This window comes from Diadema antillarum, unplaced genomic scaffold (genome assembly GCF_040938485.1).
Source record: "Diadema antillarum isolate AM-2024a unplaced genomic scaffold, OU_Dant_1.0 scf00000136, whole genome shotgun sequence".
In the NCBI taxonomy this organism is placed as follows: Eukaryota; Metazoa; Echinodermata; class Echinoidea; order Diadematoida; family Diadematidae; genus Diadema; species Diadema antillarum.
Window position 1 is genome coordinate 1,515,780 of NW_027271025.1, and position 122,712 is coordinate 1,638,491.

The following is a 122,712-nucleotide window of genomic DNA, read 5'->3' on the forward strand; positions in this document are numbered from 1 at the left end:
AGGAAAAAGTGATTATTTTGTGAAATGATCCTTGTAACATGGTCTTTGCGTGTGCAAAATATGGAAAAGATAGGACATGTATTCACCAAGATACAGGATGAAACATTTGTGACCTTTGACCCTAATTTACATACCCAAGATGGTGTCCGATCAAGTAGTTGTTATTTTATGAAATAAAGTACGTAACAAGAACTAAACATGTGCAAAATATGGGGGTGATAGTGGCTGTTTTTCTTGAGTTATTGCAAAGAAAGTTGCAGAAAGAAAGAAATATCTCAATACATCAAAGATAAGCTTTATTTTCAACCAAGTATTTTGACGTGATGCCGGCATCGTACGAAAAAACGGATCGCACAGTAACGATAGCCAAAAATCTCAGCTACAACATATTCAAATCTGGGAGAAATTCACCGAAGCATGAGTGAGCTAGTGCTCGATAAAGATAGTCATGTCAATTTTCATTTCTAGAAAAATTGCACTCCCACAGAGATAACACGTAAACTGGTCAAATTTGACAAGGTTACTTTCAATCCATTTTTACGAGGTGATGCCATCATCCTATCAAAATGTTATTGTTGTATGACTGAAAAAACATTAAATAAGCTACAACATACTGAAATTTTGGTGAAAATCAGTAAAGGATAAGTGAGATACGCTCGAGTAAACTTGAAATTTGATGACGTCATTTTGAAAATTTACTTTTTTTACTTTATCAAGAAATTTGATATCTTTTAATCATTTTTTCAGTATCGCCAATCCATGAAATGACATGTACAACTCATCAGCTTTCAAAGTATGTAAAGAAAATGGGGGGTCACCGTCCATCCTGACGAGTAAAATCGGATTTAAAAATGGCGGTTTTTCGCATAGTTGCACTGTATATCGCCATTGACGCGCGCACGGAATTTCAACTTTGACGGGCCCATATGACGTCATATTGAGTCGGATTGACTTGAAACTTGGTAGAAATATGCCTTGACATTTCTGACATCAGATCAAACTGAAAAAACGGGAAATTTCTATTGCATATGAGCTGTGCGTGCGTATATGCGCGCGCGCGTACGCGTCCGTCCGATTTTTTCAATTTTTCAAAAAATGCGCGAAATGGTCTGAAGCGTGTGCAAAAAAATTTTGAAGTGGATTGGAGCATACAAATATTTCAACGCGCGCGTACGCGCACGTTTTAACGATATAGATGAATTTTGAGAACATGTGTAGAATCAGCTTGACTTGAACTATATGTGACGTAAATTTCATTGAAAAATTCCATTCCATTAATGAGATATGAATGAAAATGTGTTTTCATATAATGACGTCATAGTGACGTCACGGTCAACTGATCACAATGATTTTACTAGATCTGTCGTCTTTGGGACACGATACATGTATGGTATAAGTTTGACAATGATAGGCAATGCACTTTCTGAGCTAACCTCTGCACAACTTTTGAGGAGATAGAAATAAAGAAAGAATCCGTACAGAAACAATAGGTGATCCGAGAGGATACTCGGATCACCTAATAACATGACTCTATAAAAGTGATAATTACACAAAATTACATCAAGTTAGAAACTGAAAATTTCACCGCAAATCGGGGTATACGACGGTCCGGATGACCGCTGACGAATTGACAAGTGGAGGCTTCAAGTTTACCATATCATCATGACAATTTGACCAATGCCATTGGCAAAGTCATTTCACTATTAAAAAAAAATATATATATCTCACGGTTTAAACTCTAGTAGATTTACAACACTGTTGAATACCATCAACATGTCAAAACTTTAAATGGTTTTGCCTTTTCTGTAACCTTTTTGTGTTTTTCGTGGTAATGCGACAATTTCAGCCGTATGAAACGAAGATGAAAAAGGAAATTCTTGTGTCCTAACAGAAACAGAGTATAATATGTGCTGAGCTATAGCTTATCATGAGTCATACTCTTTCAAGGTTGCTAGAGCATACACGTGGCTATTTAACGCCATAGCTCATCGCTATGGTGTTGAAATGTCTTATAAAGTTGATTTGACTTGATTCTATTTTTGCATTTTACACAAGGTGAATCCAACGTTACGGTATATATATATGTATATATATATACATATAAATACATATGTAATACTAGAGATTGTAATTTGTCATTACTGACAAATTAAGGTGATCCGATTTTTTTTAATCAATGATTCGAATCATGATCGCAATAGGCAAGACCATACAGGTTTCATCTGTGTTTAGAGACATTGGCCGTGTCATGTTTGGATTCTCATTTAGAAAAGGGAGTCATGTCTGCCATCTTTGGTACTAATTCTGTATACACTAGATAACGAAGATACAGCAACAAATACATATGACCTTTGACCCACCTTTACACTCCCAAGATGGCATCTGAGGAAAAAGTGGTCATTTTGTGAAATGATTCTCACAATATGGTCTTTGCGTGTGCAAAATATGGGAAAGATAGGACATGTATTCCCCAAGACACAAGATGAAACATTTATGACCTTTGACCCTATTTTACATACCCAAGATGGTGTCCGATCAAGTAGTTGTAATACTATGAAATAAGGTACGTGACATGAACTAAACAGGTGCAAAACATGGAGGTGGTAGGGGCTGTTTTTCTTGAGTTATTGCAAAGAAAGTTGCACAAAGAAAGAAATATCTCAATACATCGAAGATAAGCTTTAATTTCAACCAAGTTTTTAACATGATTCCGACATTGTATGTAAAAACGAAGGCACACTCTCGATAGCGTAACGTCTCAGCTACAACATAATAAAATCTGGGAGAAATTCACTGATGGGTAAGTGAGCTAGTGCTCGATAAAGACAATCATGTTAATTGTCACATTTAAAAAAATTCCCTCCCATAGAGATAACACGTCATAACGAAGATAAAGAAAGAAGTACATATGACCTTTGACCCCAATTTGCACAGACAAAATGGAATCTGAGCAAAAAGTGGTTATTTTGTGAAATGATTCTTGTAACATGGTCTTTGCGTGTGCAAAATATGGGAGAGATAGGACATGTATTCACCAAGATACAGGATGAAACATTTATGACCTTTGACCCTAATTTACATACCCTAGATGGTGTCCGATCAAGTAATTGTTATCTTATGAAATAATTTACGTGACATGAACAAAACATGTGCAAAATATGGGATTAATAGCCATTGTTGTTGTTCATCTATTGCACAGAAAGTAGTAGAAAGAAAGAAAAATAAAGAAAAAATTATGTTAATCTTATAGAAATTTGAAGGAGAAGCATGAAAAAATCAGAAAAAGGTAAAGTTAGGAAAGGAGATTAAGACTAATTAAAGAAAAAGAAGAAAAAAGTGTTTTAAAAAATTTAAAAAGATATTGGCAGGGGTGAGCCTCGAACCAGGGACCTTAGGATTACTAGTCGGATACGCTATGCAATGACCTATTTCATGCTCCATAGGCCCTGTGTATTAAGCAAAATGACGTTGCATCGAAGCCACGTGCCATTTTTCAACCAAGTTTTTCGACGTGATGCCGACGTCGTACGAAAAAATGGAGGGCACACTTACGATAGCCCAAAGTCTCAGCTACAACATACTAAAATCTTGGAAAAATTCACTGAAGCATAAGTGAGCTAGTGCTCGAAAAAAATAGTCATGTCAATTTTCACTGCCAGAAAAACTGCTCTCCCATAGAGATAACACGTAAACTGGTCAAATTTTACAAGGATACTTTCAACACATTTTTACGAGGTGATGACGTTATCCAATCAAAATGTTGTTTTTACATTAATGAAAGAACATTTCATAAGCTACAACATACTGAAATCTGGGTGCAAATTGGCGAAATTTAAGTGAGATACGCTCGAGTGAATTTGAAATTTGATGACGTCATTTTGAAAATTTACTTTTTTTACTTTATTAAGAAATTTGATATCTTTTAATCATTTTGTCAGCATAGCCAGCCCATGAAATGACATGTACAACTCATCAGCTTTCAAAATATGTAAAGAAAATGGGGGGTCACCGTTCATCCTGACGAGTAAAATCAGATTTAAAATCATCGGTTTTTTGGCATAGTTGCACTGTATATCGCCATTGACGCGCGCGCGGAATTTCAACTTTGACGGGCCCGCATGACGTCATATTGAGTTGGATTGATTTGAAACTTTGTCGAAATATTCCTTGACATTTTAGGCAGCCGATAAGTGTGAAAAAACGGGAAATTTCTATTGCATATTAGCTGTGCGTGCGTATATGCGCGCACGCGTACGCGTCCGTCCGATTTTTTCAATTTTTTAAAAAATGCTCCAAATGGTCTGAAACGTGTCCAAAAAAATTTTGAGCTAGATTGGAGCATACAAATATTTTAACGCGCGCGTACGCGCACGTTTGAAGAGTACAGATGAATTTTGAGAACATGAGTAGAATCAACTTGATTCGAACTATATGTGAGGTAAATTTCATAGAAAAATTCCATTCCATTAATGAGATATGAATGAGAATGTGTTTTCATATAATGACGTCATAGTGACGTCACTTTCGACTGATCACTATGATTTTATTAGATCTGTCGTCTTTGGGACATGATACATGTATGGTATAATTTTGACATTGATAGGATGAGGACTTTCTGAGCTAACCTCTACACAACATTTGAGGAGAAAGAACTTTTTTGTGACAACGGGAAGTTTAACACTAGAGATTGTAATTTGTCATCACTGACAAATTAAGGTGATCCGATTTTTTTTTTTTATCAATGATTCGAGTCCTGATAAGTCTCAGCTACAACATATTAAAATTTGGGAGAAATTCACCGAAGGTTAAGTGAGCTAGGGCTCGATAAAGACAATCACGTCAATTTTCACATCTAGAAAAATTCTCTCCCATAGAGATAACACGTCATAGCGAAGATACAGAAAGATGTACATATGACCTTTGCCCCCACTTTGCACAGACAAGATGACATCTGAGCAAAAAGTGGTTATTTTGTGAAATGATCCTTGTAACATGGTTTTTGCGTGTGCAAAATATGGGAAAGATAGGACATGTATTCACCAAGATACAGGATGAAACATTTATGACCTTTGACCCTAATTTACATACCCAAGATGGTGTCTGCTCAAGTAGTTGTTATTTTATGAAATAATTAACGTGACATGAACTAAACGTGCGCTAAAGATGGGGGTGATAGGGCCTGTTTTTCTTGAGTTATTGCAGAGAAAGTTGCAGAAAGAAAGAAATATCTCAATACATCGAAAATAAGCTTGAATTTCAACCAAACGTTTTGACGTGATCCCGACATCGTATGAAGAAATGAAGGGCACATTTACGATAGCGTAAAGTCTCAGCTACAACATATGAAAATCTGGGAGAAATTCACCGAAGGGTAAGTGAGCTAGTGCTCGAGAAAGATAGTCGTGTCAAACTTCATTTCCAGAAAAACTGCACTCCCATAGAGATAACACGTAAACTGGTCAAATTTGACAAGATTACATTCAATCCATTTTTACGAGGTGATGCTGTCATCCAATTAAATTTTTGTAAATTTATGTTTGAAAGAACATTAAATAAGCTACAACATACTGAAATTTGGGTGAAAATTGACAAAGTTTAAATGAGATACGCTTGAATAAACTTGAAATTTGATGACGTCATTTTGAAAATTTACTTTTTTTACTTTATTAAGAAATTTGATATCTTTTAATCATTTTGCCAGCATTGCCACCCCATTAAATGACATGTACAACTCATCAGCTTTCAAAATATGTAAAGAAAATGGGGGGTCATTGTCCATCCTGACGAGTAAAATAGGATTTAAAATTGGCGGTTTTTTTGCATTGTTGCACTGTATATCGCCATTGACGCGCGCGCGGAATTTCAACTTTGACGGGCCCGTGTGACGTCATATTGAGTCGGATTGACTTGAAACTTGGTAGAAATATTCCTTGACATTTCAGGCATCCGATAAGTGTGAAAAAATGGGAAATTTCTATTACATATGAGCTGTGCGTGCGTATATGTGCGCGCGCGTACGCGCCCGTCCAATTTTTTCAATTTTTCAAAAAATGCTCCAATTGGTCTGAAACGTGTGCAAAAAATATTTGAGCTCGATTTGAGCATACAAATATTTCAACGCGCGCGTACGCGCACGTGCGAAGAGAAAATATGAATTTTGATTATATGAGTAGAATGCGCTTGACCTGAAATATATGTGACGTAAATTTCATTGAAAATTTTCATTCCATTAAAGAGATATGATTGAGAATGTGTTTTCATATAATGACGTCATAGTGACGTCACGGTCGACTAATCACTTTGATTTTATTAGAAGGATCGTCTTTGGGACATGATACATGTATGGTATAATTTTGACATTGATAGGAAGAGGACTTTCCGAGATTACCTCTACACAACTTTTGCGGAGAAAGAAGAAGAAAAAGAAGAAGAACAAAGAATCAGTACAGATACAGAAGGTGATCCGAGAGGATACTCGGATCACCTAACTAGAGATTGTAATTTGTCATTACTGACAAATTAAGGTGATCCGATTTTTTTTTTCATCAATGATTCGAGTCCTGATCGCAATAGGCATGACCATACAGGTTTCGTCTGTTGTTAAAAACGTTGGCCGTGTGATGTTTGAATTCTCGTTTAGAAAAGGGAGTCATATCTGCCATCTTTGGTACCAAATTCCGTATACACTAGATAACGAAGATACAACAACAAATACATATGACCTTTGACCCACCTTTACACTCCCAAGATGGCATCTGAGGAAAAAGTGGTTATTTTGTGAAATGATTCTTGCGACATCGTCTATACGTGTGCAAAATATGGGAAAGATAGGACAGGTATTCGCCAAGATACAAGATGAAACATTTATGACCTTTGACCCTAATTTACATACCCAAGATGTTGTCCGATCAAGTAGTTGTTATTTTATGAAATAATGTACGTGAGATGAACTAAACATGTGCAGAATATGGGGGTGATAGGGCGTGTTTTTCTTGAGTTATTGCAAAGAAAGTTGCAGAAAGAAAGAAATATCTCAATACATAGAAGATAACCTTTAATTTCAACCAAGTTTTTTATCGTGATCCCGACATGGTATGAAAAAACAAAATGAAATTTAACGATAGCGCAAAGTCTCAGCTACAACATATTAAAATCTGGGAGAAATTCACCGAAGGGTAAGTGAGCTAGTGCTCGATAAAGACAATCATGTCAATTTTCACATTTAAAAAAAAATTCCCTCCCGTAGAGATAACACGTCATAACGAAGATACAAAAAGAAGTACATATGACCTTTGACCTCAATTTGCACAGACAAGATGGCATCTGAGTAAAAAGTGGTTATTTTGTGAAATGATCCTTGTAACATGGTCTTTGCGTTTGCAAAATATGGGAAAGATAGGACATGTATTCACTAAGATACAGGATGAAACACTTATGACCTTTGACCCTAATTTACATACCCAAGATGGTGTCCGATCAAGTAGTTGTTAATTTATGAAATAATGTACGTGACATGAACTAAACATGTGCAAAATATAGAAGTGATAGGGCGTGTTTTTCTTGAGTTATTGCAAAGAAAGTTGCAGAAAGAAAGAAATATCTCAATACATCGAAGATAAGCCTGAATTTCAACCAAAATTTTTGACGTGATTCCGACATCGTATGAAAAAACGAAGGGCACGTTCACGGTAGCGTAAAGTCTCAGCTACAACATATCAAAATCTGGGAGAAATTTATCGAAGGGTAAGTGAGCTAGTGCTCGATAAAGATAGTCATGTCAATTTTCATTTCCAGAAAAACTGCACTCCCATAAAGATAACACGTAAACTGGTCAAATTTGACAAGGTTACTTTCAATCCATTTTTACGAGGTGATACCGTTATCCAATCAAAATTTTGTAATTTTATGTTTGAAAGAACATTAAATAAGCTACAACATACTGAAATCTGGGTGAAAATTGACAAAGGACTAGTGAGATACGCTCGAATGAACTTGAAATTTGATGACGTCATTTTGAAAATTTACTTTTTTTACTTTATTAAGAAATTTGCTATCTTTTAATAATTTTGTCAGCATTGCCACCCCATGAAATGACATGTACAACTCATCAGGTTTTAAAATATGTAAAGAAAATGGGGGGTCACCGTCCATCCTGACGAGTAAAATCGAATTTAGAATTAGCAGTTTTATGGCATAGTTGCACTGTATATCGCCATTGACGCGCGCGCGGAATTTCAACTTTGACGGGCCTGTATGACGTCATATTGAGTCGCATTGATTTGAAACTTGGTATAAATATTCCTTAACATTTCAGACATCCGCTCAAAGTGAAAAAACTGGAAATTTCAATCGCACATGAGCTGTGCGTGCGTATATGCGCGCGCGCGTAAGCGTCCGTCCGATTTTTTCAATTTTTCAAAAAATGCTCCAAATGGTCTGAAACGTGTGCAAAAAAAGTTTGAGCTCGATTGGAGCATACAAATATTTCAACGCGCGCGTACGCGCACGTTTTAAGAGAAAATATGAATTTTGAGAACATGAGTAGAATGCGCATAATTTGAAATATATGTGACGTAAATTTCATTGAAAAATTTCATTCCATTAATGAGATATGATTGAGAATGTGTTTTCATATAATGACGTCATAGTGACGTCACGGTCGACTGATCACAATGATACATTAGATTTGTCGTCTTTGGGACATGATGCATACATGGTATAATTTTGAAATTGATAGGCAGCGGACTTTCTGAGCTAACCTCTGCACAACTTTTGCGGAGAAATAAAGAAACAAAGAAGAAGAAAGAATCCGTACAGATACAGAAGGTGATCCGAAGGATACTCGGATCACCTAATAACAATTTAAATTGTGCAGTAAGAATTGCGATAATTTTGCACACTGAAATCAACTGTATGATGCTTTTTTATATTGTGCTAATACCCAAACGCATATCAGTGACCACCTGACATTTCAGTCACACTTCAATAAGCACGTGAGGCTGGAAAACCTTTTTTTTAACCTACATAATGAAAAATTGGCAGTTTGGCCATAATCCCCATGGTAAGTTCATGTGAAGGGGAGGAATTTATGCTTTTGAAAGCTAACAATGGCTTTTGCATGCAATGTGGTTTATTTTACGGTTGAATGACCACATTATGAAACAATGATTCATCTTATTAAAACCATCCAGCAGGTGTTGCATTGATCTTCTGCATTTAAAATCAACTGAAAAACATTTCATTATTGCGTTTAGGACCGATATAAATGTCTCAGTGATCCTTGGCATTCCTTCAAAATTTTTCACGTCAAAGGGTACATGGTGCCGGAAACCCTCCTTCTAATCCATGGCTACCTTTGATTAAATGTTGAAGTATTCGTGGGGAAATTGGTCTGCCTTTAGTTTGATGAAATCCCCTTGTTGGAGCAGAGATGAGAAATTATGCAAATTAAATCTTCGGGCCTTTGTTCTCGCTACTGAATACTAATTTTGGCATTAAGTTCTTGATCTTTGTAAAGTCATGAAGTCATGCATTAACTAACAGGGAAAATAAATGCAATTAATCATTGACATGGTACCAAATTTCACTTTTGTTCAACATCAATATCCTCCCGTGCTGCACATATGCATGGAGAGTCTGGAGACAGATATTGATTGTGGTGAGAAACAAGTAGTGGCCTTTGTTGTTCATGTGGTGTTGATTATTGTGATGGTGATGATAGTTGCTTAAAATGTTGGTTGACTATTATGCGATCGTTATGGCAATATAACACAGATTGGGGAGCATCTGCACTCACTTTTTAGGCTCTATCCACTAACACCGCTGAACACGTCTTCAAAACCAAACAAATGTAAATCTTATGGGAATTTCAGCCACGAAAATGGTTTAGACCTGCATACTTTGCTCATCTTATGTGCTCACTGAAGCATGTCACAATGTCATTTTTTATCGAAATGTTATTTTTTCATTGAAATCAGAGTAATTTCCCAACATATCAACTAAAACATAAAAAACAATGAATATTTTTTATTATATAGGGTAAAAAAGAGTTTTCCAGCCCCACATACTCATTGAAGCGTGACTAAAATGTCAGGTGATCACTGTCATGCACAGTAGTATTTAACACAATACAAAAAGCATTAAAACAATTGATTTCAGTGCGCAAATTTATCGCAATTCTTACTGCACAATTTAAATTTTTATTTTTCTTTGTTTTTAATGTGCTCATTCAACCGTGAAATTACGTGAATTGTGTGTAAAAACTGTTCAACACATGAAATCACTCTCAATTGATAGAAATTACCACGAGAAACATGTCAAATCGGCCATTTTGGTAATTTTCACCTCGTGTTCACTCAATCGTGAAATTTTGTGCACAAGTCACATGGTACGATAAGAAGCACATAAATTATACGTTGCATGCCTTTTTATCCTGGCAAAATTGAAATTTGTTCCGATATCACCAAATCAAAGTTGCAAAATTGGGCTTGTGAACTTAAAAAAATGACCATTTTGACTTTAAGTCATGCTCACTCAAGCGTGACCAAGTGATATCCACTGAATTTCACATGAAAGGTAGCCGAGAAATATAACTACATGATCCTGTATTCAGATTTCCTCAGAGGTTCCCGATTCATAGATTACACAGGTTTGTTTTAGGGGGAACTTACTTTTTGTTTAGTGTTTAGAATAAAAATTGTGGAATCAGTTACCTATTCAGTAAAGGCAACTGTCATGTACGGAAACATTCAATCCAAACTTACAACGTATCCGTTCCTCTCACACTGAGGACTATAATTGCTGTCTAGGTAGGTATTTCAATGAAGCTTTTAGGATTAAAAACGGATCGAAGTTGGTAAATTTGGTAAATCAGTGCTGAAGTTGCATATCCGTAAATGAAACCATTACATAACGTTGAACCAAAAAAAAAAAAAAAAAAAAGAAGAAGAAATTCGGGCATCTAATTTCGAAAAGAAAGTAGCTGATAGCTCAAATTCAACTGATTTTACGCACATTTGGCAAGAGGGAATGATTTCGTCACCATGAAAGGTGTGTTTAGGAGCTATTTGATTTTACATACATTTACAGCAAATGGTGTGAAATTCAAAAATTCTTAAAGGACAAGTTCACCTTCATAAACATAAGGATTGAGAGAATGCAACAATATTAGTAGAACACATCAGTGAAAGTTTGAGGAAAATTGGACAATCGATGCAAAAGTTATGAGTTTTTAAAATTTGTTTGTTTGAACCGCTGGATGAGGAGACTACTACAGCTTGTGAGTCATTTGCGTACAACAGTATAAAGAAAATGTATAAGAAAATTCAACATATTTTCACTTTTTTCGCATAATAAAAGAGCACTTGACTTGCCTCTTTCTAAAGGCAGGGGGAATAATATTACCCATAACATTTGTCGGTAACGAGTCAGGGGAATGTGTACCTTTTTCAAAAGATGGAATTTTGTGAAATTCTCTTTATATTTTCCTTATATTGTTGTACGCATGTGACATCGTACACTGCAGTAGTCTTCTCATCCAGCGGTTACTGCACAAAAACTTCAAAAATTCATAACTTTTGAACGGATTGTCTGATTTTCCTCAAACTTTCAATGATGTGTTCTACTCAGATTGCTACTTTCTCTCAAACCATATGTTTATTAAGGTGAACTTGTCCTTTAAATGGCTTTGGTGAAACTTTATGGATAACAAAGACTGAAATTAGCAATTCGAAAATCAGAGCTTTAAGATCCACATTCCATGATAAAGTTCGTTTTGTCACTTTGCCTGGAATATCTACGCATGAAGTGTGACTTACGCAAATCTTCTTTCAGAAAAGACCAAGTAACAGATTCCTTAGATTCCATAGTGAGAAACGAGTCAAATGACGTTTAACGACTGAGGACACCAGAATTCTGAACATTTATAACAAGAGACCCGGGGGTCACGCGCTCACCTGAGTATCGCAAGTTCATCTTCCATGCATTCTTGCATACTCTTACCTGAGAACATTGGAATTTTATGGTGGGGGCAGCTTTGAGAGTGGGGCATGGTGTCCATTTACACATTCCATCACACTTGTGGAAATACCCACCAAGTACACTGTACTTTCTAGAATGTTGGATTATGCAGCTTGGGGGAAAAAAAGACTTAAAGCCCTATCACTTTTGATTAGAACTAGAGAAAAATATTTACGACTATTCATTAATTTAGGAGGTTTGGACCTGGGGCCAAAGGAAAACATGGTGCCCATTCAAACACTTTGAAATCTTATCCCCATGGGATTGCTACTTGCCAAGTTTGGTGAAAATCCATGATGTTGTTTTCAGCAATAAGATGACAATTTAGACCCGCATTTGAAACCCCATCCCATCCCGCTTCCTTGGGTCCCAAGGGGGGAGGCACCCCTGATTTTTCCATGAAAAAAACTTGAAACAACAGTCATCAATATACTGACTCATTGTATCAACTTAGGTCAATCACTTCTGGTTCCAGAGAAAATCTGTAAAGATTCCTTTCAGGAGGAAGGGGGGGGGGGGGGGGTGGGACCCCCAGGTGGGGCATGGTGCCCATTTGATGGAATTGAGATTCTATACCCCTAGGGATGCTACCTACCAAGTTTGGTGAAAATTTGTGATAGGGTTTTCAAGAAAAAGATGAAAATTTACAATTTCAGTCCAAATTTAGGCCCCCTGGGGCCCCAAGGTGGGGCATGGTGCCCATTTGATGGGAATATTTTTTTCCCCTTAGGAATGCTATCTGCCAACTTTGGTGAAAATTCATAGTGGCATTTTCAAGAAAAAGATGGAAATGTACAATTTGGGCCCCACTAGGACCCCTCCCCACCCCCCTCCCCTGGGTCCCAAGGGGGGCACCCCTGATTCCGCCATGAACAAACCTGAAAGTACAGTCATCAACGTACTAATTCATAGTATTAACCTAGCTCTACCACTTCTGGTTCTAGAGAAGATTTTTAAAGATTCCTTACTTTGGGGGGCTTTGGGCCCCTCTGGGGGCCCCCAGGTGGGGTATGGTGCCCACCTGATCAAATTGAGATCCTATCTCCCTAGGGATGCTACCTGCCAAGTTTGGTGAAAATCGGTCAAGGGGTTCTCAAGCAGAAGATGAAAATGTAAAAAATTTACGCACGACGGACGACGGATGACGCACGACAGACGCTGGACGAAGAGCGATCGCACTAGCTCACTTGAGCCTTCAGCTCAGGTGAACTAACAAGGGGAACTACACATGTAGATGTTAGAGAATCTTAGATGAGACTAATATCTTCATTTCCAGATATTTCAGTTGAGATCCAATTTGTCATCCTTTTTCTACAACATAGTCGACATTAGATATTTGACATAAATAAAACATAACAGACTTTGCAAGCTGGAATTTGGTAAATTCGTCAACATCGACATTTTGTTTGTAAAGATTTAGCAAAATGTCTGACTTCGTAACCCTAGCAAAACATTCAAAGATAGGCTATAATAGCAGTCATTGGATAGGACATGCCTTCATTGGAAACAGGTTAAAAGTAGTGATTTATCGACTTTGTGATAGAAAAGTAAAGCTCGAATTTGGCACAGCCTGAATATACCTTCTACTACATCGCTGATTCTGACTTCTTTGCAGTGAAAGCACATAAAATCAGGTCTCGGTACAACATCGTCAGATACTTGTGCAAGGATCTTTTTTTTTTTTGTCAATTCTGATGATTTTGACAAATTTATATTTAGTAAAGCTCCCTCAGAGTCAATTAATTCTGGCAGAAATTATATAACATCACTTTCTCAACTCTGTTTTGATGGAAGCATCGTAAATCCGATCTCCACTAATATATCTGAAACTCTGCCATAAAAGTGCCAAGATCCGCTGCATCAAAGGCTGTACGTCTAGTGCCACAGAATTTGGGTAACAGTTAAACAAATCTGATACATTTGTCTTTTTTTTTACATGAAAGTGTACAAAGCATAAATCAACTGAAAAACCTTAAGTCACTCAGCCAGATACACTAAATTGATTGATTCCAGAAGTGTGCGATATGAATCTACAAATTTCAGGACTTTGTTGGATTTTATCCTTCAACAAATTAATTCAATGTAGAAAAACGCTACTTATATCTACACACTTTTCGAAGGGTGATGAAATAATTCTTTTTGAACTTGATGGAAATGTTACTCATCTTGACAATTTCAAAGAATTTCAGCCTAAAAACTCCATAAAACTTTTAATTAGTGTCATAATTTGCAATAAACCTTCTCAAATCATGTATTGTGACTTTGTTTCAGGTAAAATACTGGAAATGCTGCCACACAGTTGATACGAGTCTCGTCTCCGATCAGGTAACCACTAGGCCTACTAGTACTTTTTTGAATGAATTTGCAGAATTTAGGGGACATGTATCACTAAGCCCTCTCAAACTTTATTTTACACATGCAGCTCAACAAATATGACATATTTGTCATTTTGACTTTTTTTATGGAAGGTGCCCACGTCATATCAACAGATTTTTCAGCTGTTGTTTCAACAAATAAAAAACAAAAACATTTTCGATACATGCAAAATTCCCTGAAGTACTTGAATGTGCCCAATTTCAACTTCATTTATCCTTAAAACCAGAACCTCCATAAATCGCTAATTCTTACTTCTTTGAACCTGAGTTCAAGTCTCACTAACACCTCTTCAAACACTTGTCCAAGGTGATAAAATTATTTAAGATCAAAATGTCACAAATCTTGACAAATTCAGCGAATTTAAGCTTAGAAACTTAGCAAGGCTTCAACAGTGTCAGAAATTGTACATGTACAAGAACTCATGACATGAAACATTCAGAATCTGTATTTAGGGGCATTGCTTCAATCAATACAAATGAATACCAGATGGGATGGATAGTTGATAAGGGGGTTTCATTGCAAGAGTTATGATTTGGCAACAAAAATGTCTTCATTGCACCTGTTTCTCTTTCATGACCACCATGTGTTCACTTCCAACTCCATACTCTCCAGGTCATGTAAGTGATTGGCGGTACTGATGGCATTATCAAAATGCTGGTGTTCACTAAACATAAATGTCAGATAGTCATTGTTCTTACTATTTTGAAGTTTAGATAACATTTTGCATATGTGTTTTAAACGGTTTCACTAAAATTCAGCGTTATGAGGACAAGATTGTGACTCAGGTGATTTTAGTGTATTTGTGTTTTGTTGAGGCTGGATTTTCAACATGACATGTGCCCACTCGGTATACTACAGGCACACCACAAGCACACACAGACAGTTCAGCACACACATCCTGCAATTTTGCTTTTATTTTCATCTGATTATTATTATTTTTTAAACATAGTCTTTCACCAGAAAAATAAAATTGTGCATGAAAAAAGAGATGGTCCATTTTCATTCCATTTATTTACACATTCTAATTAATGTAAACCTGTGACAAACATGCAAACAATTGGGATTACTGATAAACAAATTGAACTTCATTGATGTAAATAAACACCAATCACTGATTGTTTTTTACTATAGCCACGATAAAAAAGTCATGGGCATACATACTCGGGTGGGATGTCAAAAACTCGATGTGAGAATCATTAATTCGAATCGGTGTTACACACAATATTCTTTTTTTAACATAAATAAAAAGTTGAGGCCAATTCGACATACATGGAAAGCAAGGTTAATTTTGGTGAAATCCTTTTCTTCAGTCCGTATCATTTGAGGTAAGCAGGTGTGATTGGATATTCCTACTTACAAGGCACCATGCTTGATTGCACATCCCCTTGGCTGTTTGCAAACATTTAAACACAATGTCTGCATATCAGCTGACAGTGTATGTTCACAGTAATTCCTCATTTTGGTCCCTAGGCAGATTAGCTAACAACCGTATAAACTGAATACAGTACTCTCCGCATTATCGGGTAGGCTCGGGCAGAGCGTTTCTTACCTGATTAAGCGGAGTACCCGATTAACAGAAGAACACGTTTCATTCACAATTGAATGTGTATGCACTGCATCAAACACCTACACTATATACTTAGCACGCATGCTTGAACGGCACATTATACATACCTTACACTTTCTCAGTCACGAGCAATAATTTACACTCTTTTTATGGACAAATGTGTCTTCAGAAAACTTTGTCGTTTTACTACAGACTTCTCGCTAACATGCAGGCGTTTTCCGAAATGTACACGTTTCTTTGCGTGCACTTGTCACGTAGAATGTCGGGTTACATTTCTAGAAGTGACTGGGGAAAAGCAAAATTATGGAGCTAGTGCATGGCCTGATTTTCGTTGCAAACTTCTCGTGTTGTGAATGTTGTTGGGGAGCAAGGGAGGAGCGCAAGCGTGTTCAACTCCTGTCTGTCTATTGTGAGTGCCAGCTACATGTGTAATGTTCGTTTACGTCTGGCAAGTCGGTATGTGTACTGATGGTACATGTGTTCTCATGTTTAATCACTCCCCAAATGATCGGTCTTCTTGCAAATTAAGTAAAGAATGCGATTAGCCGTGGAAAATTTGACATTCATGGTTTTTAAAGTGTTTATCTGCGATAAAATGTGGGTAGAAATTAGATGAGAAGAAAATTATTTACCCACTTATGTGGAGAGGCAACCCGATTATCAGGTAATTCTAATGTGCATTGGAACTAATTTTGATATTAACTACCCAATTAAACGGAGTACCCGTTTAAGCGATACCCGATTACGCGGAGAGTACTGTAGCCCATTATTTACCGCTTATGCATATTGTTAGTTGGACTAAGCTGCACTGCGCAACATCAAAATGGCCCTCTTCAAAGCCCTCAAGTATCACAAGCACTCATATTTCTAAAAGTGAAAAAGTCTAAAAGTGAAAAGTTTTAGAACTACTGTACACCCTCTTTCAGCAGTATGAAGTTATTTCAAAACTTAAATATTTTACAATGTGAAAGAGCATATAACACCAGCAGTGAAACAAGATGCAGCTACAACATGAACCTCACATATAATTCCCTGATCTGATTCCCTTATGCACACGTCTGTGTGATGTATGATAAACCTAGAAGCATAAACTTTGAGTTCGTATCATTTCACTAAGTACATCATTCCCTAACTGTTCTTAGGTCCACATTCATATAGAAATAGCATTTCTACTTGATTGTGCCTTTCACGTTGGCCCTTTGTTGGTTTTGGAAGTGGCCTTTTAAGCATTTGCCCCAGCCCTTGTAATCATGTTTAATCATGCAACATGCATTTCAGCAATCAATGGTACAGCATATATACATGAAGGCCTTGACAACATATTGGATGATGAGCCAACTGAGAGTCAGTTCTATCCTAGGTTATCCTAGGTTATACTCAAATATCCACAGTACATGGGGTCTTCAAGATTGAGATGTTACATTCTTACAATTATGTACAAGCCAGGAACGGCGCAGTGTTTTCAAAAGTGTGGGGGCCCACTTCCGGGTTTCATGAGCTAACAAAGTGATGACACCTTATGTATTCCTTTGTATGGTGCACAAAAAGTGTGGGGGCCCGAGCCCCCACGGCCTCCCCCCGGCTGCGCCGGCCCTGCAAGCCATGTATTATGGGTCAATGTTTGACTTGAGTCTTGTGTTAAAGTCAACCACTGTAATGAAGCCTAGGTCACCTATATAAAAGCTGGCACTGGGAGAGTAGCATCTTTTTACTTGTAGAAGACTCGAGGGGCAAGTTAGGTACTAACGCTAGTCAATCTGAAGAAATAATTGTATACATACCTCCTAAAAACTAGTTTTTATATTCAAAATTTGTACAGGCAGGGCAATACAAGGGTCAAGGAAACTAGAGATCAATAATGAATTCATTTCTACATATAACAAGATGCAGATACCATTCTGCTGAAGTCAATGAGTTTAGTTTTTGCATCTTACCATAGAGATGCTAGCAAATCTTAATTCTGCACAAATCTGCACAAAGAATGTGAATGACAAAAAGGCTTACAGATATTGCAAAAGTTTTCAAGATCATTGCACATATAAGGTAGAAGTGTAGAGGCAACTTGGCACAAAAGGCAAAAATTAGATATTGCATGTTTCATATTTACATACAACTTTGACTATGAAGTCAATGAAGTATACATATCTGTTGACCTTTCTTTGAAGTCAAGGACATTCTAGGGTCCATCTTTTGCTGTGTTGTTGGACTCTTTTTGAGTGCCATTTGAGGCATTTTTGTCACCAGTTCCACTGCTGTCTGTAGGCTTCACGTCACACAGCTCGAGGTTGTCAGTGGTGGCATTGTCTGCACTGCCATAAGCTGGGTTGACATGGGATGGGCTTTCCTGAATGGCATCTACTAAAGCTTGGCCATCCTCAATGCCATCATTGCGTTCTGAAATTCAAAAGCACAAAGAAAATCACATTCAATGTTTGGCATCTTGCAACTTACTTCACTCAGAAGAGGGAATTTCTTTAAGTTTTGTAATAAAAGCTTTTCCACTAGCACACAAACCTCAATCTACCTATCAGGACATAATTTGAGGGGGATGAGGTAGAAAGAAGAAAAGGCCTTAACCTTCCTTGCAAATTCTAGTACACTGTATGTGCATAAATGTCCTTTTCCTGTAATCACAGCCATGCCAAAGGCCATATTCTTTTGAAACATCTATGTTCTACATAAATCCTATAACCAGAAGTTACCCTATCACCAGAAATTTATCTGAAAAATTAGGATTTGGGGAAATCCTATGAAGAGATTGTTAAATATCAAGGTTTACATATCAAGTTTTATATACATAACACAAAAACAAAGAAAACTAAACTTTGATTCATTACCAGACAGTACATTGGATATTAAAGGTTTGTTGAATGGGGCATGCGCATGGTCAGTAAAGGCAAAGGAGGGTTGGAAAAGAAAAATTGCGTAATTAACTTGATTGTTAAAAATTGAAATGGTGTTTTATTACGCCCCATGAATGGCATCCAGTCAAGTGAACCACACATGCAAAACTGTGGCACTATTACAGAAACACAAACACAAACACAAACACAAAACACTCAATCTGACCACAGACACAAACGACAAATACGCAAACTTTAATCACATATTCGAAAGACAAACAAAATGAAGGCAAAAACAAAATATTGATAACAGTCTTCACATTAAACTTCAATAGTGGGTGTAAACACCAAAGGCATTATAAACAGCCTGACATCTCCTCCTCATACTGTTCATCAATGTCCTCACTCGCTGTTAAGGGATGGCATCCCACTCCTCAACCTGGAGTTCGCGATGATTGGCTAGTGTGGACTGGGCTAATAACATGCCATTTCCTACAGCTCAGCTGTGTTCATCCTACAAATGTCCTATGATGTTAAGATCAGGGCTGTTTGCAGGCCATTCCATCAGGTCAATTCTGTCCTCAAGGATCTCCTTGATGATCCTTGCACTCTGGGGATGCTGTCATCCTGTAGCATAGCATTTGGCCCCATGTTAGGAAGATACAGGAGTGCTATGGGCTGATGAACCTCATCTCTATACTGTTGGGCATTGAGGTTTCCATCAATCATGGCAGAGTTGGTCTTTCAGAGAATGACATACCTCCTGACTCTATCACATTCCCACCACTAAATGGCATTCCAGCAGTGACACAAGAATTGGTTCGCCTCACAGACACCCAAAGGGATGGAATGCATATACAGAAGAAAACCTGTCGAACACTAAGACAGAGTACATCTGATGCCCAAGCCACTGTGTCTTCCACTGGAGAACACATCTTAGAGCTTTAGGAGGCAAGGCTTGATGCTCACTGGTCGATGTCCAGATGAGTCCATACATGGCACAACTTGAAATACTAAGCATTTCAAGGTCCAGACACCAATCTCATTACTCCAGGGTGCTTAGACAAAGAGAACTTAAATGAGTATCTATTGATGAATGCTGAACGAGACCACTGTGGCATTTCCTGAGCAACTATGAATTGCCTGACGTTGAACATGACCCATCAGTTGACACAGAACTGCCTTCTGCTCTGGTGAACTTATGTGGACCACAGCTCCTCATCCGAAAACGTACCTGTGGGATGGAACAAATGAAGAGAACCTCTCCCAACCCCGACAGGATGCCTCAGTCACAACATAAGGATGAGGCAGATGGGAGGGACTCCCTTGAAGACAGAATCTGTGAGTAGCCCACATCTCACTGAGATCTCTGACCTGCTGAATTTACTCAGAGTATTTCTGGTTTTAAACAACATTTTTTTTTTTAAAATCTAATAGAGGGTTCTGGGGCCCTTCTATCAATATGTAATCCTATATAAATTGTTGCCCTAGTGATAATGCACTGGCTTTGGTGACAAATTTGATAGTGTGTTTTAAGACAAGGAAGAAAATGTGTTGTCCCCTGAAGGACCCATCCCTTGAAGTGCTATAAACAGACTTAAATTTGCAGTCACCAATCTAATTACTTAAAGCACTAACTTAGCTTATCACTTCTGGTTCTTAAAATGAAAATTTGTGAAGATTTCATAATTTGGGGGCTCTGTCTCTTCCTCCTCACCCCCATGGGACAATGTGCCCCTGGGAGGACCCCAAGTGAAGAATTTTGCCTAATTTGCACAAATATATTCTCTAGGCGATAACACCTGTTAAGTTTGGTGAAACTCTGATCATGCTTATTCAAGAAGATAAAGATGAGAAAAATAGAGCCCTAACTTGAACCCCCATCCCTGCATCTGTAACGAACAAACTAGAAACCAGAGTCACCAATCTACTTACTCACAGCACTAACTTTAATAGCCCATCTCTTCTGGTTCTAGATTGATTCATAAAGATTTCTTAGATTTTTGTTACTCATAGCACTACTTAAGTCCATCACTCATGGTTTGACAGATGATTTGTAAAGATTCCTTAATTTGGGGGTTTCTGTCTCCCCCTCCATCACCGCTGGTATTGTGCTCCAAGGGACCCCCAGGTGGGGAATGATGCCCATTTGTACAAATATAATCACCCAAGCAATAATACCTGCCAAGTTTGGTAAAAATCATACCATGCATTGTCAAGAAGATGAAAATGCACCATTTAGGCCCAAATTTTGGACTCCCAGGGCTCCAAGGGGCCTATTTTATAGCATGCAATGGGTACTGTGCAATTATTCAAATTCATGAAATTCTTCCGTCGAGATGTTTTCATTGCAACTGATTGACAAATTGCCCTACTGCACGCTGGAAGGATTAGAACCAACACTTGCAGTCGGGTGGAAGCTTGGTGGTCTAGTGGAGATGACGCCTGTCCGGAGATCAGGAAGTTGTATGTTCGATTCCTGCTTGAGTATGTACGCACATGATTTTTTTATCATGGCTACTACTAAATACACTTATCAATTCAGTGCTTATTTACATCGATGTAGGGTAATTTGTCGGTACCCGCTGCATGTTATAAGGATTGGAACCAACACTTGCTGTTGGGAGGAAGCTCGGTGGTCTAGTGGAGATGACACCTGTCTGGAGATCAGGAGGTCGTAGGTTCGAATCCTGCTCGAGTATGTACGCCTATGATTTTGTACCATGGCTACTATTAAAAAACACTGATCAATTCAGTGCTTATTTACGTCGATGTAGGGTAATAAGTCCTCCTGGAATCTTCTGAAGGTGGCAGTCCTCCATGATGTGATGCAGGGTTTGGTCAAGGTGGCCACAGTCACATGCCAGACTATCCAAGAATTCCCATTTATGTAGGCAGTGACCTGTCCTTGCATGGGGGGTTTGGATGCATTCAGGGTAAGCCACTGCTTCCAAGGGAGGTTGAAACCCTATGGCTTTGTTGTTCAGTCAGTTACAGTGTTTGCAGGTATTAAACTTGAATGGTATTGAAGATGGCATGACATTTGGGTAATGACTGCACATATGCTAGTACTATATCTTGTACAATGTATCACACATTGAATGTAATTATTGCTTACATGCTCATGTATTGTGTTTGTGTTATTTAAATGTTTTTCTTAGTCCAAATTCTGCCAATTTTTCCTCTCCTTTGCTTCTGCCTGCTCCGATTCCTTTGTGTTCCAAATATCAATGTACTTTTGAGTGTTACATGATAACATCATTTTGCTGCAAGTGAGAGATGAGTTTTGGTTCGAGTGTTGTATGAATGTTTCATTATACATCAGTCCCTTCTTGTGTCCCTCTTTTTGGGTACAATTTCTTATTTTAATTGGAATTGTGATGTACTCACTTCTAATGCTGGACGGGTCTGGCTTGCGTCTGCAGACGATGACAACAACAATTATGAGGATGAGCAGGAAGAGTCCTCCAGCCACCCCAGCTCCAATGTAGATCAATTTGAGATTCTCTTCAGACAGCCCCAAGAACAGGTTACCAGTGTCTGCAGGATTTAAACAAATTTTGAGCTGTTTTACTGGAATAAGCCCTAAAAGTAAATTCTCTACTAAGGCAAATCACACTAGCATATTGGTAAAAAGAATATTGTTAAATTGTACTCGAACTCATACAGATGATTTTGGCGATTGAAATGATGTCAAATATGAGAGACAAATCAGAGAATGTATTAAGATAAAACAAGTGGGTTTTGACAAGTTACATTTGGACACATATGCCACGAAGAAATACAAAAATGTATAGTGTTTCACATGAAATAACTGACCAGTATGAAAAAGAAACTAGAAATGTGGCTATGGCGACTGGTACGCCTCCGCCATAATGCTCGGTTCTCGTAATAGGTCTATAGTACATTGTCTCGACAATGTGTGATGACAGTTTCACATAAAAGGCAACATATCAAAATGATAGGTTTGTCACAAATGTGTTTAATGTTCACTTTCTTTGAACTAGGTTTAATTGGATGAATGGCTATACAGTCTAAGAGTGCAGGTATTTGGGGATTTGAGGATTTTTACTTGACTTTTGACCATTTTATAAGTTTATGCATTGAGCAATTTTCAAGTTATGGAAAAAGTACAATTTCAGTGTTAAATAGTAAAATATTAACATTTTAAGCAAGCCTTTGACCCTTGACCTTTGACCCTATGACCCTGAAATTCCCAAGAGGATCACTGTCAGGTAGAACATGCATAAATATGTACCTTGAGTCACTTTTGAGATATGGAGGAAGAAGCGAAATTCAGCACTTTCACTTGACCTTTTAACCTCTGAACTTTTGGAAAGAAACTTCCCAGGAATTCCCAGAGAATCTCTATTGGGAAAAAACGTATACATGTATATGTATAAAGTTTCAAGAAAAATCCTGCAGGCACTGCATAAATATGAGGGAAATAGTGAAAATTTGAGGAGTTGACATTGATCTTTGACCCCTGACCTCTGACCCAATTCTCTAGATAATCACTGCCAGTCAGGACATGCATATGTACTAAGTTCCATGAAGATAGCTTGAACTATTTGCAAAATATGGAGGAAAAAAGTGGAATTTTAACATTTTCTCTTGACCTTTGACCTAATGACCTGAAACTCTTTCTGGATAATCTTTATTTGGTAGTACATGTACATGTATACACTAAGTTTCAAGAAAGTACCTTCTGGCATTGCATAGATATGGGGGATACGGCAAAATTTTGAGCATTTAACCTTGACCTTATGACCTTTGACTTTGAGCATGTGCACCCAAAAGTTGATAGGCACAACTTTGCTCACTCATACATACACATGCCAAGTTTCATTAGGACACCTAAAACAGTTTTTTAGTTATGCTGTCCACAAAATTGATTACGGACGGATGGATGGATGGACAGACAACCTGAAAACATAATGCCTCTGACGACACTTAGTGGCAGAGGCATACAAATGGTGACAAGTGTGATGACAGAAGATGTTACACAAAGTGAAAGATAAGTAGCCCTGTACAGGGCAAAGCAAAGTTTAATAGGAAGATTAAATGAGAACTTACCTGTTTGAAATTTAATCTTGATTTTATAAGTAAGTCGTAGAGAAGAGACTACATGTCTCATCGGGTGTAATATGAGATCCCGCTGGTCACGTGTGTGGCAATTTTTTAAAGCTGTACGAGACTACAGGATATATTGATAGGAAGATGAAGATGTTGAGAACTTTACCTGCATAAGGCTACGTAAGTCGCAGGGTGGGAAGAGGAGGGATGTAGTCTCTTCTCTACGACTTACTTATAAAATCAAGATTAAATTTCAAACAGGTAAGTTCTCATTTAATCTTCCTATTTTATTACGTAAGTCTCCGATCGAGACTACATGTCTCATCGGGTGTAATATGAGATTTCAAAGCCCTGTAGTCACGTACAGAACAATACATCTGTAAGCCATCAACGGCATCACTACAGACAGACATACCTGTGCACTCTGTGCAGACTGCCATTCCATATGCAGACTGAAGTTGCCAAGTCACATTTTCAGTAAAGCCTGGGCAAATTGGTTAGTATCTTGTAAGGGCTTGCAATAAACTTGCGGAATGTCTTCTCAGCCACCCATCCAGCCCTTGAGAGGATTTCTGACACAGGCACCTCACTCCTTTGTGCTGCTGACGTAGAGGCCGCCCTTGTGGAGTGAGCACTGAAGGTCTGTGTATCGACACCAGCGTCATGAAGGACAGTCTTAATCCAACGTGCAATTGTTTGCTTTGATGCACGACGGTGAGGCTTCTTATAAGCTACTAACAAATGTCTCTCCATCCCTCTTAGATTCTGTGTCCGCTGCACATACTCTTTCATATAATTCACTATGCACAATCTCCTATCTGGAGGGTACGCATTTAGTGTGACACTGAATCCCGTATTTCCAGGCTTGTTTTGTTTCAGTGTGTTCTCAAAAGAAATCTCAACAGATGATTTTTTCCACCTCATCCTGTCCAGGTGGATAACATGAAGAGACTGCACCCTTTGTGCAGAAACAAGTGCTATCAGCATAGTCAATTTCTGAGTAAGTTGCTTCAGATTAAGTGCCTTGGATGGAGACAGCTTTCTGAGGTAGTCCAAGACGACTTTAACATCCCAGATAGAAGAGTAGCGAGGAGCAGGCGGCTTTAAATGAAAAACTCCTTTCATAAACCTATTTACAAGTGGGTGCGACCCAAGAGGCTGTCGTCCACCATCAACTATGAGAAACGTGGAAAGGGCACTCCTGGCTGTATTCAGGCTACTGTATCCAACTTTTTCTTTGTCTAACATATTTGTAAGAAATGCAAGGACATCACAAACTTGGACATTCAAATAATTAATGTGTCTCTCTGCACAAAATCTTTTCCATTTTCTGATGTACACCTGGTACTGTGCTTTAGTGGATCCTTTCCACGACGCAGCTATGATGTCTATTGTCCTTTGTGCGAGGCCCTGCTCTGCGTAAAGTCCCTTCCAAGCCTGCAACATAATAGAGACAAGTGATTATTCAAAGGATGTGGGGTGCCTGAAACTGGTTGACATAATAATGTCTTACTCTTTCGAATTAACATGGGTTCCTCAACCAGCATACTCTTAAGGATAGGGTACCAAACCTGTGTTGGCCAATTGGGCACCACTAAAATCCCACATGCCTCATCCTTCTGAATTTTCTGCAAGCACATTGGCACTAGATTGAATGGGGGAAAGGCATAAAACTCCCACTGACTCCAATCAACTGTGAAGGCATCTACTGCCCAGGCCTCTGGTTCAGGCCTCCAAGAAATATATCGGTCTACCTGTTTATTTAGGCGGGAGGCAAACATGTCAATTTCAGGCACACCAAATCTCCTGATTATTTGTTGAAATATGCTCTTATTCAACATCCATTCTGTGCTGTCCGAGAATTTTCGAGACATGCGATCTGCTTCAATATTCAATCGCCCAGGTAGGTGAGCAGCTGTAAGCCAGATGTCCTTACTAATACACCATTCCCAAATATCAATGGCCATTTGATTACATTCAGGAGATTTTGTGCCACCCATATTGTTCAGATATGCGACAGCCGTTATGTTATCTGCTCTAACAAGTACATGATTGCTCCTTTTCTCTGAGCAAAAGGCTTTTAGCCCATGACTAACTGCTACCATTTCTAGCAGGTTAATTTTATTCTGATTTGCCTCTTTCAACTCATCACTATTCCATCTGCCACCTGTTGAAGTGCACAGATTTGTTGCCCCCCAGCCTTTACCACTGGCATCTGTGTGGATTTCCACATCTGGTTTTGCCCTCTGCATTGGGCTAAACTGTGACTCAAGGTTCCATATCCACCACTGAATTTCATGGATGCTTTCTCTTGACAAGGTCATATGCCTATCGAAATGTCCCTTGTTCCTTGCAAGGGCAAGAATCTTGTCTTTCTCTAAGGCTCTATAATAGAGAGGGCCATATTGTACTGCTGGGAATGATGCCACTAGTTGTCCAATAACCTTTGCAACTGTTCTGATAACAGGTTTCTCAGTAGCCAACAGTTCTTTACAAGACTGCTTTATGTTCTCCTGTTTTTCTTTTGGAAGCCTAACACTCATATCCAGAGTGTTCAGATTGAAACCCAGAAAGGTAATCTCATGAGTAGGCTCTAAAACTGATTTTTCAGGGTGAACAATAAACCCCAAATTTGATAGCAACTTAGTAGTTGCGCTCACTGCTGCCTGCATTTCCTCGGCAGTTTTTGCAATGATAAGTGTATCATCTAGATATGCAATTACAATGTGGCCCTGCTCCCTGAGCGTTGCCAAAACAGGCTTTAGCAGTTTTGTAAAGAGCCTTGGTGCTGAACTAAGCCCATTGGGAAGTGCTTGAAATTGCCATAACCTTCCCTGCCATGTAAATCTCAGGAATTTTCGAGAATCTGGGTGGATAGGAACCGTGAAGTATGCGTCTCGGAGATCGACTGAAGCTAAATAATCTCCCGGAGAAATAAGCGGTAGAGCTGTCTTGATATTATCCATCTTAAAATGCTGATACAAAATACTCTTGTTTAATTCTGTCAAATCCAAGATGACCCTGAGGCCGCCATTCTTCTTTGGCCTTGTGAAAATATTTGATATGAATTCCCCTTCTACATGTTCACATGCTTCTATGACATTTTTCTCAACCAGCTTGTTGATTTCTTCCTGAATCGAGGCCATTTCCTCAGAATTTCTTTTGAATTCATGAAGGGGTTTTTCCCTACAAGGGGGATATTTAGCTGGGTCAAATTCAAGCTTGTAGCCCTGTACAGCTTGCAAAATATATGTATCAGATGTAAGCTCTCCCCAGTTGTGCATATGTAGCTTCAGTCGACCTCCGACTGCAATATCATTGACATTAGATGTTATTGTCTCCCTTACCTCATCACTGTTTGGGAGTTGCTCTATTTCATCCTGCCCTGCCCTTGGCCGAGCTTCCGGTACTGTGGGGCTTGGCGTCCCTCTCGAGACGCTGTCGGGGTAAACGTATGGGGAGCTTGTGGGGTCCTCTTCCTCCACTGGTTTCGTTGGCCTAAAAAAGGCCTAGATGTGCTCCCTGACGAATCCGCGTAGGATGTCCGCGACACCCAACCAGCTTCCTTGTATCTGCGTTGAGACCCTTGGCTTGGGTAGGGGTGATAGGCCGGCTTGGGTCTTTTAAACCCGCCTCTCATCACTCCGGCCGCCGCTTTGTGCTGGTCTTGCAAGTCCTTTACTTGCTTGCCCAAGTCATCCCCAAAGAGATACTTGGTTACAGGGTTTGTTGGTTTGCAGAGATGAGTAAATTTCGCGTTCAGATCCGGCTTGATCAATTCTTTACGAAGAGCATTCATCTCAAAGTTTGCGTTGCACAACAAAGCTAGAACGTCTTGCTGTTCGGGAGATATGTTGCTTGGATCGAGCAGGCTGACATAAGCCGAGATACCTCTTGTTAGGGATTTTTGGACCCTCTGAAGTTTCACATCCTTCGTACGAACAGGGGCAGAGAGGTTGTCCCAGATCGTCTGATTCACTTTCGGGGTGTCGATCCCTCGACAGTTCGACGGCACTGGGTATTTGCTACTTGTCTCATCGAGCACTTTCTCTTCCAGATGATGGCTCATCAAGTAGTTGACAGAGCTTGCTAGCTCCTCATCAAGAGGCTGTCCAATATCTGATGCCACCGCAAATTTAGCAGCAAAAGCTGGTACTGTCTGTGCTTCTGCCCTATCCACGCACGACTCCAGCTCTGAGCTATGCCCTGCACTCAAGGCATGCACCATGTCATCATCCTCAACATCCATTTCTTCTGTATGTGCCAAGTCATAATCTGCACTAACGCTAGAAGTTGAAGCAGAGGCTGAATCACTTCCACTGCGATCAAGATGTCGGTCTGGCTGTGCATGTCCCATGCCTGCCACCCCTTCCCTTTTACTGGGAAGAGCCTCCATGAACTGACAGAGCAAGCCTTCGAGTCTATCAAGACGACTGTTTACGGTCCCAAAGTTATCATTTGTCAACTTTGACGAGTTGGATTTCGTAGCAATCCGAGGCCGAGTCGCCGCTACCGCCGCGCGGTCGCCAGCCTCCATCACCGCCGGTACTCCCCGTCCACGGCCCGTGTTGGCAGCCGTACCTTTCGGTGCCGCTGCGCGGTCAGCTTGGCTAGCACTCACCGCCTGTTGTGACTCCATTGCTGCTCTGTTTTCGCCCGAAGATTCTGCCGCTGCGCGGTCAGTTTTCTTCTCTTTGTTTTCTTTTTCCGCGGCCACGCCAGCGGATCTTCTATCCTTCTGTTCTTTCATTATTCTGATAAGTCCGAAAGGAAGAATTTCCGCGAAATTCTTGAATATTCGAGGGTTGTGAAAAATCCTTTTCACACACACACAACGCGCCAACGAATTGCCACACACGTGACCAGCGGGATCTCATATTACACCCGATGAGACATGTAGTCTCGATCGGAGACTTACGTAATAAAATAGAGTGGTCATCTTTCACCTCATGCAAAATCTTATTCCATTTCATGAATGAAGATTGGTATTTGATTTTTACACCTTGGACTAACATCTGTGGTCCACACTGCTTCCTGAATACAGTACAATGGCCTTTTTTTTTTCAGGAAAAGCAAATGGTAAAGTATGAGGAAGTGGTTAGTTGAAATTTTCAATAGTAAATGCTTGAGTAGGCACTTGTCACAGATTGAGTATGCAATGCAGAAGTATGCTTATTGTGATATCAAAGGAGACTGATGGTGCAAAACTGTGAGTTCTACTAAGAGCCTATCATTTGAGTAAAGAAATCTGGTTGATGATGTGAGTGGGTGAACAATCCAAACCAGCTTGACAAATATGGCATTCTCAAGAATGCTTTGAGATATTGTATTGGTGTGTCACAAAATTCATTATACAAGAAATCTCTTTTCTTCATATGAAAAAAAAAAACAAAAAAAAAAACAAAACTCTTTCTGGATAATCTTTATTTGGTAGTACATGTACATGTATACACTAAGTTTCAAGAAAGTACCTTCTGGCATTGCATAGATATGGGGGATACGGCAAAATTTTGAGCATTTAACCTTGACCTTATGACCTTTGACTTTGAGCATGTGCACCCAAAAGTTGATAGGCACAACTTTGCTCACTCATACATACACATGCCAAGTTTCATTAGGACACCTAAAACAGTTTTTTAGTTATGCTGTCCACAAAATTGATTACGGACGGATGGATGGATGGACAGACAACCTGAAAACATAATGCCTCTGACGACACTTAGTGGCAGAGGCATACAAATGGTGACAAGTGTGATGACAGAAGATGTTACACAAAGTGAAAGATAAGTAGCCCTGTACAGGGCAAAGCAAAGTTTAATAGAGTGGTCATCTTTCACCTCATGCAAAATCTTATTCCATTTCATGAATGAAGATTGGTATTTGATTTTTACACCTTGGACTAACATCTGTGGTCCACACTGCTTCCTGAATACAGTACAATGGCCTTTTTTTTTCAGGAAAAGCAAATGGTAAAGTATGAGGAAGTGGTTAGTTGAAATTTTCAATAGTAAATGCTTGAGTAGGCACTTGTCACAGATTGAGTATGCAATGCAGAAGTATGCTTATTGTGATATCAAAGGAGACTGATGGTGCAAAACTGTGAGTTCTACTAAGAGCCTATCATTTGAGTAAAGAAATCTGGTTGATGATGTGAGTGGGTGAACAATCCAAACCAGCTTGACAAATATGGCATTCTCAAGAATGCTTTGAGATATTGTATTGGTGTGTCACAAAATTCATTATACAAGAAATCTCTTTTCTTCATATGAAAAAAAAAAAACAAAAAAAAAAAACAAAACTCTTTCTGGATAATCTTTATTTGGTAGTACATGTACATGTATACACTAAGTTTCAAGAAAGTACCTTCTGGCATTGCATAGATATGGGGGATACGGCAAAATTTTGAGCATTTAACCTTGACCTTATGACCTTTGACTTTGAGCATGTGCACCCAAAAGTTGATAGGCACAACTTTGCTCACTCATACATACACATGCCAAGTTTCATTAGGACACCTAAAACAGTTTTTTAGTTATGCTGTCCACAAAATTGATTACGGACGGATGGATGGATGGACAGACAACCTGAAAACATAATGCCTCTGACGACACTTAGTGGCAGAGGCATACAAATGGTGACAAGTGTGATGACAGAAGATGTTACACAAAGTGAAAGATAAGTAGCCCTGTACAGGGCAAAGCAAAGTTTAATAGAGTGGTCATCTTTCAACTCATGCAAAATCTTATTCCATTTCATGAATGAAGATTGGTATTTGATTTTTACACCTTGGACTAACATCTGTGGTCCACACTGCTTCCTGAATACAGTACAATGGCCTTTTTTTTCAGGAAAAGCAAATGGTAAAGTATGAGGAAGTGGTTAGTTGAAATTTTCAATAGTAAATGCTTGAGTAGGCACTTGTCACAGATTGAGTATGCAATGCAGAAGTATGCTTATTGTGATATCAAAGGAGTCTGATGGTGCAAAACTGTGAGTTCTATTAAGAGCCTATCATTTGAGTAAAGAAATCTGGTTGATGATGTGAGTGGGTGAACAATCCAAACCAGCTTGACAAATATGGCATTCTCAAGAATGCTTTGAGATATTGTATTGGTGTGTCACAAAATTCATTATACAAGAAATCTCTTTTCTTCATATGAAAAAACAACAACAACATGGCATTATAAGCCTTGAGACAACTTCAAACAAATAAAGGTAATAGCATTTTCATTTATGGCCCACATGAGTGGACAAGCATATACTCTGTCTTACTTTTTTTCTAAAGAAGTAAACTATGACTGGAACAAGGCAAGTGCCAAAATGTGTCTCGCCCATTTGCACAGAAAAAAATTCATATTTTCTAAGTCCCGGAAGTTCATTGACCACGCCTATAACCTTTAACCTTGTGGTGAACTTCAACTCCCCAAGAGGGCTTGTGCCGAAAGGGTGGCTTGGGTGGTGGTGCGTCGCGTTAATGGGAACACCACCCTTCGTCCAAAGCCACCCCGGTTTTGCTGAAAGGGTGCGTTGGGAGCGTTGGGACGCGTCCCGTTGACTGGAACCCCACCTTTCGTCCAAAGCCCCCCCTGGGTTTTGCCGAAAGGGTGCGTTGGTACTTTTTCTCATGTAATATTAAAAGACGAGTTTTGAATTCATATTTAACCTTCAAACAACCATTTCAAAGAGGCTATCGTCCGGATCGGTTTACACTCTATTACAACTTGGTCTAAAGCCAGTTGGTCTAATAGACTGTTTAATATCAGTTGGTCTAATATATCCCAGTTGGTCTAGTCATCATTTCGCCCAATTACTGTTTGGTCTAATTGCTATTTGTTGTTTAATATCAGTTGGTTAAATATGAATTCAAAACTCGTCTTTTAACCCTATAAAGCCCGAGGGGGGGCACATTGTGCCCCCTACCAGATTTTCATTTGCCACTCCTTCGCCCTTAATCCAGTTTTAACCAAATTTGGTGACTTTTCCAAAAATCTTATTTCGAACATTTTGATATATAATTTAGCTATATTTGATATTGCTGGATTGCCATGGCAACAATAAAACTGACAACCATGTCAGTCAGATTTTGCATATTTTTTGTTTCAATTCCAATTAACCATAATGTATACAATGGGCATTTCTTGGCTGAAATTTGCTGAAGGAGCAAAATGTGAAGTAATTATGGCCCTGAAATGTTTTTCCTATTATTTCCTTTGTTTTTCTGTGACAATGCCATAAAACAGTAGATATAATAGAGATACTTGAAAATAACAGTATTTTCCAAAGATTGCCATTCTATTTTGTGTCATTTTGATTCCTCCACACAAGTTATACCTCTAATATCATTTGTTTATCACATTATCAATCTGCAAATTTAAAATTCCGATATTATTGGAATACGAAATATGATAACTATGCATGTACCTATCCCTAACAATACATCACATGTCTCATAATGTATTTCTTTATTTTGTTATGAATAGCGCCCCCATGTAGCGACCTTGAGAAATGTCAACCATAAAAAATGATGAGCTTTGACTTGCAGATCATTTGCGGCAAATATCAAAAATATTGGTCTATGATAAGACATACTGGGGATAAAGAAATTATACAGACAAATCATGTTTTTAGCATATTTCCTATGTATTTCTTTATATTTTGGTAAATAGCGCCCTCTATGTGTCACCATGAAAAAAATCAAGTATGCGGTCATGTAGACTATGAGTTGCTCTACCCATGTGCCAAATGTGACGATGAAACATCAAACAATAACATCAAAATAGCTTGGGCTTTATAGGGTTACATGAGAAAAAGAGAAAAAGTACCAATGCACCCTTTCGGCAAAACTGGGGGGGGGGGGGCTTTGGACGAAGGGTGGGGTTCCAGTCAATGCGACGCGATCCAACGCTCCCAACGCACCCTTTCGGCAAAACTGGGGGGGCTTTGGACGAAGGGTGGTGTTCCCATTAACGCGACGCGCCACCACCCAACCCACCCTTTCAGCACAAGCCCCCCAAGAGACATCTACTATCCAAGTTTGGTCACAAACAGACATATAGATCAAAACTTATGAGCCACAATAGAAACTCGCCGTAAAAACTTAACATTAGGCCCTAAAATTTTGTTGACCCCTGTCTGTGACCTTTGACCTTATGGTGACCTTCAACTCTCCAAGGGACATCTACCATCCAAGTTTGGTCAAAAACGGACATAGGGATCAAAAGTTATGAGCCATAATCCAAACGTGCCGTAAAAACTTAACATTGGGCCCTAAAAGTTTGTTGACTCGTCTGTGACCTTTGACCTTGTGGTGACCTTCAACTCCCCAAGGGACATCTGCCATCCAAGTTTGGTCACAAATGGATATATACATCAAAAGTTATGAGCCATAATCGAAACGCACCGTAAGTAAAGTTCATTGACCCCTGCCTGTGACCTTTGACCTTGAGATGACCTTCATTTTTAATAAAATGTGTAACTTTGCATAACCACTCTTCCCTCCAAGTTTGATTGAAATTGAAGTCCTCAGTAGAGAGTTATTGAAGTTTTTGTAGCGTTACCGACGGAAGGACGGACGGACAGTGGACACACAGACGCCGCAGGCGATCCCTTAGTCTCTCCTTACCTTTCACTATAAGAAATAGTGGGACTATTTCTTAGTCTTACTTGGAGAAAGTATACATTCATTTCATCAAAGTAGGCCTGTACGCAAGAATAGAATTTAAAAGGACAACACATTGTGAGTGTAACAGGCAAGAGGCTGAGAATGTCCCACCATAGAATGTGACATTAGGGCCATTCTCCCAAAAAATGTGCAAAACTGTGATTTTCGTGTCGCCAGCATGTTTATACAGTTTAAATCGATATTTTGTCCCTCAGAAATCATTTTTTTTCTTAAATTCATCTGAGAGGTCAGACCTGTAAAATATGTATCAATAAAGCTATTGGGACATCCGGGATAATATTAGAAATACAATCCGAAGTTTGATGTAACCCTAAAAACACCATGTCGCCAGGACAGGAAGTGTTCATATAACAAGTTGTTACTTGTTAACATATCATTCAGATCATATCTTTTGTACCTCATTACATTGCCCCTTGAGTGCCTGAATGAAAAATAATATTACATAACAATATGATGTTTTGATATTCTTCTAAGAGATGATTTATATCATGTCGCCAAATCGCAGTCAGATACGTTACCTTTTTTTCAGACTCTTGAGAGAAGATCAAAGAAATGCCGCATGGCAGTGTAATTTTATGTGTTAAACAAAGTCAACCTAACGCATACATGGAACCATGATTTATTCATTGAATCTCTTGTTACAAAGAAAATATACTGATCTGAAGCCGCGGAAGCCTCATGTTACGATAAGCTGATTTCAGATACGTTACTTAAACTTTGCTTCATTTAGAAAAAAGTATGCTGTAAATAAAAACGAAGCTCAGATACTTTTGAATACTTAAGGTAATGATTAATCACACAACAGAAATTGTTTGAGAAAATGAATATCTTAGTAGATAATAGTATGAGAGCGGTAACGGCACGTCAGATACGTTACCATCAAACATGTCAGATACGTTACCTATAAAATGTATCATGCAGCAAGGTTATCCGTGCTGCGCTTTTGCGCGTGGATTTAACCGGTTTACAACGTGCTCTCTTATTATGACTTGCTAAGAGGATAGTTCTAAGAGGAATTAGAAGTTTATTTGATGAAAATCGGTTTTGAAATGGCCGATATATCCAATATAAAGTAAAAGAATGAGTTTCTAACAAAATGTGGTGGCTCATCTCCTTTTATTTGGACATCTTTCTTGTACTTTATTTTGGACATCTCCGTCATTTCAAAACCATTTTCATGAAGTAAATACTTAATTCTTCTTAGAGTTATATGCTGTAAAGTATTTTGTGTCAGCGGATTTCGATTATCTTGCAAAAGGTTAAAACCTATACTCATCTAAACCAGAAATGTACTATCACTTATTGTGGCATTTACAAAAAGTGCCGTCAGACATGTTACAAATTCATTTTCTTTCTGCTTTGTTGTGTTTGTGTGTCTGTGTCTGTGTGCGTGTTTTGTTCCACAATAACATCGAAAGACTTTAGAGGCTGGGTTTTGGTACCCACCTTTTTTTTTTTTCAACTTCACAGCAAACGCAACTACATGAACAGTCTACCTTTCATTATTAACTTTCATTATAATGTTGCATCTTATTTACGTAAAATGGGGTTAGTATTATGGTTAAAGTCAAGATCACTCCCTTCGTTGCAGGTTTATGTTCTGAAAATGATGATAGGATTTGACGTCTAACAATGTCTAAGGTTTTGCATCAGGTTTTTGAATCATATGTTTGAGTGATCAGGGTTTGATGTAAATCGGTAGTTTATTATGTCAATAAACATAAATACTTTGTCAAGTACGTTACCATCGCTTATTGGTTCTTCAGACCTAATTTATTACAGACAGGAACAAAAGAAATTGAATTTATATTCATCACTTGCTTATATCTTTTCCAATTTCATTCTTACCGTCTTCCGTGCATCATATTAAAAAATTTCGGAACTATATCAGAAAAGAAGCATTGTGGAATTGTGCCTGCTTGACTCTCGTATTTCACGTACATCTCAAAGTTTTATTGAAGAATGATCTAATCTTCTATCTATGACGAGAACATTTTTTACGTTTAGAAGTGCGGTGTTTTAACAAAAATAATCATATTGTGATGTTCTTACAAGTTAAAATGAATATATTAGCATGATTGGTGTTGGGTTTAAAATTGTATCCTAACGGAACGTCTGATGCGTCAGATACGTTACCACACATTGTTCTTCTTTCAATCCAAAATGTATTTAATCTGGCAGAGATATTACCTGGCATTTGCTATTTACAGTCAGTCCGCAGCGCGAGCGAAAACGCAAGTATTTATTCAAGTCGTATGCACGGCTGAGCGGTGCTTGCATACGTAATGAGCAGATACATGGTCATGAATAAATCCGTGTAGAACGAGTATTTCTCGTCAGTTTTCGACACTTTTAGTTTCGACTGAAAGAGAAAACATAAGCAAATATGCTCATGATCAAAATAAACAGAAAAGAAGAATATAGAATATCAAAATCCCTCTCAAAGTTCGGTATTGTATTCAAAAATATTCCTTCACGTTTGACGCCAAAAAACTAACCTGAAATCTTTCATGCCCCTCTAAAATATGGTGAAGACTATGTCCGCTAAAGTATATAGTATCACAATAAGGGCACGTTTTCCCATCTTCATTTCAATACGGGTCAGGAACTAGCAAAATTCAGAGACATGTCTAGCGTCGAGTTTAAAAAGATTATCCTCGCATTCGCACCGGAATTCCGGGTCTGTGATTGGTCGAAATCTGTCGCAAGACGCGGCGTGTCGCATTGCGTAGTATCCATTGGCTGCTGACTCAATGCTGTGAGTTTTAAATGTTAGGTTCCAGATTGTGATCGAATTTTCACTCTCTATACAAAACTTGAACTTTACACAGGAACCAATGATGTGTATGTGAGTGTGCACTTACAATGACCCTGAACAATGGACCTGGCTGCCACCTGTCCCGAGCTCTGCTGCAAGGCACATGAATGCTTAATCAACAAGGAAAAGTAGAAATTACGCGGTGCGTAACATATGTCCCCGCCGGAAGTAGCATTTTGTAACAAAATGTGCAATAAAGGTAAAAAATCAAGGTCAAAGGGCAAAAGAGTCAAAGGTCAAAATTCTGTGTAGAAGTTTTGAAGCCCTCACCTAGTGCCATCACATAAAGCAAATGGAATCGAAATTGGGTTAGAAATGGCGAAGGAGTAGCATTTTGTAGCCAATGTACAATATAGGTCAAAAATCAAGGTCAAAGGTCAAAGAAGACAAAGGTCAAAATTCTGTGTAGGAGTTTTGAAGCCCTCACCTAGTGCTATCACATAAAGCAAACGGAATCGAAATCGGGTTAGAAATGGCGAAGGAGTAGCATTCTGTAGCAAAATGCACAATATAGGTATCAAGGTCAAAGGTCAAAGAAGTCAAAGGTCAAAATTCTGTGTAGAAGTTTTGAAGCCCTCAACTAGTGCCATCATATAAAGCAAACGGAATCGAAATCGGGTTAAAAATGGCGAAGGAGTAGCATTTCGTAGCAAAATGTACAATATAGGTCAAAAATCAAGGTCAAAGGTCAAAGAAGTCAAAGGTCAAAATTCTGTGTAGAAGTTTTGAAGCCCTCACCTAGTGCCATCACATAAAGCAAACGGAATCGAAATCGGGTTAGAAATGGCGAAGGAGTAGCATTTTGTAGCAAAATGTACAATATAGGTCAAAAAATCAAGGTCAAAGGTCAAAGAAGTCAAAGGTCAAAATTCTGTGTAGAAGTTTTGAAGCCCTCACCTAGTGCCATCACATAAAGCAAACGGAATCGAAATCGGGTTAGAAATGGCGAAGGAGTAGCATTTTGCAGCAAAATGTACAATATAGGTCAAAGGTCAAGGTCAAAGGTCACGACTGAAATTCTGTGTAGAAGTTTCAAAGCTCCCATGTAGTGCTATCATATAAAGCAAACAGAATCAAAATTGGCTCATAAATGACAGAGAAGTAGCAAATTGAAGATTTTGATCACACACGGACGCACACACGGACACACGGACGGACGGACGGACACACGGACGGACGGACACACGGACACACACACGTACGGAGCCCGTTTCATAGTCCCCTGCTCGAACTCGTTCGGCGGGGACAAATTATTCATGTGGATTTCCCCGAGCACTGCTAGTCTGAATTCTTGACACAGGGTGAAATGCATGCACATGAAAGAAGTAAGCACATGTTTCCATGTGCTTGCACACACCACATTTCAGAATGAACAAAGACTAGCTGCGATAGTGGAATTCCTCATGAAACATTCCAATCCTGGCCATTGTCCACGACCATTGTCTGGGTATCAACAACACATTCCACGCGTGTTCATTCACTACCCCACTTCCAGTAAGAAAACATAATTTGCCTTGTTTTCAACAGGAAAATTCACAACCTTAAAAATGGTGCCCCTCTTCGTTTTTTAATTGATCATACTCGCTCAAGTTTCACGAGTGTGAAATCGAAGAAATTACGGAGATCTATTTTCAATACCAGTCAGGAACTAGCAAAACATCAAACTATGATCTAAAAGCTTCTTGAACATTGGCAAAATAATCGTTTACTTTGATGCTAAAATGGACTACTATATTGACATCAAAAATTGGGAAATTAGGTATCAAATTAATGAGCATAATCAGCTCTATAACTTAACTAACCATCCTGGGTCAAACAATGCACTGCGAAAGCTATGAAAGCTGTTGTTGCGACCTCTGCAAAAAATCTCGTCAGTCTCAAGGGCACAAACTGCGTAGACGTGATTCTGAATAAAATTGTCGTTCGTGCCTCATTATCGCACACGCTGCGGACTGACTGTTTATGAGAAGTATAATACTTGTTCATAAAGTTGCATACATAATCAATGAGATTATTGTTATAATTCAAATGCAGGTAAAAAGTTAGATTAGGGCAACATATTTCAAGCCGAAATATGTACATGTTCTTGATTTTTATTTAGCCTTCATTTTATAGATTACGATCATTCTTATTACAGATTAGATCAAAGCTGACTCCAAAATGTTTCCACGATGCTTGTAAATGTTTAAGCTTGTAGTTTTACATTATCATTGCCATTTTAAAGCAAGAAATAGGCAGACAATCAACAGTTTTGTAAGATGCTACCTCTGGTAACGTATCTGATATTTGGTTTTAATATGCAAAAACGGACTCTACATTTGGAAATGTTTCTAGGAAAAGCATGGGCTCTCAAAAATCACCCATTGATTGCTTTGTATTCCTAAGGGATTGAAGTTTCTGAAATGATGAAAAATATGTGAAATCTGTGATGCTGAATTTTTGTCATTTCTACAACGGTAATTGCACACTTTATTGGAGAATGGCCCATTAGATGGATCATCATGGGGATATGAGAAATCTTTGAGACCATCAACAACCTTGTTGTATGAATTACTGATTATGCACTGGTTCCATGAATGCAAACCTGTGAATTATAAGTCTTTCAAAGCTAGATTCCGAGGCCTATGTAAGTTAATAACATCCCCTAAAAATTTGAGGATTTGTTTAAAAACAAGGCAAGTGCCAAAATGTGTCTAACCCATTCGTGTAGAAGAAATTAATGTTTTTTTAACTCCCGGAAGTTCATTGACCCCGCCGATGACCTTTGTCCTTGTGGTGACCTTCAACTCCCTAAGGGACATTTACCAGCCAAAATTGGTCACAAATGGATGTTTATATATGGATAAAAGTTATGAGCCATAATCGAAACGCGCCATAAAAAAATTAACATTGGGCTCTAAAAGTTCGTTGACCCCTGTCTGTGACCTTTGACATTATGGTGACCTTCAACTCCCCAAGGGACATCTACCATCCAAGTTTGGTCACACTTTCAGTTCAATTTCAGTTTGATTTTATTTCTGCATTTTTTCATGAAAATCATACATGAAAACAATATCACGTGTATCTGACAACAAAAGAGAGAAAAAACAATACATACATAGTAACATAATCATGAGTATTTGTACATAATGCTATCAGATCAAAGAAATTGATGATACACTTATTTACAGGTAAAGAGGGAAAAAATGTAGGAGCCTGCCATCTTGAGAAAGTGGTTAATAGTGATGGCAGAATCAGAGATAATATAAACATATACACATACAAAAATGGGCAATGTTTATGAATGCTATTTGAAAATTGCTCAAACAATAACAATAAGGACAAAATAAGTGAAAATCAATTTCTTTTAAATGCTGCTGTTGCTGCATAGGATATCAATGGTGATTAACTACAATGACCACATTTTCCCAAAAAGTTGTTGTAATCAACATTAAATTGTTTTGTGCAAAAGCCATTTACCCTATCATTCTGTTATGTTTTTCTAAATCATATGTGACCCGCTACAACAAAATGATCCTAAAGTCGGGCGAGGTCGATTATTTGAAGATTGCATGACAATATTCCCTAATCTTTCTGCTTTAAATTGATATATAACTCATGTTATGAAAATAATCGGCTGCGGAGATATCGATGTTTAAAAGAGAGCATGTCGAGACGTCTGGGAAATCACCGTTTCGAAAAAAGCGCCCTGAAAGTTTTCCTTGCGACGCGGTCGCGATCAAGGGACACGCAAGTTAGTTTTCACCTACGGACAATAGAAGGTAAACCCTAGCAACCCCCAAAATGCTCATTCAATCACAGCGTCGGCGGTCTCCTCACCGACCAATCAGTGACCAGGATGCCAGGAGAAGCGGCTGGGCATAGCGCACCCCGCCTGCACGCTCCAGTCGACTTGGCAGCGTGCGAGCTTCACGCTTCGGTTAGCGGCAAGCAGCAAACTGACCAATGAGATCACTCCAGTCGTTGTTAGGGGCGGAGCCTATCTGTGGCGCTCAATCCAAATTTTCGAACCAGTTTCTACTTCATTGAAACGCCAAAAAACATGGCCCAGAAAAACGCTATTTTTGGGTCTTTCCTTTCATCGTTTTGCTTCAAAATTTCGACAGATGATAGAAGACATGTCAGACTCCAATAATATGTCAAAATCAGAAAATCGTAAGTTTTGACCAATTGTGATGCTCTGACTTCAAACTCGATTTTCACGGCTTCGACCGTGCGCGACTTTAGGACCTTTTTGTTGTAGCGGGTCACATATTGTACAAAGCTTAATCAACCATTTGCAATCTTTGAAATACAGTGCTCAACCGTTAATCGGGAACCGCTTAAGGGGAACCCGCTTAAGTGCAACAAAACCTGATGTAACAAAACTTCCATGTGTTATTTCCACCGCTTAATCAGAACCATGAACTGCTTTATCGGGACAAATCTGGCTGAAACACTTCTATTGTTTGTCATTAATGTCTAAAAAAGAAAAAAAAGTAAATCCTTAGAATTAATTGTAGGGATTTCATTTCCTTGCCAGAAGGATTATTTTCTAACCAGTTCCGAATAGATTGTGCCTACTGCAATCTAAACATTTGCAGTTTATAGGCACTGAGATGCAGTGCAGAGGCAGTCATCTTATCAAGCGTTGTCAGCTTCTACTCACGCACTCACACTGTACCACCCCTTCAGTGCGATATGGAGAGTCACCTTCCCTGCGTGCGACTCATACTCTAGAGCTCCCTGTTCATGCATAGTATGCATGCAGTGTGTGTGTTTGTGTGTGGCCAGAATACAGTGGACTCTTGTTATAACAAAGTCCTCGGGACCAGCAATTTTCTTTCATTGTATCGAAATTTTGTTATAATCGAATAAATAAACAATAATTCGTTATAACGGGAGTGCACTGTATGAGAAAAATGTGTTTGTACAATCAGTGCAATCAGTGTTGTCGAAATGTGCATGTTGTTAACATGTTATAACAGCATGTAGAAGTTAGCGTAGCTGCCTTTTTCTATGAATTTATAGGGTAGGCACTGTGACTTTAAGGGTTACATTTTGTGGATCAAATGAATGAAGGTTTGTTCCAATGATGCATACCTTTGCCCAAATTATGAGACTGATGTGTATTTTCTTATCGCCGTTTTGTGTCTACGTGTCATAGCATGTGTATACTTGTTGCTGTGGTTACCCATGGGTTTGAGAACTGTACATGGTTTAGTGTGCTGGCCACACTGGGCTTCATGTTGTGTGGTTTGCACAGGCCAATATCAGTCACTGCTTAAGCGGGAGCAGTGCTTAAACGGGAAAAAAAACTTGTCTCCAGACCCCTCCCAATTAAGCAGTGAGTACTGTATTTCATATTTCATGAGCTTCCATGACAATGGAATCAACAGCTAGTGATTTTAGAATATCTGATTATGATTGCATGACTCACCTCCTGATGCTGAAGTAGCAAAGACTTGCCTCAGGATGGTGCCTTTGCCTAGTTTGTTGGTGGCCCACATGCGTATCTCATATGTTGAATTGGGCTGCAGACCTTTGATTTTATAAGTTTTCTACATGGAGAATTAAAAAAAAATTACAGTTAATTCAAGTAAAAAGGGATCACTATGTGATTTTATGAGTTTTCTACATGGAAGTTTAATGAGAAATTAATGTAGCCACAGCAGAATTGTACCATACATATCATGATGGAATGGCTAATTAATCCAATGAGACTTCCATCAGTACAGGCATGCTGTTCACTAAAGCATATCACACAATGTGCCTGGTTGATACCATTTGCCAACTATTGCTAGTCACCTGGGGCGAACCACGAGGGGTCTCCATCATTCACCTGTTTTCTTGTGTGGGTAGGTGGGGGAATTGTGAACAGTCTATGATATATTGCTTAAAGATAATTCAGTTTCAGTTCAATTCATTTTCATATTTCCACTTTTCTCAAAGAAATAACAAAATAATCTACAGTAATACAACAAGAATACAAAATGCATACAACCATGTCTTTTTATTGAAGTAAAAAAAAAAAGGGAGAACATACCAAAGACAAAAGTTAATGGTCATTATCAGGATATACAAAATTGTAAAGGTGTCACAAGGAAATTACAGACATGCAGTTCTGTATGATAAGGCCTACATAAAAGCCAGCTAATGATAACAATAATAATAATGTAACACTGTAATTGGAAAAAACAAAGAAACTAGAATAACCATTCAGATAAGACACATATATATATATAAAACAATACATTTTCCCAAATATGGGCAAAGTCAACTCCTAAGCCCTTCTCCTTCCAAGGCTATGACCTCATAGCCCTCTAGGCATGACTTTGTCCACTCATACAAACCTATACCAAGCTTGATTAAGATAGCTCAAAAGTTCTTAAGTTACGCTGTCCACAAAATTGCTTGCCAATGAACAGGATGGATGGACAGACAGGACGGACAGACGGAAAGACAACCCACAAACATAATGCCTCTGGTGACACTTCATGGTTGAGGCATATAAAGATGCAAAGCATGTTCCAGTGTATTGTTATACTTTTTGCTGATAAAAAGTGTAACACATACACATTGATTGTTGCCAGCACATTGAAAGAGGAGCAAACTTTTTGCTCTGTGAATGCCAAGTTCTGATTATATTTGTATTATATCGATTTATTCAAGGAAGTAAGAAAAAAACTTGCTTTCAGCTAAAAAGACTCTTTTCCAGCAAGTCCTTGCAAGTTACTTATTAGGTTCACAAAGTAAATACAAAAGTAATAGAAATGTATATTGGTACGACAAAGTATTTGAAAAGCAGCAACATCATTTATCCCTCTGGAATATTCTGATGTTTATCTCCACGATCCCCCTATGTATAGGGCCTACACCTGAGGAATACTGTAAAAGTGGATATTTTTGTGTGAGTAATTTTTTCGCGCTCAGCCGGTAAGATGAGTTTTGCATATTTTTTTACTCCACGGAATCAAGACATTGACTACTAGAACATATGAGAGAGAAAGGTTTGAGGTGACACTATGTGTATGTAGTCCTTAACCAGATCGTTGCCTGGTAGAAGAAGAGCCTAGAAAGAGGAGAATTGAAGAGGGAAGGGATATGGGGGTTGTAAGGAGGGCAAAATGTGAAGAGCAGGGACAGTAATGGGCTGGAAGTTGAAGTTGCACTAGTGGAGATAGTAGAGAAGGGAACAGAGAGAGTGGTAAGGACGAGTAGAGTGAGAATTAAAGTAAGGTGTTTGGACATTGTTAGGAGGAGAAAGATGAAATGGAAGGGAAGAGGAAGAGGGAGGAATTGAAGTTTGGAAAATCTTGGAGAGAGAAGTTAAGATTCATGAAACCAAATAGAATATCAAAGTCAACAAACAATGTGGACTAAGGAAAGAGGAATCAATGGAGAAAGGATGAATAATCCCGCGGAGGAAAGGTAAATCGATGGGAGCTAGATGAGACTATGTTGAGAGAAGGGGGGGGGGGGGAGAAAATTACCAAGAGAAGAAGAAGAAGAAAAAGAAAACAAGGGGAATGAAAGTAAAGAAAGTAAAGGGGAGGGGGCTTGGGTGAATCCTAAAAATAAATGCTGCAGAGGAGAGAAAATTGTGGAGAGGAAAATTAATGGCAGTTAAATCCTGAAGAGGCTCCTGTGGGAGAAAGGCAAAATGAGAGATTAAATAAAGTTAAAGTGTAGTCCTGAGGGGAGAAGCCAAGAGAAATAAACCTGTGAAGAAAACTGTAAATTAATACGGTGGTCCTGAAAATGACCGTTGAGTTGTATGGAAGCAAGAAATAAAAGAAGAAGAAAAGATAAGTAGAGTAGAAACGGATAATAGTGTAGGAGAGAGAGGAAAGATAATTGAAATGGCCGGAGATTGGAGTCCGGATTAGCTGGGGTGGAAGCCAGTGGTGTGGATGACTTGCGTAAGTGAGGGCGTCTTCTGGAACCAGTGTGAGTGGCAAGCAGAAATATTTGCATGCTTTTACTTTTGCACTAGTTTCCTGGTTGCAAGAACTGCATGAAAATGTCAACACTGCAAAAATTTCCACTTTTACAGCATATGTGTGTACTGTGCATGTTTGTGTGTGGCAGACCATCCCCAAGGCAGAGCGCTGTCTTCTTTTTTTCTCTCCTCTACAGGTGGTAACCAAGAATGGCATCAAATGGTGTCTGCAGAGTTCTTTCACAAACTTTCATGTAAAAAACAAAAAACAAAACAAAACAAAAAAACTAAAAATAAACAGAGGTCTTGTTTAAATTGCAGAATGCTCCTTATTCATATCAGCAAGCATAAAAGTGAATATTTGTAATTGTGGCACAGATCCTGTCAATGCTTTAGAAGAGGTTTTACTTTTTTACAATCCCATTTTCTCAACAGTCTCCTCTGCACCTGAAAAACAAAAGCATTTAAAAATACATGAAGGGTTCAAATTGCTTTGGACATCGTATGAAGCTTACCATATTTGGCTCCAGTTTGCCCATGGACCACTTTCCAGTCTTGGGTGAAATCATTCTGTACTCATACTTGATGCTGGTTACTGGGTAACCACCATCTCCAATGACATTCCACTCTAACCTCACATTAGTTCCCTTGGGTTCTAGTTCCAGATTCAAAAGTGCTGGTACAGCTGAGAGTATGAAAAAACAAATTAATGTAATGCATAGACAAAGGTTATTAGAGTTACTTATATCAGCAATTCATAAAACATTTTAATGCTTACTTTCATTGTGGATGATATGCGGTTAAAGAAAACTGTGTACCTACTATACCATATCCATAAAGGCATCCCATGTAAAGTTCAGTTTATCTGTTCTACTGGATATAGATATGATGATTAAACTCTTTAGTATGCTGACCACTGGATCAGCAACCTTTTTTATGACCGCCATGGGGACCACACATACACATTTTGGACAACCTCAAATTCTCCTCCAATGACATGATTCTTGCCAAATCTGATAACACATTTTGAAGAAAATGATGACAAGCTTAATTCAGAAAAGGTCCACCCCTTGAACTGTCATGAAATCTGCATTGCCTTGTAGGCATCTGCATAGATTACCACAAGTGTCCTACTTGATTTGGAAATTTGATCTATACTTGGATGCAGTGAACTGGGATCTCAATTTGGTGCCAAATTGGGCCACCACTGTAGGCTGTCCTGAACAATTCACATCCTCTCCATCAAGGGGCATGTGAATGTAATATGACATGATTGTAGTTTTGCTAGGTCTGATTTTTTTTTCACACAGTCTTGAGCCTTTGGAGCCCATCTCCAGTTCCCTGTGGGAGCCATTTGAGAAATGTGAACAAATCAGTACCACTCAGGGGCAGGGTATATTTTTCAAAGTGTGGGGCTGACTTTATGGGAGCACAGACTTAAATTTGTTTTTAATGATGATGGGGGGGGGGGGGCATTTTCCTGCAGGTGTGTGGGGCATGGTGTCCATCTGTAAGAAAACATATTCTGTCACTTTTTAGTTTCAAGAGAAGGTAAATTGCAAACATTCCAAACATATAATTTGGGGGCTTTGTATCATCTCCTTTTGTGTGCATTGTGCCCCTGAGGCCCCAAAGCGGAGAAAAGTGCCCTTTTGTACAAATATGTATTCTGTCATTTCAGTGATAACATGTGCCAGAGTTGGTGAAAATTTGACCGTACCTCTTCGAGAAGATATGAAAATCTTCCAAGAATACCTTGATGTAATATAACATAGTTGTTCAATTGCATCTACAGATTTTTAAAATCAACTAACAATTGTTTCTTTGTTTTTTCAATCTGCCCCTGGATCCCAAAGGAGACTACTAAAACCATTTGATTCATGTCGAGTTTTGTGCAAATGTGACTATTTGTCTTAAAAGGAGGAAATGAAAATCTTAATCCTAATTTGTAATCACAACAACCCAAATTTGTTTACCCTGTTAATTGTAGAGAGCCAAAATGTGACTCTTTAATTGGTACGTTTTACTGCCTCTTGTTCTACTATCAGATGGTCTACTTCCCAGTTTGTCTCATACCACTATGGCTAAATTCATTTGGTCTACTATTAATTTTGTCTAATCCTTACTTGGTCTAATGCCCAGTTTGGCTAATTATCACTTCATCTAATGACCAGATGGTCTAACTGTCATTTTGTCTACTTGGATCTTTCCCACTTCATCTACTGTAAACGTGGAAATTTTCGCGGTACATTAATTTTCGCGGATTTCGCGCTACGCTCGGCTAGCGCGAATTCAAAAACGCGCGAATATATCTTCACAATTTTCTACGCACATTTTGAACGGGATGAATTGTGTGCGCTTCATCGATGATACTGCTACGTAGTACAATGTACAGGCATGTTTACGCTACTAGTACTGTGCGAAGAGACGATACCCTACATTGCTGTGTACTGTAGCATGCATGTGTGCACCGCACGCATCGATGCTACAGTCCCCCGTGACTACGGTACTAGAGTCACAGCTGTACTACGTATTTGAGTGCTTGTACTCGCAGTCGAGCCGCTCGCTGCGTCGCTTGTCGTAGCACCTATGTAGCAGAGGCTTTGGATGAAAGCAGTTAATGTGTACTACAGTAAAGTAACCTGCTGCGGAGCGCGAATTTAAGAACCCGCGAATACGTTTTCGAGCCGCTCAGCGCGAAAAATTAATCGCGCGAAAATATTGACGTTTACAGTAATATAATTTGGTCTCTTGTCAGTTCCTCTTAAATCATTTTGTCTATTTAACATTTGGCCTATGGACACTTTGGCTAATTAATGCTTGGTCCACTGCCTGATCGGTCAATATTTCACTAGGTCTGATAGGCAAGTAGTCAACTCCCATTTTGTCTAATTTTGATGTGTCAAATTTCAAGTTAGTACACAAGACGATTCATCTAATTAGCATTTCATCTAAACACTGTTTCAGCTAATCACCTTTCAGTCTAACTTTCACTTGCTCTAATTTTCAACAGGGCTACTCTTGTTTCCTAGACAAGATACATGCAATACTTACCGACTTGGCTGCCATTGAAGGGGCTTTCTTGTGTGATATATTCACCAAATAGATTGTGATTTCATCTGTCTATTCCTGCATGTGCCATTGTGTAAATTGTGTATTCACCGCCTGAGATTTGGCTAATAGACTAATGTGCCAGCCTATAGATATAATGCCTCATCACGGAGGTGGAAAGAAAATCTCTCAACCTCCTCGGTGGATGTATATCTCTTTAATACATGTATTATAAAGTTGTACAATGATCATGCACAGGAAAATATACTATGAAAATACATATAACTTACGAACAACTAGCTGCTAGCTCACCATCAAAGCACTGATCTAGACTCTAGAAAATTAGTCATCCTGTGATTTGCACTCCACATGTATCTCAAGAAGACCCATATTGGACAAATGCAACTGCCCAAATTCTGAAATCCACTGGGTATACATTGTTGTTAGCCAATGTGAACACTGGACAAAATGTACATTAGACTAAGTGGTCATTAGACCAAGCAGTTAGTAGACTTACTTGATAAGAAGCCCAACTGGTTATTAGACTAATTGAAAAAATGTCGAAGTGGATATTAGACTTAGTGGTAGGAGCCCAAGTGCGAATTCAAACAATTCGAATATTAGACGAGCAAGCGATACGACAATGTGGTAATAGACCAAATTATGGATATTACAGCTCATCTAGTAAGTAGACAAACTGGCAATAAGTCTAAGTGGAATTGGACTAAATGGTTACTAGCTGAACTACACTTTTGTATATAGATGGTTACTTTACTAGAAGGCATATTTTTTTGCTCAATCATATAATTAGTTGTTTCTTCATTTCTTCTCAGGCACTGTCATTGTATTGATGGTATAATTGCACTGTATTGTATTGCACTATTTTTTGTACCCTTTCTATTTTCTATTTTCTTGAACATTATCTGGAGAGAGCAGCAAGCTCTCTGAGTAGTTTGTGACTAGATATAGCACTATATCATACAAATATTGACTGCTTCAGAGGGGGATGGTAAAACTATTTGTATCGAGGTGATTTCTCAACAGTACTATGCATGGCACTGTTGAGAAATCACTGAGGGCAAATAGTTTTACCATGACCCTATAGAAAGCAGTCAATATTTGTTTTATATCCATCTCGAGCATTTTACTAGAGTGATGGCAAGGTCCCTGTCGCGACACGGATTGTCGCCTCCTGCTCGGGGCGACAATCCGTGACAGGCGCTGGCGGCACGGATTGTCGCCCCCGTCACGGATTGTCGCCTGGCGACAATCCGTGACGCTTGTGCAGTTCCCAGTTTTTGACCTCGAAGGCGACAATCCGTGTTGGCAAAAAATTTGTTGCGACACGGATTGTCGCCCCGGGCTCGGGGTGGTTCCTCCGGTGTTAAGCTTTGGTGTGATGGGTATGTGTGTGTGTGTGTGTGTGTGTGTGTGTGTATGTGTGTGTGTTTGGAGTATAACAATACAATATGTAGGAACTGTGCTTGTGTGGTGGTTGTATAGTGGTAGTGGTTTGTTTGTGTGTATACGTGTGCCTGTATGCTTGCGTGTGTATGAGGAATATAGTGGCGCTACTGTGGCAATACAAACGCCTTCAGAGTGTATGAGCACGTGTTTAAAGAATTCACACCAGCGTTGATCTAAAAATAGTATGGGTGTGTCAACCAATATCAGCGGTGAGGCGGGCTAGGCGAGAGAGAGACCGAGAGAAAATACATACGAGGGAGGTACCTCCCCAAATGTTATTTGTCTTTGTTCATTTTTCACTGCAGTCATTTTCTTCCATCAGTCTTATAAACTATAATGTCCATACCACTATTCTTTGTCCCAGAATAGGTTTGGCATGCTTCATGCATGAGCGAATAATTTTCACACGCCGTAAAAATTTGTCAATCCGTTAGTTGATTTTAGCACAAACGAACTGCCATTGCACACCGCTTTATACATACGTAATACAAACAAACACCAACAAACACTTAAACAAATCCTCATAATGCAAATAAACCAACTCAACACTTTTTTCCTTGATATTTATTGATTTCATTCAAATCATTCATAAATCGACCCATTCTGGGTGCAACATGAAAAAAAAAAAAGTTACAAATGGAAATTCGAAACACAAACAAATCCATTTGTCAATTTATACCACAAATAATCTCACTTCAACATAGATAACTTGATTATAGACCAACCCTACTAATAATTTCTTCACGAGAAAGTTTTTACATGTATGGCCCTACCAAACCTATATTACTTGAATATGTTGGTTTGGATCATGTAACACCTTCTTACTTACAAGGGCATATACATAAAAAAAACACAAATACATTACACAAATCTGGAATGAAATCAGTCATAAAAAAAAACCCCGACCACCCCCTCCTGAGCGTTCGGACGAATGAGCCTTCAGAATAACAAACTTTTGCAATAACGAAATGTAACCCCCTTCCCACATACCGACGCACACCCGAACCGATACCACATTCCTTCCTGATGAAACGATTTCCCAATGTTGATAAATAAGACATAATGGACCGTATGCAGAAAAGCAGCATCCGCCCGCACGCAAGCTCCACTCCGAATTCATATACAAATCTGCCAAACAAACTCATCAAATTCAAAGCTGCTGATAAAATCATTATCAACGTTTATGCCAGCAACAGCTTACTAGGTATCCCTCCCCACGCGCAGCTAAAAAACACATACGCAAAAAAACTAACATAATAAACACATTCTTCCATCACACACACACACACACACACACACACACACACACACACACACGCACAAACGGACACTAAATTATCATGTGCACGCGCACATACACACTTCCTTGAAACCTCACCATGACTTTTTACATGGCATGTTTGCATGGATGTAGCCATGTAAGTTATGTGTTAGTATTTCAATGATTATGTCCAGAACGATATTACGAAGCAAAATGTGCTTCGAGGGCGGGCGACAATCCGTGCCGCCAGCCCTCGTCACGGATTGTCGCCAGGCGACAATCCGTGACGGGGGCGACAATCCGTGTAGGGGCGACAATCCGTGTCGCAACAATCCGTGTCGCAACAGTCCCCTTTTGGAAACATGTAGGCTTAAACGTTAGTTCTATAGGCCGTGGCAGTGCAGCAGTGCATTCAGCATGTAGCGAACGACACTGCTGTGTAATGTAGGCCCTAATAGGCCACCGTACGATACACGTATACGGTATTCACCATAGTTGATTCCTCAGACTCGAGGTACAGGCCTACAGCTTAGAACTGCAAGAGGAGGTCTAGGACTAGAAGTATAGGTCTACAGTGGCTACGTTATCCAGATCATCTTTAGAATTGGTCTTAGCTTCCTAAAATAATTCCTAAACCGTACCTGATATGTTGTGTTTCTGCTGCAATTTATGAAATTCCTCTGTTACTTGAAGCAGTCACTTTGTCAACTGAGCTGAATTGCATTGATCACACACACACGCCATCACACCAAAGATTACTGTGATGCCATCGGCACATACTGCACCGCGCTAGCTAGCTACTGTCTGCAGTATCATTACTAGGCACACTGCATACATTTTAATGTGAGAAATTTAGATATCGATCACAGAATCTCGATTGCGTGCAAATCGTGGATTCCCAAATGTACTATATCACGCTAGATAGTAAGTCTTTGCACCGCATTCAGCTGCGTGTAGAGTTCCAGTAAAACTACCCCTTTTTGTGTTCGGTACAATTATATTTCAAGAAACTTTACACATGGGATATAAAAGAAATTACTCATTATTATTATTATTATTATTATCATTATTACGAACTAATTGTCGATGAAACAGTTTTAGACAATGTGGGTTGAGACTAAACAGGTATCAGACAACATGGGAGTAGACCAAGTGATAGCTCACTCTCAGTACATCGGGTTACTAAATACCACATTGATTGTGTTCAGTCTACATGCATTTCCTCCAGTCCCACTCCAAGTGGACTTTAAATACATATCCATTGCTCAAGATATGACCTGATTTAATACTTGTAAATATGGAGAAGATTTTAGAATGTGACTCAAATTCTGGTCCTTGGGGACCTCGTCCCTAGCTCCAAATGCAGCCATTAGCACCATCTGACTAACCTCATATCCCCTAAGAATGATTATTTTTATGTACAGCTTTGTTAATATCTAACAAAGACAAAAATTAATGGACAACAGAAATCACAATATCTTGAGTGGGCCTTGGGTCCAATAAAGTATCAAATGATAGAAAGTGGTACTCACAGTTTACCCGAATTCTCACTTCTTGACGTGCCTCTGTGATGTTATTGCTGGCAAGACACAAGTAGTGACCACTGTCTCTAACAAGAAGTCGCTTGAATTTGATGGTTCCACCAGAAATCTGTGGGAGGGGGGTGATGAAAAAACTCACAAAATAAGACTGGATACAGAGCAATGGAAATTCAAAATGCTATAGAAGTGAGTGACACCATGTTGTGTTGGTAAAATATTGAGTAAATGTGAAAACTAGATATATCGCTACGGCGACTGATATGCCTCTGCCATAATGCATGGTTCTCCTAATAGGTCTATAGTACAATGTCTTGACAATGTGTGATGACAGTTTCACACAATTGGCAAAATATTAAAATGACAGGTTTGCCACAAATGTGCTGAATGTTCACTTTCCTACAACTTGGTTCAATTGGATGAATGATTAAAATGTCAGAGCGCAGGTATTTGGGGAACTGATGATTTTTACTTGACTTTTGACTCTTTTACAAGTTTATGCATTGAGTAATTTTCAAGGTATTGAGAAAAAGTATAATTTCAGTATCAAATGGGAAAATAGCATTATCTAAACCTGGCCTTTGACCTTTGACCTCACAGTTCCAAAGAGAATCACTGTTAGGTTGAACATGCATAAATATGTAAGTTTCATGATGATACCTTGAGTTACTTTTGAGATATGGAGGAAAAAGTGCAATTCAACCCTTTCACTTGACCTTTGACCTTTTGACCTTTTGGCAAGAAATTTCCCACAGAATATATATCGGGTAATACATGCATACATCAAGTTTAAAAAAAAAAAACCCTTCAGGCATTGCATAAATATAAGGAAAGTAGTGATATTTTGAGGAGTTGACCTTGACCTTTGACCCCCTGACCTTTGAACCATGACCCCCAACTTCCCTAGATAATCACTGCCCATTGGAACAAGCATATATACTAAGTTCCATGAAGATACCTTGAACCCTTTGCGAGATATGGAGAAAAACATGAATTTTCAACCTTTTTTCCACAAAATAACCTGTGATCTTTGACCTTTGACCCCGTGACCCTTAAATCCAAACAAAGTATTATCCCCCCAGGATATACCCTCATACCAAATTGATGTAAAACCACCACACGGTTCTTGAGATATCGAAAAAAACAAAATGGGACGGACGTACGGACGGACGGATGACCCGAAAACATAATGCCTCCGGCCACTTCGTTGGCGGAGGCATAAAAAAAGGAACACTTTTTTAAAGACAGGCCGACCAGACACAAACACACACACTCATTAAAGATGTCAATTTTACAAAACGGTGAAACTGCACAGTCCATCTCCTATTCCTCGTCTTGTAGGCTGATAATGTTCTGATGATAGGATACATTCACACTGCATATTTCATGTTTACAGCAAAAGCGATCACTGCAGCAAAACATTGCATATTGATTTAGTAGAGCTTTATATTCATAAGGCATATGGTTTAGTAAGTTTGTGTTTTTAATTTCATAATGAACGGGATTTATCACTTGTCTCTTTTTAACCCTAAACACAAGGATTGGCGTTTAAATCATCAGATTTCTGTGACTCATATTTTGCCTGTTCAAAGGCCTGCATTTTGCCAAAATGTGAACTGGCTTACCACAGTAGAAGCAATTTGGTACATGCTTCCTTCTTGCCAGTCCATCAGAACCTGAGGCTGCGGCTTCTGTGCCACCATTAATTCCACAATTTGTTCCTGCTGCTATTGCATGCACTGGCTCAATGTTGCTTGCTGATGAAGCCAACTGATCTTTCACATCTTGTTCAGCATGTAAAACAGCAGCCTCAGTTTCTAATGGCCTATCTTCTACTGACATTTCACTTACAAAAGTCTGTCTGGCCTTTGGTCGCTTGCTATTATACTGATCAAACAAGTCTAATGCATGGCAAGAAACTCTTGCCAGGATAAGCAAGTTGTAGCATAGAGCAAGGCTGCTTGCTCCGGCAACAATCCTCATCAATGAAAGATGAATATCGCAGGAGAGATGAATATCGCAGCTCTTTAAATGTTTTGCTTCTGACCATTTGCAGGAGTTACACTTATAATGCACCATAAACACATATCAGGGTCATTGAAAATTGGTTGAAGGATTCCCCCTTGTGCTGCACACATAACTCTTTTACAGCAACTGCAATGTCTCTTTAGAGCCAAGATACTAAGTGTTTCAACAATTTCAATAAGGACTTGAAATCTGAGGAATAGGCAGAGTGACCTTTGACCTCTTGACGAGCATCTCCATCAAAGTGATTCAAAATGACCTGCGCTTTTTGACTGACAGGGATGTCACATTGGACACAATAAATACCAACTCTGTCTAGCCATTGTGCTTGAGGAAGTTCCCCAGCAGTGGTAGGTCTCCAAGAAAACCTGAACATTTTAGTGCTTACAAATGGGTCAGTCTACCTCCTGGTAACACATTGGTTAGACTCGTGATAAGTTTCTCTACCAATTCATCAACCTCATTTTCTTTGGGCTTAGCCATCTCCAATTTGCTGCCAGCCTTACTCTGTAACTGAAATTCACTACACCAACAAGTCAAGCACTAAAGTTTCAACACACAGCTAGGGTGAGGTAAAGGTTCAACTTCATGACCAGATATGTGAGTACCATGTAACCACACCCCTACAAACTTTTACACATGTGTAGCATGCACCCATCACTTGGACAACCACATGCCACACACAGCTTTGCATTGGAGACTTGTGGTACTGTAAAGATGGATCTTTGCCCTATGTATTAATGCAGCAGTACCTTAGCAAACTTTTTACACCAATGTACTTCATTTACTGCAATGTGTATGCAGGGAGGTATGATCAGCAGGTTCACAGATGTAATTCCAAGGAAGTTCTGGAGCAATTCATTGTGCTTTCAGATGTTTCAGACATTGTAAATGCAGCATTTTCACTGCCCTGCAAATAATTTTGTGGCCCTTATATTGCAGAACAGTCATTTAAATAGGTGAAATCAATCTCAAATATTTTGATGAACTGCAGTGTCATCACTGCAATTGACTAATGAAGGAACTACAGCTTACCATCCTGTGAGAGTCATTGAGTAAGTGCAGGCCCCTGTATATCCACTCAACTACAGGGGGAGGGCTCCCTCTTGCCTTACATTCAAGCGACAATGCCTTGCCTTCATCTCCCTCATACGTGGCTTTGAGTCGCGGGTAAATCACAACAGGCTCTGGAAGAATATAAAACATATTTAGCATCACATTACCAAAACAAAAACAAGGCATGAAAGCAAAGTATCTGGAGGTGGATGAAAACCCTTGGAAAAAAATAATAAAAGGCATGATGATGTAGAGAAGAAATGATAACTTCACTATCAGATATCACCTTCATGGCATCTCCAAAAAATGCTATCCGGTCACACTTACTACAATGGTAGACAACTACTGTTGGGTATCCTCTCTGTGACATCTGAATGTCATGGACTCTCCAGAGAGCAAAAAGACTCTTTTACTTTTGCAACATTTTTGAATAACAACATTAATGTTGAAGTCAAATAAGGTGGGAAAATTGTTTTGGTTACATTAAAGGGATAGCACAGTATTGGTGGAGATGAGAATTGGGCTTTTAACTTTTTGCGAGATACATAGTGTACCAAGAAAACACTTATGATACAGTACAGAGCATACCATTTTAAGAGGAATTCAAAGTTTATTTGATAAAAATCGGGTTTGGAATGACTGAAACATCCAAAAACAAAGTGAAACAAAGCGATCGTAATAAAGTGTGGTCCCACACTTTATTAGAATTGCTCTTTTTTGGATATCTCAGCCATTTCAAAACCAATTTTTATCAAATAAATGTTGAATTCCTCATAGAATTACGTGCTCTTTCATATTTCATGAGAGGTTTCTCATTATCTCATCGAAAAATGTTAGAAACCTGAAATTAGGTCTCAACCAAAACTGTACGATCCCTTTAATAAGTATTCTGTTTTAATACTCAAATCAAAATTTTTGATATTCAAATTGAGCTAGGATTTTTGATGCATGCTAATTGAGACAAGAAGTCTTGTCACCTCAGGGGCAATGTATGACATATCTAAAGAGGCAGATTCAAAATACAGATTTTACCAGCTGGATGAAATAAAGTGGAGAATGCCATTTTTTATGGTTGCTCATCATTACTCCATTAACTCAGCATCATCAGTACACTGTACTTTCTCATGCACTGGAGCAATGTTCAAAGTCTACATTCATAATAGTATACTAAGAACATCCTGATGTATATACCTTGGGCTCCCGTTCTTGCAACAAGACAAAATTGCAAATTGCAATGCCCCATAATGTTCACAATGAAATTTTCCTTACTCTGAGAATATTAGCATGAAAACTTCAAGACTTTCTTGCAGATATTAAAATCATAATTGATGAGATTCTCAGCCTGCCTCGTATCACAAATGCCGTACAAACACACATAGTTGCTAACTGACATTGCCCTTATCTTTGAGACATAAATCCTAGGTTCTGCACAGTTTCTGTGCTTTAAACATACTCAAAACAAACAATGAAATCATACTATATTGATTCTTGCATTAATTCACATTTTCATATTTCATTCAAATGACAGTGAAGTGGAGCAGTCAATGAACAATGACTTACATAATGACAGGGGAACATAAAGACTGTCAAACTGGACTGGAAACAATTAAATGTAACGGAAGTCCTTTTTCTAGAGACATGAACCTCACCAGCAAGTAAAACTGTGGTTTCAGCTTCAATGACTTCTGGGTTTTCTTTGCCTAGCTCTGTGGCACGACAGGTGTAGGTCCCAACATCCTCAGTGGAGACCCTCAGGAGATACAGTGTGTTGTTCATCAACATTACCTTACAGGAAGGGTTGCTGCATGACAAGCAGAGAGAGAGAGAGAGAGAGGGAGAGAGTGCGATAAAACTACATGTCTTGGTTCATTCTTCACAGTGTTTGGCTCTATTGCCCAATTTTTACTGTCTCATATCAAGTGCTGGATCCTTTACATTTCCCCATTGTGATTCTGCTTCTATTCTATGTAGAGCAAATGATAAACAATCAACTGCTGAGAATTAGTGACTTCTGCACTCTGTGTCAATGTTTAGAATAGTAAGAAAATAATCAACGTTGGTGAAGGTGATGGGACAAACTATCACTTCCGAGGCGATCTGGATGTAGCTATCTTTCCGAAGCGCAGCTGAGGAAAGATAGCGTACACATTCAGATCGCCAAGGAAGTGATAGTTTGTCTCATTGCCTGAAACTAAAAGTTGATTATTTGCTTTATAATCCACATCAAGGGTCCTAGAAATTCCCATTTTATCCCACATCTGAAACCGTTTTAGCTGTCTTTAGGTATCATTAGGGCTTAGGCTACGTGTGCGCGTAGATGACAAAACAATGAATTTGCTACGCGCACCGCTCGGCACTGAAGTGAAAGTGTGTTGCACTGTGTGCTATCAAGTGACCTAGTTAAATGATAGTCCACAGTGCAACGCACTTTTATTTCGCGCGTACTCATCTCGCGTTAAGACTGTATGGACTGCCAGAGATAAGCAAAACAAACAGCTGTCTTTATAGATGACAAAACAATGAATTTGCTGCGCGCACCGCGCGACACTGAAGGGAAAGTGCGTTGCACTGTGTACTATCAAGTGACCTAGTTCTTCTCAGGTGATGTGATGGGCAAAACTACGCTCTATCACGTGATCAGCTCTTGACCAATCCTATAGCAAGATTCTTAGTATGTGGAATATAATTTCTCATAGTCCAACACCAAGATTAATTCTAAGCTCATACTGAACATGGACTGGTAAACTCACATGAGGACATAATTTACACAGCTTGATGTCATGGAAATGACTATTGTAATCTTGACAGTCACTGCTCTATCAAATATTGATGACTTTTGTAACATTATGAAAACAATATTTGTTCATAATGTTTGAATTGTTATGATGGCTGAATTGTAAACTTACACCACAAAGCCAAACTCATGGTGATATTAAGGTAGAGTTCATTGAGCCTGAGACTGTAAATGCACTACAATGAGTCCTATGTCTTCAGTTAATAATGGTAAAAAGTGAAATGGCAGCATAACAGACCATGTGCTGGTTCAACCACAAAAAAGTAGACTTTATTGTGATCGTGCTAATCAATACTCACCATAGTTCATAAAACATGATTGTTAGTTTGATACAAAGTTTTGTGACGATCTGTAAAGGAAGTTCTCTTCACATACTTATGCATACACGTACAAGGCAGAGGCGACAACATACTTATATTCATGGTGAACAAAGTAATGTAAAATGAGGAATGTTAGCGTGCATCTTAATATCGCGAATTTTGTGAGCGCCAAGATTCACGAAATGAAAATGCACATGAAAGTTTTTGTCTACACTGTGTGCATTGAATGCCAGCGGCAGTTCGCGAAAATTTCATGCCACAAAAAAGGCCGTTGGCTCCAATTCGCGAAAAATTCATGCCGCAAATATATAACATGTTTTACAGTAATATTCAATGCAATAAAGTAGGGAATAATAATACAATAATATTGCAAAGAGTAGTCAAACATTAACATCTGCAGTGTGTCATACCTATCAGCCTGATCTGGTGTGCACTGAGTTTCAACTGGCATTCCATTCTTAAGCCATTCAATGCGAACACCACGGTCAGCTCCACCCACATGGCATGGTAACTGGGTAGAGTTGCCCTCCTTCACAGCTACTAGTCGTCCAGCTCTCTCCACAAAGTAGATTCCTAGATGTCAGTTGAATTATGCACAATTATCATCTTCATTACGTTTCAGTGATTCTTGGCATTATCTTAGATGCTGCCAATAGTAATGAACATCAAAACATTTTAAATGAATGTTGTGCAAGTGATGGCTTCTACTTTTTGTGAGAATAAACAGATACAGAAACAATGGAATTGTTAGCTTTCTCATGAACACATATGCTACAATGACAACAATGAGTATAATGTATAATATAATGCTCTGTCATATGTTGTGGTGCTGTAAAGTGATTTATAGTATCATCCCACTCACTTCACACAAGTCTGTAAGTGCATATGCTCATCAAGGTATTATATAACCTGCACACTCATATCAAAGAAATAAGAAGTGCCCCTGTCATCTGACTGCTCAATTATCATGTAATCTTTTTATCTGGCAGCACAATGCTATCAAAATAATATACCTGATACACACCAAGAATCAAAAGCCAGTTACACTGGCAAAACCTCTTTAAAGATTAAGTTGCCAAAGTTTGGCCAGTGTGAATGCAAACTTCCCAAATATGTTCTTTATTTTTTTTATAACTTCTCAAGAAACTTTTCATGAAACTTCTCACTTTTTCCCTTACGTAATGTCATAAGCAACAAGTGTAGACAATCTTCCTCTTCACAGGTTGCATTATGTTCTATATTATATCAAACTACAGTCAGTACAGAGTTTAACCTCTTCAGGGAGAAAGGTTTGGGGTAACACCATGTGTTGATAGCTTCTTTTTTTTTGTTGGTGTAAACTATCAAAAAAAAAAAAAGACTGCTTGTAAAAATAGTGTCCTACTTATCAGAGGTCTGCGCCCCATTATCAAATGAAAATAGCGCACACTGAAAATGTTTCTTGGAGGCACATTTCCTTCACTATACAAATCTTCAAGCAACACATAACCTTCCTTTTTAAGAATATTTGGGCCCATTTGAAACAGATAATTTTCACAGATTTATTCTGTGGATCAACAGGAATTGTGTTTTGGTACAGAACTCACTGTATAATTGGGAGAGACTGGGAGGGGCAAAAATGGCACCTGTAAGTGGGGTGCCTCAAGGCATCAATAAGACATACTACATAAATGCCTATACATGCATATGTACATTGTATGGTACATAGTAAGTACCACTTCACTGTACATCATACAGTCAGACCATTAAGTTATGTTACTCCCGCAGGCACTGTGCACGGGGCCGCTTCGTGCGGTTGCGTGCAGGTTCGTGCGATTTCGCACGGGTGCGTATGGCTCCGTGCGCCCCCGTACACGCCCGTGCGGAGTCGTGCACCCGCGTGCGGATCTGTACGCCAGCGTGCGGATCCGAACGCCTGCGTGCGAATCTGTACGCCCGTGTGCGGATCCATACTCCCTCGCACTGACTGGCACGCAGCCGCACGGAGGCGCACGAGGGCGCACGGAGGCGCACGAGGTCGCACAGGGTCGCACGGGGGCGTACAGAGGCACACGCACCCGCATGAGATCGTACGAAATGGCACGAAGACGCACGCACCCGTACGAAACCGCACGCAACCACACGAAGCAGCCCCGTGCGCAGTGCGTGCGGGAGTAACATAACTTAATGGTCTGACGGTACCTCCCCCATTGGGAGCACACAGCTTCAACTGGGTGCATGGCTCATGCACTTTCATATGGCTTGTTGCTTTGAGATCCAGTAATATTTTTTGTTCTTGTTGCAGCAGCCATCTTTCATATTCTTTTTTGTTCCCTAGCTCAAGGCAATGTCAATTTCAGTTGCAAACACACCAGTAGTTGACTGAATTATATATAATTACAGTTTAATCATGTTCCAATCCATTGATCCAATGAGTGAGGGTGCTGTGGCATAGTGGATAAGACTCCCGACTCCCAATTGGGTGACACAAGTTCGATGCCAACCCAGTGCTTACATCCTTGGACAAGATGTACTATAATGATCACATGTAGCTTCCAAAAAATCACAGACAATTAATCACTCCTCACCAAATATGTCAAGTCTGGTTGTTCCACTGTAGACATATCCAACATCGTTGACTGCCTGACAGGTGTAATTTCCTGCATCTGTTGCTAGGAGACTGTTGATAGTCAGTAAGCCATCCCATCCCTCTTGGACATGAGTATTTCCTATGCGAGGAATTGCCTAGAAAATGGAACTGAAAATAATCAGCTGTCTGAACAGTGGGAAGTTGCAATTTATGTGTACTTTGTTTGTAAACAGCCATTGATTTAAGACTGATGTACATTTCACTCAACTGCAACATTTGTATTTTTAGGATGCCAGCCCTTGTGGTTGCATGCTTACCCGAGCCTCAAAATAAATTCAAATCTGATGAAAGTCATAATGGGTATCATTAACTGATTTGTCAAATACTGTGCAGGAGTTATCTGAGTGATTACCATCCTCCACTTTAAAAGATGCTGCTTGCAATTTTGAGCATTTTGGCCCTTGAGGGACCTGGCCCTGTCCAATGATGCCTATGTGGACAATGTATGGTATACCTTTAAGTATCTATGTTGTCTACTTTAAAGATATCCCTGCTAAGTGTGTTAAAAATCTGTGACATGTAGTTAGTAATGAAAGATTTTACTCCAAAAAAGGCTCCTTCATATGGTCCATATTCCTCCACACATCTGCCATGTAAGGCAGCAAATCTGTTTAAGTAATATCATAATATATAACAAGGGGTATTAGACTGTGTGCAGCTTATGTATTTTCTATGTTTTGTAATGAGCTCCGGCACCAAAACTTGTTCAGTTATATCATGTTAATAAAAAAATAAGGTCACCATCCACACTATCCATACACTTTGTTGAGTTCATTTCATACCTTTGACCTGATTTTCAAGATCTATCCTGATCTGAGGATTACTTCCTGAAAAGATTTCCTTGGATCATATGAGTCAAAAGCCCAGATACATGTATTAAATGAGGTCAACTACTTGACTAAAGCAAATGGGTAGAAGGACCGATGTGATTCAGCCAGTTCTGATCGAATGTCATCCATAATCATAAGCTTTGGCTTTGAAACAGAAAACTCTAAGGTTCTTGTGTTTACTCTGTATCTCAATACTGCCACTAAAGTAAAGACTTTACTGCATCTACCCACTCAGTTGGACTGAAGTCTCTGAAGTCCAAACTATCATAGTTTGTTCCTCAATTGTCCAAAGGTGTGAGACTGGCTTAAAAAAAAACAAGGGTGTTTGCTGCAAATCAAGTATTTCACACATCTGTCAACAGCTTGATGAAATAATACAAAAAATTAACAACACATTTGAGCAAATGAAATATCCACTTAAAGACATCCTTAACCCCCATGGTACATGGACTGATTTTGCTATGACACATATTTCTGACAGACACCTGCCTGAGTATTCTCGGGACTTGTCTTTTTACAGGTTAAGAATGCACTGCCATGGTAACAGCATCTTTATGTAAAACATTGTGGATTGAAGTAATTTTCTCACATGTAGGTGGGGGTATTAATCACATTCAGTGATAGTTTCATTTATTGCCAATTGTGTATGCATATTTTTAGTTTTACTTTTCAGCCTTACCTAGAAAGTAAGATTTGTTTGTTTTTATCATATCTTTATGTCATTGCTAATTCAGAGTACTGTAATGTCTATTTTTATGATTATTACAGTAAACATGTACAATTCAGCCTTTGGCAGGCAAACATGATTTAAAGGTAAAACATCATTCTTTAACGCCTGAACAACTGTCAAATTTCACTCCAAAATGTACATGTATGCCTAAGAGATGTGTGGAATAATGTTGTAATAACAAGATATTCGTTGGGTAACGATGAAAATGCCAAATATCAACCTAAAAGGTTTGCATCTCAGAACTTACTCAATTGGGGTCAGGCTAACTTGGACTCGGGGACAACTCGGCCTCACTTTGATGGTGGGGCCGAGTTGTCCCTCTGGATTGTACAGTGCTGTACTATGGTGGCGCTTAGCATTCTGGCTGGTTGCAATTATGGACAGAGTTGATACAATGCGCGCATAAAAAAACCTCTTTGGCACGCATTCAAAGTAAATGCGCGCCTACGTATAGAATGTGCCTATCATGAGCTGCATATACATTGTCTGAAATAGGGCCGAGTTGTCCCTATAAGACCAAATCGACCTGGATCCTTCTGGAATACAAGAGACTCGGGGGTCTCACGCTCATCTGAGTATCACAAGTTCACCTTCCATGCATTCTTCAAGACTCTTCCTTGAGAACATTGGAAACTTGGGATGGGGTCAGCTTTGAGAGCTGGGGGCATGGTGTCAATTTGCATATTCCATCACACTGGTAAAAAATAATTGCCAAGTACATTGTACTTTATAGAAGGTTGGACCATGCCGTTTGAAAAAAAAAAGACTTAAAGCTCTATCACTTCTGATTCTAGAAAAGAATAGTATTGAATATTCCTTAATTTAGGAGATTTGGGCCCCTGGGGCCCCCCAATGAAAGCATGTTGCCCATTAAAAGACTTTGAGATTCTATCCCTCTAGGAATGCTATTTGCAAAACTTGGTGAAAATCCATTACGTTGTTTTCAGCAAGAAGATGAAAATGTACAATTTAGGTCTGCATTTGGATCCCCCCCCCAAAAAAAAAAACCTCGGGGGGGGGGGGGGGGGGGGGGGGCTGGATCTGCAATGAACAAACTAGAAACTACAGTCATCAATGTACAATTAACTCATAGTAACTTTGCTTTATCACTTCTGGTTCTAGAGAAGAACCGTAAATATTTCTTAATGTTGGGGGGTGGGGGGGAATTAACAAATTGAGATCTTAACCCCCTGGCATACTACCTGCCAAGTTTGGTGAATATTCATCAAGGGGTTTTCAAGAAGAATATGAACATGTATAATTTAAGTCCCCATTTGGACCCATCCCACCCCACTCCCCTAGAGTTTGGGGGGGGGGGCACCCCTGATTCTGCCATGAACAAACTTGAAACATTTAACAGTCATCAATATACTGACTCATCTCATTGTATTAGCTTAGCTCAATCACTTCTGGTTTTTGAGAAAATCTTTAAAGATTCCTAACAGGGGGGGGGGGGGTGGGTTGAGCCCCATGGGGGCCCCCCAAGTGGGGCATGGTGCCCATTTGATGGAATTGAGATCCTATCCCCCTAAGAATGCTACCTACCAAGTTTGGTGAAATCTAATCACGGGGTTTTCAAGAAGAAGATGAAAATGTACAATTTAGGCCCCATTAGGACCCCTCACCACCCCCTCCCCTGGGTCCCAAGGGGGGCACCCCTGATTCCGCCATGAACAAACTTGAACCTACAGTCATCAATGTACTCACTCATCAACTTAGCTCTATCACTTCTGGTTCTACAGAAGAAGATTTTTAAAGATTCCTTAATTTTAGGGGGTTTGGACCCGTTTGGGCCCGTTTGGTAGTACAAGCATAGCTAGCTTCTACCGGAGGTATTCCTGAACATGTGTTTGTCTAGAAATAACACTGATCTGTGACATGTGAAACTTGTTGAAATGAAAGGAAAATAAATAATCATGTGAGATGGTCCATACATTACCCGTCCATTCCTGAACCAGGTGAATCTTGGGGGAGGAAACCCTAAGGCTGTACACTCCATGGTAAGTTGCATCCCAACATGTGCTCTTCGTACAGCAGGGTGTTGTGATGTAATCCTTGGGGGTGCTGTACACAGGTAATCAAAGTAATTAATTTTTATTCATAGAAAGTAATGATGTTCAAAAGGCTTCACTATACAGTTTACAGTGTTCTACACTATAGCAATCAGTGCAATACTCTGATCATAATGGGAAACACACAGGTCATGTGTAAACCACACTAACTGACACATAACATACTTTATTTCTTCACAAATCAAAGCATGCAATAAACAATACTAGGTTACCACCTGCCTATGGGCAGGTAATTACAAGGGGAAAAAAAAAATACAATGGACCACGTCAACACAATTGACAAGGACACACACATATATATATACACATACATTTATAAACATAATACATTTGATCAGCTGTTTCAGGACAAAAATAGAAAATACAATTATTTCAACATACATGTAACCAACACCAAAAAAAAAACTAGAAATATCACTGAAGGTGATTAATACCCCCGCCCCGTGACGACAGTCTTACCCAAGGAATGATCTTTCCTTGATCTTCTGCCATTTAAATGCCGTTACCATGGCAACGCAGCTTCCGACACGTCCGAAAAATATGTCTTGCACATCTTCCCACCAAGACTATTGTGTGTGCCACATTTCATAAGCTTTTGTCAAAAACTGAGGAAGTAGTTCAATCCACAAGATCTTTCCTTGATCTTCCGCCATTAATATGCCGTTACCATGGCAACGCAGCTTCCAACACGTCCAAAAAATATGTCTTGCACATCTTCCCACCAAGACCAATGTGTGCCACATTTCATGAGCTTCAGTCGAATACAGAGGAAGTAGTTCAATCCGCAAGATCTTTCCTTAATCTTCTGCCATTTATATGCCGTTACCATGGCAACGCAGCTTCCGACACATCCGAAAAATATGTCTTCCACATCTTCCCACCAAGATCAAGGTGTGTGCCACATTTCATAAGCTTTGGTCAAACAAGAGACCCGCGGGTCTAGCGCTCACCTGAGTATCGCAAGTTCACCTTTCACGCAGTCACTAATCTAAATTATTCACAGCTCTACCAAAATTTGATGAGGCATTCTCAAGTGGAAGATGAAAATGTACAATAAGGGCCCAATTTTTTCAAGATTCCTTAATTTGGGGGAATTGGGGCCCCCTGGGGCCCTCTGGGTGGGGCATGGTGCCCAGTTTGATAAATTGAGATCCTGACCACCTAGGGATGCTACCTGCCAAGTTTGACAAAAATCCATCATGAGGTTTTCAGGAAGAAGATGAAAATGTACAATTCAGGCCTCCATTTGGACCCTTCCAACCACCCCCCCCCCCCCACCCCCAAGAGGGGCACCCCTGGATCTCCTATGAACAAACTTGAAACTACAGTCATTACTGTACTCACTCATAGTATTATCTCAGCTCTATAACTTCTGATTCTAGAGAAGATTTTTAAAGATTCCTTCATTTGGGGGGTTTGGGCCCCCTGGGGGCCCCCTGGGCGGGGCATGGTGCCCATTTTAACAAATTGAGATCCTAACCCCCTAGGGATGCTACCTGCCAAGTTTGGTGAAAATGGGTCATAGGGGTTCTCAAGAAGAAGATAAAAATGTACAACAATTTAGGCTCCATTAGGACCCCTCCTCACCCCCACCCCCCCCCCCCCCTTGGGTCCAAAGGGGGGCACCCCTGATTCTGCCATGAACAAACTTGAAACTACAGTCATCAATGTGCTAACTCATAGTATTAACCTAGCTCTATCACTTCTGGTTCTAGAGAAGAAGATTTTTGCGGATTCCTTAATTTTGGGGGGTTTGGGCCCCCTGGGGGCCCCCTGGGTGGGTCATGGTGCCCATTTTAACAAATGGAGTTCCTAACCCCCTAGGGATGCTACCTGCCAAGTTTGGTGAAAATGGGTCATGGAGTTCTCAAGAAGAAGATGAAAATGTACAATTTAGGCCCCATTAGAACCCTTCCCCACCCCCCCCCCTCCCCTGGGTCCCAAGGGGGGCACCCCTGATTCTGCCATGAACAAACTTGAAACTACAGTCATCAATGTACTAACTCATATTATTAACTTAGCTCTATCACTTCTGGTTCTAGAGAAGAAGATTTTTACAGATTCCTTAATTTTGGGGGGTTTGGGCCCCCCTGGGGGCCCCCTGGGTGGGGCATGGTGCCCATTTTAACAAATTGAGTTCCTAACCCCCTAGGGATGCTACCTGCCAAGTTTGATGAAAATCGGTCTTGGGGTTTTCAAGAAGAAGATGAAAATGTAAAAAGTTTACGCACGACGCACGACGGACGACGCACGACGGACGACGGACGACGGACGACGGACGACGCACGACGCACGACGCACGACGGACGCCGGACGAAGGGCGATCGCAATAGCTCACTTGAGCCTTTGGCTCAGGTGAGCTAAAAACTGAGGAAGTAGTTAAATCCGCAAGATCTTTCCTTGATCTTCTGCCATTAATATGCCGTTACCATGGCAACGTACTTTCGGGTACTGTCAAAAAATGCGTTTTGCACATCTACAACCAAAGGCACACATCTGTACCAAGTTTCATGGAAATTGGGCAAAAACTGAGGAAGTAGTTTGCAACACAAAATTTTCCATCATTTTGGCTCATAATATGTGAGCTGTTACCATGGCAACATACTTTTTGTCACTGTCAAGAAATGTGTCATGCTGACCTTATATCCTAAGACAAACATTCAATATGAATTCCATGAGAATTGGAAGAACACTGATGAAGCAGTTTTGCCATGAAGCATTTTGCCCTATATTTTACCGATAACATGCCGTTACCATGGCAACGCACTTTTTGCCACTGCGGAAATATGTGTCTTGCACATTAACATATTCAGATGAACATCTGTACCTAATTTCATAAAAATTGATCAAAAACTGTGGGAGGAGTTCGCGACGCAAGATTTGTACCCATTTTTGCCCATAATATGCCGTTACCATGGCAACGTACTTTTGGGTACTGTCAAAAAATAAGTCTTGCACATCTACAACCCAAGGCACACATCTGTGCCAAGTTTTATGGGAATCGGTTGAAAACTGAGGAAGTAGTTCGCGACGCAAGATTTGCAACGGACCGACCGCCCGACCGTCCGCTGATTCCTATATACCCCCTTCAAACTTCGTTTGGAGGGGGTATAAAAAAAAATCTGAATCAAAACTGGTATAATAGACATATGACATTTGCTATTATAGTTCTTTTTCGATACAAAAATATCTGACACACAAGGGAATTTCAAACAATGATAACGGCAATAATGTTAACTAAATATAACACAACATGAACAAAAGTATTCAACTAAGTGCTGAAAAAGAGTGACATGGAAAACAATGCAAATAAGGAATGATACAAAACAAAGACAACACAGAGCAAAACAGACAACTTGCATGCAAAATTAAAATGTGATTTTAGTTAAACTTTAAATTCATTGATATTGTGAGTTCCCTGAATATCCAATGGCAATTTATTTCAAAGTTATGGACCTGCACTAACAACAAATGAACTATCCCTTATTCAGCATGAACTCTTGGTTCAACACATCATTGAGGTTCAAGAGACGGCGTTCCAGTTGGCTGTGATATTTCAAAAAGCTGTCAGTTTTTCACAGATGTACAAAAGAATTTCACAAACAGTTGTGTCTTTGATGATTGGGATTCGATAGTGACATCTTTTTGAACAATCTGGAGATTCATTTTTAATGCTAATATAACATTAGACGTAATTTGCTTGTTTATGTATAAAAGGAAATGAAACTTCACCTAATGAAAGCATATTAAACAAAAGTCAATCCAAAAAAAAAAAAAAAAAAAAAAATGTGTGAAAGTGTAAATCTGAGCTGTATGTCAGTAAGTTGTGAAATTGAACTCTCCTGGAAAGTCAAATTCATAATTTTTCTGATTTCTGACAAATGAAACTGATTTAGTGCAATTTTTTTTCAGATAATTCAAAATTGATATGTTAGATTATTGTCAAGACATGCCAAGGTCTAGCAATTTTAATGTTTATGTCTGTAGCAATATTTGCACAATTTCTATTCGAACATTCCTAATTCTTTACCATCATTTACTGTTCATCATTGATGAGTAGGGGATAGTGAAAAGTAATTACCATCATAAAGACAGAGAGTGTCTGGTCATTATGTAATGAGACATGAATCCATCAGTTACACTCAGACAGTGATCCTTAACTTTGAGGATAAGCTAACTTCCAGGATAAGCTCGTAGTTAAGTAAGGGGCGCCAAGAGTGGCATGGTCTCTTTTATCACGAAAACAGTCAATTTGACACAAAATTACAATTTCGTTGACAAAGTTGTCATATCTCTGACGAACTGTCATTTCGAGAAAAAAATGACTGATTTCATGATGAAAGAGACCATGCAACACCTGGCACCCAATACTTAACTACGAGCTTATCCTCGAAGGATCACCGTTTGAATGTAACTACTGTCTTCCTATCTGTGGGGCAGACCTAGTTTGGCACATACACATACTTCAAAAATGTTTAAATAGCAGCATCCAACATGGGACCAAAGGGAATAACATTGTTGAGACTTCATCCCTCAAACCTCCTTGAACATAATTATCAAATGGAGTCAGAGGAGTATTTACCTATCACACAGGTATACTGAACAAGAGAAATATGGGGTTGTGCCATGGGCACAATGAAACATGAACAAGGGGATTTTGAACAGAATTTGTGATTTTTTTTTTAGCTTGTTTTTTGGGGCCTAATGTTACCATCATAATTTGATGAGAGGTGGCCCTAGATTACCAAATTGTAAACCATAATCAATATAACTTGTACGCTGTATACATACAAAATAAAAAAAAATCATTTCTTACAACAAACTGATTAAATACGAATTAACACAATTCTTAAATCTGTCCATATTTGGATTCTACAAGCAACCAAGGTAATAATTGAAGGACAAGGGTGATGGAATACTTTTTTTTTCTAATGTGAGTTATCATATGTGCAGCTGTATTCTGAAGTTTTTGAAGGCCTGAAAGCTGATAACAGGGCAAATGAAAGAAATGAACATTACCAACACCTATTTTAGAGGAAGGTATGTGCATGAATGAAATTAATCATCTAACTAGTATGAGTGAGTAGTTATTAATCATCATTTGTGATGATATTTCATATGTATATATACATGATCTATGCATACATGCAGATATACTCATATCCCTGCAATATTGAGAAAATCAACTGTGTATGAAAGTGATATGTGACCTATCATCACAGATAGCATCACAGACATTACAGACTCAAACTAGAAATGTCGCTATATATGGCGACTGATGCCTCCGCCATAATGCATGATTCTCCCAATAGGTGTATAGTGCAATGTCTCCATAATGTGTGATGACAGTTTCACATAACTGGCAAAACATTGAAATTGCAGGTTTGTCAGAAATATCTTGAATGTTCACTTTCCTTGAACTAGGTTTGCTATAATTGTCTATTAAAGAGTGCAGGTATATGCATTTGGGGAATTGAGGATTTTTACTTGACTTCTGACTGACCCTTTTATAAGTTTATGCATTGAGTAATTTTCAAGGTATGAAGAAAGAGTGTAATTACAGTATGAAATAGATTCTTTTCTTCTCTGCATTTAAACCTGGCCTTGACCCTTAACCTTTGACCTTCTGGCAGGAAATTTCCATGAGAATCTCCATTAGGTAATACATGTATATAAAGTTGTAAAAATGATAATGCAAGCTTTGCATATACTAGTAAATGAGGGAAAGAGTAAAATTTTGAAGAGTTGACCTTGACCTTTGACCCCTGACTATTGACCCATGACCCCTAAATACCCTAGATAATCTCTGCCAGTCAGTACATGCGTATGTACCAAGTTCCATGAAGATACATTGAACCATTTGCGAGAAAAGTGAAATTGTAACATTTTCACCTAACCTTTGACCTTTTGACCTTTGACATTATGACATGAAACTCTTTCTGGAGAATCTTTATGCAGTAGTACATGTCTACACTAAGTTTTAGAAAAATACCTTTGGGCATTGCATGGATATGGGGGACATAGCAACATTTTTAGCATTTGACCTTGACCTTTTGACCTTTGACCTCTTATCAATGTCATCTAAATCTACTCAACTAATTGCCCCATCTTACATCATCCTTGGACCAAGTTTGGTCAAAGCTGCTTCATCCAGTTTTTAGTTATCATGTAAACAGATAAATTTCAGGATTTGACCTTGACCTTTGACCTCTGTCCCATTTCACTCAAAAATTAATAAAGTAATTGTCCCATCATACATCATCCTCAGACAAAGTTCGGTGAAATTTGCTTGATCCAGTCTCGAGTTATTGCGTAAACAGATACAATTTCATGATTTGACCTTGACCTTTGGCCTTTGGCCGATTTCACCCAAAATCTAATCAAGTCATTGCCCCATCATACTTTACACTTGGACCAAGTTTGGTAAAATTCCAATCAACATTACTTCAGTTATCGCGTAAATGAATGCGGACGGACGTACGGACAGATGTACGGACGTAGGGACGGACGGACAACCCGAAAACATAATGCCTCCGGCACCACTTCGTGGTGGAGGCATAAGAAATGCTAAATAATATGATAAGGATGAAAATGTTAAAATAGTTAGCTCTGTGAAAAATATCATGTTTACAATGTAACAAATGCCACTAATGTTTACAATGAATAAACATAAAACACATTGCAAGTACAAAGGCATCACAACACAATATGTTGTACATTAAACAACAATAATAATAATAATAATACATTACATTTGTAATGCGCTTAATACAATGTTTCTAAGCGCATAGGGAAAGGACGAAAGGAGAGATGAAAAATGAGGGAAAACAGACATGACCTAAATCAATGTGTAGCAGTCATTAAACACATGCAATAATTGAATTACACTCAGCACATTAACTTAGGGAAGCAATCAATATGGGAAAAGATATACAACTATTAAAACTATTGACATGTGAATTTTGTACAATTATTCAAATGACAAAGTGAATGGCCATGCTTGTTCTATATTTTCTTATTTCTTATATGTTTTGTATGTTTCTGTGTCTATGTATATGACTAGTCTATATAACAAGACCTACACTCACAGGTTGTACACGCACATACAATGCATCATCCATATTTTTATAAATAAGACAGCTTGTTTTTTTGAGAATACTAAAATGTGATATCATGTCTTAAATGTTATTTTTTCAAGCCTTCATGGAGCACAGTGGTTATTTTGAGTGTATTTTGTGGTGACATGGAAATTAATTGAAATCAAATACTAGTAGTAAACAAGAGACCCAGGGGTCTCGCGCTCACCTGAGTATCGCAAGTTCACCTTCCATGCATTCTTGCAGACTCTTAGCTGAGAAAATTGGAAACTTGTGGTGGGGGTAGCTTTAAGAGCTGGCATGCTACCTGTCAAGTTTGGTAAATATTCATCAAGGGGTTTTCAATCATTATGAACATGAACAATTTACATCACCATTTGGACCCATCCCACTCCACTCCATTGGGTCCCAAAGGGGGGGGGGGGGGGGGGGGAGGGCACCCCTGATTCTGCCATGAACAAGTTTAAACAACAGTCATCACTATCCTGACTCATTGTATTAACTTAACTCAATTACTTGTGGGGCATGGTGCCCATTTGATGGAATTTAGATTCTATCCCCTAGGCATGCTACCTGCCAAGTTGGGTGAAAATTCATCATGGCGTTTTCAAGAAAAAGATGAAATTTAAAATCTAGGTCCCAATTTAGGCCCCCTGCCCCCCCCCCCCCCCCCCCCCCCCCAGGTGATGCTACCTGCCGACTATGGTGAAAATTCATCATGGCATTTTCAAGAAAAAGATGAAAATGTACAATTTGGGCCCAATTAGGACCCCTCCCCATCCTCCTCCCCTGGGTCCCAAGGGGGGCACCCCTGATTCCGCCATGAACAAACTTGAAACTGAATCAACCTTTATATGAATGAATTGAGTGAAAATCGGAAATGATATCAAAATTTCAGAAATAAAGACTTTGGTGGCCCGATCGCGCCACCAAAAAAAAAAAAAGTAGGATGTTTGCCTTTACTTTTGAAAATGAACAGCGGTAACAATCGGCTCCGTAAGATGCTAAAATAAATGTCAGAGGTTTGCGTTTAATTGTGGAAATGAATGAACGGTAATATTCTACTCGGTATGATACTAAAATAAATGTCGGAAGTTTGCTAATACTTTTGGAAATGAATAACGATAAGACTCGGCTCCGTATGGTGCTAAAACTAATGTCAGATATTTGATTTTGCGTTCGGAAATGAATAAGGATAACATTCGGCTCCGGAAGACGCTGAAATAAATGTCGAATTTTTGCTATGACGTTCGGAAATGAATAACAAAAACATTCAACTCCGTACGATGGTTAAATAAATGTCGGATGTTTCCTTATACTTTCGAAAGGAAATAGCAATAGCTTTCGGCTCCGGAAGATGCTAAAATAGATGTCAGATGATTGTTTTTATGTTCGGAAGTGAATATCAGTAATATTCTGCTCCATCGTGTCCATACGATGCTAAAACAACTTTCTGATGTTTGCTTTTATATTTCAAAATGAATAACAGTAACATTCAGCTGCGTTTAATGGTAAAATTAATGTTTGATGTTTGCTTTGACGTTCGGAAAAGAGTAACAATAATATTCAACACCTTGCGATGATAAAACAAATGCTGGATGTTTGCTTTTACGTTCGAAAGTATATTGCAATAACATTTAGCTCCTGAAGATGCTAAAATAAATGTCAAATGTTTGCTTTGATATTCTGAAATGAATAACAATAATATTCAACTCCGTACGCTGACAGAATAAATGCCGGATGTGTGCTCACCTGACGTTCGAAAGTAAATGTCAATAACATTCAGCTCTGGAAGATGCTGAAATACATGTCGAATGATTGCTTTTACGTTTGGCATGTTTGCAAGTGAATAGCAGTAACATTCTGCCCCATACGATGATAAAAAATATTGGATATTTGCTATGGTACATTTCGAAATAAATATCAGTAACATTCAGCTATACATTTGAAGGTCCAAAAATGTCTGATGTCTGCCTTGACGTTCAAAAATGAAAAACAGTAACAATCGGCTCCGTGCGATGATAAAATAATAATAGTCAGATGGTTCACTTCACTTTCGGAAGTGGACAGAAGTAACATTCGGCTCCGTTCGATAATAGAATAAATGTCGAATGTTTGAAATGAATAACGGTAATATTCTGCTCCGTACGATGCAAAAATAAATAACAGATTGTTGCTTTAACATTTGGAAATGATTAATGGTATTAATCCGCTCAGTTAGATGCTAAAACAAATAGCGGATGTTTGCTTTCACGTTTGGAATGGATTAGGATAGCATTTAGCTCCGTAAGATTCTGAAATGAATGTCGCTTGTTTGCTTTTACAAAAAATGAATAACGGTAACTTTCGGCTTTTTACAATGCTAAAACAAACGTCGGATGCTATGCCAGCAAATGCTCCCATTTTCTCATTTCAAACGTAAGTTTTGACCTCCTAAATATATAGGCATCAACTTTTATAATAATCTCTACGCCTATTTGCCAAATCTTAAAACACAGAGTAAGATGATTGAATTTTCTATTCATGTGTTTTAGACATGGGCATCTGTATCACTTCAATAATGCTTAATATTAACTAATCTATGTTTAGTAGGACCGATTTAGTCTTTCTAATGTTTTTCCTGATTTTTTTTTGTGTCACCAGATTTTACTTTCGACCAACAGAAAATAAAAATCAATGATATTGGTGGCCCGATAAAAGTTAGTGCGGAGCCCGGTCTATTTTATTCTTCATTGTGATCGGCCTAAACTTCCAGATTTTCATTATCGCATTGATGGAAAAAAAAGGTTTCAGTGCTTGCGTTCTCGGGGAAGAATAATAATGAAACAAACTTCGTGAAAAGGCAAAAAAAAGTTTTAAAAAAGGCACTACGCAGGAGATTGATGTTTTGACAGTGGAGCGTGATTAATGGCAAAGATAGGGTACCTATAACTGTCAACGTAAGCAGGTGCGCCACGACGGTTGAGAAATCTACGCGCACGGTATGACTATCTCGATCAAAAATCAGAACATGTAAGTGGTTAAAGAAAAGCAGATGATGGGCCGCGCGTAGTGCTATCGTATAGTACAACTCCATTGGCACGGGTGCTATGTGCATACCATGTACGTGTGTTAGTAGGTGTTGGGGATTTTTCTTGTCAGCTGTGTATCGGGTATTTCTTAATAATTTGGGCGCGCGATTGTTCTGGGTCTCAGAATATTTACAATCGAGTGTGAAAACATTTGTGACATGTCTTCGCTGTCCACGCGCGCTTAATCGGAGATGCTGAGTGATGTTTGCAATTTCGATTCGAGCAAAATGCTGGGAAAAACAATAAGTTAATTAAGATCGGGACATTATATAGTCATCAATGTACTAACTCATAGTATTCACTTAGCTCTATCACTTCTGGTTCTAGAGAAGAAGATTTTTTAAGATTCCTTAATTTTGGGGAGTTTGGGCCCCTCTGGGGCCCCCCAGGTGGGGTATGGTGCCCATTTGAACAAATTGAGATCCTAACCCCCTAGAGATGCTACCTGCCAAGTTTGGTGAAAATTGATCAAGGAATTCTCAAGAAGAAGATGAAAATGTAAAAAGTTTATGCACGACAAACGACGGACGACGGACGACGGACGACGGACGACGGACAACGCACGACCGCCGGACAAATAAGGTCATAAGGCATATATGATTGACTCACCATGGACAACAAGCTCAAAGTTGTGGATGATCTGTTGATTCACATTGGTTGCTTCACACTTGTACATCCCATTGTCAGTGACATTAAGTGTGTCAAAGGTGAGTCTTGACCAGGCCACCCTTTCTGAGTAGGTCACTTCAATGATGGTGTGACTGGTGTTGGTCAGGATCTCATCATTCTGCATTGAGTTTGAATAGACAACTGAAAGTAATTTGATGATAGGATCACACTGATAACACATCCAACTAGTGCAGTTGCTTGTCAGGGATATACTTTCTACTTGTACTCATTATTCTTGATCGACTACATGTACATGTACCTGCCACATGTAAGCTAGCTGGAAGCAAACCTGCATTTGCTAACTGCTATACAACTGTACAAATACATGAGAATCCATTGTGTTCGTGTTCATTTGGTTTATTTTGGCGAAGATGGGACAAGCAACTGTCAGGTCTCAGATATACAGTACTAGCACATTGGACTTGCATGCATCAATGAGAAATGGACTGCAGGGAGCATTTGTGGAATTATTTTTGCCACAGACAAAATAAGAGCTCTACGATGATGTTCTTCATTCTGGCAGTGTACGGATCATCATGGGAATCCCTTGGTTGATCTGGTCACTGTCCAAGTTCTCTGCACTGACGGAACAACGTCATGCTGGCAACTTGGAATGATAAACGCACATAACAATACACATGAAGAAGGGCACAACAATACACAGGAGGTGTCCAATGTGTACGCGCATTGCACTGCATGATATAAAGAACAATTGGTCGCAGTGAAAGCTTAGAGTGATAGGTGAAAGCTAAAAAAGTCCAGATATTTGCATCATGATGGTGAAAGACAATCAAAAGTCATGGTTAAAGATTTGGTTCCTGTACTTTGGTTAAAAATTTCCTTCTCAAGCTAAAATCTAGCTTGAAATGTCATTGGCATTTCTATTTGGTAATAGAGATAGAAATAACATCAGCAATGACAAATTTATTATATAAAATGACAGGGAAATAGGTCAAAGCTTCAGGGTAAAAGTCATCAAATTCACAACTAAAATATAATTTTCTGACAATAAATTCCACTTGGTAAAAGTCCATGTATACTTTTTTTTTTGGTAATGCATGGAAAAAGACAGGAAATACTTCTTGTGTGCAGAAGGTTATGGGTAAATCCTCAGTCAAAATCAATGAAATTATGGAAAAAATGTATGTGAGGGAACTATGTTCTTATTGATGATGTAGTAAATGCAAGACAAGCAGACCCTGATGCATCTCAGTTGAAATAGGGGAATTGCTTGAGATTGTCACACAAAATGATTTTGGGCATCAAGAAATGGGCATGGAAATTAAGCTGTATGGCTATTTTTTCATTTTAACTTTGTAGCTCACATTTGATGCTAAGTTCACATTAATCTTGCTTCAGATTTCATTACAGCTTGGCTAACTTTATGGAGGAGTAACATTCAACCACTGTAATAAAAACTAGAATTATCACGGAAGGTGATTAATACTCCGCCCCTAGTGTTGCTTTATAGTATGTGATGTCATGAGGGCAATGATGCTAATACCAAGTTTGTGCATTTGTCAAATTGGAAACAGAATAATTTTAGTTTACTGAAAAATCACAGAGTTGACACTGAGTATAAAACTTACAGCAAATTGAAACATGCTTTCCCCAAGCATCACTACACTTAAAGACCATCATACACACCAAATTTGACCTTCATAGCTTGAATGGTTTATTTTGATACAAAAATGAGTGGTTACCATGGCAACACATTTTCCTTAAACTGACACATTGGTGTCTTCCAAAACTTATCTTCTAGATCATGATACATACTAAATTTGAATTTAATTGCTTGAATGATGGAAAAGTTATTCGATCTGCAAGGTTTTGGTAAAATTGTGGTTACCATGGCAACAGTTTGTGTGACAAACACAAAAATTATGTGTTCCACATCTATACCTCAGGGCCATAATGCCTACCAAATTTGGTTTCAGTTGCTTGCAAACTGTGGAAGAAGTTCACTCCACAGGATAAAAAAAATGCGGTTACCATGGCAATGCATTGTCCGATACAAATACAAAGGACATTTTGCAAAACTACACTTAAAGAGCATCATACACACCAAATTTCACCTTCATAGATTAAATGGTTCAATCTGATACAAAAATGAGTGGTTACCATGGTAACACATTTTTCTTATATCAAGACATTGGTGTCTTGCATAACTACACCTCCCGATCATCATAGCTGTACATACTAAATTTGACCTTAATTGCTTGAATGATGTGGAAGTTATTCAATCCACAAGGTTTTGGTAAAATTATGGTTATCATGGCAATGCTTTGCCTGATAAACACAAAAATTATGTGTTCCACATCTATGCCTCAAGGCCATAATTCCTACCAAATTTTATTTCAATAGCTTCAAAACTGAGGAAGTTGTTCACTCTACAAGATTTCGAAGAAAACATGCGGTTACCATGGCAATGCTTTGTCAAGTACAAACACAAAGAGTGTCTTGCATAACTACACCTATAGATCATCACAGATACCAGTTTTGAAATCGATTGCTCGAATACTATGGAATTATTCAATCCACAAGGTTTTGGTAAAATTATGGTTACCATGGCAACGCATTGTCCGACAAACACAAAAAACATGTCTAGCACATCTATACCTCAATATCATCATTTACCCTAAGTTTCATTTAAATTGCTTCAAAACTGTAGGAGGAGTTCGCGACGCAAGACTTTGCAACAGACCGACCGACCGCCCGCCTGCCTTTGACCAACATCACAGTGATTCCTACCCCCTTCACACTATGTGTGGTGGGGGTATAACTAAAATTGCTGCTACGGCAACTGGTATGCCTCTGCAATTTTGCACTATTCTCCAAGTACAGTAGGTCTACAGGACATCTTGCCAATGTGAGACAGTGTTTTTATATGATTGGTATACTATCTGTACACCAATTTTCATGAGAATACTTTGAGCTATTTTCAAAATGAAGACAAAAGTGGGAATTTCAGCATTTTGTCTTGATCTTTGCCCCCATGGCCCAAGGGTGGTATTCTGAAAATCTTCCAAAGTTTCTTCCTAAGTCAGAAACTTAGGAAGTGCCTAGGAAAGACAGAATTGGTATTCTGAAATTTCTTCCTAGGCACTTCTTAATGCAAATTAGGCCGTCCTTATCCCCGCCCACGTCGTTTCTTAACCCAATACGGAATGCCGTATAATAAGGAACCAACCAATGACAATCGCATGTTACTATGACGGATGGTCAAATACACGTGTGCGCGGCAGGTCCCCTTTGTCACGCTCATGTCGCGCATCAAAGTACATGCGAGCGCAGTGAATGACAAGCGCACCTATCACAATGTCTGCAGCTTGCTATTCTTTACAACGTACTTAGGACAGGGGTGGAGCTTTCCTAAATATCTTCCTAAATTTCTTGCCTAAGTGCATTCTAGAATACCAACTTCTTCCTAAGTCAGCTGAGAAATTTGCATACTCCCGCCCCCTTCCTAAGTTTATTCCTAAGTTAAGGAAAAAACTTAGGAACAGACTTAGGAAGAAACTTAGGAAGATTTTCAGAATACCACTTAGGAAAAAATCCTGACTTGTTAAGAAATTTCTTCCTCGGAAGGATTTCAGAATACCACCCCAAATCTTTCCCTACATAATAATTTACCAGTATGCATTGAGCCATACATCTATGTATGGAGAATATAGTGTGAACTCACCATGATGTAGTATAATTAATATATAATTTTGGCATTTTAACCTGATGTTTGATCTCATGACCTAAAAACCTTCCCAAGAGAATCCTTGTCAGGTAATACATGTATACAGTATGTACTAAATTTCATGAAGATACCAAGAGCAATTTCTGGGATATGGAGAACAAAGTGAAATTTAGCATTTTAATTTGACCTTTGACCCCATATTCTAAAACTTTATACAGAGAATCTTCATCTGGTAATACATACACTAAGTTTCATGAAAAAACCATCAGGCATTGTAGAGACATTGGGGGGGGGGGGGGGGGGAGGCTTGACCTTGACCTATGACCTTTAACCTTGAGCTTGAGTGCCCTAAAGTTGTATAGTCACAGCTTTATCCACTCATACATGTATGTCAAGTTTCACTTAGATGCCTCAAACCTAAGTTACACTGTCCACAAAATTGATTATGAACATCAGACAGACAACCCAAAAACACAATACCTCTGGCTATGCTTTGTGGCAGAGGCATGAAAAGAAAAATGATTTAAAATGACCAACAAGAGAAACATGCAGGTTACTGTCCTTCCATGTTCATGGTTGTTTCCTCTAAAAAGAATTGTCACTCTCAATAACAAAGGATTAAGTCATGTGCTAAATTTGCAACTTTAGTTTCCTGCGTGCATTCCACAACATTCAGATACAATGTACTGCTAAAATACCATTATGCAATAACCTAACTCTAAACTGCTCTCCTGGAAAAGTTTGCAGAACCAGGATGCTTATTCATTTATAATGCATACATGTCCATTTGTCACACCTACTACTCCTCAGATCAATAACATGTGCCAATTAATTTGTAACATTGTTTAACATATGCCTGTGCAGCCTCTCAAATCAAGTCTGTTTATTTTAAGCAAAATACGATTTTGAAATGATTCATAGCAGCTGAACAATGGATTTTGCATGCACACACTTTAAATAGAAAGGTGGATGGACAGAATAGTATCCCTCAGATCATCACAAATAACAGCCTAAACAGTCAAGGGAGCATCTCTTTTATCATTAAATGTGCCATATACAAGTATCTACCTATCACATCGAGAATATAATGTGATATTTTACTGAGTTACATGCCTAATTCATCAAAAGAATATCTGCACATGACTGAAAAAAGAAGTAGAAGGAATGAGATAGAGAGAGAGAGAGAAAAAAAAAAAGCCGACTGCTGCAGAAGCTGACTTGGCCCTTTAGGCTCTGTTCAGGGAGTCCCCCCTCTTTCCTCCTGTTGAGTCACACATTAATACCCCCTCACCACTTCCTGTCTCTCTCAGCCAGGTACAACACTCTCCCTCTATGTCACATGACCACAATACAAAAGGGTCAGGAGACTGAGTGTATGTGCATGAACACATGCCTGCTATGAAGACCTGCCTTCCATTTTCCTTGTCATTCCACATGACCCAACTCTACTGACTGCTTTTGAAATACTTAATCTTCTCTGACTGTATGTCTAGTGCTCAATTAAAAAACTGCAAATCATTTCCAGTTGGTTTATCACTCAATTTCTACTTGGTTTTACACTATCCTTTGCAAAGCCTCTAAACAATTTGGATAAAACATGTAAATGTGTGAGAGGTATATGTAACAAATGACAATTTTTATAAGACAGCTGACAATACATGGAAATCTTAATAGATTTACATCACAGAAGCGACTCTCAGCCTAATTGTAATAGCCCCCTTTCACAAATAAATCCAATCTTCTTCTTCCATATATTCACTGACAAAACTACTACACAATGATCAACATTAATAAATACAGGGATACAATATATAAACAGGGGAAATGGAAAAGAAAAGAGGAAGCTGAAAATAATGAAGGTCAAAATACAGACACTATTCTACAGTTCCACCAAATATTTCAACATTTACCGGTACCACATTCTTGATTCTTCAAACTACAATTGACATTTGGGCCAAGTATTGCACATCAAAATTTTATATTGACCAACATTTTGGTTTGACAACATTAAGGAAATTATCTTTGACCTTCCTCACTGTCTGCTGATGATTTTTGTGAGTGAAATACACTGCAAAAATTAAATTGGCATTGCATTATGAACAAGGAGATAAGTCAAATAATCGGGTTATCCTACAGAAACAGCCCCCTCTGAAATAATGAGACAATTAACTTACAAAGAACTTACTTTACATGGAAATATGTTTTAGTTACATTCAGTAAACTTCAAGAAAAAAATTATGAGTGAACATTCGGGTGAAATCAGATATGAACCAAAGTGAAATTCACTTCAAATATATATGCCAATCATTTACCATGATGTTCTTATGGGATATACACTCAGTAAAAAACAAAACAAAACAAAATAAAAACAAAATAAATGAATAAATAAATTATAAAGAATGTAAACACTTTTCAAAGCTCATATTTCGAAATAGAACATTTGGCTAAATATTGATTTTTTTTTTACTATGTTAAGGGTAATTCAATTGGCCATCAAACAGGTAGGTCACTGACTCTTCATATGCCATGGTGTGGTGTAAACCCCCTGTGTGCCACATTATTCTACTGTAACAACAGCAATGTCAGCCACGGCGATACGGTGCAATTAACTCACTGATAAGAGGCCAAAGCTTTTGAATTTGTAATGGTCATCGAGCACTGTGCGGATGGAAGGACCCAAAAAAAAAAAAAAAAAAATCTATAAAAAGTTCACCTCCTTGTATCTCCCTTATTTTAGCACAAAATCCCTTGAAACTTCACACATATATCTTACATGGATATATCATCCTTCATATGATTTTTAGGTGAAAATGCGACAGGGTTCGGTTTTCGGTCCACAGGGTGGTGAGTGGGCAAGAGAGGAACCCTGCAATGTGCTTCAACTGTTTCAGGCAGTACTGCTTACACTATGGATTTTACATACAAGTGACAGTGATTTCGATTTTTTCTGGACATATCCGTGCGCAAAATGATACAGAAAAGATATTTGGAACACAGTGTGGATATACTACCATAACTCATAACACCGTAGTTTCATTTTGGAGCAATGAAGGAAAATGAGAAAAAATAACTCTTGTTTTGAGACCAAATTTTCTGTTTTGGAAACTTAAGTTTTGATGTTATTTTCACAAGTTTATCCTCAATAAAACCCAACATAACTAACATTGTGAGTTAGAGAATAGTTTCTTCTTCAATTTGCTGTATTATAGATTTAATCATTTGATGGTTTCTGAGGTGAGATACTGCGATTGTCCTGCAACACTTCCCCAGCGGTTTTGCGTACACAAGCTGTCTACTTTACGCAAATGAGGCCTCAAGGTCATATAACCCAGTCCAAAATAAAAAGAGACTTTCTGAAACAGTCTACAAAAAAGCACTCGATTTTGGGAAAAATTTGTTAAAAATTGATCCATCAATGTGCAAAAAATGGCATTTTCTACTGAAAATACTGCTCCCAGGTTCGCCAAAAAGCGCACCTTGGCTGCCCTGCCAGGTTCGCCAAAAAGCGAACCTGGCTGCCAGGTTTGCCAAAAAGCAAACCTGGCTGCCAGGTTCGCCAAAAAGCAAACCTGGCAGCCAGGTTCGCCAAAAAGCGAACCTTGCCGTCGGGTTTGCCAAAAAGCGAACCTGACTGCCGGGTTTGCCAAAAAGCGAACCTGGCCGCCAGGTTCGCCAAAAAGCGAACCTGGCAGCCAGGTTCGCCAAAAAGCGAACCTGGCCGCCAGGTTTGCCAAAAAGCGAACCTGGCAACCAGGTTCGCCAAAAAGCGAACCTTGCCGCCAGGTTCGCCAAAAAGCGAACCTGGCTTGTGAACATCACAAAAGTTGGCTTTGGCGAACCAGGTTCGCCAAAAAGCGAACCTGGCATACATCACAAAATCCTTTTCAAACAAGAGAAAATGTTAGGTGCATTTTGATCTCCAAAAGGCTATTCTAATTGTTTTCATCAGATTTTCCTTCAGTAAATGTGAAATTATCACTCTTGGTTTTGTGTATGAAGAGTTTAGATAAGTGAACAAACATTTGTCAGTGACAATCAATTTTACCTGTGTAATTACTCTGTACTAATCGTTAATTTCAGCCCAGTGGGCCATGTATGTCCGTAACAAAAAAAAAAACATGTTTTTTTTTTTTTTCTTCCGAAACACTCATAAAGAAACTTCTGCTCTGTAATAATTAAGTAGTCAATTATTGTTTAAAAGTGTACATCTGTAACAGACACATATAGTGTGACTGTATGTGAGCTTTACAATTTCATGAGGATTGATTTGTTGATTTTATTTTCTGATGTTTATTTGTGATTTAATTGAAAGGTAGCATGGAACATCTTGATAACTACGATTAAGTTGGAATACTTGTTAATCAAACTAATTAGCAGTGTTTGTTCGTTTGTTTTGTCTGTTTGTTTGTTGTTGTTTTGTAAATTGCATTGCACACATATTCAAAATTTCCGAGAAAGACCCAAAGTATATGGAAATGCTAAATTGTATAGATCTCTCATCTTTTGGCCACGGTGTTTCAGGAGACAGAGAGTAAAACAAAGAGCATTGTTACTGTCTCAGATGAGCATACAACACAAGCAAAACATCTATACATGTAGATCTATATAATTATGGAGCATATCTTGATTAAGATTAAACAAAAAATACCTTTAACTACCCACAATCCATGTGGTTTCAGATGTACACATACCCAGTTCAAGCCAAGTCTTCCTTGATACAAAAGTAGAAGGAAACTATCAATGCAGATAATGATAAAGTGGCTTTTTGTCATGGTAAGGGTATACAACGAAAGTGTGTTCTCAGTGGATGGACAAGATAGTGAGTACTGTAAAAAAAAAAAAAAAAGAGAAAAAAAAAGAGCAGTTTGGAGATACATGACATTCATGTGTAAAATGGGTGGGCAGCTACATCAACCCCACAAACAACCTACTGTATGAGGTAGAAATACTAAGAATCCCACAAAAGATGTGATTACTAAAGGAAATGATATCAACTGAGAGAGAAGTTGGATTCAAAGGCACCCCTATTTGCAAATAGCTGTACCTGTACCAAATGCTCACACAGTCATTAGGCCTACTAGTATATAAGGAGCATAATGTGAGTATCAAAAGTACCATTGAATGCTTTAGAATACAGGAAAGTCCAATTAGACAGGTTTAAGATCTATGATTCCATTGTCAGTCTAGATGAGAAACCTGAAGATGACACGTCAGTGAATGATAAACTTGATGTAAATGTTGGGGATTTAGTGTTTTAGATGAATATCACATGGAAACATTTCCTGGTGAGGTTCTTTAAATAGGGGCACTAAGGGCAGGAATCTCAGGATCAATGTCAAGCATCCTGCAAGTGGTCACCAAATCACCAGATCAAATATTTTCCTTTAAAAAAAAAACAAAAAAAAAAACACCAAAAAAACAAAAAACACTGCCAGAAAAATCACACTACAAACAGTTGATGGCAATCGTGGTCAGTTTACACGTAGCTGGAGTCTGGGACTCGCATTCAGACTCTTTGCTCTGCAAATTATGTCCTTCATCCATTAAAGTCTCAATCATTCCATGTTACACTATTTTTAATACCCCCAAAAAAGTGAAATTATTACTTCAATTTTAACCATACAAACCAGTATAATTTTGTTTTTAACATGCTGAGATATAAAACATTTTTGGAATACTCACAATTCATAGAGCAAGGGACACCATGATGTGTTTTCAAAATCCACATTTTCAAAATCCACATTAAGATTATTATTCTGGTGATCATGATAGTTTACTGTCAATTTGTTTTTATGTACAAATGTATCTATTTTTTTTTAATTTCAAAACTTTGATCAGGTATAGAGTCTACAATTCAGATATGTTTGAAAGGATTTTGTTTGAAATGCCTGCAAAATATAGTAGGCCTACACCATCAATTTTCATGTGTGGCGCAAACCATTTCTGCACTGCTTTGTGTGTACTGCATACATGAGCAATGGATCCCTAGATAGTTTTATGGTGGCATTAATTAAATCTGATTCCAATATTAAATTAATTTCTTTTCTACAAATTAATATTCTAGACAATAATGTGTTTGTCAAAATGAAATAAGCTACAACATGACCAACTGACAAGCTAATTTACCATGAAAGGATATTTCTTTGGATAATGTAATCATCCTGTTGCTCAGTGAAGCATGAACTGTATACAAGGTGATGATTTGGGGAAGGTTTTTGCAGATTTCAGTAAAAAAATGCGATTGTCATCTCAAATTATTAAGATTAAGACCGTACAGCATGAGAAGTCACTGAATTCTGGTAAAGGGATCTTAAAATAAATCCATCAAAATAATAAAATTAATAACGATTTCAAAACGTACGTCTGTAACGGAAATTTTGTACATCCGTAAAATACTGTACGTCCGTAACACAAAAAGGGTGCAATTAATTGCTAATTTAAAAAAAATAATTCTTCATTTCTGCACTTTTGGGTTGTTTAACATCTAATTGAAATGAAAAGAATGAATTTGCTGGAAAGTACCCCACAATTCACAGAGTTTTCCACTTTACATTCCAATGTCAGAAATTTCAACTCATATCAAGGTCAAAGTATTGATCATATTGAATATAATTTTGTGATCACTTTACCTTCGAGATGGATGTTAGAAATTAAAAGTATCAAATCTTGTGAATGAAATCAAGTCTAGTTGTTAGAGCTTTTTAAAGTGTATGAAATGTACGTTTGTAATTATGGAATTGCCCGTAAAAGACAATGAAAACAAGAGAGAAAGAGATAGATGGCGTTTCTCAGCTCAAACACAAACTTTGATGCACTACAGATTGAAAAGTAGTGACATTACTTCAAATTTTTTTTAATGTATCAACAGAAAATATACTTCTGCTGATCTTTTGAAGCCTGATACGCAATTTTACCGCTGTGATGTTTCTCCTTAAAATGAAGAAAATGAAAGGAAGGTAGGATTCCCTCCATAGGCTCACGTGTTATGAAGCTTGCGGTTTCATTACTAAAATGACCGCTGTTGGGCTCCATGTGAGGCCCCATGGCGTACTACATCCATTTTTGTGCGAAATCGCGAGAGTATACACCCTCTTAGCCTAGCTATGTATACTATTTGCTATGAGTTAATAAACGCAACTTTTCTGGAAGACGTTTATCACAGGGCTTTGGAAACGACTTTTGATAGCGGGTATTCATGGAAAGCCTTTTTGTAATTCGCGGAAAGATGATAATCGCAGCCTTTAGGCCTATGCTTCTCCTATATTTTCTATATCACACCTGAGAACTGGATTGTATTCGGCTATTGATAGATAGCCCTGCTTGTGGTGTGTGGGTGAGTGTGTGAACATACATACATGTAATTATCCATACATGGCCTTGCATATGCAAAGTTTGTATGTGCTAGGCTTTGCATTATGCGTAACAAGTTTGAATATTTTGCACACTACACAGCATGCACATGAAGTGGAATATTATCATTTAATGCAATTTACGTGTAATGGTAAAGCAAGAACTGTAACTATTTTATACCGGTACACAATCAATGCAATATTTTGCAACAACATTCCCGCATGCATATTGATCAGAAGAAAGCTATATAAAGTTATAGGGCCAGTACCAGGTATCGCAGGTATCGCACAAACATTTAATACGTACAGTCCAAATAACGTCATTGACAAACACAAGTAAGTCAAATGCTCACAACTCAAAAAAGGGTATAGTTCTGGACACTCAATCGAAATGTTTATGCACAGCTCCTAATCATTGCATGATCACCATCCAGTGCACTACTGGCCTCATCCTGTGAAGTGAACAGTTTACAAGAGAATATTGGATAGACTTACAGTTGTACAAACTACTATGAAATCCGTTTAACAATATTTGTGAGTCAGGACACCGCTCTCTTATCACAGTCGTCATCTTATGGCGAGTGCTCTTCTTCAAATGGCCATGTTCACGATGATCAACATATACATGCTGGTTTCAGAGGATTTATATTGTGGGGATAGAAAGTGTGGAATGATGTCTGGCCTATGTCCATCAGTGCAGGGGTCAGAAAAGGTCAAGACCTAGCCAACTGCCAAATCCACAGAGGGTTCAGTGAGTGGAATGTGATAATTCAGACACACTAGCACAGTGCCTGCACTACATTGTAGCTGTACAGTTCTCATTGCAGTGTGTCTGCAAACCAAGGCCATAGACAATGTTTTGGTGGGACAAAGCCACTTGTATGAAATATATTAAACTAACAATCCCACCTCATCCCTGCTCGTGGATATACAGTTCTGTATCATACACTTGAACATTAAAGGGGATGGCTAGTAAATGTTCAGTGGGAATCAGTGGGAATGCTGGGGGATGATCAAGGATTGCAACAATCACCCCTCAGCATTCCCACTGATTCCCACTGATCAGTTTGGTAAGAGTAGCCATCCCCTGTAAGTATGCATTTCAGTTAATTGAAACAGGTTTGTTTAGTATTTGTTAGTTCATGTGTTTGCTTGTTTTGGTGATCATGGCGATCATGGAAATTTATTCACATCATGAAACACAACTGAAACATGTTTATTTTTTGTGGGCTTGTTTTTGGAGATGGCCTGTGTTCATGGATATTTGACAGAACTACATAATCATACCCAATTTAAGGATAACTGTGAAGATAAAGGCAATTTTGATTTTGATATTTTACATAGAGATAAACATGGTTTTGCTATTGTCCTGTCACAAATATAACTTTAATTCCCAGTAATTGGCCCCTTTTAAACCTGGTTAAACCCACTTGTGATGTTACTCTATTCCAAATATATCAGGATACTCTTTTGCATTTATGCATATGTCAGTGTGCTTTCACTGAATAGGCATTGGGTGCAGTGCGGCTTGCTATGGCGAAATTAGTAGTCCCAGAATACTGTATGGTGTCTTCAAGGAGACAAATTGAAAACAGCATCCATATCCATTATCGGCCTACAATAAACATATGCCTTGTATCAAGACATTGTTTGGGCAATATGCTTTTGGTGAAAAATGATTTAAATATTTCAAAAAATAATGGTTTGGGTAACTAACAGGAGAATAAATTGGAACTATGAGAATGGTGCAAATTGTACACTACTAGGGTACAAAATGAGTGCTGAATTCACAAATATTATGAAGGCATTAGCATATAAAATGGGGATCCCAATTGTTTAAACAATGCAGCAAAGATGTGTCATGTCCAAGATCCAATTCGTATTGGAATTAATGAATGACTAATAACTGTTCTGGAGATACATTTAATGTTTTTACCCTCAGGCTGACCTAAAAATCATGATTCAAAGTGGACGGAGGGGCTAATATTCATTATAGACATTGCTTCTGAAAGCTTTGTTTACAAGAGGAGATTCCTACAGTACGTGTTGGCCTATACTTATTCGTAATCTGCATTTTCTGACATCAGTCTTAACTTTTTTGTGTGTGCGTGTGTTTCTTTTACTTTCACCATTCTGCTTTCCTAAGTTGTGTGTTTGTACTCCTTATAGCGTCTCCGTTTGTTGCAACTTCAATTTTTCTTAATACTGAAATTTAATAGCATTGACTTGATTCTTTGTTATTATTTGATAGTTAACAAGAATTTGAACATTTACACTACAGTGTAAAAAAAAAATCATAGTAAATGAAAAGCTGTTCCTGGTTTTTATTTTCGGGCGATGAGCTTCCAATCTGTGTGGATGTAGCTCTTTCTTTTTCTTTCCTTGCTGCCTATCTTAGCTTATTCATCATTTTCTTTGTCCATTCCTATCTCATCTTAGGTTGATTCTGATTTCAGTTCGATGAAGCAATTTGGAGACTGAAGTTGTTTTTTTTTTTGTACAAAATAGTCATCAATGGTACCATTTAGTGGAATTGTTCAAAAAAACAGATAAACACACCAATTTTCTATCTTACTGACAAGAGTTCATTTTTCTTTTCATATCTTCGGGGTAAGGCAATGTCTGCACGGAGTTATACACCTTGAGCTATACCTTGTTAATCTTTATCCTTTTCCCTATGATATGTCATTCTGTCTCATTATGTTTTATATTATCTTGTCATATTTTCCCACTGTTCCTCCCCTTATGTTATGTACAGTATTGTTTTATTTCATCTCATCTTCCATCTTTCCTCCCCTTTTATCCTCTGTCAATCATCATTTTCCCTTTTTATGATTCCATCATCTTCTCTTCTTATGCTTTGTTAAGTGTTATTTCTCTCTGTATATCAATTTGAATGGTTTTCATTCCGTGATATGGACTCTTTTCGATGAGTCCCCTTGAAGACACGCGTATAAAGCTTTTATGGGCTAATTTTGCCCCAGCTAGCCACACCGCACCTGTGATCTGATTGTTTAGCAAAAGCCTGTTTGGAATACGAGAAGTACCGTACAGAGGTTACACTCTAGAAAGATATGTTCATACAGGGTGGGTCGTGGCTCAAAAAAAAAAAAAAAAAAGGCCTAACCAGTTTCCCATGGTCAGTTTCTGCAATATTTGTTATCAGTAATTTAGATGCGCCATTTTCTAAGAAAAACGATACCAAGAATGATCGTCAATTTTGGTCGAGTAGTTTTTGTTTTATGCTACAAATCATACTGTGGAAGGAAGCCCCACCGCCATGCTTATCTACCGATGAACGCCACGGTGGGGCTGAATTCACGAGTAGGTTTAGGCCTATAAAGCAGGCGAGTCGCCGTAGTATTAGTACAGACATGCAGTGGTGGTGGGGCTATCGTGAAATAGGCCCCACCGCAGTGCGCGGGCACCGTACCCGTGTGTTTATAGCAAGCAAGGGTAGGTCCTATGGTTTAGGGTTAGGTAGGGTTGTATTTATGGTTAAATTGGCCGTAAAATTAGTTAAGGGACATATTAGGAAGTCATTTTTGCCGCATTCACGAGTATTGACTATGGAAGGCAGCCCCACCGCCGTGCTTACCTACCGATGAACGCCACACGATGGGGCTGAATTCACGAGTATTTAAACAGGCGAGTCGCCGTAGTATTAGTACAGACACGCAGTGGTGGGGCCTATTTCACGAGTTTGCCGAAAATAATGAATATCCAAGCGTACCACAGTTGTAATCTGTATTATTGGCAGTATTAAATCCGATACAATTCATTAAATATTCTTTTGTCTAAAGGCTTAGCCAATGGCAATAGTGCAGCGCCTGCTATGCGCTCGCTAGCTCGCTCCCCTGCCAGCGCTAGCCGCCGGCCGGCTGTCGCTGCGCTGCGCTAGCATAGCCTTGCTAGCTCGCTGGCTATCAACCAGACAATCAATATCGACGACTCCGTTCTTAGATGTCATCACAATTTAGAAGTGATAGTGCCAATTCAAGTATAGAAAGTTTTCCAAAACCGAGGAAATTGCATCCATTATGTTAACAAATGTAGAACAAAATTCAGAACAGTAAAAAACCCCGCACGACCATGGAATTACTTAGAATTTAACATTTAATATTATTAAATCATTAAGAAAAAAGATGTCTAAACCATTTTATTAGGTCTTTAATGTCAGGCCTTGTTTGATATTTTGTATCAAATTATAATGCATGTAGTGTTTTGTTCTTGTTTGTATGTCATGTGTTTTCTTCAATAAAAACATTGAAAAAAAAAAGAAAAAAAGTTTTACTCATCAGACTGCAATCACATACCCTTTCTTGGGTGGCCGGAAGCAGCATACTTTGCATTCGATGACCTGACCTTACCCAGAGACTCCAACCCCAAGCACCTTCTGATCTGGAGATTCTCCCGCCCGAAACCCCTAACAGATGGGAGACTCCAAGTTGATGTGTGCGAAGCGCGAAGTTCCTAGGGTTTTAGATGTTCTCTGGTGCTATCTAAGGCTTATTTTTTCAACATACGATAGCAATAAGTAAGAAATCCTTTCCACCGGGAGACACAGAGCCAGGGCGGGAGAAATCAAATCTCAATCGGGAGAACGGGAGATTTTGCGAAAATGGGCTTTCAGCGGGAGATCTCCAGTTGAAAACGGGAGGGTATGGAGTCTCTGCTTACCCAACCCTTTGTATATTAGGCCATGTTATTCACGAAAAGTAGGTAACACGACCACCTGACACGAATATGATCACCTAATGAAACAATGTAAAGCCTTATAATTGAGGTTTGTTGAAGTCAAGGGTAAATCAAGAAAATATTGATTTCAATTTTAGGGCATAACAATATCACAATGCCAAAACAGTTTAGAACTCTGCTATTAAAGGAAAAAGGGGTAACTGAAAAAATTTAAGCAACTAAAGTATGGAACCTGTTAACAATATTCTTAATCGGGGGTCCTAAGTCAAAACTTGTTATCCGTGACATTAACTACCACATTTCTGTGACAAATTTGTTCTGCGCCAATCCAATCATGTAAGGATTTCATTACAACAGCTATAATTGCAATTTGGCACTCATAACAAGTTTCATGAAAAGGGCCCTGGACACTATAATTTCTAAATGCAGGAAGTTGTATGTTCACAATGAGTGCAGAGATGCCAAGTTAAAAAAACTTTTATGAGTGAGATTTTTATGACTCGGCGTCTTGGCGCTCATGCGCATGCGCACGCGAACGAGGAGGGTGTCCCACTCCCATGGTAGGGAGCTTTTTTAAATTATTAGCTCTTAATGATGCGATCTGGTGCATACTTTAGTGACTATTTTTTACTAATTTTGAAAGGCAAAAGGGAAATATACCTTCAATTGCAACTATCACTTTAATCCTTTGAGCTATGCTCCTTATTTTTGGCCCAAATTGCAGACTTCACCAGATGCGTGAGAAAAATGGGTGCCATGCGTGAGATCGTGAGACAGACCCTAAATGCTCGAGTCTCACGCAGAATGCGTGAGACTTGGTACATGTAGCTCTGTGAGTGTCCAGTGTATGCTGTATTGTGGGGAAAGTATTTTAACTTTTGCCCCTGTACAGTTCAGGGGTCAAAAAGAATGTCACCTTGATAAGACTTGGCCAAAACATTCACCAGACTCATGGTCAGGGGAGAGTAAAGTAACATTAGCCCACTGTATCTGCACTTTGCTGTGTGCACCATACACTCTGTGTGCCACCAAGTTTGGGTGTCTTAAAGGGACCCTTAACTTTTGTAAATACATTCATTCTGGCATAGGCCTGTACAAACATTATTGTTCTGTCACCACAGCCAGATTAGTGAGATCCCTAGGGCTTACAATTAATCAATTACATGGCAGTATAGCTAAATTGGATGAAAAGGATGAGGACCTCATATTTTTGTTTTGTTTTTTATTGTTCCATATTCCACATTTCAACAAATACATAAAACATAAACATCACAATACAAAAGCCTGGATGAATTGTCACGTACAGCTTATAAGACAATAAAACATGTGAAATATGAGGAATCTACATAGAAGCATTGCTTGTAGGGTGTAGATTCCCAGATGCGGATGTGAGATTATTTCTTACTTGGGTATGTAATTAAAGGAATGACAGTTTCTGAATTGGAGAAATAAAAACGCCAAAAAGTAAAAAGAAAAAGAAAAAAGAAAACAATGAAAACAATGTCCGCGGCACAGACTTCTTGATTGTTGCGTGATCACCCGAGCGAGGTACAAGTCAGATGCAGTGTACAATAGCAGAGATACCAAATGTGTACAAAGGAAGTTCAGGAGATAATACAGAAATCACGAGCGAGGCACATGTTACATAATCGATTATGTCAGTAATGTGAAGTATGAACAGAGAATATCGAGGAGGATTGAAGAATAGCTATAGATATGAATTCAGAAAAACTAGTTTAAGTTTATGTTTAAATGAATAAAGAGACTGAGATTGGATTATTTCTCTATCCAACTCATTCCAAAATTTAGGTCCTGTAGTGGTTATTGTTTTTAAAGCAGATACGGTTCTTACAGGAGAAAGATGAAAAGAATCTTTTTGTCTAGTAGGATAAGAATGAACTTCAGTATTTTTGACAAACATCGAAGAAAACACATCAGGGAGACCACCTGAGTTTAATTGATACATAAATGACCCGATATTAAAATGATATAAATCCTGGATCTTAAGTGTTCTACTGGAAAAGAACAAGACATTAGTGTGTTCGAAAAATGTGGCGAAGTTAATTATCCGTATAACTCTTTTCTGTATCAATAATAAAGAATTAAGTCTATTGGAAAGCAGTTTCCCCATGCCAGGATTCCATAACCTATATAAGGCAAAAATAGAGTAGAATACAATGAATGCAGAACATGTTTAGGAAAAAACTGTTTTAACTTTAATATACATAACACCTACATTTCTTGATAATAATTTACGCAAAGAATCAACATGAACTTTCCATGTCAACTTACAATCAATATAGAGACCAAGGAATTTTATATATTCCACCTGGTTCAATTCTACGTCGTTTACAACCAACTTACCCGGCAAAATATTGATTATATTGCTAAAAACCATAAATTTTGTCTTGGTCAAATTCAATGACAATTTATTAGCCTGAATCCACTTAGATACTGATTTTAATTCAGTATTTACGGTATTCAGTAAAACATGAGGGTTTCGATTTGAATAAAAAATACTGGTGTCATCGGCAAAAAGAAGAAAATAGAGCAGAGAGGACGAACTGCGAAAGTCATTCATATAAAGAATAAACAATAAAGGACCTAAAAGGGATCCTTGCGGTACCCCACAAGTTATAGGCTGTGAACTGGACACATGGCCATTCAAACTAACAAATTGAGTTCTTCCAGTGAGGTAACTTCTAAACCACTCCAAGGCCCTCCCACGAATCCCATAGTGTTGTAATTTGTATAATAATATTTCATGGTTGATTGTGTCAAAGGCCTTGGAGTAGTCAAGAAAGATACCTACTGTATGACACTTGCCATCGATCGCTTTGATAATTTTCTCTATCATGAGTAAAATAGCATGAATTGTGGAATGCTTTTTACGAAATCCAAATTGATTTTCATCTATTACATTACAGTCATTTAAGAATCGGAATACACGTGTGTACACAATCTTTTCAAGTAATTTAGAAAAAGAGGTTAATAACGATATTGGTTGATAATTTCCCAGTTCGTCCTCTCGGCCCTTTTTATATATCGGGATAACTTTAGTGATTTTCATCCTAGTAGGCACTATACCGTTCAGCAATGACAAATTAAATATACATTGTACTGTATGGGCGAGAGGTACAACAATCTCATGTATAACATATTTCAGAAGATAATTAGAAATTCCATCATAACCAGTACTTTTTTTGGCTTTAAGATTATTTACAATGTCAACAATTTCGGATTCTAATACAGGCATAAAAAACAAAGATTGATTATTGCGATGACTTAAATACGTAGAAAAAGGTATATCCGTTTCCGGAATAACATCAGCTAAATTAGATCCAACCTTCACAAAATATGAATTAAACGCTTCAGAGATTTCATTATCATCTCTTAACTCGATGTCAAGGTGACTTGACTTGACTCACCTTGATATGACTCATATCAAGGTGACTTAAAAAAAAAAACAGCTTTCTATAAAATAATACCAGACGTTCTAGACATAAAAAAAGAAAAAAAAATCATGGGTACATCCCATCATCTTTGCACTTTTCGTTTGAATAATTCTTAACACAAACGCAAAACACACACACACACACACACACACACACAACACAAAAACTTTAAAGAAATTGAAAACACTTGGATCGATGTATAGGACTGCCTCTCCACCTGAAAACTTCATAAATAACTTTTTTTAAAAAGGTGCCCATTTGCATAAATTGAGATTCTATTCCCCTCGGGATGGATGCTACCTGCCAAGTTTGGTGAACTACGTTGTATCAGTCATGGGGTTTTCAAGAAGAAATTGAAAGTACAAAATTAACGCATGACGCACATCACACACCGGACAAAGAGCACACGCAATAACTCAATTGAGCCTTCAGCTCAGGTGAGCTATAAAAAGGATGTCAAAAAGTACAGATTATGAATATCAAGTATGGGTTTCCTCCTGTTATCAATGTCTGCAGATGCAATGTAGCCCCTCTGTTCACTTTGAGTAATGATTTTCATATGTCAATGTGAAGGTAATTGATCTCCATAGCAAATGTATGAGTCTGTATGTTGCTTGAACAAGGATCCCAATTTCATTTGTGATCTTATAGTCCTCATCAAATGCTAATGAATTTTCATTCATTAATTGAATACTTATCTTAATGCACTAGTATACTTTTGCACCATTCCTTTTGAATTTCTGATTTCTCCTGTTTACGTAATACCTCGCTCATTATTCTTTGAACGGATGAATTAAATCATCTACTACCAAAAACATAGGCCTTCAGGGTACTGCCAAAGCAGTGTTATTGCTGTGTAGGCCTACATGCCATAAGATCGTTGCACTACCATTAATGGATGCTGTTTCAATATGCTTTCTTGAAGACACCATACAGCTTTTTTGTATGCTCCAAGCAAGCTGCATCACTGATCTTATAAGAGATCAGTTGCCGCACCATGAATGACACACCCACGGCCCAACTGTTAAGCTTAAGTTATATATACGCCTGAACAAAAGAGTATCCTGATATTTGTATGTCTATATACGTAAGAAGTGGGTTTTTAGAGGCAGCTTCTAGGACAGTAAAGAAACCATGCAGCTCACTATAATTCTTATTAAGCTTCTAGCATTCACATGTAAATTATCAAAATCATCTAAATTGCCTTAACCTCACAATCAACATAAAACTGGGTATGTTACTGTGGAGTTCTGTCAAATTTCCATGATCGCCATGATCGCCAAAACAAGCAAACACATGAACAAACAAATACTAAACAAACCTGTTTCAATTAACTGAAATGCATACTTACAGGGGATAGCCTGTATTACCAAACTAATCAGTGGGAATCAGTGGGAATGCTGAGGGGTGATTGTTGCAATCCTTGTGGGATTCTTTTATGAGTATATTATATATCTATTGTTGAATGAAAATTATTTGCCTCAGAATGATCTCATATTCAAGTAATGTGCAGTATATGCCCCGTCACTGTCAGGCATGCTAACCTGGAAACATTGAACTGCACATTACTTGAATAATAATTATATGAGACCATTAATTCTAAAGCAAATAATTTCCACACAACAATAGATACCGGTATATAAAGTACTCTATCCCACAAGGATTGGAACAATCATCCCCCAGCATTCCCACTGAACAGTTGCTAGCACTCATTTTGGTCCTTTCTCACTCTAAAACTTTATTTCATTTGCATGCATTTCTATTGATATCACTCATTTTGACTCCTAAATTATAGCATTGGCCTATGGGAGTCTCACTCTCAACTAGTTTCCAATTATGGCAGCCCTGTACTAGCCATCCCCTTTTATAATGTTCATGTGTATGATATATTCACAAGCAGGGATGAGGTGGGATTGTTAGTTTAATACATCTCATACAAGTGGCTTCCCACCAAAACATTATCAATAACCTTGGTTTGCACACACGCTGCCATGAGAACTGTATAGCTACACTGTATGTGTAGTGCAGGCACTGTGCTAGTGTGTCTGAATTATCACATTCCACTCACTGAACCCTCTGCGGATTTGGCAGTTGGCTAGGTCTTGACCTTTTCTGACCCCTGCACTGATGGACATAGGCCAGACATCTTTCCACACTTTCCATCCCCACAATATAAATCCTCTGAAACCAGCATGTATATGTTGCTCATCGTGAACATGGCCATTTGAAGAAGAGGACTGCCATATGATGACGACTGTGATAAGAGAGCGGTGTCCTGACTCACAAATATTGTTAAACGGATTTCATAGTACGTACACCATGTAGTTTGTACAACTGTAAGTCTATCCCATATTCTCTTGTAAACTGTTTACTTCACAGGATGAGGCCAGTGGTGCACTGGATGGTGATCATGCAATGATTAGGAGCTGTGAATAAACATTTCGATTGAGTGTCCAGAACTACTGTATATCCTTTTATGAGTTGTGAGCATTTGACTTACTTGTGTTTGTCAATTTGACATTTGGACTTCATCAAATGTTTGTGCGATACCTTGTACTGGACCTATAACTTTATATAGCTTTCTTCTGATCAATATGCATGCGGGAATGTTGTTGCAAAATATTACATTGATTGTGTACCGGTAGTTACAGTTCTTGCTTTACCATTACACGTAAATTGCATTTAATGATAATGTTCCACTTCATTTGTATGCTGTGTAGTGTGCAAAATATTCAAACTTGTTACGCAGAATGCAAAGCCTAGCACATACAAACTTTGCATACATGTGCACGTCAGGGCTGCCAACTCTCATGCATTGAGGTCCTTTCTCACTCGATCTAAAACTTATTTCATTTCCATGCATTTCTATTGATCTCACGCATTTTGACTCCTAATAGCATTGGCCTATGGGAGTCTCACTCTCAACTAGTTTCCCATGTTGACAGCCCTGGCATGTATGGATAATTACATGTGTGTATGTTCACACACTCACACACCACATGCAGGGCTATATCTATCAATACTAATACTATAGCCGAATACAATCCAGTTCTCAGGTGCGATGTAGAAAATATAGGAGAAGCATAGGCCTAAAGGCTGCATTTATCATCTTTCTGCGAATTACAACATTACAAAAAGGCTTAATTTCCATGCACACCCGCTATCAAAAGTTGTTTTTTAATATGTGTGCAATGCAATCTACAAAAAACAAAACAAACAAACAAACACTGCTAATTAGTTTAATTAACAAGTATTCCAACTTAATCGTAGTTATCGAGATGTTCCATGCTACCTTTCAATTAAATCACAAATAAACATCAGAAAATAAAATCAACAAATCAATCCTCATGAAATTATAAAGCTCACATACAGTCACACTATATGTGTCTGTTACAGATGTACACTTTTTAACAATAATTGACTACTTAATTATTACAGAGCAGAAGTTTCTTTATGAGTGTTTCGGAAGAGGGTTATGAGCTTGCTTTGCATTCAATTAGTATGTTCTTCTTTACTGAGTGCTTAATTTGTAAAACTTAAAAAAAAAACATGTTTTTTGTTTTGTTTTGTTACGGACATAATGGGCTGAAATTAACAATTAGTACAGAGTAATTACACAGGTAAAATTGATTGTCACTGACAAATGTTTGTGCACTTATCTAAACTCTTCATACACAAAACCAAGAGTGGTAATTTCACATTTACTGAAGGAAAATATAATGAAAACAATTAGATAGCAATTAGATAGGCTCATCAAAATGCACCTAATATTTTCTCTTCTTTGAAAAGGATTTTGTGATGTATGCCAGGTTCACTTTTTGGCAAACCTGGCTGCCAGGTTTACTTTCTGGCAAACCTGGCAGCCATGTTCGCTTTTTGGCAAACCTGGCAGCCAGGTTCGCTTTTTGGCGAACCTGGCGGCCAGGTTCGCTTTCGGGCAAACCTGGCAGCCAGGTTCGCTTTTTGGCAAACCTTGCAGCCAGGTTCGCTTTTTGGCAAACCTTGCAGCCAGGTTCGCTTTTTGGCGAACCTGGCGGCCAGGTTCGCTTTTTGGCGAACCTTGCAGCCAGGTTCGCTTTTTGGCGAACCTTGCAGCAAGGTTCGCTTTTTGGCAAACCTGGCGGCCAGGTTCGCTTTTTGGCAAACCTTACAGCCAGGTTCGCTTTTTGGCAAACCTTGTAGCCAGGTTCGCTTTCTGGCAAACCTGGCTGCCAGGTTGGCTTTTTGGCGAACCTGGGAGCATCATTTTCAGTAGCAAAAGCCATTTTTTGCACATTGTCGCAAAATCAGTACGGTATACCGCTTCATAGTCAATCACGGCATATAATGCACGCTATATGTAACAGGAATAGAACTGCAAGAAATGCTTTCATAGCACTGGGGCATTTGGCGATTTAACAATTAGTTTGTGGGTTTGAGCAGAATATGCAAATTTGGCATGCCGTCGGCTGAGTCAGGCGTGTCAATGTGGTACAATTAAATTGGGAAAGTTTACGCATGAGTGCCAACATTCATTTTTCTCTTCTGAGGCACAAAAGTAAAAATTGCAAAAATGGACAAGTTCTAATTCATATGTATGTGCTCTTCCATGGAACAATGAGAACAAAAGATAATGTTAACACAATAATAAACTCAAATTAATTTGCAAATATTACCAACTAAAATTAAAAGAATGAAAGACAGAAATAATCACCACTTTATAACATAATTCATATGTATGTGCTCTTCCATGGAACAATGAGAACAAAAGATAATGTTAACACAATAATAAACTCAAATTAATTTGCAAATATTACCAACTAAAATTAAAAGAATGAAAGACAGAAATAATTACCACTTTATAACATTTGTGGTTTACTTCCTATGTCATTTAAATTTGAAAATAATTCTTATTTTCCCCTTTAGTTTCCGACTTTGTTTTTGTTTGAGGATATAAAGACACACAATGGAACAAAAACTTGTTATTGCTATTCATTTATGTCTCTCATAGTGTCAAATTGACCTTTTGTTATCAATGCTGAATGACAAAATATAAATTTCTGCAATTGTTACTTTTGTGCCTTGGGAGACAAAATGAATGTGTTCACTCATGCATAAAAAAATCCCTCTGTATTAATCTACCAGGTTGGTAGTCAATTTTATAACCTTTAATATGGATATATGACACAACGATTTCTTTTTTTTGCTGAGTATACAATATTATAGAAATATCTATACTTTGGTGTTAAGTACAAGATTGCATTCATGTTAAAAGAAAAAAGAAAATATTTACAGTTAGATACAAAGTCTGTGTATATGCTTATCTTGAAATCTGGACCATGGAATCAGCTGTCTGTAGGCTGTAGCAATGTAATACACTATGAAAGCTTCCTTTGACAGTGTCATCAAAAAATAGACCCCAAATGGAATATTAGTACTATTTCTAATGCAAATTAACAAATTTGTTGCAACAATTTGTTAACAAGCCAAGTATCAAATTTACCTATTAGTAAGATTTCCACCTTTAAGCCCTCTTCTGACTCTTAGCTGAGTCTACATATAGTATCACTTGTGTGCTGGCACCTGACATATGTTAAAATTACTCCAGAGCTGAAATGTTCTGTATCTGGTTGACAGGAACAATCAATTTACGGGGAACCTAAAGTGTATGGGCCTAGTGCATAGCATTTTCCTTAGCCTAAAGGATTAAAAAAAAAAAAAGAATCCTAACCACACGTTATTCAAGCTCTGTACTGTGGGGAAATGCACTCTTCAAACATATTTTCTAAACTATTCCTCCCCATTTCCAGCACTGTCATAAAATAGTCTAATGTTTTGCAAACTTATGTTCCATTCATTGTATGCTTTCATGCTAATTTATGTATTCAGATTCTCAAAAAAAATCATACAATTCTGTTGGAAATGGAGAAACAATTATGAAATAAAAATGGACAGCAGACATTGTCATTCTACAGACTTATGTGCATGCACACACATACACAGAGATATTGGAATAAAGGGATAGACATGAAACCATTGTATCTGTATTCTAGATTAAAAGTCATGATACTTGTTCTGTTATGAATTTGTCATTTATACTACTTAAGGCATATTATCCTATTATTACTTTTGATTGCATTGGACTGAGCTTCATATTTTGATATGCTTTAACATCTTGGAAGCTGTTGTAAAATCTTAGTCTTGAATGCTATGAAAATACAAGAAGGAACACATAAAGTTCATATTCTCCTAACTTTTTCAAAAACATCTTTGTAGAGTTTGTGCAATATTTTACATAAAGTCTAAAAACCTGGAACCAATTTGGATCTGTCCTTCTGGTCTCTCTCACATCAACAGAATTCTTGCTCATTTGTTGGCATGATTTGGTATTAGGGTCTGAGTCACTGATTCTACATGCATTTGAATGTGGCAAATTAAGGATTACATACTAGATTTCCAAAACTGTCCTGTCTACAGTAATTCTCCTTAAATGAAAAATATTTTGGACAACAAATGCCAAACCCTCACCTATTCATTTTTATTAAAAACTTTTGAAAATCAGGAACACCTAACAGCATATTGATAGCAACAACTCATTGTTTTCAAGCATTGGGAAGCTCAAAAAAAAAAAACTATGTTGGCATGTCCTAATCAGACCAAAATTCAAACCAGCAGGCTATTTTACGGTTTAGGTAAATAATGTGACATCACGAATGTGCATCTTTATTAGCTCAAATAAAGCCCAAGGTTGACACATGTGCTACCAGAGATGCCACAGGGAGCTGTCCAAATTTCCTGAAAATCACATGCGAGGGAGCGAAGCCACCGAGGGGGGGGGGGGGGGGGGGGGGGTGTGGGAGGGGGGTGTCCCCCCTTCCACGGTAAGGACTTTTTGTTATTTTCAGAGTAGAATTATGGGTTCTGGTGCATATCTAAGAGGGGATTTTCACTATCTCTGTGCTAAAATAATTGGTACTTTAGCCATGTTGTAATCAGCCAGTTGTAATCAACTATACACGTGCTTCTAAACCTAAGCTAATTACATGTAATTGATTCCAGCGCTGACACCTATCAGTATGTGAATTAGTATACTGTATAATAATTCACATACTGAATTACTGATATTTCTCATACTTGTCATACTTCTCATTCACATACTGAACTACTGATACTTCTCATACTTCTCATTCACATACTGATATTTCTGTACAGCAATATGTAAATACCTAACCTATGTTCGTCTGGGCTTTTTAGACTTGTTTTGGACATTTACTGACTTCCTCTTGAGAGCAGCTTTTTTGACTATCATTGCTCTAAGCTTGGTTGCTCTTGAATGCACTGTCTCGTTTCTTTGTCCAGTTTTTGTCGTCCCTGGTGTTGCAGCTGTGTCTTTTCCATTCAAAAACTGTGACACGTGCGTGCATAACGCAATACGTCTTAACTATGCAGCGCTGTGCATAGCGCCTACCAAGCATTCACATAAGAATTGTTTGCTCAGAAATCTTGACTTTGCTGTTATGGAACATTAATAAAACACATATCACATTAAAAGTAAGATTCTAACCTTTCATTTGAGACAAAGTTTGTTGAATATGCATTCGGCTAGTCGAAGCGATTTATTTGGAAAACCTTGTGTGTCACAGCGAGATCAATTCATTTTGCTTCCATCAGTGACTCCCGGTGATCTTAGCCCGATCGGAGCAGGCTAGAAGAATGCAGGGAAACGTACGCCGCATGCGGCTCCCCCTCGCGGAAGGCCGCTAGCTGCGTGCAATTTTCTCATTTTACTGTGCCGCTATGGTCGGTCAAATATCACCGCGCGTTGCGATAGAAGTCAAAGTGAACTAAGTAAAGTCGTGGCGACATGCATGGTTTTGCAGATGATCTCATATATGACCACAAATGTAAAAATCCTTACCTGATCCGAGTCTTGGGGTAATGCATAATTATGGTCGCCTGTCAAGCTGCTTCGCGGTGTGCGGCGCGCGATTCACATGCTTTTCTATGGGAAAAAATCTCTGTTCTTTCAAGTTAACTGAAATAAGCGATTACTTTCAGTACTACAAGCCAATTTGAAGACCGTATATTTGAACAGGATAATACCGATCATCGGTACAAGCGCTAGTAATACGCATTATTACAGTAATCAATGCAATGATGACACTCATCAAATTGGCAAATGCTTTGAAAGAAAAACATCGTTGCTGCATGTATTATTAATACGCGTACAGAGGTTGCCGAGAGAGCTAGAGACGGAGAGAGCGAATAGGCGCATTATCTCAGTAGTTATTCACGCATTCCCGGAGAATCGAGAAATACAGATTTTTTTGCCAGCTTGCCGGAAATTCCGGAAAACTTCCCTCTTTTTGGAAAAATCCGGAATTCCGGAAATTTCCGGAAATGTGGCATCTCTGGTTACTAAGCTCGCAAATTTCGCACAACCACAGAACTCTACGTAGAGTTCTATGGGGTCAGCATGCAGTTCAAATGATGGGACTGAGAAAATTTTCTGCTGATGGAGACACAACACAAAAAGTGCGCTATTTCACAAATTAGACCAAGATTTTTTTTCCCGAAAATATCCTGATCAAATAGCATGCTATTTGCTTCTTCTTTGCACAAATAGTGAGTTAATTTGACATCAGGCTAATTTCCTAGCCACAATATAGTGTGCTATTTTGAAACTTTGGTCTGATGAAGACAGGCCTTATGTTCACTTTATTTGGGATTTTCCACCTTGGCAGCTGTTTTCCTCCTTCTATACACGCATATCTCATTATGCATTCACTTGTATACATGCATCCTGTTAAATTGACATGACATTACACTCCACAGTCAGCTTGTCTAAACACATTTGAAATCAATGTTACATAATTTAGTTGTGCTGGGTTGGGCATATTTCCATCAAGTTTTGGGGCTGTCTGATAGGTAACCATAGTTATCTGCATGTATACTAGGCATTGAATGCATTATGACAGTGATCCATTGAGAATGGTAAGATGTCATGCCATGTCCCTTCTTATCTACATGTAGACTAAGAGGTAAACTACCTGATACCACAGTAATCTGGCATGGGGAAAACCAGTCACATTACACAGGAGAGTGATGTTGTTCCCTTCCCTTTGGTCTATCACAGATGGAGGCACTCGCACAAACTTCAGTGGCCCTGCACAAAGATATATGATGTGAGACATTAGGTCAACATTGTTATCATCACAAACAGATGAAGGTTACTATATCATTTACACTGCATTACAGTACAAAAGTACATGAGTTTATTCCTGTTTCACACCTTTACTTACATGTTAAGTTATATTCTTCCCCTGACTACTATTTTCCTGTCACATATAGCTATATATACATATAACTATTCTGTTTCCTGATATTTTGCACATTTTCCCATCCTTCTCAAAATAAAGAGAGATATAATGAAATAAAGATATAAAGAAAAACAATATCAAACACACTGTTCTTCTCTCACACAGCATATAAAGGATTCCAAAACAGTCCTTAATTTGCATACCAGTACATGAATAGCACATAGCTAAGAACCAATCTGATGTTAGAGGATGACTGCAGTAACAGACAAGATAGCAGCTGTGCTCAAGGTCACTTAGAATTTTTACAATGAGTGTGGTGTAAAAATAAAACAAAAGGTTCCTACTGTCTATTATCTACAGCATTGAAATAGCTCAATTATCATGAAAATAAACTGTACATTTAGAGGTGAAAGCACAAAGACAAAAAATAGAACGCAAGATGCCTCACCTCTTGGAAAATGTCCAACCCTCGGTTACAGAGTAGGGTAGAAGGAGGATTTATAACCTACAGAGCAGTGTATGGGTCAACACTTTAATCTTTTTTAATTGAACAGGTATGCATACATCTATAGCTATGTGCATATGTTGCCTTTAAAGAAGAAATCCGGAACTACATAAAGTCACGCTCAAATGAAAGACAAAAATATGAAACGCTCAGATATGCTCTTAATTTCTCAAATATTTGACAGAAAATATTTTTAATCATTTTGTTTAATATTTTCATTATGCGAGACGCATTAAAAGTGAGCGAGACTGTTCTCTACCACAATGCAATTCCAGATGACGTACGACCCGCACTTCCGTTTTCTACGATCGCTGCCTGCCCTTGCCACAGAAATTGTGTGTGTGTGCCACTTGTATAAAGTACTATGTGTGAGTGTGTGTGTATGTACGTGTGTTGTCGCAGCGTTCAGCGTTCAGCTCACAGCGTGCGTCACATGGCGTCCCACTACACCGTGAACCATATACATACGTACAGCATACAGTTCATACATCGCTTGTTCTTTCGTTTATAATTTTCTCTCCACTCTAATTAGCGCCCATTTTGTTAATCTCCGTTTATTGCCGTACGTTCATTCTATGTGGTTTTACTGCAAGAGTCATGGCGGGTCCACCTGGATATGCTTTCCAACCAGAGTGGAATCAAGAAGAACTGACCGAGAGGGCTGCCGCTGCTGGCAGTGCTGATGCACGTATCCCATCACGCGCGCACGAATGTCATCCTGGAACCAGTGTGACTCAAAATGGTCTTCACATACGACTCGATTTGGATTAAATTTGTATGTCTTCACATCAAATTTATCCGTTACAATGTTGTTGAGCCATTTTACACACCGTTCCCTTTCTATTTCTGGGTTGGGTATCTGAAAGAAGCTCTTTTTCTTGCCTTTCCCAGGCTTATTCGTACACCCGTATGCCTGACACATCGGCATCTTCGCTCAATGTTATGATGCACGCACGATTTCGAACAGCATGCATATCATGCATGCAGCTCAGTGTATACAATGCAGTTGCGCAAGGTACTGTACGTGTATTGAGCTCCTCCTAAGCTCCTCCGCAAATAAACTTCGCTCAAGCAATGTGAGGGTGAAACGTCATCAGGTCACGTGATTGATTTCGATTCCATACAGCAATTTGAAATGTTTGGCTGAAAATATTCCCAAATGTAAAAATCTCGTTTGCTGCAACGGTTATGAAGTGAGGTATATCATTAAGCTCATCGGAATCCTGGATTTCTTAACTATAGTATGAATAATCTTTGCATAGGTCGTGGATTTCTTCTTTAAGCATAAACCATTCCAAAAATATTGATGAAGTATGCCTGATTTTGGAAGCCTTTGCACTTTTGATAGAATTGAAATTTAATGATCTAGTGCACACTTTGTGTGGAATATTTGGAAAATTTTCAATAGGGAGACAAATAAAAGTAAAAAAATGAATAAAACAAACTGAACTCTTTCATTGTGTGATTTAAAAATAAATCAATTTTGTTATAACAGACCCTACTCACCAGCAGGGGTGGGTATTGTTACTTGGTCACTCGGACCCCTAGTTATGGCCCTGGACAGACACTAATTCTGGCATGTGAGCTCAAAAGCCCACACCTTGTAATATATCTAATCACAAAATTGTACAAGGGTTAGGTGTACCAGTTGATCATTTACAAGTTACTCCTCTTCTGAGAAAGCTACACTGTTCTCCAAGTTATAAACAAATATAATCAAGGAGCTCATTGCATATACGCCACTTTGAAATAATGATTACATAACTGAACTATTACTGTAAAGCCAGAAAGTTTTGTACACCTTTTAATTTCTCAAATTTTGCAAGAGCCAAGATTCACAAAATTAATGATCACATGAGCGTTCTTGCCTACATCATATGTGACCGTGCATCACAAAACGAACAAAAAGTCGCACGCACTGATTTTGTGTGAGAGCTCAAAATAGGTGAAATAGGTCATCCTAGCCAATCTTGACTTTTTCATATTTTCTTAAAGAGCACGTCTTCTTCAACATTATACTAAAATTTGGGATCATGAAATGTAAATGAAATCGGGTTTTAAGCAGTTTTTTTCTGGAACATTTTTGGTAGAATGGTGTGATTAGGTGTTTCTCAAGGAGTCCTCTTTTCATTTCTTAAAAACCCTGTCCATGCTCATCACTTTCAACTCCAATATCTTGTGAAGGGATGACGCTACTGCTCTGAAAGTTGGCGTTGATCATCAACAGAATGTGTTAATAAAGCATGTACAAATTCAGCTTAATTTGATAATCCCTTAATTGTTGTTGCTCTGGTGGTTATCATCCTTTTATTTGTGCCATTCATCGCACAGATAGCACGGCTTGGTAAGGATTAAGCACTTGAATAGACCCTGTTCTTCAGAGCCTCTTTTCTCAGTTCACGTTTATCAAGAGTGTGTACTTCCTTTCCATGATATATGTAGGATAGGTTAGGAGAGTCCATTTGGATTGAGTTGTATATCATTTTAAAACTTAGAGTCTGCTCTTTCAGAATCTAACCTTAACTAAAAATCCATGTCTGGTGACTTTCTGATTGTTTTGTGGTGCAGGGTCACATATGCAATGAATGCCCGGTGGCAATTCGCGAAAAGTTAAAAAAATGTTGTGCTTTCAAACTGTTAGTACTAAGTGTGTTATAGAGATCTATTAGTACTACTAATAGATCTCTATAACACACTCATAACTTATTCAGTCAGACACTCTCTTTTCACAAATCACAACATGTAAAACAAAAATAACATTAGGACACAGAGCATTTGCCTGGTGCAGCTCCAAAACTGTGAAAAAAATAACATTCAAATCAGGAAATCCCCAACTGTAGGAGTCTTTAAATCAAGACTCAAAATGCATTTTATTTTTAAATATCGCTCTTCATTTTTTATCAAGACTATCGGGACTTTTAAGAGTACAGAATTGATATTATCAGTATTATTATCATTATTTGTTAAAGAAAAGGTCGAATGATCAGAGGCCAAGCATTGAGATCATCACAGCAAATCTTATAATGTTCACGATACTCAGATTTGTTTAAATAAAATGCGGTTCATCTAAAATGAAATGCAGTATGACCAAGCAAGTCACACTGATTGAAGATGGACAAAACTTTTGGAATGTTGCAAATGAAATATGCAAGTTAAATTCTCATCGTTAGAATATTGGTCATTTTATCAAAATAGCCAGGATAAAGATGTAGTACCACCAAAAAAAAAAAAAAAAATCATCCAATGATGAAACTTGTATATATACACCAGAAAGAGGTCGAGCATTGTCTTGAGTATGTACAAGTACTTGCTCTATGATATAAGCTGGAATGCTGCTTGAATTCTCCTTATTTTTGTATACCCTCATTTCAATACCCATCAAATTATAATTGAACATATGAAGAAACCTCAATTCAATATCAGGTAATAATTGAAATTGCAATTGCAATTGGTAGAAAGAACAGTCCAACAACAATCAGTTCTGTAATATGTTCTTCCCAAGAGCTTTACAAGCAGAGTTCGGAATTGATCATTGACAATGGAAACACTTTCTCCATTAAATATCAACGGCATGTTAGTCCCATTGCTGGATTCATGTAGCTGGATATAAACTACAGTAAATATTCATGGTACTTCCCAGGATGACACCACACTGAACCTCAAAGTGAAACCCTAGGCATTACTTAACAAGAACTCATGATTTGTGTTCAGCAAAAAGGAGGTATCATATCAACAACAAACAAGGAAAAGTAGAAATTACGCAGTGCGTAATATATGTCCCCGCCGGAAGTAGCATTTTGTAGCAAAATGTACAATATAGGTAAAAAATCAAGGTCAAAGGTCAAAGAAGTCAAAGGTCAAAATTCTCTGTAGAAGATTTGAAGCCCTCACCTAGTGCCATCACATAAAGCAAATGGAATCGAAATCGGGTTAGAAATGGCGAAGGAGTAGCATTTTGTAGCCAATGTATAATATAGGTCAAAGGTCAAAGAAGTCAAAGGTCAAAATTCTGTGTAGAAGTTTTGAAGCCCTCACCAAGTGCCATCACATAAAGCAAACGGAAACGAAATCGGGTTAGAAATGGCGAAGGAGTAGCATTTTGTAGCAAAATGTACAATACAGGTAAAAAATCAAGGTCAAAGGTCAAAGAAGTCAAAGGTCACGATTCTGTGAAGAAGTTTTGAAGCCCTCACCAAGTGCCATCACATAAAGCAAACGGAATCGAAATCGGGTTAGAAATGGCGAAGGAGGAGCATTCTGTAGCAAAATGTACAATATAGGTCAAAAATCAAGGTCAAAGGTCAAAGAAGTCAAAATCCTGTGTAGAAGTTTTGAAGCCCTCAACTAGTACCATCACATAAAGCAAACGGACTCGAAATCGGGTTAGAAATGGCGAAGGAGTAGCATTTTGTAGCAAAATGTACAATACAGGTAAAAAATCAAGGTTCAAAGGTCAAAATTCTGTGTAGAAGTTTTGAAGCCCTCACCTAGTGCCATCACATGAGGCAAACGGAATCGAAATCGGGTTAGAAATGGCGAAGGAGTAGCATTTTGTAGCAAAATGTACACTACAGTTCAAAAAATCAATGTCAAAGTTCAAAGAAGTCAAAGGTCAAAATTCTGTGTAAAAGTTTTGAAGCCCTCAACTAGTGCCATCACATAAAGCAAACAGAATCAAAATCGGGTTAGAAATGGCGAAGGAGTAGCACTTTGTAACAAAATGTACAATATAGGTCAAAGGTCAAGGTCAAAGGTCACAACTGAAATTCTGTGTAGAAGTTTCAAAGATCCCATGTAGTGCTCTCATATAAAGCAAACAGAATCAAATTGGCTCATAAATGACAGAGAAGTAGCAAATTGAACATTTTGATCACACACACACGGACACACACACGTACGGAGCCCGTTTCATAGTCCCCTGCTCAAACTCGTTCGGTGGGGACAATTAGCCTGAAATCTTCCATCAGTGGACTCCCATTATAACAAAGTCCTCAGGACCAGCAGTTTTCTTTCGTTATATCGAAATTTCGTAATAACCGAATAAATAAACAACAAAGATACATAGAGTGGATGATGTTGCAGCCTAAATATGTTCTTTGTTGTAACCAGAATTTTGTTATAACCGTGTTTGTTATAATGGGAGTGCACTGTATGAATTTGCCACATAACCCACTCAGATTAGATGAAAGTAAAAATCACTACAGAACCATCACAGATGAAAGAATTTAAACATGTTGGTGCCTTGTAAATCAAGATAGCAAAGTTGGTTTTCTGTTTTGTGGGACTGAATAGTTACTTTACGGGTACGACTCTAATGTAAGACTGCAATGACTATGAGTTTGTGTTTTCATAGATACAGCTGCAAAAGGACTTTGGCATACTGTACGAGCTGAAATTTTCGAACTGGTTTTATTTTCGCGAATTTCGCGAATCGCCTTTGAACCGCGAAAATAACACGCGAATATAACAACGCGCAAATAGTTACGTTCAGTTAGACCGTCGCAACCGTGAAATTAACAACACGCGCAAATGTTCTCCCAGTAGCGATTCGCGAAAATATCTGTACGCGAAAATTTCAGCTTGTACAGTAGTTATATCTACAGATTCACCATTCATGAAATATATTTTGCATTTTCATCATGAAATTCTGACCGAGTCCACAAAAGGAGAACATTTTGTGTTCCGATACAACAAAAGGATCCGAAAGTCGGGTAAGGTCCATTTTCTGGAAAATGACATGGCATTATTCACATACTCTTCCACTTTAATTTCATAACATGACTCACAAAATAACTCAGTTGTGGAGATATTTATGATTTCATGAGAGCATGTTGAGTGGTCTAGGAAAGCAGTCAAAACCGCCTTCAAAGTTTTCCTTGCGACGCAATCGTGATCAAGGGGAGGTAAGACAGTTTTTACCTCTTGACAATAGAATGTATGCTCCTAGCAACCTCCATGATGTTCATTCAAGCTTAGCACTAGCGGTCTATGCACAACCAATCAGTAACCAGGATGCCACGCACTGACCAATAAGATCACTCCCCAGCTGTTAGGGGTGGTGGTATCTGTGGTGCTAAATCCAAATCTTCGGATATGTTTCTCTTCCCATTGAAAGTTGGAAAATCATGGCCAAGAAAAACACTAACTTCTTGCCTTTCCACGGATCATTTAGCTTAAAAATTTTGGCAGATGACGGACAGTACATTGGAGTACAAAAATATGCCAAAAACAGAAATTCAATGTTTTTGACAGATTTTGATGATCTAATATCAAACTCAATTTTTCTCCGCTCAGCCGTCAGCGACTTTCGGATCCTTTTGTTGTGGCGGGTCACATTTGAGCTATCTTTTGCCAGGCCTCTGTGATAATACAAGGCTTGATGCAATTAATGTGACATAAAGAGACTTATCACTAGTCCCTACATGCACCAAGTCACAACCATAGCATTTGCATGTGATACAATATCATACTATAATTCGAGCAATGTTTGTCTGTCTGTCTGTTTGTTCCTATACTTGTGACCCTTTTATAAGTTTAAGGAATAAGTGAAATTTAGCACTTTCACTTGACCTTTGACCTTTAGGCAAGAAACTTCCAAGAGAATCTCTATTGGGTACTACATGCAAACATTAAAGTTTCAAGAAAAATCCTGCAGGCATTGCATAGATAAGAAGGAAATAGTGACATTTTGATGAGTTGACCTTGAGCTTTGACCCCCTGACCTTTGACCCCTAAAATCCCCTAGATTATCACTGTCAGTTAGTACATGCATATGTAATAAGTTCCATGAAGATACCACGAGATATTTGTGAGATATGGAGAAAAGAGTGAAATTTTAACATTTTCACTTTGACCTTTGACCTCATGACCCAAAACTCTCTCTGGTGAATCTTCATTTGGTAGTTCATGTATACACTAAGTTTCAAGAAAATATCTTCAAGCATTGCATAGATATGGGGGAAATAGTGAGATTTTGAGCAGTTGTGACCCTGCACCACAAAACAAACAAAAAGTCGCCAGACATGGATTTTTAGTCAAGGGCAGAATCTGAAAGAGCAGACTCTAAGCTTTAACATGATGTATAAGTCAATCCAAATGAACTCACCTAACCTACCTAAATACTGGAAAGAAAGCACACACTCTGGAAAAGTGTTAACTGAGAAAAGAGGCTCTGAAGTACACAGTCTATTAAAGCGTTTAATCTTTACCAAGCTGTGCCAGCTGTGCCATGAAAGGGACAAAACACAGGAAGTAAACCACAGGAGCAACAACGATGAAGGGAATATCAGATTAAGCTAAAATTAAGCATTCTATTAGCACATTCTGCCCATGATTAATGCTAACTTTCAAAGCAGTGGCGTCATCCATTTTAAAGTTATTAGACTTGAAAGTGAAGAGTGTGCAAAGGATTTCAAGACATGAAAAGCAGCCTCTAAGTCACACCTGATCATTCTACTCTTCCTCCAAAAAGGGTTGTAAAAAAACTGCCAAAAACACACTTTCCCATACATGTTAAGATACCAAACTGAAGAGTAATGTAGAAGAAGGATAGCTCTTTCAGAAAATAAGAAAAACTCAAGATTGACTGGGTTGAACCATTTCACCTTTTTTAAGTCCTAACTTGAAATCAAGGGAGGCAACTTTTTGTTTGTTTTGTGGTGCATGGTCACATTTGACCTTGACCTTTTGACCTTTGACCTTGAGCATGTGCACCCAAAAGTTGATACGCACAACTTTGCCCACTCATACAAACACATGCCAAGTTTCATTAAAACACTTCAAACCATTTCTTAGAGTTACGCTGTCCACAAAAATTGATTACAGACAGACGGAAGGATGGACTGATGGAAGGACGGATATCCCAAAAACATTATGCCTCCGGCGACACTTCGTGGTGGAGGCATAAAAGATTAGGATAAAAATTAGAAAATCTGAAAGCATGTCTAGATACTTACACTGTATGTTGACAACAGTGACAGGACTGATAACAGACCCATGAGGATTGGCAGCTTGGCACTGGTACTGTCCTCTGTTTGCTTCTGTCAGTGCTGCAAAGAAAGAAAGAAAAAAATGCCTGAAGATTTTACTTTTTTTGCCCATGTTCATTGGTATATGAGACAATTGTCCAATCAAAAGGCAGATCTAGCAATTAATTTCATCAGCTTCCAGCTAAGTGGCGCTTGTCTGAGCAGAGCACATGCTTTAGAGCATTAATGCAAACCTCAAATACACACAGCTTGAGCTCCTAAGTTCATTTACCCCGTCTTCCAAAAGATAACAAAATCCTTCAAAAAATCCATACAATTTCTGGATCACTACCAAAATTTAGTAATCATATAAATTTTTTGTGTCATTGTTAACTTTTCCTGCAAGTTTCATTCAATTATGTTCAAAACCTTTTGAGTTATTTTGCAAAAAGACACACAAACGAACCAAAACCAAATGAAAACAACTTCCTCCTTCCTTGGCGAAGGTAATAGCAACAACATTAATAATAACAATAGTAATGACAATAATTCAGGTTTGTGCATGTATGTCTGCAAATGAGGTACCTGGACTCCTGGACCGGCAGTTTGCTTTCGTTACATCGAAATTTTGTTATAGCCGAACAAATAAACAATAAAAATACATAGAGAGAGAGAGGATAATGTTGCAGCCTGAACTTTGTCATAACTGGAATTTGATAACAGGAGTGCACTGTATCATCTGATTATCTGGCAGTTATCGGACAGTTGCTAACTACCATCACATTTCTTATCACTTTTACACTGATGTCAGAGGTGAAATGCTGAAAAAAAAATGTTTGGTCTATTCATTCCCCTTCTTTGTTCAACCTCAGACTCTTATCTGTGCATAATGTGCATAAATGTGAACTAGCGTACATGCAAGACACATGCACCATGTGGCAGACCATTGAAAATTTATGATTTTGTTTGCTAACTGAACAACTGTGGGGGCCATTCTGAAAACAGATCTACATCATATACACATGATACAGCTGGTAATATGTAACCTTGGTGATCTGACAATATGAAAAAGTGACAGACAGTGTACAATACCACTTCTTAACATTTCTGTTTCTTCAAGAATATCAAGAATGTGGCAAACTAATTTTGGTCATAATTTTCGCTGGGTATTGCTCAGCTAAATCTGCTGGTTTTATGAGGGATTTGTCCTGACAAAACTTCAAAATAACTTGTAATTGGTTTTTTGGTACATTTTCAGTCAGTGACAAGGTAAGGATAAGAGTACTCACAAATGAAGGTAAGGTCCAGACCACTCATTCGAATGCTCATAGATGGTCCCATGGTGCGGCCATTTTTCCTCCAGAGGACTGTGGGAGCTGGAATAGCCCTCACTGGACAGGTAAGCACTAATGACCGTGAAAAGTTACCTACTACTGAGGTCGGGAAGGTATCAGTCAGCTCAGGGCCATCTGTAGGGACAATATTTCAGAGGGTGTTTTAACACACATTAATTTTGCATAGCTCGCGATGATTGTAAAAACAAAATAAAACTAGAAATGTCGCTATGGCGACTGGTATGCCTCTGCCATGAGGCATGGTTTGCCCAATAAGTCTAGAGTACATCCTGACAATGTGTGATGACAGTTTCACATAATTGGCAAAAAACTAAAATGACATATTTGTCACAAATGTGGCAATTGTTCACATTCCTTGAAGTAAGTTTAATTGGATCAATGGCTATATTGTCTAATAGAGCAGGTATTAGGAGATTTGATGATTGTTATTTGACCTTTAAACCTTTTAGTTGCATTGACTATTTTCCAAAGCATGGAGAAAGATGAAAATGTACAATTCAGGCCCCCATTTGGACCCTTCCAACCACCCCCCCCCCCCTACCCCCCAAGAGGGGCACCCCTGGATCTCCTATGAACAAACTTGAAACTACAGTCATTAATGTACTCACTCATAGTATTATCTCAGCTCTATAACTTCTGATTCTAGAGAAGATTTTTAAAGATTCCTTCATTTGGGGGGTTTGGGCCCCCTGGGGGCCCCCTGGGCGGGGCATGGTGCCCATTTTAACAAATTCAGATCCTAACCCCCTAGGGATGCTACCTGCCAAGTTTGGTGAAAATGGGTCATGGGGTTCTCAAGAAGAAGAAAAATGTACAATTTAGGCCCCATTAGGACCCCTCCTCACCCCCCCCCCCCCCCCCCCCCCCCCCCGGGTCCCAAGGGGGGGCACCCCTGATTCTGCCATGAACAAACTTGAAACTACAGTCATCAATGTGCTAACTCATAGTATTAACCTAGCTCTATCACTTCTGGTTCTAGAGAAGAAGATTTTTGCGGATTCCTTAATTTGGGGGGGGGGGGGGTTTGGGCCCCCTGGGGGCCCCCTGGGTGGGGTCATGGTGCCCATTTTAACAAATTGAGTTCCTAACCCCCTAGGGATGCTACCTGCCAAGTTTGGTGAAAATGGGTCATGGAGTTCTCAAGAAGAAGATGAAAATGTACAATTTAGGCCCCATTAGAACCCTTCCCCACCCCCCCCTCCCACCCCTCCCCTGGGTCCCAAGGGGGGCACCCCTGATTCTGCCATGAACAAACTTGAAACTACAGTCATCAATGTACTAACTCATAGTATTAACTTAGCTCTATCACTTCTGGTTCTAGAGAAGAAGATTTTTACAGATTCCTTAATTTTGGGGGGTTTGGGCCCCCCTGGGGGCCCCCTGGGTGGGGCATGGTGCCCATTTTAACAAATTGAGTTCCTAACCCCCTAGGGATGCTACCTGCCAAGTTTGGTGAAAATGGGTCATGGGGTTCTCAAGAAGAAGATAAAAATGTACAATTTAGGCCCCATTAGGACCCCTCCTCACCCCCCCCCCCCCCCCCGGGTCCCAAGGGGGGCACCCCTGATTCTGCCATGAACAAACTTGAAACTACAGTCATCAATGTGCTAACTCATAGTATTAACCTAGCTCTATCACTTCTGGTTCTAGAGAAGAAGATTTTTGCAGATTCCTTAATTTTTTTTTTGGGGGGGGGGGGGTTTGGGCCCCCTGGGGGCCCCCTGGGTGGGTCATGGTGCCCATTTTAACAAATTGAGTTCCTAACCCCCTAGGGATGCTACCTACCAAGTTTGGTGAAAATGGGTCACGGAGTTCTCAAGAAGAAGATGAAAATGTACAATTTAGGCCCCATTAGAACCCTTCCCCACCCCCCCCCCTCCCCTGGGTCCCAAGGGGGGCACCCCTGATTCTGCCATGAACAAACTTGAAACTACAGTCATCAATGTACTAACTCATAGTATTAACTTAGCTCTATCACTTCTGAAAAATGTAATTTTAGCATCAAATAGTAAAAAAAATCAGCATTTTAACCTGGCCTTTGACCCTTGAACTTTGACCCCATGACCCTAAAATTACCCAGGGAATCACCAACAGGCAGCACATGCATAGCTATGTATGAAGTTTCATGACGCTACCTTTGAGCAACTTCCGAGATATGGAGGAAGAAGTAAATGTAGCCTTTTCACTAGACCTTTAACCTTTTGACCTTTGACCTTTTAGCAAAAAACTTTCCCAGAGAATTTCTATTTGGTAATACATGTATACACTGAAAATCCTCCAGGCATTGCATGTTTATGAGGGAAATAGTGAATTTTAAGGAGTTGACCTTGACCTTTGACCCGTGACCCCAAAATTCCCAAGAAAATCATTATCAGGAAGTACATGCACATGTTCTAAATTCCATGAGGATACCTTGGACCATTTCCCACATATGCAGAAAAAGTGAAATTTTAGCACTTTCACATGACCTTTGACCTTACATCCTAAAACTTTCTCGAAAGAATCTTTCTTGGGTTATACGTACATGTATGCACTAACTTTCAAGAAAATAGCTTCAGTCATAGCATAGATATAGGTGAAATAGTGAAATTTTGAGCATTTGAACTTGACCTTTGACCTTGAGCATGTGCACCCAAAAGTTGATATCTAGGCACAAGTTCCCCCACCAATGCATATATGAATATCAAATCTCATTAGGATATCTCAACCGGTTTTTTAGTTAAGCTGTCCACAAAATTCATTACCGACGGACGAAAGGATGGACAACCAAAAAACATAATGCCTCCGGCGACACTTCATGGCAGAGGCACAACAATGCTCCCAAAAAATATGATGAAATACTTTGGGGACAACTGTGATTATCAAGATGAATTTGACACTGTAATTATTCACATGCAGTGAAATGGCAGTGAAATTCAATGTTAATAATCAACATTGCAAAGTGTTGTTTTCATGGTATATAAAAAAAACAACAACACACAACCTGCTTAATTTTGGTTGAAACAATTTCATTGTTCATCATTAATGTCTAAATATGGCAATGAAATCAAAATAAATAGTCACAAATAATTTCCTCACCAAAATATTTATTTTCCAAAACAATCCTACTAAACAATGGAGTGGCACTGCGCTGGTGGTGATATCAAGCACCATCAGCTTCCACTTAAAAATGAACTTCATTTCTTATTGTCTGTCAGTCTGTTGGTGCTGTAGCACTTGTGTATCTGTTGCCATTAGTTTTCAGTGCATGGTTTAGTGCCATGCTTCTCAACTGGTGGGCCATGATGACAGCAAAAAACACCAACAAACAAACAAAAACCAAATTATACTTGGTCTACTGGACTATACCATGAACGAATTTGTAGGAGCCAAAGTGGGCCTCATGTTGAAAAAGGTTGAGAAGTATGGTTAGTGTAACATGTATACTTGGTTTTGTGTGGGGTGATTTGTACGAGTCAATATACTAAGTAAGCTACCGTTTAACCCATATCTGCCGATCTACGGGATATCTCGTAGCACGAATGCTGTAATCATCTATCTATGGAACAATCCATAGCAGAAATTGACCTGGATGATGACATCATCTACAGAGCTTTTTATAGCCGGTGTACTCTGACCTAACATATTTATATAGTCTCTTGCTTTGCTTCCTGTCACTAGAGATATCAGTGATGTGGATTGGCATTCACTTTTGAAATTTACAGCAAACAGAATAGGTTTATAATATCTATGTGAGATAGAACAATGTCGTACCCATACATACTTTACTGTCCATAGTCCCATCCATAGTTTTATGAGTTAAACCACACTAGTCCACAGCTACATTGTATCTATCAGTTTCCATTCAATGTAATTTTCATATTTGCAGGTATTGAACCCTATGAGTACTGTATAAGTGGAAATTTGTGCACATATATGGGAAAGCTTTCACTGTGACAATTTCAATGATAGTCCATCCCTTAAAAAACTGTTTCATAAGTTTCCTAAGTTTCAGAAATTTCATAAGTAAATATTTATATCAAATCACATAACATAATTCATCAGTGGACTATAGTTTACATCTCATATTAAAGGCCATTACTTTTTCTTTTAATCAATATATGTATACTTGCAAGTTTCTATACTTTTCTTCTCATAAGTTAGTGACATCAATTTAAAAAGATGAGAGAGCACAGCTGAGTGAATGTGCATAATATACTAGTAGACTCCTGCACCAACAGCTTACAAACTGCATTATGCGACCTGCGGATATGGCATAAGCACGATGCCCACTTAAACAGGTGAAAAACTTGTTTCCTAATCCCTCCCCAGCAAGTTGGGGCCATTGTATCAGTAGTCATCATGGCAGGTAAAGCTATGGATAACATTGATAGTGATTCTTATAGCAGCAACCCTTCACAATGCCACTGCTCACTCTTAGTTCAACAAACTGCCATTGGCATTTTCTCCTGCTTCATCAAAAGTTAACAGACCAAAAGAACAAGTATTCTTATCATGTAAGTCAGCCCTGCTGCCTGCAATGTGAGTGCACTTGGGGTGCTTGTTTTGTGTTTATTGTTTTTGTGTTTGTGTTTTTGTGTTCTTTTTTTTTTTTTTTTTTTTGTGGGGGGGGGGGGGTTACTGCTGGACATTATTCTATGCTCAAAGGGCCTTACTTGGGATCAAGCTCACCCAATACCTCAATGAAACTGTGTTATGAAGGCCCACTAGCTGATGTTGTGAGGATGTTTCTACTGTTATTGAACTTTCCATGACTTGCCCTAAGATTACTTATAATGGACCAATGTGATATTTTAAAGAGTGCATGAATAGTTTTGCTTGTTATACGTAATAATATCTGAATGTCTTTGATTACATGGAATTAAATACATGTGCTTTTCATTTTACCTGAGTGCAAAAAAAAAAAAAAAAATCATGCAAAAAATGTATACTTTTACAATACATTACATTGTGGTATCTATACCTGGTTTTATTGTATATAAATGGAATTTGAATCAATCCAACAATCAACCCCCCATCCCCCACTTGGCCAGTAAGCATCAATCCAAACCAGCCTACAGACCCCATGGTGAGAGACATTTAAATGGGGCAGTGACTTGTCCTTTCATATCTAAAGCCCCCCTTGGCTGAATCCCAGACTTGGACCACGCCTTCCGTCCCAGGGATCCATATTCTTCCTACAAGAGCAGACTTCTTCCTCTTGGGAAATTCTGATGGCATTTAAAGTGTCTGGCATTCAGAGTATCTGGATGCATGGTGCTTATTGCGTCTATCAATCAAAAGCCTCAATATGGAGATGCTGAATTTCACACTAAACACAAAACAAAATCTGCTCACAACAAAAAGGTGCAGGGAATTCTTCAGGCTTTGGATTAAAAACCTCCCTGTTTTTAGATTTTTAGATTCACTTTCTTGCCATCAACAAACAATCAGATCATGCATTCATTTTATATGACATACAAAAACTCATTTCACTTTGCTGCTCCTAAATGTGCTTTAAAAAGTAGATTTAAGATGTCAAGTAGTATATAGCTATATGATGTGGCTGCATAGTATTGGATCTGGAGATGAACAATTTACAAAGTTTGGTCTCTTGTGGCCCACCTCTACCATAAAACATCTTTATGTTCCACATCTTTAACTCTAGACGTGCCATGGTGTAAACCCTCTGTGTGCCACATTATTCTGGTGAGACAGCAACGTATCCATGCTTCAAAGGGGGAAAGCATTTTGTTTCTCAAATCTAACTTTTGTATATTTTTGTAATCCTTGACATGTAATAAACAAAAGTTGTAGAGAAAATGTTAGGCTTTGCTATGATGTAAATTGTACGACAAATCGATGATTGTTTTTCTATTAAATGATCAGTAGCCACATTATTGTAGAGGCAAGACTTTTGAACACAAAACAACAACATGATTTTAAATTTACTCGAAAGCCCAGTAGGGAATAACACTTGATAGTCAATCAGGTCAAGGGAAATTACCCCCTGAGCAATTACCCTGGACCCTTCCCCTGGCCCCTAATCCTAATCCTGAAGCTTATCCTAACCCTAACCCAAACTCTATCCCTAAATCTCACCCTAATCCTAATCTTTACTCTAACCTTATCACTAACCAGTATTTTGTTGGGAGGTAATTGTCCTTGGGGGCTAATTGCCCTGATACAAGTCAATCACCATATAAAATGCAAGCAATACGTGATAGGAATTGAGTCGAAACGCTTTTACTGTACTGTGGCTATAGGCAATTTGCACACACCCACCCACCTGTGCATTTTTTTTTCTTCATGTACAAACAATGGCCCGTATTCACGAAGGTGGTACAAATGAAACCATGGACAAAAACCATGGAGCGCCAAGTGTCGCACGGAATATTTCGTTACGAAATTGGTCATTTCGTTGACAAAATTACCGTTTTGTTAACCAAATTATAATTTCGTGGAGGAAATGTTCATTTAGTTACAAAATGTTGTCATTTCGTTACAAAATAATCATTTCATCGATGAAATGACAGATTTTGTAACGAAATATTCCATGCGACACTTGGCGCTCCATGGTTTTTGTCCATGGTTTAAACCATGGTTTCATTTGTACCACCTTCGTGAATTCGGGCCATAGTGTTTTATTTGCTGCATATTAGTTGCTGTTGTGATGCTGGAGGAAATGCCACTGACATAAAGAATTACACAAGAGACCCAGGGGTCTCGGGCTCACCCGAGTATCGCAAGTTCACCTTCCATGCATTCTTGCAGACTCTTCTGAGAACGTTGGAAACTAGGGGCGGGGGCAACTTTGAGAGCTGGGGGCATGGTGCCATTTGAATATTCCATCACGCTGGTAAAAATACTGCCCAGCACACTGTACTTTATAGAATGTTGAACTATGCACTTTAGAAAAAAAGATTAGTTGTGAGCTATCATGTGCCCAGTCTTCTATTTTGCCTGTAGGTCAAAATTTACTTTTAACCAGGCTTTTTTTTCTTTTAAAATAGTTTTGTAGTGGCTCGATTAGCCGCTCATTATTTTGTGTGTAGCTACCCTGTGTTTTGGCTAGTTTAATTTGTCACTGTTTATTATGAATGTCGGTAAGATTTCCCCAGCCTAGCATAGCTAGTGGAAATTTCCATGCATGTAGCTCCATGACCTTCCAATCTGGTTCAGACCGGTTCACGGTCATGTCGTGTCGCAATGATGTAGCACACGTTACGTAGATTAATTATTCATGATGTAGTGTTAATCCAATCACTGTAGATTTTAGTGCGTATTAAGTGCGTAATTATTATCATTAACGCTACTTTTGACCAATCACGACCTTTCTTCGCGCGTCACCCATTGCATGTGCGAGATGTCACACGATCCTTCGCGGCATCGAGACACTCCCGCTTCAACCGCCGTTGAGGAACGACCTCCGGACCTGTCCTGCGGTAGAGTCACCTTCCACCTTCTATGTTTTATGGGCCCGCTGGCTGTTTAAAGTTTCTACCCGGCCGCTGTCCTCTCTGCGCACCGTACCAGAGATTCGGGGATGGAGCTTCGCAATTTTGTTGCCTCCGACACAGAACTTTCATTATTCGTCCTCCGACACGTTTCATTGATATTGTCGTTCGAGTGACCGCACACCAGATATCGCTCCCGCCATGGACGACCCGCTGTCCGGCTGAGCACCATCATTTATGTCTACCATCGTTCCAGGCGACTCACTGTCCTGTCGAACTGTTTTCTTCAGCCTCCTGCCGACGCCCGACTCACCGCGCTGGTAGAGAGCAGTATTCCATCTCAACCTCCGTTTGGCTCTTCAGCCCCGTACGACGGAGTGTCGCATCAAGTCTCCGAACGATCCCCGCATCGAGCTCTTCATCGCATCGCGTCCGCTCAGCTCCGCAGGATCCCGTTCGTCGAGCCCCTTTGTCTGTCACCGTTCCAGTTCTGCATTTTGGTCTTCTGCTACAGCGATTCGCTTACCTTAACCAGTAGCACGCTTAAATCGCTTTGTTTGTATAGACCGTGAACTGTGGACACTAATCCGCCACACACTTGTTTTTATCTGGACTTCATGTACGCTGACTTTCATTTAGTTGGTATGTCCCCATTTTTATATTGATTGTGTATTGTACTCTGTAGCACTACATAATACTACATTCTACATCATGCATGTCGTACGTGTGAACTTTCACATTTCTTGATTTTGAGTGTTTTCACAATGTCAAATTACACTCTTTTGATTTGTGCAATAGACCTCTAATTTTGATGTGAACATACCTACCAGAGCTAAATAGTTTGTAATAAAAACAGAAAAGGGAATACTTGACTCATTTCAATCATTTGTGTGAACTGCTCTCCAGGTGGATCATAAAAAAAAAAGGGAGATTGATTGAGCACGCCTTTTGTTTGTGTGATTGAAGTTGTGATTTTATGTTAACCTTCTGACCTTCACTACTACAACACACACTTTATTATTTACATAAAACCCTTAATCTTATAATCAATTTTTCCCACAGTTTAATTAATGACTGGCACTAATCATGAATAATCATCTGTACTCAGCTGCACTGCCTGTGAATTAAAAATGCATAGCAACTCTTTGTGTGTGTAGTTCCTTTAGCTTGGAGCTACAGAGGAAGTCATAAAGCGCTCTAGATTTCTCTGAGTACAGACAAGCCACTACGTAAAATCTGTATGTACTATTAAAATATACATGTACCATGCACTAAATACATGAAAGAATAGCACAACACATCAGCTTGGGACATTTTTTGTCCTCTGTTGTCTATCACTGGATACACGCATACATACCACATTGGTGTCTGAATAACAACAAAACAACAAACAAACAAAATGATTTAACAAAAGGTGAATTTGGCACACCATTAATGATGCCATGTATATGAGCATGACATTTAATAAAGACACTGTTTAACATCCTGATGTCTAAATTAAAAAAAAAAAAATTGTCAATCTCTGCTGATTGAGGGTACCATTGACCCTTGACCCCCACAGCACCCAACCTAAAAAACATTCCACAGCCCCAGCAAGACGACCATTTTCATCCCTTTTCCCCCAAAAAGAACTTCCTAATGAACCTAGTAGCATGGGGAGACCATGCCATGGAAGGCTGGCCTGAATCAGATATATGCAGACACCCTGTAATGAATGGTGTATAGCCTTATCATTGATCTCTATGCAAGTACACACACAGCTTGAGAATCTCAACTGGGGTCGAACATGTACATAATTGATTATTCCATGCACATATTCGCTGACATGCAATTCTATTCTACTTGTAGCAGGCCGGCACTGGTCATTGTTTTCAAATGTACCACGGTGAGCAATTGAAAATTGATTCAATCAAAACTTGTCTCCCAACACTAACGGGTCTTTTCATCAAAGAACCCAAACGTAATATCAGAGAAACTGACAGCATGTAGGACCATGAAATCCAGACATTTCAAATTGGAAACATTGCTGAAACAACACCTTTACTGTCT

General features: G+C 38.7%; 2 protein-coding genes and 1 non-coding gene across 3 annotated transcripts; 1 reads left to right on the forward strand and 2 right to left on the reverse strand.

The window, feature by feature from the left end:
- Window positions 1–17,909: 17,909 nt before the first annotated feature.
- On the reverse strand, window positions 17,910–120,911 carry LOC139720998 (contactin-5-like). Its single transcript, XM_071632329.1, has 16 exons — window positions 120,848–120,911; window positions 113,162–113,341; window positions 111,861–111,953; window positions 103,131–103,246; window positions 80,006–80,020; window positions 74,852–75,029; window positions 63,942–64,066; window positions 60,381–60,537; window positions 58,224–58,386; window positions 56,349–56,500; window positions 54,679–54,830; window positions 51,613–51,730; window positions 44,817–44,986; window positions 41,800–41,920; window positions 22,195–22,344; window positions 17,910–18,355 (listed from the first exon to the last, which is right to left on the reverse strand). The coding sequence occupies exons 1-16, from the start codon at window positions 120,909–120,911 to the stop codon at window positions 18,138–18,140; spliced, it is 2,172 nt and encodes a 723-aa protein (XP_071488430.1). The 3' UTR covers window positions 17,910–18,137.
- On the forward strand, window positions 21,434–21,506 carry Trnas-gga (transfer RNA serine (anticodon GGA)). The gene has a single exon. It is a non-coding gene; the product is annotated as a tRNA-Ser (tRNA).
- LOC139721029 (uncharacterized) lies at window positions 24,586–28,751 on the reverse strand. Its single transcript, XM_071632361.1, has one exon. The coding sequence runs from the start codon at window positions 28,628–28,630 to the stop codon at window positions 27,251–27,253; it is 1,380 nt and encodes a 459-aa protein (XP_071488462.1). The 5' UTR covers window positions 28,631–28,751; the 3' UTR covers window positions 24,586–27,250.
- Window positions 120,912–122,712: the final 1,801 nt, after the last annotated feature.

Coding starts and splice junctions, on each gene's coding strand:
- LOC139721029 (XM_071632361.1), bottom strand. CDS start 28,630: ATGAAAGAACAGAAGGATAGAAGATCCGCTGGCGTGGCCGCGGAAAAA.
- LOC139720998 (XM_071632329.1), bottom strand. CDS start 120,911: ATGGTAGACATAAATGATGGTGCTCAGCCGGACAGCGGGTCGTCCATG. Junction 44,987..51,612: donor AGTGAGAATTCGGGTAAACT/GTGAGTACCACT, acceptor TCATACTCTCAG/CTGTACCAGCACTTTTGAAT. Junction 41,921..44,816: donor GCAAACTGGAGCCAAATATG/GTAAGCTTCATA, acceptor TTCTCCATGTAG/AAAACTTATAAAATCAAAGG.